This window comes from Lissotriton vulgaris, chromosome 1_1 (genome assembly GCF_964263255.1).
Source record: "Lissotriton vulgaris chromosome 1_1, aLisVul1.2, whole genome shotgun sequence".
In the NCBI taxonomy this organism is placed as follows: Eukaryota; Metazoa; Chordata; class Amphibia; order Caudata; family Salamandridae; genus Lissotriton; species Lissotriton vulgaris.
In genome coordinates this window covers 115,881,003-116,025,181 of record NC_141685.1, presented here as the reverse complement: position 1 = coordinate 116,025,181, position 144,179 = coordinate 115,881,003, and the positions used below count along the sequence as shown (strand labels likewise).

Here is a 144,179-nt window from a genome sequence, read left to right as displayed (position 1 = left end):
CATCATCAAAACCTGCACGCTTTCTTAATCAGCATGACCATCGAAGCAATTCTCTGGTGAGTGCTCTGGGGTCCGAGAAGCCCCGACCCTGAGCCGCTCCAGCACCGAAGTGCAGTCTCCCAGCATTTCCACGATCTGCGTGGGGCCCTTCTGCTCGCTGCTCAGCACGTTGTCTGGTCACTAGCCGCTGGCTTGTGCCCTTCTTTGACGACATCCGACAACCAACGCTGCTGGTCTGGTTGCTCCAGACCGGCCCTTGCTCCCTTTTCCGAGAGGAGCACCCCGGACCCTCCTGGTCCACTCAAGACGCCATTTTAGGCCCACCACGTGGCCCTGAAATCTGCCAAGGCTTGTTGCCCCAATCCTGGGCCCAGCGACGCCGACAGCATCAACCTCCGTGGGACAGCTCGCACCTCCATCCTGGTCACCGACAACACCTCCTGGTCCGTGAGACTGCAGAGCCTAGCGTCGCCCACTCACCTAGTCGAGGTGACGGCCATCCGGTGCCTTCCTGGTACCCTCTGACTACTGGCTAGTAGTACGAACTTGGTCCCCTCTGCTTTCAGGTATCAACGATCACTGATCCAGGCTTGGATCACTACGAACTATTCATCACTGGTCGCCGGCCAGCAACTTCTTTTCTTCCGGCTCCTGGCTCGTCAGCGAAGACCCCGGCGCCTGTAAGACTTGTGCAGCCGCAGCCCTCGTGGCTAGGTAACTTCGGCATTTCGGTGCCTGCATAGCCCCCTTACTCTAGGGTCCCGAGTCCCTTGCTTCCGACTTGCCTTATCGGGTCCGCCCGAGACCACTAAACTTTCCGTGCCCTCGGGCACTTGTTTTAATTGTGCACTTGAAGTATTTTCTAAGAGCTTTTGTTCTGTGCTTAGTACCCTGTCCTCATAAAGAGTACAGGGCTGTTGTGATTCTAATAAATATACTGTTTATTTTCATAACACTTGTGTGGTGTCCTTTCACTTGGTGTTCAAGGGGTATGTGATGGTATTACAGCTGGCTTAACACGCCCTCTAGAGTTTAGCCCGAAGACTGCTCGTATCCACGCTACTAGGATAGCTGGTCTAAGGTTGACTTACAACCAATCACCATAAGGGTCGTTGGAACGATACATAGTGGTCGCTAGAATAGCGAACGCTGCATATCGGGCCACCTTCTCACAGAGACCATCTACCATTTTCGAGCTAAGTACAGATCGCGCTCCGCTTTACTGAAGGGCATCACATTGAATTTATGCCTGTTTCTTTTTCCTTACGTTTTGCCATGTTACAGGGTGTGCCGAATACGCTTCCACCCCCCTCCTGAGACCCATGGTGTTCATTCCCAACACCTACAAAGTGAGACATTTTAATTTTGATTGCGATCTCATTATGACATCTACATTGATCGCTTAGCTGACGATCTTCTATGAAGATTTTCACCCTTTTATCCCATAGTCACTGCTAGTCCTTACCACGAATAGTACACCGCACTTCTCCCAGTTCATCTGAACCCGGGCTAATAGGTGGTGTTAACCATAGCGCTATTCATCCACAGCCAGTATGACTATCACCTTTGGAGCACGATATTTAAAGTAACAACCAATAACAACCAGGATCATTACTGAATGTTTGTTCTGTCCTACTTGTGTGTCTCTGTCCTTTTATTTCCAGGTGCAGAAACGATAAGTAGAAGCCTCCTAAACCAGGAGTAATTAGGAATATTTTAATCATTCCTAATTTTTTGCACTTTTTTCACTTTTATTTCATTTTCACTCTCACGCCCCTAGGTAAGGGTGGGCCTTAGCGTGCCCATACCGCCAGGGTTTACCACACACAGTCCTGATGAATTGCCGGGTAAATTAACACCGTTTCGATGGCAAGAAACATGTTGACTAACTTTTAGGAACCTCCCACTCAATTAAAGTGGACTGCTTCCTCACATATTTTAACTCCTAAGTCTTTAGTGATCATTTAATAAAGTCATTATCTCTGATACACTACTGACTTTTTTAATACCCCCAACACTCACTAGTCCTGATTGCACTCAACACGCCCTAAACTCACTATCCCGCTCCGCAGTATTCCTGGCGTTGCAGCACACCAAAGAGACACTAGGTCTCTTTGGTGGGGCCCGATGATGAAGCATGTCATCACTAGGTGGTGAGTGAGGGCTTTCTTCAACATCCCAGTGTGGTTGTGTTTGTGCTCCCTAGAACGGCTTAGCTTGTCCCACTGACACTCTTTTTTTGATTATTGATTACTGACCGGGGAACAAGAGTGTCAACCTACTCTCCCTACCTCTCTTCTTGTTACACAGGAGATGAATAGAGCCCAAACTAGGATAATAGTTATTCTAGTCCCGGGGGCATGGCTTCCAGCCCTTCGCACCTATCATCGGAACTGCACAATCCACCCACTTTGAAACCCTGAGATTGCAGAGACTGAAAAGGTACTGGGTTCTGGGTGCCCCCAACCCCCTCCGGTTGACTGGACGGCGCTGAGGGTCAGTCCTGGGCAATAGGTGCCATTGTATCTCCTACCATATGACTAGGCTGCTTCGTGATTGACACTGCTCTGTCTCCTGCTTTTGTGCCACTACCACTGGGACTGGAAGTGGTGGTCGAGATCGTAGGCCTTGTAGGAGGGATACTTGTGGAGAGAAGGACACGGTCCCTTTACAAGTAGCTATCAATGCAGACAGGTTGCTTTCCAGTGCAGAAAGTCGGAGTAGGATGGGGTCCAATTTAGTTCCAAATGCTGACAGCAAGGCTGCTTTGAGGGTGTCAAATGAAATAGCATCCAGGTTAGGCACTTCTGGGTGGACTGCTGAAGATGACTGTGATCCAATGTTCTTTTTGCGTTTACAAGGGACCCCAACTGAGGGACGCTTCTTCTTAGCGCCTCCTGGGCCCAACCCATTGCCAGGGGTCATGTCAAGGGCTGACCTAAAAATTGGAGACTGGGCACCAACCCGTGTGACGACAACTGGTGTAAGGGAGTCGATACCCCCAGCCTGGTCTTGAGGCATATCTTGAGGTATGTCCACCAAGCCTACTTGATGGGACTGAGTATGGGAACCAGCATATGGAGCAACAGAAGAAACCCCTAGGGAAGGGTGGAAAGGTGAGCGAGATAATTGTCTAATAGCCAGTTCAATCTCCTTGTCCAGAACCCCAGCAGCATGCTGCAAAAAAGCATCCTATCTATGACTTTTATGGTTTTTTCCATTTATAAAACCGAATAAAGTTTTGAATCCCCTAGTGTTTAGAAGAAACATAGATTAGACGGTACTGGACCTTAAAGTAAGCCTTTTCTGCCTGCTATTGCTGCATTTGGTGAGCCAAGACTACACAGGAAGTAATTTGATTGGTATGAAATAAAATCTTCGGCATCGCTATCTACTTATTATACCTTTAGGGCCCGATGTAGGTAATCTCAATTTACTGATTCTTAAATACCGAATTTTACCGATTCGGTATTTAAGAATCGGTAAATATGATGTAGTTAAAAAATAGGTAAAATTTACTGATTCGGTAATATTCCTTATTACCGAATCAGTAATACCGATTTGGTAATGAGGAATACCTTCCCATTTATTCCTATGGCCCTGGAATGAATAGGAAGCCATTCACTATTACGATTCGGTAAATGCCGAATCGGTAATAGCGGGAGTATATAAGGGTTGCAGGGTGTCACATTGACACCTTGTTACACCCCCTGAATCGTGCATGTGTGCACATGTGGCGCACATACATGCCCTAAGGGCATGTATGTCTGCCACATGGCACTTTGAAAAAAGCAAATAATTGCTTTTTAAAGGTATTGGGTATTTACCACCAACTTGTAGTTGGTGGTAAATAGAGAATCCTTAAAGCAAAAATGCACTCACTTAAGTGCTACCTACATAGGTTTTAAGAATTCGGTAATTTACTGATTCCTTAAAATAAGGAATAAGTATTTTACTAATTCCTTAAAATAACGAATCAGTAAATTACCGAATCCTTATTTACAGCCTCCTACATTGGAAAGGGCTAAATATCAGTCTGTAATGGAAAATTCACAGATTTTTGGCCATTACCGACCTGTATTTAGCTTCCTACATGCTTGGAAACTGGCTCTGTTAAAGTAGCGAGTGCTTTAAAAAAAATCCTTGTGAATCACCCCCCCCCCCCCCCAGGCGTTCACTGATTTGGGCAGCCACAACCCTCACTCATTTATTTGTGGCTTCACCTCTTTGCCAAAATATTGTGGTTGAGAACTCTTTATTCAAGGTCTGGGCAGCTCGCACTCAGTGGCATTTCCATGATAAGAACAGTCCCGGTCTCACCATCACAGACAGTGACATCCACTAAAAAACAAGATGGCATCTATAAAACCAGGGGATTTGTTGATTTTCTTAATTCTCAGCCTACCCTTGTGACAAATTGTGTTCTCAAGATCAATCTCTTCGTTTTGAACAGTTACAGGAATAACTTAAATCAAACAAAACATTTAAAGTAAGTTTGTGATTGAAAAACAGGACTGTAACCTTGGGTAGTCTTAGATGCATACTTCGTATAATCCCACTTGTACCATACAGCAAGCGGCAGCTACACCGCCACCCAACTGATTGGCCATCTTACACGAGGCCTTTGAACACTGCATGCACACGCTGCGGCTGCCAGCTGCATCCCGTTTATGTTGTAGGTCTTCTCTGCCGTGTTTCGTTAACCAGAAGCGCAGAGAGAAGCCACAATAATTTATTCGTTCTTCAGAAATCGAACGTGGAGCATTGGAATTTCAAATGAATATATGAATCTTTTACTTATACTTTAAGTTCATTGACTCTAAGTTCCCTGACTGATTGGAACAAAATGTAAATTTGAGCTAGGACAAGTGGATACTGTCCTTATAGAATCCCTTTGGGATCGTAAAGAAGTGCCACACTCAGCGCGACTTCCTGCAAATTCGTTTTTCTACTGCCCTGCATTGAAAAAATAAGAAAGATTACATCAAAGATGGCATTATGAACTTTGGCACTGTATCTTATATTGCAATCCTAATTTAACAAATGTTCCTAATTATGTTACTTTGCCCCGGGGACAAAACATTGATCCAAAGTTTTCATCTCATCCCGGCTAGTAAGTGAGTCTTAACATGCTTTCTAGTGTTGCGAGTGTTGAGATGAATGCATCTAAGGTAGTTGGGTTCTTTCCTGGTAGGAGGGTTGGCAGGTCGGATGCTGGTGAAGCTGCAGTTCCGGCAGTAGAAGGGTCCTTGGGTGCGTTTTGGGGCAGCCAGGCAGCAGGTGCATGATCGTCCGGCGTCGAGTGCGTGGAGGGAGCTGAAGCAGTAGCGGAGACGGGCGTCGTGGCGTTCGCGGGGGCCAGGTGTTCTGGCTCTGGGCGCCATATGAAGGGGAGGTAGAAGGGAGGAGCAGCTGGGTGGTGGAGGCAGACGAATGGGCGAGCGGGGAAGCGGGGGCGCAGCGGCGGGAAAACTGGGGAGGAACGGCGAGGGTACAGAAGGCAGAAAGGGCACAGAAATGGCACAAGAGGAAAAGAAGGAATGGGAAGGAAAACAACTAACAATCCAACAAAATGCAATACAAAATACACTAAGGCGGAGTGTAGCAAGTGGAGGGGTGGGGTCAGAGGGGACGCAGCGACGGAGAAACCATGGGAGGAACGGCGAGAAGGCAGAAGGGCACTGGGCACAGAAGTAGCGCAAGAGGCAACAGGGGGAATGAAGCAAACAAAATAAACAATACAACAAGCAATACAATTACACAAAGCAACCGACCACTGGCCACCAGGGATGAGGCACAGGTGGTAGCCTGCGGGTGGAGGAGGGCCTTGAACTCGTGTCCGAGGCAACAGCAGCGAGCTGGGAGACACGGGCAGACAGGTGGTGCTGTTGCAGTGTGGGGAGCGACCTCCCTGTGACAGGAAACCTATTGTCCTACCTTCCCCTGCTCGGCCATGGCCCAGCAGCAGGAGGGCAGAATTGTGTCTGGCATCGGCAGCAGACCTAGGTTGCTGTTAGGCTCTGTAACGTCGGTCCCGGGAGCAGGGAGGGTTCCCCGGAAGAGCTCTCCTAAGACCAATTTCACGGACCAACTGATAGATCTAATTGCTATGCATGTGCTCTCCTCAAATACATTTCTTTTGTTGAGGGATTTTAATTTTCATGGTGAAAATCATTTGAACCCTGAGGTTAATAAACTCCTCTCTACTCTTGACATGATTGAGCTCACCCAAAGAGTTACAGGCCCAACTCATCCAGCTGGCCACTCGCTAGACCTAATCTTTTCTAATATTGATCATCTAACCTGTAACCTCCCAGACTCTCTCACTTGGACCGATCATTCAAAGATTAAGTTCTCTATCCAACAGCCATGCCCTAAGAGCTCAGACTTAAGTGCAGGGAAAAAACAAGTGGCGCAAGACCTTGGCGAAATATTTCTGTAGAAGCCTTTAATGAGGATTTTCACCAGGAATCACCAAAGAAGGATAAGGATGCTCCTACGACGTTGGAAGAATTTAATACCGCCTTTGTGACAGTTTAGGATTCTCCCAAAGTCCACCATCAGCCCCCTGGTGCACTTCGGAGCTAAAGATTGAAACATCCAAATGCAAGAGATTGGAGAGACTTTGGCGAGTTAGTAAAGACCCACAAAACAAACTACGGTTTAAACAATTCTTGTCTAGCTGTAATCTGAATTTAAAATCAGCCAGACGTCTATTTATTATTAACCAAATTGAACGTGCCAGTAATGTCCCAAAGGCCCTTTTCAATATAGTAAAAGACTTCGTATCTCTTCATGTCTGTAGACAATTGCCTATGGAAACCCAAAATGTTTGTAATTCGTTAGCAATCTATTTTCAAGAAAAGATAATTATTATTTATGCTAACTTTTCATTTATCACCTCTCAAGACCTTGAAGCCTCTACTAGAACAGAGGGCTTAGAAAAAATGGCAGCTAGCACCTTAGATTGTTTTGAGTTAACCACGCTTGAGGAAGTTTACAATGCGCTCTCCTTCTCAAAATCTGGCTCACCCCAAGATCTTTGTCCTCCAAAGACAATGGCCCTATTAGCCACTCGTTGCGTGCCAGCAATTCTAGTTATCAATAATTATTCAATACAATCAGGTACCATTCCAATAACATGGAAGGAAGCATTCGTACGTCCAATATTGAAGAAACCGACTGCGGATCCCCGAGAACTAAGCAACTACCGCCCTATTTCTTTGGTACCCTTATTGGGCAAGCTGCTGGAAAGTATAATTAACAAGCAACCAAGTCTATGCCTGGAGTCCAACGAAATTCTCGATCAATCACAATCCGAGTTTCAACCGGGCTTCAGTACCGAGACTGCCATGCTCGCTGTAACTGACTCGCTCAGACAGAAAATAGACATTGGAGGATCGGTAGTACTGATCCTTCTAGATCTTTCGGCGGCTTTTAATACCATCTCACATTTAGTGCTCGCGGAGAGCCTAGCTTCCTGTGGCATTCAAGGGGCAGCCTTGATGTGGTTGCAGAACTTTGTCAGACAGAACGCAAACTATCGTGCTAGGGCCATATCTGTCAGAAAAACAATCATCTAGGCAGGGGCATAACCCAGGGCTCCTGCCTAAGCCCAACATTATTTAACATATATATGGCACCTTTGGCAAAAATTGTAGAACAGCTAGGTTTTGAGATAATTTCATATGCTGATGATACTCAGCTTATATTTACTATTGGCCCAAAGATAGAAGCAGAGAAATTGCGGTTCTCCCGCAGAATGCTTGTAATCTCTAGCTGGATGACACAGAACTGCCTCCATATGAATCCTGGAAAAACCGAGGTCATGCTAACGGAGAAAGCCTTAGCTAGCTGGTCTGATGAATGGTGGCCCTCACAATTGGGACCAGCCCCTGTACCTAAAACATGTGGTAAAAATCTAGGCCTAAAATTAGATCAGTCATTAACCATGAAAGACCACATTGCTGCCACTACTGGCTCCTGCTACTATAGTATGCGTTTACTCTGCAAACTTCTTCCCTACATGCCCATGCAAATCACCGCAGAAACTCAGTTCAAGCCATGATCATCAGCCGATTAGACTATGGTAATGTTCTGTTGGCAGAAGTGGGAGAGACCCTGCTTACTAAATTACAAGTGATTCAGAACACGGCGGCCAGAATGTTACTGAACCGCCCTGCTGGCTCCCCTTCTGCTCCCTTGCTGAGAGAGCTGCATTGGTTACCTGTAAGGAAGAGATCCTTTTTCAAAATCTGTTGTCTCACTTACTATGCGCTGAATGGCAGAGGCCCTTACTATCTACAAAAGAAACTCACCTTTCATACACCGAACAGAGATCTCAGATCCAGTACGCTAGGCCTTCTACAGGTTCCTCGTATACGTTTGAGTCAGACTGGTGGAAAAGCTTTTTCGTATCTGGACCCAAGATACTGGAATAAACTACTGCTGTCCCTAAACAAAATTTCCATATACAGCACCTTTAGGAAACAACTAAAAGCATTCCTGTTCTAACTCTGTTCTGACTTTCAGTCCTCGGGCCAAATTTCTAGGCAAGCGCTGAGATGCCCCGTGGTGAGTAATGCGCTATAGAAATTAACTTAACATAACAACAAGCATAACATGCCTGAATGTAGCTAAACCAGAACCCCTAAATGTGCGCTGCCAGCTTTGCTCAGTTTGACTTCTAATTATTATAGCAGCGCTTCAGCACTTGACAGCTCATGAAGCCATAAAAATGTGAGTCTTTGCATTTCAATACGGTGATGCGGACCACCACATTGAAATGTGTTACTCTAACCCCTGATGCATGGTACTTGGCCGGCCTGCTCCCCTCAACGCAGGCACCCTTGCAGTATGGTGCAAGGCTGCTTGCATTGGCGCTAGGCAGCTAAATTCAGCACCAGTACAGGGAGAAATGCAGGGCTGCACCGTATTCTTGTAAATACGGTGTAGCCCTGCATTTCAGAAGTGGAGAGCGTGGCGTTAAGCCAAGGAGGCCAACGCCGTGCTCCACCACTTCCTTGTAAATATGCCCCTTAATGACAACAGCCTGACCTATTTTTTCAAGAGACAGAAAATGCTCTCATTTCAGTAGATGCACCGCCTTGATGTAGCATTGCTCCAGGACACACACCTGTCACCTAGTGAACATGATACATTCAGAAGGGATTGGATGAGTGCGGTACTACATGCCAGCAGGATCCTGACTACCCTTAAACAGCCATCTACGCCTTTGGAACAGAGGGAGAGTGGGTTGGACATCTTATTTCACAAATCCCTGGGGGTTTGCACACTGCAGACATGGTGGGAGCACCCTGGGCAGATATATTTTTGCCAAGGTTCCGATTCTCAATGACTCTTTGTGTGTGGGCTCTATCTATGCCTCGGCGGCTGACCAAACTCCTGCTCTTCTTTGGAAAGCCGGGGTATTCATGGGCGGGGTGCTGAAATATGGAACCTTGACAAGTCCAGAAACCATAAACCAGGCAGCCCGAGACCGGTTCATCCTCTCTGACATTATTGATGATCATGACTTGATGGATCCATGGTGATGGACGCACCTGAGGGACACGGACTATACTTTCACCTCCTGCGTCCATTGCAAACGTTTACGCCTTGATCCTCCCAAACAGTACCTCTGATCATGATCTTCTGCTACTCGACCATAAACTTTGATTGTTGAAAACCTCTCAGGCCCTTTTTTAAAAAAAAAATTAATTGGGATTTACAGTGCATCACAATTGAAAACGAAAAATTATTCACAAAATCCGGACATTAAAAAAGAGCCATCTCTTGAGTAGCGGCTTCAGAGCTTAAATACAATCCATAGATAATACAAAAAGTCCATATAAAAGACAGACGATCCATTTTACAACACCCAATACATCTTATCCTGGAAAAAAAAAATAATAATAATAATTCTTTTTTCTTTTTTTTTTTTTCTTCTTCTATTGAGGTATCATAAATAGGGGGATAAAAACACAAATAAATACAGAATTACAACACAAGCAGTTTATTTTATTTTATTCATTTTATTTGAGTCTTATATAGCGCATGGTTACCCTTGGGCATCCCAGCGCTTATCAAGGAGCCCGTCAGGCCGATGCGAAGCTATCCAGCGTGTTAAGATGGAAAAAGGTGTGTTTTCAGAGACTTCCGAAAACGAAGGATGCAAGTCTCACGACGCAGTTGCATAGGGAGCGAATTCCAAAGGGTTATTCCGAGGATCTTCTGCCTCCAGTGCGAGCTTTGTGGACTCTGGGGACCTGTAGCAAAAGTTTTTGATCAGAGCGAAGAGCTCTGTTGGGTTTGTAAGGCACCACCAGCTTCCTCAAAGAAGGGGGTCCTTTCCCTTGAAGAATCTTGTGGGCCGTACAGAGAGCCTTAAACTTGACCCTCTCTCTTACCGGGAGCCAATGCAATGCTTCCAAGGCGGGCTTAGCTGATTGTCTCCTTGATGTGTTAGTCAGCAGCCTAGCCGCAGCATTTTGCACCTGCTGCAGCTTACTGAGCGTGGCTTCCGGAGCACCAAGGAATATGGCGTTGCAGTAATCAAGTCTGGAGATAATTAACCCCTGGATGAGTAACCTCCTCGATGGCAAGGGGAGGAGGGGCAGGACTTTACGGGCTGAACGAAGAAGCCCAAAGCAAACCCCCACCGTTTTCTTGGCCTGAGTTTTAAAGGAGAGATCGTGCTCCAACCAGACTCCCAAGCTCTTGATCTCCTGCTTGGGGCTGGGGAGCTCCCCCAGACAGCTCGGCCGAACGGTCAAGGGGAGAGAGGGAGTCTTGTGCCCTAACAGCATTATCTCCGTCTTGGAACCATTTAGTTTGAGCGACGATTCACACATCCAGGTGTGTACATTGGTCAGGCATAGGCGCAGCGCATCTGGGTTCTTCTCCAGTTGAGACAATGCGACCACCAGCTGGGTATCGTCAGCATAGCTGACGATTTTTATCCCAAAAGGGGCCACCACATCCTCCAGGGGGGCCATATAGACGTTAAACAACGTAGGGCTCAACGAGGAGCCCTGTGGCACACCACACTGGAGGGGGATAGATGGAGACTTCTCGCTGCCTTCCAGACCTGATAGGTACTGCCATGCAGAAACTACCTAAGCCATTGCAACGCCACTCCTGTGACCCCCACATTGGACAGCTGTTGGATCAACACTTGATGGTTTACAGTGTCAAAGGCAGTACTGAGGTCCAGGAGGATCACTGCCACTGACCCTCCTGAATCCAGAATGCTCCTTGCTTCCTCAACAACAGCCAAGAGGGCGGTGTCTGTGCCCTGTCCTGGCCGAAAGCCGGTTTGAGAGTCTTTCAGCAAGCCATTGGATTCCAGAAAGACGGATAGTTGTCGATTAACCAGTCTTTCAGCGATCTTACCAAGACCCGGCAGCAGAGAGATGGGCCTGAAGTTAGCCAAATCTGACGAATCCAGATTGGGTTTCTTCAGAAGAGCCTTTACAACCGCTCTTTTCCAGCTCGGCGGCACCACACCCTGGGTCAGGGATGCATTAATCAGGTTCGCTATAGGAGCTGCAACCACAGATGTTGCCTGTTTCAAAAATCTCATTGGAGCTGGATCCTCTGGTGAACCACTCTTCATGGATCCTAGCTCCTTTGCGACCTCAGCTATAGGGATTGGACCGAAGGTATCCAGGCGGGGGCCTTCTCCTGCTATCTGATTGCCTATCTGTGCAACCTGTACGACTTGGGGCAGGGCAGCTATGATGTTTTTAATTTTTAGATGGAAAAATTCTGCTAGCTCTCTACACTTCTCAGCAGGGTTATCCTGAGTTGGTTGGTGAGGAGTTCCTTTACCACTCGAAGAATTAGAGGCACTCTTTATCCTTTCTTCAAAGAATTGCGCCTTAGCACTGCGAAGGGTGTTTTTATATGTTCTTATTGCAGTGCGATATTCATCCCGGCTTGCCACCTCCCAGTTTTTTCTCCAAGTTCTCTCCAGCCTCTTGCATCCTTTCCTAAGGATGCGTAAGTCCGGCGAATACCAGGGGGCGGAACCCAACCTTTTACCCCTCTTTGCTACTCTTTTTTTGGGGAGAATGACGTCCAGGGAGTTGGTTATCCACAGCTCAAAGTCTGTATCAGCTGTAACCGGATCCACTGCTACCGGGGGGCATGAGCTCTCAAGTCTCGCAATCCAGTTATCAACTGATAGCCTGGACCAAGCTCTCTCCAGAGTACAAACTCTCGGAGAGGGAGCCACTCTCGGGTCAACCTGCAGACTGACCTGAACCAGAAAATGGTCAGTCCAAGGCAACGGACAGGCGGGCAGAGCTGTAAGATACGGAATATTTGAGAAAATAGGATCAAGAAGGCGACCCTTGGAGTGGGAGGGTCCCAGGTTTTTTAGGATAAGATTATAAGCTTTCAGATCACTCAGCAGATCCGCCGCCACAGAATCCGTTGGATCGTTAAAATGGAGATTCAAATCTCCTAGCAGAATAAAATTAGTTGTCGCGGAAGCCAGCTGCGTGACTGTTTCCATCAGACAGAGTCAACAAAACTCCCTAGCACTCCCGGTGGGCGATAGATCAAGATGCCTGACATAGTCACCGTAGGAGACACCTGTAAAGAGAACTGACAGCTCTCACAGTCCAGTACGTCACTGTTCTGCGCCTTACACACCAATGTGTCTCTATATATAATGGCAATACCGCCACCCCGCCCCTTAGGTCTATCAAGATGGTATATCAGAAAACCAGGGGGAAGGGCTTGAACCATGTCTGCGCCTGAGCTGGCAACAATCCAAGTCTCTGTCAGGAACAGGATGTCCAGCATGACATGGGAGAGATCTACAATTAAGCAGCGCCATTAAAAGGGTGATTTTTCCCTTATCTAGTTGCATAGTAAGGCAAGTCTTACAGGCGGTGTAGGGTGACGAATCCTTATAGATGTACTTACATGAAGGCTTTTTAGGAGCGCGCAGCAACATAATGTCATCTCGGGAGTACGTTATCAGCGTCTCTGAAGAAAGAGCCAGAGGTTCAGGCCCTAGGCCCGTCTGGGCCCGGACGGGCACAGACGGGCACAGACGGGCTGGACTCTGGCGTGACTCCGGCGCGATTACGGCGCGCCCGCTGCGCGTCACCGCTGCGCGTTTCCATGTGAGGATTAAGTAGGGAGCTCGTGTGTCCAGGCAAACACTAGACAACTAACTAGAAAGGCCAGTCACGTCCCAACCTCTACCCAAGATGGCCGACACGCTTTTCCCAAGACCCGCAAGACCAGCAACCAGCTAATGGCCCGCCAAACAGCGGTGAAGATCACCAAGTTAGAGTGCAGGTAGGCGCTCTAATAGCAGTGCGAAAACGGCAATTTTAGCAGCAAAGACGGCGCATTTAAAACTGGGGCAAATACAACTAAAATACAAAACAGGCAAAGCAATTTAAAAAAGCGCAAACGCTTAGAATACAGTGGCTGTAATACTAATAAAAACGCTGTGAAGTGCAAGGCAGCGTCATGCAGGTAGCCATGCTGGTTGCCTCCAGTTCGTAACCGGGGCCCAGATCCTTCTTCCGAAGTCCCGCACCTTCACCCCTTTTGTTCGTACAGACAAATCTCAATGTTGTGGATTCCAAGGAACCTAGAGAGCCACATTTGAAAGGACGGGGCCACAACATCCTTCCATCCTGCTGAGATTAAAATCCTGAGAACAGCTACAGCAATAAAAGCCAAAGCTTCTTCCTCTTTCCCCAACTTTTGATTATAATCAATGCCCGTAATCATCAGGGTAGGGGATAGATCGATCTTATGACCTAGCAGCCCCTCCCAGAATTTCACAATCTCATTCTTCACGAGGGTCAGGTGACTACAATTACAAAACATATGTGAAATATCTGCTTGCCCATCCCCGCACCTTGGACAGGTATCATTATCCCTCACCCCCCACGCAAACAGGTTCGCCGCGGTGTAGTACAGATTAAACACAGTTTTTTAGTGCTGGGCCCGCAGCTTTGAAGCTCAAAAAACCTTTTTATTAAGGATATAGACAAGTCGAGATCTACTTCAGGATTCCCCAGTTTCCTAGACCACGCTTCTTCCACCTTACCGACATCATCTTGAATTTCTACAAGGAGGATGTTATAAAGAATCTTAATTTTTTTAACCCCTTTGGCCAATGCCTCTAATAGAGAGTAATTATCAAAGGGTGGTGGTCTTGGTCTAAGCGCCTTCAAGGACCGTGACAATTGGCCATAAACCAATCAATGATTGCCAGGGATTCTAAATTTACTTTGGAGAGCCTCAAAGTTTACGACCTCTTCTCCATTCGTTACTTCTCCCAAGGTCTTAATACCCATCCCCCACCAGATTTTAAAAATCCTATCCGCACCAATCCCTGCAAAGAGACTTGAATTATAAATATGAAGATATGGGTTAACCTTGGGGATATTGCATAACTTTCCACAGGCCTTCCACACCCGCCACACACTGTCCATGATCTTATAGCGGGCTTTCTTGTAGAATCTGCGGTCCACTTCGCGCAGCATTAAACCCAATGCCTTCCTTCTTAGCAGCAATTCGTATATAGAGGGGGGCCGCTGACCTTCAAGATTCGGATCATTAGCACCAGCCTCCGTCTGAAAGAGTACAGACATGTGAGACAATAAACAGGTCCAATGATACAATCTTAGATTAGGCAGTGCCAGCCCACCCCTTTCTCTACGGAGTGACATCAAATTTGTAGATCGCCTTATCTTTCCAAATTGCCATATGAATTTTATGAAGACAGATTCTAGGTTTTTATTATTTTTTCATCCAAGAAAAGCGGTATGGCCCGAAAAAGATCTAGCACCTTGGGGAACATCGACATCTTAACCGCGTTCACGCTTCCTATCAATGAAAGGTGTAACCCATCCATCCTTCCCAAGTCTGATTCTATGGATTTAATAAGCGGTAGGTAATTTTCTTCCACAATTTTATTAACCGCAGCATTAATTTTAACTCCTAGATAAACTGCTGCATCCACAAATCTAGAGTCAGATTTAACTATATTCTTAGTGCGGATGATCTGGGTCTTTGCTTCGTTTAATAAATAACCAGAGCGGGATCCAAAATGTTTAGTAAGCTCAGACAAGACCAACATTGCCTGCTGGGGAATGGTTGAGAAAACCGCAAGATCATCCGCGTATGCTAATATTTTGTTTTCAAAGCCGTTATAGATCACCGGGCTTAACCTAGAACACCCTAAAATAGCCTGAATGAGAGGGTCAATATAAAGAGAGAAAAGGATCAGGGGCACGGGCACCCCTGCCGCGTTCCTCTCCTTATAGGAAACAGATCGGATTTCTCACTCATGTCTGTAACTCTGGCGACAGGTTCGGAATACATCGCCATTAGTGCTCCAATAGTTTTCTGCCCGAACCCTCTTCCTACCAAGATACCCCAGAGAAAGCTCCAGACCACGCGATCGAAAGCCTTCTCTGCGTCGAGCAGGATCATGGCCATCTCCCCTCCCGTGGCAGCATGGGCGTCAAATATAGCTATTGCCCTGCTGGTATGATCCGTATTGCCACGTCCGGGGACAAAACCATGCTGCCAAGGGGAGACGAGACCGCCAATGATTCTGCCCAACCTCATAGCCCAGATCTTGGAATACAGCTTGGTATCAGAATTGATCAATGAGATTGGTTGATACGACCCCGGATTCTCACTAGGCTTCCCTTTTTTGTGGAACATTACGATGTTTGTTTCTTTCCACGAATCCGGGATCAGCCCGGTGCAAACAACCCATTAAAAAGATCTGTCAATAGCGGGATGATTTCTGATTCGATTCGCTTATACACTTCTAAAGGGATGCCGTCGGGCCGGCGGCCTTCCCTGAGGCTAACTCCTGTAGGGCAACCTTAATCTCCATTTCTGTGATGTCCCAATCCAGTTCTTCCTGACGTGAGTCATCCAGGGGAGGTCCTATATCTCTAAAGTCATCCAGATGTTCTCCGTCCCTATCCTCCTCACCATGCAATCTCTGATAAAACTTCCTAAACACCGCTGAGATCTCCTTAGACTCTGTATACCCCCTACCGCCCTCCTCTATTTTTTTAATAATGTTTTTAGACTTCTCTTGCCTCAGACGAAGGGCCAGGGCTCTGCCTGCATGTTCTCCCGTTTCATACCTCTTAGCTTTGGTGGCCTGAAATTCCCCTATCGCCTTTTTAGTGACCAACTTCTGTAATTCTGCCTTAATAGCCAATAGAACATTATGGCTGTTACTACAATCCCCACCCGTAGTGATGACCTTCATATGCTCTTCTTCTATGGATACTAACTTTTCCAATAATTGGGTTTTCTCAGTCCTATCTTCCTTCCTCATTCTAGCAGCTCAGCTGATTGTTTTGCCTCTGAGAGCCGCTTTAAAAGACTCCCATACTACGTTGCGGGATGAGCTGTATCTATTGGCTGCGAAAAAATCATCCATCCACCTTTTAATATGAGCTACATACCTTACATCTTCCAGTAATCTCCTCTCGAAGGACCAAGATGTCCTAGCTCTTTCCCGGACCCCCCTTTGGTAAGTGATTACCAGAGGGTTATGGTCCGAGAGTACCATCAGTAACATAACAATAGCAACTCTGTTATTTTCCTGGGTGGAAATAAAAAAAGAATCCAATTTGGAGTATTTCTGGGCTGGGTTTGAAAAGTAGGTATAGCCAGGATTTCGGGGCTCCTTAGTCCCCCACACATCTATTAGTCCAAGTGAGTCCATAAGAGCCTTTATCGAGCTAAAAACCCTAGGTTTCCGCCCCGCATAATGCCACCCATCAACCCAATTGGAGGAGATATTTAAATCCCCGCATAGTATTAACGGTGCCGACCAACCAGTCAGTTCAATTTCCAAATAATTGAAGATCTCTGGCTCATCGCTATTTGAACCGTACACAACGCATAAGGTGAAAACCATTTCTATTTCTGCGATAGACCCTCTGCCACAGCTATCTACCTTCATCCTTTTCACACCACCCAAAGATCTCCTAACCAGTATAGCGACACCCCTAATTGCTGAAGATTGAGACGAACAGGCAACCAATTCGAACCCGTTTAGAAATAAGAGATTACACTTTGACCAAGGAAGGTGAGTCTCCTGGAGGCAGAGCACGTCGAACTTATTAAATTTGACAAGATGTGCCAGTCTTTGTCTCTTCCTCCACTCGTTCAATCCCCCCACATTCAGCATGCAGATTCTAATGTCCGCCATCATTACCCTTGGTTCGCCGCTCCATCAAAAACCTCTTAGGCCCATTGGCGTATTGTGACGGGCTCAGGGTGGGGTAGCGTAGCAGGAAAGGGCAACAACCGGGTTTTGGTAACAGAGGGCTTTATTAATGCCAATAGGTAATCTGTACAGGTCTTTCTGATATGGGTAGTTCACCTGGGAGACCGGCTACGGCTCCTTCTCCTCCGTCAGGGCTTGTCTGTCCTCCAACAACCGTCCGGGCTTCATCGGGGGCTCTCTTCCTCTTCTTCCATCTCTGCTGTGTCCGTGACTCCCCAAAAGCAAACAAACACAAGGGTCTCGTGAGTAAACTGTACTCAGCGCTTGCTGTTACAGGGAAGAGGGTGAGGATACAACCGGTGCTCTGATATATACAAGTGCGGTATAGGGAGGGTAGTAACGTGCTCAGAGAAGGGGAACCGGGAATACAGGAATACCGTGGTTAGGGCCTAGGGGCACCCTTACGTCCCACCCAGCCCCGCAAGCGGTCACGCACCTGGGCTAGCCACACACCTCCCCCGGGTGTGCGGCTGGGCGGCTCACAGGGACGTTGGCCTCCGGGCTTCCCTCCGTCCTCAGCAGGCGCCGACTCTGCTTCTCCTTCCCCAGTCGTCTCCTTCTCCGATGGTGACCTCCGACCCGTCTTCACCTCCGCCTCCGATGGTAACCTCCGACCTCCGCCCCGCTCCTTGTCCCACGACTCCGCCTCTGCCTCCGATGTTCTCTTCCTTACGTCTCTGTCTTCCTCCGTACTATCGCTTCCTTCACTTTCCTCCACGCACCAACCGCTTCTCTCCTCCGACCTCCGGGTGTACAAGCACACCCTCGCTTGCCTTACATCAGTATTTGAGGATGCCGCGTCATCCTCTGGCACTGCCCACTCCTCCACTGGCCATGAATTAAAGGGCCACGACTCATCTTCCGTCAGTGGAAGGCCCGCATCGGTGTCCTGTGTAGAGAGAGAAAGGGGGGGTTTGGACATATGATCAAAGTCCTGGAAGTCCAGTGGCTCCACTATAGGGGTCGGGTGATGACAATGGTCCATAGGGGGAGTCTGCCGATATACCCCGTTACACACCTCCTCCTTGGATGCTCGCGATCGGGGAGCGGATGCCGTGAAAGATAATCCGCGCTCACGTTGTCAGTCCCCTTTTTGTGATGCACCGTAAAAGAGTAGGGTTGGAGGGCCAGGATCCACCGCATTACTCTCGCATTGTTGGACTTGTTCCTAGCCATCCACAACAGGGGAGCATGGTCGGTGTATAGGGCGAACGGGTGACCCTCCAAGTAGTAGGCAAGTTTCTCCACCACCCACCTTACTGCCAGGCACTTTTTTTCGATAGTTGCGTACTTCAATTCCCGTGGGAACAGTTTGCGGCTCACGTATACTATAGGGTGTTCAATCCCACACCGCCCCTATCCCATAGTCTGAAGCGTCAGTGTGTAGAATAAATGGCAGTGTGAAATCGGGGGAGGTCAACACGGGAGTGGAGGTGATTATGCGTTTGAGGCGTTGGAAGGCATGGTACATGGGCTCAGTGGGATGAATGGGAGAGTTGGATTTCCCCTGTAGTCGTAAGGAGTCGGTAAGGGGTACGGATATGTCAGCAAATTGGGGGATGAAGCGCCTGTAATATCCAACTAGGCAGAGAAAAGCCCTCATCTCTTTTCTGATGGAGGGAAAAGGGGTGTCCACGATCGCCCTCACTTTTTCTATCTGCGGCTCTATGAGTCCATGCCCCAACATGTAGCCCAGATATTTGACTTTTTGGAAGGCAACGCGGGATTTCTTCGAGTTAACCTTGAGGCCTGCTTTTTCCAGTGCACTGAATACTTCATGTACATGGGTCAAATGTTCTTCCCAGGTCTTACTGTTGATGACTATGTCGTCTAGGTAAGCTGAAGCAAAGGTGGACACGGGGGACAAGACAGTGTTCATGAGGCGCTGGAACGTGGCAGGTGCCCCATGGAGTCCAAAAGGGAGTACGGTAAACTCGAAATGACCGTCGTCTGTGCTGAATGGCGTTTTGTTCTTGTCGTCCTCCCTCAGGGGCACCTGCCAGTACCCTTTGGTCAAGTCTAAAGTAGTGATGTATTGGGCGTCTCCTAATCGCTCGATGAGTTCATCCACCCTTGGAATGGGGTATGCGTCGAACTCGGAAATGTCATTTAGGGCCCGAAAGTCCATGCAAAACCGGCGGGTTCCATCTGGTTTGGGAATCATGACTATGGGGCTCGACCAGTTACTCTTATAGGGGCGTATTACCCCCAAGTCCATCATGTCCATTACTTCTTTTCTTATAGCCATCCTTCGAGCTTCTGGCACCCGGTAAGGCTTTATTTTGATGACTTTCCCTGGAGGGGTGTTGATGCAGTGCCCCGCAAGGGTCGTCCGTCCTGGGTGGTCTAAAACAGCCTATCGTGGAGGTTCAGGAGCTGTTACAGATCCTCCCTTTGTGGTGACGTTAATTCGTCATTTATGACCAGTTGTTCTTGGGTGGAGGTTGGTGTGGCCGGGGTTGAGGCCATGTGGACAGCCGGGGGAAGAGGTCCCAGCCATGTCTTTAGCATATTAATATGATAGGTCTGGGTTTTGTTTGGGCCCGTCTTTAATCTAATACTGGTCTGGCCAAAGGTCCCGGTGACTTGGTAGGGTCCGACCCATTCAACCCGGAATTTCTGAGTGGAGGAGGGAAGAAGTACGAGAGCCCATTCTCCTTCTTTCAACTTCCGCCACTTCTTTCCTTTGTCATACGCTGTCTTCTGTTTCCTTCGACTTTCCTCCATGTGGTTGTATGCTAAGTCCCTCAGCTTCCCTAATTTTGACTTCAGGCTTTTGGCGTATTCAAGGGTAGAGGCTGTTTCTTCTGGTATCTCATTCTCCCAGGCGTCTTTGGTCATCTCCATCAGTGAGCGAGGCTGTCTTCCGTACAAGAGCTCAAAGGATGAGACCCCTAAACTGCTTTGGCGTTGGCCCCGTATGACGTAGAGAGACAGGGGCAGTACTTGGTCCCACTCGGCTACGCTCACTTCTAGTATTTTCCTCAATGTAGTCTTTAGGGTGCAGTTGTACTGTTCGACCAGTCCGTCCGTCTGGGGGTGATACACGGAGGTCTTATCTGATGGATGTCCAGGTTCTTACACACTTCCTTCATTAGCCGTGAGAATCTCCTTGGGGAACCCCACCCGACTGAACAGCTCGATCATCTTTTCGGCGACCTGTTTCGTAGTGGTCGCTGTTAAGGGAAAAGCTTCCGGGAACCTGGTGGCGTAATTCACCATCACCAGGACGTGTTGGTACCCCTTCCTGGTCTTGGGTAGCGGTCCGATTAAATCCATCCCCACTCTTTCGAAGGGCTTGCCTATGATGGGAAGGTGCTGCAAGGGCACTACTGGCGGCTTAGTCATGTTTTTCAGTTGGCAAATGCTGCATTCCTGGCAATATCTGGACGTGTCTCGGTAAATACCGGGCCAATAGAAATGCCAGAGTATGTTTTGAGTCGTCTTCTCGGATCCAGTGTGTCCGGCGACCAGATGACTGTGGGCAAAGAACAGCACCTGCTCACGGAAAGTAAGAGAGACCAGGAGTTGGGCCTCTTCGTCCTCTTTTCCCTGGCAGTACAAGAGGTTAGAAGAAACCGTAGGTATCTGTTGCTGGGGCTGTTTTATTCTTGATGGGCTTGGTCCCAGGCGTTAAACAAGGTGTTGTCATTAGCCTGGGAAAAGCGAAAGCTCCTATCCAATACCCAGGGATCGGGTGTCAACAGTGCCGGGCAGGTTTCTCAAGGGGACTTGTGGGGTGCTTGTTGCTCCTTCTGTCCTGTGCTATGTTTAAACCACTGGAGGAAGTGGGGATTGTCTGTACCTATGATCAGGTCCCCGGGGAGTGAGGATAGTACACCCACTCGGATCATCTAGGTCTGTCCTCTCAGGGGTTGGATGGGAACCTGGGCTAAGGGATAGGGCTTCACGTCTCCATGTACACACCGTATATGGACCGTTTTCCGGGGCAGGTATTGGGACAGGGTTACGTGTTTGGTCTGAATGACGGATTGCCTACACCCCGAGTCTAAGAGGGCAGGAATGGAGGACCCTTACACTTACTCTGTAGGTACTCCCCAATTCCGCTGAGTATAGAACGGCTCGTGGAAGGTACCCCACCTCCATAGGCTCGTCTTGTGGTCTTCTTTTAGGGCAAAACCTCGCGATATGGCCCCAGTTGCCACAGTCAAAACACTGGGGTCCTGAAGAGGCTGGACTGTCTGGTTTCCAGGGTTTTGGACGCGACAATTTCACAGGACGGGGAGGGCGTCTCTCAAGTCTTTGGACTGGCTTGGGGTTCCTCTCGTGCCCCCACCCCGGTGGGCGGGGTTGGGCTCTGGCGAACGTAGCGGCCATGTCAATGTCTTGTGTCGTCATTAAATTGTGGTGTTGTCTGAGCCACCGTTGGGTGGCGTAGGGGAGCGCCTCTAGATACTGCTAGATAGATTCGGTCCATGATTTCAGCCTTCGTGCTGGTGGAGGGAGTCAGCCACATGTCAGCGGCCATCTTAAGCCGTACGAATAAGGTTTTGGGGTTTTCCCCTGGAGCGCCCCGTTCCTTACAGAATCTGATCCGGTAAGCTTCGGCATCCAGTCCTAGCTGATTGAGGATGATTCGCTTCACCTCGGGGTAGGGGGTATCCCCGGTGGGGTTCGCTACCTGGTATGCAGCTTGTGCTTCTCCGACCAGGAGGGGAGCAAAAAAAAAGGGCCACTTGCTCACTGGCCATCCGCATGCACATGCAGCTCTTTCAAAGTTGAGCAAGAAGGAGTCGGGGTCCTCGCCGGGGTGGTATTTCTGCAGGGACACTGCAGAAAACCCATGAGGTATGACACGCTCTTCCCGACTTCCTGCTGACAATGGGGGGTCCACCCAGGGTTGTGGAGGGTCCACTCGCGGTTCTAGGACTTTCTTAAGGATCTCCCGATCGGCTTGGGCGGAGTTCGGCTGTTGCTCTGCTACCCACTCCAACCTCTCTTGGCCTTTCACTAGTTGCTGGATCACCGTTTCCATCTCTAGACTGATGGTGTCTCTGCCCGCATTCTCCACAACTGTGACGGGCTCAGGGTGGGGTAGCGTAGCAGGAAAGGGCAACAACCGGGTTTTGGTAACAGAGGGCTTTATTGATGCCAATAGGTAATCTGTACAGGTCTTTCTGATATGGGTAGTTCGCCTGGGAGACCGGCTACGGCTCCTTCTCCTCCGTCGGGGCTTGTCTGTCCTCCGGCAACCGTCCGGGCTTCGTCGGGGGGCTCTCTTCCTCTTCTTCCGTCTCTGCTGTGTCCGTGACTCCCCAAAAGCAAACAAACACAAGGGTCTTGTGAGTAAACTGTACTCAGCGCTTGCTGTTACAGGGAAGGGGGTGAGGATACAACCGGTGCTCTGATATATACAAGTGCGGTATAGGGAGGGGAGTAACGTGCTCAGGGAAGGGGAACCGGGAATACAGGAATACCGTGGTTAGGGCCTAGGGGCACCCTTACGTCCCACCCAGCCCCGCAAGCGGTCACGCACCTGGGCTAGCCACACACCTCCCCCGGGTGTGCGGCTGGGCGGCTCACAGGGACGTTGGCCTCCAGGCTTCCCTCCGTCCTCAGCAGGCGTCGACTCTGCTTCTCCTTCCCCGGTCATCTCCTTCTCTGATGGTGACTTCCGACCCGTCTTCACCTCTGCCTCCGCCTCCGATGGTAACCTTCGACCTCCATCCCGCTCCTTGTCCCACGACTCCGCCTCTGATGGTAACCTCCGACCTCCATCCCGCTCCTTGTCCCGCGACTCCGCCTCCGATGTTCTCCTCCTTACGTCTCCGTCTTCCTGGTTTCACTTAACATTTGACTTTGACAATTCCAGAGGAAGAGACATTACTGAATTTATAGACTTGATCAGAACAAATGTAAAGTGATACGATTGACAACCAAGTCTCACTAAAATTGACATTCAATTTAACATTCCATTGAACTGTGTGCAATACTCATGGTGAAATATAAGAAAAGTTTTGCCACTAAAATGTGGGACAGAGAGTCTGCTTGTGAAGTTCTCGTTAATCCCCATATTTTTGAAGAATGAACCAGATTTGAGGGACACTTCAGACCGACCTCCAAATGTGTGTGTCACTCGTGATGAGTGAAGTTTGAGGGCTCTGATGTATGCACGTCCGAACTAATGTTGCATGTCGAGGCATTCAAGACTGCTTGCATGACAATGCTACAAAGAATTGAATTTAATTTGAATTTGAATTTGAATTTGAATTTGAATTTTGAATTTGAATTTGAATTTAAAAACATTTATATAGCGCACTTCTACCACGCGGTTTCTTGGCGCTTTTAAATTGCGAGGGGGCAAACAGGAGCGGAGGGAATCTAGACATTGTAGGCTCGGGAAAAGAGCAGAGTTTTAAGACCTTTCCGGAACTCAGTGTAAGAGGGTGTCACACTGAGTTCCGTCGGGAGGGAGTTCCAGAACGCAGGAGTGAGAACTGCAAATTTTGTTCCGCCCGCCTTTTTCTTTCTGAAACGAGGGGTGGTTAGCAGGGCCTGATGGGTGGATCGAAGCTCTCTACCCGGCGTGTAGGGCTTGATGGCGGAGCAGATGAACTCCGGGGCGGTGCCCATTTTGGCCTGAAAGGTGGTACAGCCAAGCTTGAACAAGGCTCGCTCTTTCACCGGCAGCCAGTGCAGGGCCTGCAGTAAAGGAGTAGCTCGATGGAATTTGGGCAGGCCGTGAATCAGGCGGGCAGCCTGGTTCTGCACTAGCTGCAGAGAGTTGACACACTCACTAATCAACGGTGTACTGATGACGAGTGTACTATGATATAGGGTCCTATGTAAAGGAGTGGAAAATGTTCGAGTAATGAAATGCCCCTCCCCTGTTCCTCATACCAGTAACACCCACTCATTTTTATGATACAATGCAAACTGTGTGAGACATTTCTGGTTCATACTTGATATCTCTATCTTAGGAATTAGTTGTTTCAAAGATACATTGGTTTTTTTTGTCAGTGAATCTTTGTTGAAAGACTGTAAACAAAACGACAAAGCCTGGAAGAGGCCGCTATCTTAATATTTTAGGAGACAGTTGTGCTCTTAAACCAGAAACTCAAAACCTAATTAGAACCTACAATTCAGTCTTGTTTGAGGATATAAAACCGTATCAAATATAAGGAATAAGCCACAGACATAGGAAAATTAGAAATAAGCTGTTCCATCAATTGTCGCTTTGACACATGATCTATGCCTCATTGTCACTGATCTGGTGTTTAAATCTCCATGGTATTTACCTCTGTTTTCTTTGCTATCTAGCACGTTGTGGATTTGAAAAACTGCAAATAAATTATTTAAAAGAATAAATAAGCTGCCTAGTTTAATTGCAAAACTGACCGAAATACTCATATATTCTTTAAAATACCGATATATTCATTGAAATACAGATATATATTCATTAAAATACAGATATATATTCATTAAAATACCGATATATTCATTGAAATACAGACTGTCACTTCCATTTGTCACCTTTCTGTAAATACTCTTAAGTCCTTTACATCAGTGTTTTGAAGATGCTCATCTGAAGTGAAGCTATAAATACTTTTTTACAGCAGCCAAGTGTGAGGCCCTGTACTTGAACTGCCTGACCCTTAAAAACATTCACGTCTGTGACATCTGAAATCCCATGTCTTTACAGGTATAAATGCTTGTTTGCGTGAAATGTATTCACTGCTGGAGCCTGGAGGCGGCGGTTCCGTCAGCGGCCACCAGAGGGCGCTCCTGGGCTGCCGATGAAATCCGCTAAGCTGCACACTGTATGAAAGGGTGAAGGGTTTCCTCTTCCGGGTCAGCGGTGGCAGAGACAGCACGAGCAGCGGCGGTGACATCACTTCCCTCCTCTCCTGGTGTGTTCAGCCTGCTGCAGAGGAGGAAGGAGCCCTGCCTGGTGGGCAGTTACCTCCATCTTCAGACCCTCACAGACCCCAGGAGGAGGAGAGAGCCTGGACAGGTTTCTGCTCAGGTAGGAGAGCTGCCAACTCACTTGGCTGCAATTTATTAATCCAAGGATCAGATCCCCACCCCCCCCCCCCCCCCCACCCTCCCCTGGCATTCATGGTGACATCAGGAGAGCTCAGCTCTAACTGCTGCTGAGCCTGAGTGGGGAGCAGAGGAGGAGAGGCCTGTCCAGGGGTGCAGAGGAGGAGAGGCCTGTCCAGGGGTGCAGTGGAGGAGAGGTCTGTCCAGGGGTGCAGAGGAGGAGAGGCCTGTCCAGGGGTGCAGAGGAGGTGAGGCCTGTCCAGGGGGGCAAGGGAGGAGTGGTCTGTCCAGGAGGGCAGAGGAGGAGAGGCCTGTCCAGGGGTGCAGAGGAGGTGAGGCCTGTCCAGGGGTGGAGAGGAGGTGAGTCCTGTCCAGGAGTGCAGAGGAGGAGAGGCCTGTCCAGGGGTGCAGAGGAGGTGAGGCCTGTCCAGGGGTGCAGAGGAGGAGAGGCCTGTCCAAGGGAGAGGCAGAAGAGGTGAGGCCTGTCCAGGGGTGCAGAGGAGGAGAGGCCTGTCCAGGGGTCAGAGGAGGTGAGGCCTGTCCAAGGGAGAGGCAGAAGAGGTGAGGCCTGTCCAGGGGTGCAGAAGAGGAGAGGCCTGTCCAGGGGTGCAGAGGAGGTGAGGCCTGTCCAAGGGAGAGGCAGAAGAGGTGAGGCCTGTCCAGGGGTGCAGAGGAGGAGAGGCCTGTCCAGGGGTGCAGAGGAGGTGAGGCCTGTCCAGGAGTGCAGAGGAGGAGAGGTCTGTCCAGGGGTGCAGAGGAGGTGAGGCCTGTCCAGGGGTGCAGAGGAGGTGAGGCCTGTCCAGGGGTATAGAGGAGGTGAGGCCTGACCAGGGGTACAGAGGAGGGGAGGTCTGTCCAGGGGTGCAGAGGAGGAGAGGCCTGTCCAGAGGTGCAGAGGAGGTGAGGCCTATCCAGGGGTGCAGAGGAGGAGAGGCCTGTCCAGGGGTGCAGAGGAGGTGAGGCCTGTCCAGAGGTGCAGAGGAGGTGAGGCCCGTCCAGTGGTGCAGAGGAGGCAAGGCCTGTCCAGGGGTACAGAGGAGGAGAGGTCTGTCCAGGGGTGCAGGGGAAGTGAAGCCTGTCCAGGGGTGCAGAGGAGGTGAGGCCCGTCCTGAGGGGTGCAGGGGAGATGCCTGTCCCGGGGGAGCAGAGGAGGCGAGGCCTGTCCAGGGTGCAAAGGAAGTGAAGCATGTCCTGTCCATGGGGTTAAGTGCAGGTGAGGCCTGTCCATGAGTGCAGAGGAGGTGGTAATGTAGTGTAGTTCCTATTATCTCCATAGGCATCTGCGCATTGGAATAACATCAACAACAAAAGACCAGTAACTGAGGTTACCAAAGGTCCCCTGCTGACAATATTAGACTTAAGGGTTTGCCAGCTAGCTCAGAGGTCACTAGAAACTTTCTCGAATGTAGGATGAGGTATTATAGTGCCTACTTAGACAAGAAGAGATTTAGCTTCTGACAACCATACAACATGACAACTTTGTATCTCCATGAGTTAGGAGTAAATCTCCAGAGTCGTAAAAAACAATAGAAACGGTTTTACTCACTTAGTCATGCATTCTTAGTTTCACTCGAGAGTGTAGAGAAAGAGACACAGGCGTTTTCAAAAAAAGGTGTTATTTATTGAACAGCCTGTTTTCTCACACAGGAGAAGTGAATTGCAATGATAGCAACACTTGTTATAAAATATAGTGCATACAGTAAAAAGAGTATTATAAAGTAATACTGCAAAAGCATGTCATCGTTTCTTAGCCATAACATGCATCTAAAACATATCCTAAAATCTATACAATAGAAAGCTAACTAAAAATAGCTAAACTAACTCAACTGATGTAATCTACCTTATGCCTACCCCGTGTTCCTAACCTAAGTTGTGAACGGGAAAAGATAAGTGAGAACCTCAGTTAAGTTAAATAATTTCTCTGCCAGATTATTCTAAAAACCAAGAATCATTCTCTGCGGCTAATCAGCTCCATACCTTGTTTCAGAATGTGAGAGGACTGGAATCTCTGAACTCGATATTCCGGCAGCCGGCTGTGGCAAGCAGGGAACACCAGAGCTGGATTTTCTCGGCTGGAGAAAAAGGCAGCTTCTCTCTCAGTGCGTCAAGTAGGAGGGTCGGCTGGGTTCAGGTCTCGCATCTGCTGGGCTTGGGACGAGGTCAGTCGATCAGCTCCAGAAAACCACCGCGTGTTTGACTGGACCAACCTGGCTGCTTTTATACTAGCTAGGTGACTGGTTTGACGCACAAGGTTGGACATATGGACGTCACTAGGTGCATGAAGTGCGCAATGCTGTCCAGAGGTTCGGGACAAATTAAACATGAAGTGCGTAATGCTCTCCAGGGCTTTGGGACAAATGAATACAGGAGGATTAGGAGTTTCCCCTGAGGCTACCATATGTTCGTCATGTCCCAGAGCCGGTTTGTATTCTCTAGGGGCCATGTAGTCAGAGTTTTGTTCCTTCTCTTGGGTGATCTCCCTCTTTGTTTAAATTGTTTCTCCCTGGGTGTAATATTTTTATTACTTTTCCATCTATTTTTAGGAGTATTTGAAGTGTTTTTTACAAACGACTTCTATGTGCTATCTGGTAGTTGGGGCTTTAGTGGTTTCCCTCCCAAACTATCTCCACCCAGTTCTTCATAGCATTTTTCCATTATTCTGGCTAGTTCAGAGGGCTGGTCTTCCTCATCTGTTTCTCTTAACCTTCGGCGAATTGCTACAGATGCTGCTTCACCCCTTACATTAGCTAATAATATAGCTAATACCTGTTTAAAAATTTTCAGTAACTTCATACCTAAATTTAAGGCTGTTTCTGGGCCATATTCATTCTGAATCTGTTTCAGAATGTCTGGTATTACCGCCATAGACGGAACACCGTGTGTTTTTGTATAGATTGAAGCAAAGACTGTACCCCAAGTGTCGCAGTCTTCCACATTTGGTGCAATTCCCATTGGTAGACAAATGGTCAGAATTCTGTGTTTTTAATGAGGTGTACTATCAGGAAAAACTGCCTCCATTTGAGTGATTTTTTGTGCTAGCCAAAATGGTATTTGTTCCCGTTTAGTAGGTAACTTTCCAATTACTGTCTGAATTGTTTGTGGTGTAATTTTATTTGTAGTCCCCTGATAAGGGGTCTGTTGTGGGAGTCCTATTGTCGGGTGGACCGTCAAAGTCCTCATGACATATTGGACTAATTGTCTGTGAATTTTAACTAGTTCTTCTAGCTGGGTAATCACCTCTTCTTTAGACATTTTCCTTACGTCCGGATGAGGTGTGTAGCTGGCTAAAACTGGCCAAGTTGCTCCCGGTCTCCCTAGTGGACCGGGCCTTGTTATGTGTTCACAGTGTTGTAGGGCGCCTTTAAACCAAAGCTCGTGCTGTTGGTAAGTTAGTGGAATCTCAATTTCCTCATGGGGCACGTGTTCCGTTGGAATATCACCTGGTTTATAGTAGTGAAACTCTTTTGTTATTTGATTTACTTCTGGGAATCTTATCCAGGAATAGACTACCTCTGTCTGCCGATATTCGTGTGCCTCCACTACAAATACGACTGTCCCACCTTTCGGTGTTACACCGTTGTTTATTAATTTGTAAGTCAACATTTTCCTTATATTTATTGGAATAAGTTTTGCTTCCGCATTCGTTTGTAAAATGCTATCATCAGCTTCTATTAACCGTCTAGCAAGATCTCTCGTGTTGGTGTTTTCTTCGTCCGACTGCATTTTTTATTCAGAGTAGGATTCAAGGGAACAGAGATTAGGTGCACAATATTTTGGAACACTGTATCCTTCAACGCTGAATAAACCAAGAGGGTCCCTGCAGGAGTTTTTTCGTTCTACTCGACTCTGGCGGATATTGCCCTCCTACTCACTCCAGACGTCTATGGAGTATTATGGATAATATAAGGGGTTGAGTGGAAAAGCATGAGCGAGTAACCCTATTTCTAGCGTTAGATTATCGCCTTCCTTGGAAGGGTTTAATGAGTTGGTGAAGCCGCCACCTCCTCTCCACAGTTGCGTGGCAGAAGTCCGGGCATACGAAGTATGTTATTGACCCCCTGGATCTTTTTGCTTCCGGCCTGGCCTTCTCAGCAATTGCCTGTCTTAAGAGGAAGTTGCCGAAATAGACTAAAATAGCCCTTGGATACCCCCCAGCTTTGACCGGGTGTCTTAGAGTAAGAGGGACATGGTGAGCTCGTTGAAAGTTCCAGTTATAGCTAGACAATTCAGGGAGAGAGTCACAAAAAAGTTGTATTACGAAGGAGCGGGCGTCTCCCCCTTCAATTTCCTCAGGGATACCTAGCACGCGTAGAGTATTCCTACGTAATCGATTTTCCATGTCCTCCAGCTTCCACCTCACCTGATAGTTTAGCCTCATGTGCGTCAATCTGTTCGTGATTTTCAGCCGTCTCAGACTCATTAGAGACAATTCTAGACTCTAAATCTGTCATTCGATCACTAAATGTCCCAACTTTTCTTGAGAGTTTGCGCACCACCCCTTGAGCCTTACGGAGAGCAGCTTGAGCCTTACACCCATCATTAGATGTCTCCTCTCTGTGCGCCGCTATAGCTTGAAGTACAGTTTACATTGTAGGTGAGGTTGAGCTTTGGTATGTTGGGGAGTCCAAATGTTGTGTTATATTTACAAAGCTTGGCGGTGTTAATGATGCTGTGAGGTGATTTGATGGCATGTAGTCCCAAGCTAGCTCTGCTGTATCCTGATGGCTCTTTCTGCATTTTAGGACAGTTTTTTTGGCCTGCTCTATGCTCTTTTGCACTCATTTTGTCATCACTTAAATCACTCAGAGGAGATCCCGTTTCATCAGACCACCCAAGTTTGTCCGAGAATGAGAAAAAATTGCTCGGATCTTTATCTCTGTCCGGGTCGAAATCGATACATTTTTTGTTAATTTTAGCTGCCATAGAACTCATTGGCTCCGTCTGGGGCACTTCTATTTGAATTGTGCTGTCAGGCATTTTGCGATCATCTGTATGCACCTGAGTATCTATAGGGATAATGCCATCGATGGCTATGTGGAGGGGAGTAGTAATTTGTTCAGCCAAGTCCGCAGGAGTTCCACCCCCTTGTACCTCCACACCCCCTATCACATTCATGCTTGCTTCAACCCCAGCTGCTGTATCATTATGTGTAGGGCTTACTGTGTTAGCGTCAGTTGTCCCCGTTATCACAGTTATCCCAGGGACGTCCTCGTCACTGCTTTGCTGGTTACTCTGCTCATCCACCGCCTTCGCCCCCTTCAGGGCTGCTGGTGTCTGTTGAGTTCCCGGCTGACTCCTCCCACCTTGACCCAGAAGGATTTTCGCCGGCGTCTTGCGGAGAAGGTCAACGACAGAGGGGGCAGTCAGACTTCCCTTCCCCGTAGAAGTTACACCCTGCTTCGGTGTCTTAGCTGGAATGTTTTCGGTAGCTCCTGGGGCAGGCTCTGGAACACCGCCTGCTTGCCTCACAGGCTCCGCACCGTCCCGGACTGCCAGTCTTGCCGCCCCTACTTTAGCAGCCGCCGCATTCTTTGGTGCCATGACGCTTCCACTGACAGCCACGGCACCCCTCCGCTCCAGAGCTCCGACAAGGTACGTCTGACCAGCGGTTCTCTGAGACTTGTGGCTGCCGCTGCACAGGTATCGGATCACTACGAGACCAATTAGGGATCCCAGCGTTGCAACTTGACTCCTGATCGGCACTTTTGTGTCGTCTATGATCACGTTCTCCAGAATCTCCATTGCTCTGTTCAGGGGTTATTGCATTAGTGTATACTCAAAAGTTCGGTATAAATTCAGCGGCGGGTTTGGAATTACTTCTCAATTTCATTTTAACCATTTATGCTACAGAATCCGCATATTTTCTTAGACCTCAGCACTGGTCTGTGCGCACTGCAGTCTCACACGACTTCCCAGTTGGGAAACCCAGTGATCACTCTCCTCCAGTTCTTAGGAATTCCCACCACACAATTCTAGGGGAGAAATTAGACCTAGGTCTACTAAATGCTGATGCAACTTTTCATTTGTGCAATTACTCAAAATGTGTTCCTTCATAAACAAATTATAAAGTCCAGTAAAATCATGCACATTGTGTCCAGTTAACCAACCATCCAGTGTCTTTACTGAGTATTCTACAAAATCCATCCAGGATTGGGTCTGGGTTTTGTGAGCCCCCCTGAACCTAATTCTATACTCCTCAGTAGTGAGTCCAATACCCTCAATCAGAGTTTTCTTCATGAGGTCATAGGACCCTGCATCTGGCCCAGAAAGGGCCAGAAGTCTGTCTCTGCAATTACCAGAGAACAGTTCCCAGAGACCTCTCCACTGGTTTTGGGTTTGGCAAACATACCAATCTTGAGAGAGATCGCTATGCAGTGACTATAAGTCGGTTCGAAGGAACAGAGAGAGGGATATGAGGGAGGAGGCCTGGGAAGGCCTTGTTCAGGCGGCTAGGACATGCAATAGCAGAGATTTTTAGAAAGTAATAAACACTCCCTATTTCAAAAATACTAAGGATCCGACACTGTAGGTGAAGAAGCATGGGTGGCACACTGTGAATTTATATTCACCTCAAACACTGCTCCTGTGGTGCCCTCTAGTGACACAGATACTAAATTGCAGGGTTTTTTTTTTCACTCTCCGAATTCAGAAGAGGGTTGGCGGCCTGTGGTTGCTGGGAAAACTAAGATATAAACAACAGGGGGAGAGAGAGAGTCAGTGGATTCAGTCTCCCTTTGTAATGCAAACAAACAAATTGGAATCCACTCAGAGTGGTAGTGGTCCCTACAGTGATGGGGAGCACACAGTATTGTTTAAATGCCCCTCACACACCAACAGGCCCCTTGGTGTCATGCTTCATCATCGGGGCCTTCGCACCCCTCTATGAGATGCGGCGTGCTACGACTCACGATTACGTAGGAGCACTAAGTAGTGAGCTATGTGAGGGTGTGTGTTTAAAGGAAGGTGTGAGTGAGGTGAAGTGAAAGTGAATTACTTAAAAAATACCTGGCACGTAGGGAAAAAAATATTTTATTAAGTCCTCGGCTGGTATTATTAAAAAAGTGCAGAGCGGGGTTGTAAATATACGTATTAGGGTATTACAACCACTTCAAAGTGTCAACATGTTTCGGAGCTCAGGGGCTCCTTCTTCAGGACAAGGATAAGCACATATCCTCACCTTACTCACATGTAGATATAAAAGTGTCTTTTAAAAATTTACAACAATGTGTAATGTACCTAACAATGTTTTATATGTAGGTGAGATTAGTTGCGCCCAATTGGCGTTGAAGATAACCTGTGAAGAGAAAACACAATAAACACAATGGTCTAATGTTAAAAAACTGAGAAAACCACTGTTACTCTCAGTGCTTTTAGGGTAATTACTAGAACCCAACATGAGGTCCAAGAAACCCTGTGAAAAACAAAACATTCAAACATTTTTTGAGAATCTTAAAAAAGGACAAACACAGCAACACACAGACATACAATGACTATGTAGAAACTCTCTCTCATTAGTTAGAAACAGGAGGGAGAGAATGATAGGAATTGAGGCTTACTTATTGTTCTTAATCCCATAACCTCATGAGCCTATGCGTGGTATTGGGGGGATCCTTCCTTACTGTTCAGTAAAGTAACCTGAAAAGTATTAATTTTAGGGGTTTTAGTTTGTTAAAAAGCACAAACTATCTAAAGCACCGAAGTAGTGCTAATAGTTACCACCCTACTCACTGTTCCTGCAAAGCCAGTCGCCTGCCTTCCCCTCAACGCTGCTCCGATGAAGTGAGCATGTAGTTGAGCCGGTACCCTATTTATACTGTCCTAACTAGTAATTAGTGAAGTAAATTGATTAATGAGGCTCGGAAACCTGCCCAAATACGGAGATATTCAAGCCTACGCATCCGGGACTGCGCGCCCGATTAGGTTTCTAGGAGTTAGTGAGAGCCGCGCATGTGTGCTCAGAGTAGTGCCCCCGTTGTTGCGCATGCGCGAAGACGCGCACGACTAGGTTTTTAGGAGTTAGTGAGAGCCGCGGATGCGTGCTCAAAATAGTGCCCTCGTTGTATGCGCATGCGCGAAGACGCGCGAAGGACTTGCCCAGATCAAGTGTGGAGTCAGCATGGAAAGCAGCGCGATTGCGCGTGTGCAGAGCTTGTAATACTCATAAAAATGCTGTCTATGACTAGTGGTTGTTAGCAATAAAGAGGACCTGCACAATATACGTAATAGGGCTAGCCCTGAAATAAACAAGCCATTTTCCGGGCAGAAAAGTATAAAGAATATGATTGTCATAAGTCATATATAGACAGGACAAAAAAGTCTATTCATTAATAGACAGGACAGATAAGTCTATTCATTCATAAGGTAAAAAAGGGGCATGATGTTACTACAGGCAGTTATTGGGGTTCATATTGTGCAGGTCCTCTTTATTGCTAACAACCACTAGTCATAGACAGCGTTTTTATGAGTATTACAAGCTCTGCACACGCGCAATCGCGCTGCTTTCCATGCTGACTCCACACTTGATCTGGGCAAGTCCTTCGCGCGTCTTCGCGCATGCGTATGCAACGAGGGCACTATTTTGAGCACGCATGCGTGGCTCTCACTAACTCCTAAAAACCTAGTCGTGCGCCTCTTCGCGCATGCGCAACAACGGGGGCACTACTCTGAGCACGCATGCGCGGCTCTCACTAACTCCTAGAAACCTAATCGGGCGCGCAGTCCCGGATGCGTAGGCTTGAATATCTCCGTATTTGGGCAGGTTTCCGAGCCTCATTAATCAATTTACTTCACTAATTACTAGTTAGGACAGTATAAATAGGGTACCGGCTCAACTACATGCTCACTTCATCTGAGCAGCGTTGAGGGGAAGGCAGGCGACTGGCTTTGCAGGAACAGTGAGTAGGGTGGTAACTATTAGCACTACTTCGGTGCTTTAGATAGTTTGTGCTTTTTAACAAACTAAAACCCCTAAAATTAATACTTTTCAGGTTACTTTACTGAACAGTAAGGAAGGATCCCCCCAATACCACGCATATGCTCATGAGGTTATGGGATTAAGAACAATAAGTAAGCCTCAATTCCTATCATTCTCTCCCTCCTGTTTCTAACTAATGAGAGAGAGTTTCTACATAGTTATTGTATGTCTGTGTGTTGCTGTGTTTGTCCTTTTTTAAGATTCTCAATTTTTTTTTATGTTTTGTTTTTCACAGGGTTTCTTGGACCTCATGTTGGGTTCTAGTAATTACCCTAAAAGCACTGAGAGTAACAGTGGTTTTCTCAGTTTTTTAACATTAGACCATTGTGTTTATTGTGTTTTCTTTTCACAGGTTATCTTCAACGCAAATTGGGCGCAACTAATCTCACCTACATATAAAACATTGTTAGGTACATTACACATTGTTGTAAATTTTTAAAAGACACTTTTATATCTACATGTGAGTAAGGTGAGGATATGTGCTCATCCGTGTCCTGAAGAAGGAGCCCCTGAGCTCCGAAACATGTTGACACTTTGAAGTGGTTGTAATACCCTAATACGTATATTTACAACCCCGCTCTGCACTTTTTTAATAATACCAGCCGAGGACTTAATAAAATATTTTTTTCCCTACGTGCCAGGTATTTTTTAAGTAATTCACTTTCACTTCACCTCACTCACACCTTCCTTTAAACACACCCCCTCACATAGCTCACTACTTAGTGCTCCTACGTAATCGTGAGTCGTAGCACGCCGCATCCCGTAGAGGGGTGCGAAGGCCCCGATGATGAAGCATGACACCAAGGGGCCTGTTGGTGTGTGAGGGGCATTTAAACAATACTGTGTGCTCCCCATCACTTTAGGGACCACTACCACTCTGAGTGGATTCCAATTTGTTTGGTTGCTGGGAAAACCCCAGGACCTGATGGGGTGCCGAAAGATCTTTTTCAGGAAAACCAAGATTTGTGGGCTCCGGTGCTAACAAATGTTTTTTAACAGCATAGTTATAGATGGGCCTCCACCTTCCTGGAAGCATAGTGTAATTATTCTGATATACAAAAAAGGGGACTGGGGAAGCCCAAAGAACTATAGGCCCATCTCCTTATTGGACACAACTGCCAAACTTATGGGTTGGTTCCTTTTATTCAGGCTGGAAGGGTGGACCCAAGAAACATCTTAATGCAGGTGCAGTATGCCTTCCAGAGGGAAAAAGCCACTACAGACCAATGTCTAAACCTGTCACTATGTATAGACAAATATACCAGGTCGAAAGACGGGAAAATCTACATGGCTTTTATAGACGTATCAGCTGCATTTGACTGCGTGAGCCATCAGAAACTTTGGTATTTATTGGAGGAGATGGGGATTGATCCACTTATAATTAACTTTATCCGCCAACTATATGTAAATGCCACTGCATGTGTCCCGTATGGCAAAAATAGGAAATGAACCCGCCCCTTTAAGATCGCTAGAGGAGTTAAGCTGGGATGTGTCCTCGCCCCGTTTCTTTTTTTTCCAGATATACAAACAGGGTTGAGGCAGCCCTCTCGGACTCATCCCCGGACGTGCCAGTGTTTGACACCAACCCACTACCAATGTTAGCTTACGCCGATGATGCAGTGTTCATTGCAAGAATGGGGGAAGCTCTCCAATGGCTCATAACAACATATGCATCATTCATGGCTTCGCTGGACCTTAAAGTAAATGATACAAAATCTTCTGTCATTATAGCAGGGTCTGGCAAAGCTGATAAATCCCCACACTTCCATATGGATTGCCAGAAAACAGAAGTGGTAGAGTCCTTCCCATACCTGGGAGTCTTATTTGATAAAAATCCAACTTGGGAGAACCTGGTATCTGCAAGAGCACTAGGAATGGAAAGAAGTCTGAAAGCTATTAAGGCCTTCTCCAAAAGTTAGACGCTAGCCCCCTTGACTCAATTCAAATATTTCTCAGGCCAAAATTAGGGCAATAGCCACATAAGGGGCAGGAGTCTGGGGTATGGCACCTACCGGCTGTCTCCAAAAACTTGAAGATCATTTTTAAGTCCCTAGTGTCCGTACCATCCATTTATTCAAATGATATCTTACATATAGAATTGGGGTTACCTTACATGTTACATACCATTAGACTAGCACCAATTTAATACAAAACATATTTAAAGATTGTTTAAAATTAGACCATTACAATAAGATCAGATGGCTGAGTTATGTGGAATCAGAATTAATGGCAATTTGGTTGTGAGAATTATTTAAGGATTAAACGGTATGCAGGAAGATTTCAAAACAGAAATTAATTGAGATTTTTATGCAGAGGGCTCATTATCTTCGCAGGGAAAGGAATTACAGAAAAAAGACGGTCCTTGCATATCATCTGATTTCCCCTAGGCCAGAGGGAGGATATTCCTATCTAGCATGAACCACTACGTGCTGGATAGGAACTATTGAGATTTTGTCTGACTCTCCTCCCCTTGATGTTAGGTTATACGGAGAGAAGATTCAAACACTCAGATTAATGCTGTGTCCCTGCGACAACCATTCCCCCCAATCCGACCTGCACCTAGTCTTGTTTTGTGGGTTTTATAAAACAGGAAGAGAAGACTTTATCCTTCCGATGTTAAGGCGCCCCAATTTTAAACCATGCCAGGTGGCACGTTACTTCTTTAAATCTCTGCCTGATCCCGTTGTCTGTTTTTCGGTAGCCACCTGTTTGTGGGCCTGTATGAAAAGGAGAAAGGCGCGTGGTTGGTTTTAACTAACAATTATATGCAGAAATGAGTAATTTGATGTAAACTGACTGCATTCGGTCTATGAGGCACATGATGCACTTTATGAGAGAAAATGTCCTGTAAAACTATTTGATGTTCTTTTTAAATAATTCTCTTGCTCTAGGATTTTAACTTGTTATGAACTGGGGCTGGTTGTTGATCACTGATTTAAATTGTGCTTTTATGATCTGTATTTAAGAGATTGAATAAAGATTTTATTGATTGATTGTTTAGATGTGTGTCTCAGAGTCTCACCCTTCTGTGCTCCCTCTCCCTGCTGCTTAGAGCTGATGCAGCAGTGTCCCTGTCATGGCAGTGAGACGCTCATGGTAATCCAAGGCCCCGGAGCAGTGTCTGTCCTCAGCGCATGCGCAGCTGTTAATGCAAGTCCGTCTTTAACCCGCGCTCCGATGCAGGAAGCAGTGTCTGTCTTCAGCGCATGCACAGCTGTCAATACAAGGCCCTCTTTAACCCGCGCTCCGTGGCGGGAGGAAGTGTCTGTCCCCAGCGCATGCGCAGCTGTTAACCCATCAAGACCTCTTTAACCCGCGCTCTTAGTTCAGTCCTGGTGTTTTCTGTTTTTCTGAATGGAAGACAGTGTGGACGGTCCCAGTTGCGTCCCCTCTCGGTTGGACTCTGTAGGCCGCGCTTCCCTGCGGGCCGCTCAATGACACACTCTTACAGTTTTATGTGCTTCGCTATTCTCAGCGCATGCGCGGCCATAACGAGCATACATCCTGCGCATGCACAGCTACAGATCATCAGAGTGGCGTTTGTTGTCACGGGTGTGTCCCCTCCAACCAGGCCGACACTGTCCCCCCTTCTGCCCGGCCACTCCCCTCTCGAACCCACAAGAGAGGTAAGGGGAGATAAGGCCTAGAGGCAGCAGTGGAAGCGGTGGAAGAGCATTAACGTATGAGACCTACAAGGGTGTGGTGTCTGGGGGCGGGGCCTGTGGCAATGGGGCGGGGTCTGTGAGTTGGAGCAGGGCCTGTGGGAGTGGTCAGAACAATACACCTACACAGCCTGGAGGCATTGACTGTTTTGTGCTCCTCACTGGAGACTAGTTTGTCCTTACGCTTCAACTGTGGAATGTGTTTTTGGGAACCCTAATCGCTCCAACTTTAGTTTGTATCGTATAATTTTTGGCGGATTTATACTCTGTAAATATGTTACCATAATATCTAATCCTATATACTTCGCTCTATTGTGAAGCGCTCTGACACCGCTGGGTAAAGTATGCGCTATAAAAAAATGCCTAAATAAATCCAATGCCCTGCGACCAGGCTGTTGGAGGCTCGTCGTGGCCTTGGGGCTCCCAGTCACACGTCCTCAGGTCTGTAGACTAAAGACTATTGCACCTTGCAACTCAGAACTGGCAATTCCTGAAGCTCCGGCGGGCTGCTTTTGGAGGCTTCAGGCATGATTCTGAATGCCGCCATAGTCGCCGAATCTCAAGTTGCACATTATTACCTTTCTCCTGGGCCACTGCAACCACAAACTTTACCCACTTGCTGCCCGCATCTATAAAATATGTTTTTGACACAAGTGTGTCCACATGAGCATCTTTTAATTTGGCTGATCTGGGGTTTGCAGCAAATATTTTTTTAACCCTTTGTGTGCGTGCGTCGGCCAACGACCGTCGCAAACACTACCTCAGTAGTGCTGTGCACGTGCGCTGGCCGACAAAGCCCCGCCCGCGCATTCAAAGGCCCACACCGCAGAGGAATTGCCACCGCAGTAAACGGGTTAAAGCCATGCTCTTGTATTTACAATCAACAGAAGCTTGTGCAGTGAGGGCTGGTGCTGTTCCTGACATCCCGTTCATTTTGTGGAAGTGCCTGGACCAGTCTTCAGCGCGTTCCTTGCTCCCAAATGGTGCTTCTCAGGCCCTAGACCCTTGATGTGGTTCGGTGGGCTCCTAAATCAAGCTTTTGAACTCTTCATGACTGCAAATGAGCCCATTCGCACCGGAATCCCACTGCTCGCACGGAACTTCAACACAAGCCCCTGCCGCCTATCTCCTTGCACCGAAAGCATCAATCGATCTGGAAGACCAATAACGTAAACCTCCAGCCCGACCTTCTGCGACACCTGGCCTGCTCTTTGTGCCATGTCCACCACCGCCATCAACTCTCTCCTTACTCCCTGCGACCCTCTCCAATGCGAACGGGGCTCTTGGCTCAAAACTTGAGAAGGTAAACCTTCAGCTGAACTAATCTGGGGCTCTATCTAATTCGCGCTCCATCGTGATCAGTGTGAACTTTTGACTTTAACCTGGTCCAGCATGACCAGATTGCCTCAATTGGCGCTTTATGTTTTTAGGTGCTATATAGAAGTTTATACTTTAAAATTCATATCTCCGGTTATACTGATTGGATTTTTGTCTTTTGGGTTTCGATTTGTTGATGAAACTGAGCTCTATTTTTCTAACCTGGTGTTGATTTTGTGTGCTGTTTACGCTGTTTTACTGTTTGAAGTGTTTCACAAATATTTACACATTCCCTGTAAATTAAGCCTAACTGCTCCGTACCAAGCTACCAGGGGGTTGACCACAGTTTAATTTGGGGTTTGCGTGTGCCTTATCCTGACTAGGATTGTCAAATTCTGAAAAGGAGCATACAGTTATAACTAGATTCTTTCATCAATTCTACTCAAGCATGTAATTAAACCTCATTTCCTTTGCAAACTAAACAAAATATTATAAGATCCACCAAATCATAAAATACAGCGCAGAGTCTTGAGATTTCTTTTTTTCAATGTACTCTTTATTTGTACTCAAACGTATCAGCCCAGCCAACAGGTTTCGTCCAACATGGACTTCATCAGGGTTGGAATAGTCTTTTATAGTAGCTCACCAAGGTGCTATTTCTGTAATCAGATGTAGTATAGATATATAGGCAATCACCGTATCAATCATGATTGATTTAATTCCTTCGATCCATATTGAAATAGTTTTATTGAAAAACACCAAGTCGCTTATTCTTATTAAGAGATGCAATGTCAATAAGCTGGTAATCTCCATCGCATCCAGTCAGATAAAATCATGATAGGATTATTGCCTTTGATAAGTCCTAGCATGTAGTCTCGTCGGGTATGCAAAGCCATCTATCCGATCTGATAGACAGACGGTCTTGCATGCAGCGGTGATTGGCTATATATCTATCCTACATCTGATTACAGAAATTGCACCTTGGTGAGCTTCCTTGCACCTGCTTCACTAATGATTGCTGCTCCTGTGTGGGCGTAGGGTAGGCTTCAGTGAGCTCTTACCCCTTATTTTTTTAAACTTTATTTTGCATTTATGTATGAGTAAAAAAGTACACTAGGACAAGTAAAATCCTTTACAAGTACAGGTAGACATAGTACACACTGTCAAGGGCTCAATCAATGCAGCAGAGTGATCACATGTTACATAAAGCAAGTCCCTCAGCTGCTAACATTTTTTCTGTTACAATCGTTCTTGACTCTGATTCACATAAACGGTGTCTACAATCATGGCATGGGAATACATCCTCTGTACCGACATCAAAAAAGGAGTTTAGCATCCGGTGTAGTTGATTATTGACATGTGTCTCGGGACAGTCTAAACCACCCCTGTTGGGACTATGCCCTGTTCTTTCCAGGTAGGGGTGGTCTTGTCGCTGCGCCTCTAGGTATGTTCTGAAAGTTCTCCAGATATCTCTGGGCCTGGAGGTGGGGGGGACCGTTATTGCGTATAGGTCGCTGTGTGTGGAACAGGACGCCATGCTCTTCAGCCATCCCTTCACTGAGGGTGCTGTTCTGCCACCCCAATGAATGGATACCTTCCTTTTGGCCAGAAGTAAGCTGATGACAACAAATCTGCAAATTGCTGGTGGGAAATGCTTTACATATCCCAACAGGGTAACCTCGGGCAAGGGGGTCATCGGTACCTTAACCAAGCCACTCACTATCTTATGTATTCCTACCAAGTATGAGTGTTTGCGTGGACAGGTCCAGGCGAGGTGGGCGAAGTCTGCATTTGGAGCGTTGCATCTTGCACAATGGTGCGGTCTGGCAGGGTCTATCCTGTGGAGTCTGGAGGGCGTAATGTATATCCTACAAAGAAACTTAAAGTGTATTAGTTTGTGTCGGCTATTAAGGGAGAAATTTTTTGTAACTGCACAGCAGGCAGTTCACTGTTCGTCTGTGATCGGATTACCCAAGTCGGTCTCCCAGGCAGTGCGTACTCTGTCTACGATTGCAGCGCATGCCTTATAGAGCTGGGATATTAGATGTACCCCTCTCTCGCTGCTAATCACTGTCGTGAGTGGGGGGAAGGAAGGAGGTTCCAGAGGGTAGTCCGGTAAAATAGCTCGCAGGGCAGAACAGATTCATAGAAGGACTTATCTGTCCATGAATGTAGCACCAGGGAACAAGGACTCATCATCAGGATCAAAAATATGTCCATCTGGAAATAGATCGCCTATCTTAGCAATGTCAAATTTAGCGCATGTCTTCTGTATGAGCTTTTTGCTAGTTATAGGTATCCATTTAGGGTTCGGGAGTGGGAGATCAGAAGAATAAAGCAATGGTGTGTGTGTTATACAACGCAATTTCTCATATGCCCAACTAGTGGTCGACGCTCGTTGGATATCTTTGGGGAAACCCTTCGGTAATATCGCTGCTAAAATGTCTGGGAGGACTAAGTCAGACTCTGGTCAGAGGTGTGGAATTCTGGCGTCAGGGTGGTACCATGTCTGTGCAAAACTGCACTGTGCAGCTAAATAGTACAGTTGTAAATCAGGGACCCCAAACCCACCTCTATCGCAGGGGAGTGTCAAAACCCGCCAGTTTACCCTGGCGTTTCCGCCACCCCTTACTAATCTTATTAAGTGTGATCGAAGGGTCGAAAATAATTTATTCATGAGAGGCATCGGGATGTTTTGAAATAGATATAAAAATTTAGGAAGCACGACCATCTTAATGAGGGAAACTCATCCAGCCATGGATAGTGGGAGCTTTAGCCATTTCTCTGTTTGAGTCTCTAATTTGGAAACAGCTGTCCGTAATTGCGGCGGATGATCTGCTCTGTTTCTAAGTGTATATGTATGGCCAGGTTTTTAACCGAGTCAGTATTCCATTTCAGGGGGAATTCCAAGTCCCACTTGTCTGTCCTGGCAGTGAGTGGAAAAATTACAGATTTGTTCCAATTGATTCCCATTCCGGAATGTCTGTCAAAGCGCAGAATTTCCCGGATAAGGGGATCCAAATTAGTCTGGGGGTTGCGTACATATAAAATCGTGTCATCTGCATACAATGATACTAACAATGGGCCGGTGGTGAAGTGTAAACACCTATGAAGGTGTTTATCTTGGAAGTGCTGTATTGGTGGGTCCATGGCTAAAATGAACAACAGAGTCAACAACGGGCAGCCCTGTCTCATGCAGCGTGAAAGTGAGAAGGGAGCCGTCAATGTACCATTTAGTTGGAGTCGGGCCAGCAGTTGACTGTATAGCAGGGCAGTCGTGACAATGAAACCAAACGGCATCCCCATGCGATCCATGATGGATAAAATAAAAGGCCATTCAAGGGAGTCAAATGCCTTTTCTGTATCAAATAGGATTGCTGCATCAGGGATTTTCGGGTTAATTCTATGCAGAGTGTTAAATAATGTGCGTAGATTGAAGGCTGTTGAGCGATTGGTTATGAAACAAGACTGGGCCGGGGAAATGATAGATTCAATTAAGAGAGACAGGCGACATGCCAGAGCCTTTGCCATTATCTTGTAGTCTAGGTTTAAGAGTGATAATGGTCAATAGGAACGACATAGCAGGGGGTCCTTGCCAGGTTTGGGGAGAAGAATGATCACTGCCTCAAGCAGGGTGGGAGGTAATATCTGCCTCTCCAGGGCTTCTGCATATACTTTAAGGAGATGGGGAATCAATAAATCTTTATAGGCCTTATAAAAATCCGCTGTGAAACCGTCAAACCCCGGGACCGAGGAACTCTTCAGGGCAGAGATGCCTCATCAATGCTCCCCTCAGAGATAGGCTCAACGAGAAAGTCCTGCATAAACTTCTCGAGATAAACTAAAGCGACCTCGGACAAATACCTCTTCTGCTGCGCCCTGTCTTGACCCAATCTAGTGGTGTATAAATGTTTTAAAATAGGTAATAAATTTCCCCTGGATATCCAGTGGGTCAGTGATCTGCTGTCCCGACGAAGTTCTCAACTCGGGGATGTATGCCTTACAATATGGACGTCTAATCATCTGTGCTAGGACTCGTCCCGGCCGCTCGCCTTCGCCGTATTTCCTGGCATTGTAGTATTTCCCCATAAAAAGGATCTCCCTCTTACCGGTATCTTTGAATTCTGTGAGCAGGGACAAACTTCACTTGTCTATTTTGGGACCTGTCGCCTGGCGTTGTTCAGAGGTCTAACGGCCCTAGGTCCTTTTCCAGGCGGGCTAACTTACCGCACAAATCCCACACTACACCGGCATTTTTGGATATACACACACCCCTCATGTATGCTTTAAAACCCTCCCATAACATTGCCACAGTGTCTACTGAACCAGTGTTAATGACGAAGTAGTCCTCTATCGCTTCTCGTTATTCCTGTGTAAAAACTTCATCATCTAATGCGCGGATGGGGAAACGCGGGACCTTCAATATTAATAATACCGGGGAGTGATCCGAATATGTGCGAGGAAGCGTCCGGATCACATGACACCAGCTGATAAGTTCTGGGGATGCCAGCCAATAGTCGAGCCTCGTCCATGTGGTATGACTGCCAGTGTAGTGAGTATAGTCAGTGCTATGCGGGTTTTGCGTACAACCTATGTCAATTAAGGAGAATTGATCGCAAAGCGAGCTCAATGCCTTTCGTGCTCACGGTTTGGGATCTAGTGCTCTTGAAGTGGTGTCAAGTGACTGGTCCTAGACTATATTAAAATCACCCCCCAGTAAAAGGGGAACTGGGCCTAGCTGCGCCAGTTTAGAGAGTAGGGTATAATAAAGTCCAGGAAGTCGCTATTGGGGGCCATACACACAGACCAATGCCACCCTGTGACCCATTAACGTGCCCAGGACAATGATATACCTGCCTTCACTGTCACGTATTACAGAATGCAAATGGAAGGGGAGTCATTTATGTATAAGAATGACAGTTCCCCTTGCGAAGTTGCTGAAGTTGGCAAAATATCGATGTGTTCCCCAATTTGCGGCAAAGTGGGCCTGATCACTAGGAGGCAGATGAGTTTCCTGTAAGAAAGCTACATCTACCCTGTGACGTAGTAAATACTGTGTTATTTGCCTTTTCTTGTGAGTGTTGTTCAGGCCGCGGACTTTCCATGTCACCAAAACCACCTCTGAGGGTACAGAATTACGTCCTACCTGAGCCATGGTGGTGGTAAAAATCAGTGCTTAATGAAATCAACCGTGCGTACTTACCAGTTACATCCAAGTGTGTACCTAAGAACATCTCAGTGTAGGTAAACAATGTCCCAGCCTCACCCCCCCACCCAGCCTCCCTACCCTACCAGAGAGGCAAAAACATTACTATCCAAAAACAGTGCAGTACTAATAGTTCCTCTGCATCGCTGAAAAACAACCATAAATAGTACTTACTAAATTCACACAACAATTATAAGGTGAACACCATTAGTGGTGGTGGCAGCGGCCCTACAGCTACGTGGCAATAAAAAATGATACTATAAAGTGATTGAATGAAATCCCAACTTAATAACGTCTCCATGTAAAGGAAGGCCATATTAACAGTTTAGCCGTGCCCAGATCCCGAGAATAGTTCCATGCTGGCGTCTGAACCACTCTGCGGAGGAGGAAGTCTTTTGTCCTCAGCTGGGCGTTTGGTGTTAAGTTTGTAAGTGTGACAGAACTCCTGCACCTCCGTAGGATTGTCAAAGACACAGGCTCTCCCATTGATCTCAACACGTAACCGAGCTGGATAGAGCAGTCCTAGATTTCTGAGTGTTGCCTTAACTCCAGTGTATTTCCACCTGGCCTCCTGTACCATGATTGTAAAGTCTGGGTATAGGGACAGCTTGGAGCCCTGCCATACCGTTTCGCCCCGTTCTCGTGCCAGGCGCAGTGCCGTGTCTCGATCCCTAAAGTTCATGACACGGGCAGTGATGGGTCTGGGCGGGCATCCAGGATTGGGCCTTGGACCTAGTGATCTATGAGCGCGTCCTATCACAAAGCCCATAGTAAAGACTTCTCTACAAAACAAGTCTATCAGGATTGTTTCTACCAAGGTGTCCATGCGACCAGTGGCTGTTGATTCCGGAACACCCAAAATGTGCACGTTATTTTGGCGACTGCGCACCTCTAAGTCCTCTTTCTTGATCGCGACGTCTTTGAGGTAACGTTCCATTCGGCCGAGCCTTTTCAAGGATTGCGCCGTTCGATCTCCTAGATCTGATGTATGCGATTCCACCACGTCGAGTTTTCTGTCGTGATCTTGGATCGTCAATCCCAGATCCGCTGTGTGCTTATCTAGGTCATCAAAGCGCACATCTAGAGCTCTGAACCCCGCTCTCATCTCTTGTAGCAGGGAACCTAATTGGTTGGTATCACCCTCTGGTGTTGTGTCTTTCTGGCCACCTTCCGCCATGTTGTCAGGGGCTTCTTGGACTACTTCTGTGACCTTTTCGAAGGGGAGAAGGCGCTGTTTGGGGTCTTTGCTGCCCATACCTCAGTTCCACCCACCAAGTATTAATTAAGCCCAGGTGCAAGTAACTGGCGAAGAGAGATTAGGCAAGCAGAACTAATCAGCAAGGAATGGGCATCCAACCCGTGTTTGTGTTTTCCTGGCAACAGGGGAGGTTTTGGGTATTTTACTATTGTCTCCCATAATGGAGCTTGTGGCGCAGCAGTGGTCAAGGCACAGTACTTCCACGAAGCAGGTTGTTTGAAGACAAGGCAATGTGCAGTGTGCAGTTAATGTTTGCTGCAGCATAAATTGGTGGCTGGGTCGGAGACACTGCTGAGGTTTGGATTCAGTTGTTCGCTCCGGGAGCAGCGCAGACACTCCAGGAAGCGTTACAACAATGGAGCCCTGCGGGAGAAGAGAGGGAGAACAGCGCAGGCCGTGGCCGAGCGAGTGCATATGCGGGGAGGAGATCCCAAAGGGCGCTTTGGAAATGCTGTACCAGGTGTCGACGTGAGAGCGATCATAGGCACCGTCCCTGTGTGCCCCTGCGATCAGCGCAGACATAAGAGTGCCGCGCTCAGACTGCCGTAGGTCAAACGGACCTCCTGCCAGTACCGAGCGCTGCTTTGCCCAGATTGTGGCCGATCAACGATCCGGCCCGTGGCCCGGTGACTCGTAGCACCCCAGCTGCTGGCTCAGTCCCTCCGCAGCCTCACCCGGAGTCTCCTCATATCGTCGATGCCGCCATCTTGAAAGTCGTCCGTCCGCCTGGAGTCGCCGATTTCTGCCGTTCCGGTGGTTTTCTCGCAGCACCGCAGGGAGACTTTTAATCAGGATCCCTTCCGCTGCATTATGGCGTCTTTTCCCTGCCCGGTAGCCTCGCTGGATAGCGGGACATCACGTTGTTGCAACGACTGCTGGCGGAGCTTCAAAGCCGAGCGACCATCTTGGTATCTGGCTTGGCCACGCCCCCAGCTCTTACCTCTTCTTCAGTCCTGGTGCCACTGTGCCTGCTGCGCTAATACTAGATGTGCCTTTATTCTCTGTCCTAGGAGCATTTTGCACTTTGACCCCTAACTTTCAGTGCTCTGAGTGTTGGCTGCACTGGGCTGTTTACATTTATGTGCCCTCATGTGACTCCATCTGCCTTCATATGAACCATACATTAGATAAGACCCTTTCAACTCTGCGATCCGGAAGAGCCTCTTTGAAACCTGATATGCAGAGAATACATATAAGAAAACAAAGCAAGAGAGAAAATGGGGATATAAAAAAGAGTGAATGTTGTAGAAAAACAGAACGAGAAACACCAAAGGAGAAACAAAGGTTATGAAGTGCGTGTGTGATTAGGGTGACCAGGTGACCCGGATTTACCAGGACAACCCCGGTTGTTTCAAATTTCAAGAAATTTGTCTTGTGTCCCTGTTTTCATAGGGGGCTAACTGAAAGAGGCACATTTTTATGTATTCAAAAGGAGGACTGGCTAGTTTCTGTTATCAGAAAGCAATTTAATTAGCAGATATGAAACAGTGTTTAAAATGGCATTTTATTTATTTCCTTGGCGTTTCGATGTTGATAAGCACCGTCTTCCCATACCCCTCAGTTGATGTAAAATAGTTGTCCTTCTTTTAGTTTTTAAAATATACAGTTTTTTTGTTGTTTTCAAAATCTGGTAGTCTTATGTGTGACCAAAATAGCAAAAGAGATAGAAAGATAGACTAAGAGAATGTGAAAACGAAGTGAGAAATGGCATGCGAGAATGAAATAGGGTAAGAACCAGAGCAAAAGAGAACCAAATTAACATGAAAGTGACTGAAAAATCAAGGGAATTATAGAATGGAGTGAAAAAGTCAAAGGTTAGCATTTAGAATTTGTGAGATGATGAATATCAGCCAGAGATTGTCAGATATGATGTCCCCCTTATTCAGAGTGCTTAAAGGTGCACACTCTGCAAGTAGGGTGGAGAGTGAGAAAGATGAGAATGGAGAGCAAGAGGAAACCCAAAGGTATCAGAACAGAGTGAAAAAGATGAAAGAAAGAGGGTGATGCTGACAATGGATGAGAAGAAGAGCAAATAAGGCAAAAATAAAGAGAGAGATAAAAGGAGACAAAGATGAGGATGAGAGAAGAACAGAGGGATAAAAAGAGCAGAAGAGCTAGCAGAAGAGAACAAGATCAAGAGAGCGAAAATACAACAGACAGTGAGACATAAAAAGTAAAAGCAAGAAAAAAAGTGAGAAAAAAACAAGATTGAAAGAAAAAAAGGCTGTTGAAAAAGAGGAAGAGAGTTAAAAGAAAACTGAGATAATACGGAAAAAAGAAAGTGAGAAGCTAGAAAGAGAAAGTAAGAGATAAAGTAAGAGCATGAAGGTCCACTTGAGTGAGGGAATGAGAGGCTGAAAAGGATAGAAGAGGCACCACATTCGTGAGAGACATGTAAGGAGAGAAAGTAAAGTGGACTGAGAAGAAAGGCTGCAGAGAAGGAATTTGTGATGTTAAAGGTTTTTATCTCATAAATTGACGTACTTTTCATAAATACTATAACCAGGCGCAGGTAGCAATGTCTTTTGCACGGGGATTTACTAATTAAAATCAAAACAATTACACTACCTGTAGGTTGTGGTAATAAAGAAAAATCAGCAATATTGATCCATTAAAAACATTCAGGATAAACAGTTTTGAAGTTAACTCACAATAGAATGGTACATCGACTTTCAGTGCCAACTAGTCCTCACAAGGAAATACTGTCTGTACACTGCTGTTTTAGGGAAAAAGTATGCCACAGAGTAATCGCAGGCACATCTGTGAAGTATAAATAGTCCAGTAATCATGATCTATACAAGACTTTGATTGCCAACGTGCTGCACTCCAAAGAGTAGGCAGCCGAAGCAGTTACAAATGGAGGCTGCATAGATTGAGAGAGAGAGAATTTACTAACTAGCCTAAGGCTTAACTGAAAGATCCTATTATAAATTGATATCTTTGAGCGTATAGGTAAGGGCTGAGGAGCACCTTGGGTGTCAGTGAGTACCTGTAAGTGGATAGGATCACTCATCAGTGAGGCAGTAAAGCCAGAGTCTCAGAAAATGCAGACTACTGCCACCTGGGGATCTGGGTTCGAGTCTCGGTAACAACGCCAAAATCTCCTGTGATTCTGGGCAAATCACTTAATTTCCCCGTGCCTATAATGAATGTGTGTCTGTCCTCCTGTAACGTAACTGGTGCTATGTAAAGCGCTCTGATACCCGATTCAGTTTGGGTCTAGTTCGCGCTATATAAAACTCTGCAAAAAAAAAATAATCACATGTGAGTTTTAATTGCGACAGCGCCCTGTCCCTCAGGGCCAACTAGCCCTCCTGTTACCTCCAGTAAGCCCCATACAGCTGGATTGCTGAGAGTGTTCAAAGGCCACGCCACCTTTTTACACCATTCTGCAAACGCGACTCCTGGCGCACTGCTGCTCAGGGGATGAAGTTCACTTTAGTCCTGAGGGCACAACAGGACCTCATTGCCCCATCAGCAATGCGCCACAAGGGGCGTTTGCAAAGTGGTGTAAAAAAGGGCGTGACCTCGGACCACCCCTCAGCAATCCCACTGTGTGGTGCTTGCTGGAGGTACCTGGTGGGCTAGTTGGCCCCTAAAGACCCATAAGATGCGCGGGGACTTCATCCCCCAACCCAAAACGTGCCAGAAGGCGTGTTTTCAAGTGGTACAGGGAGGGGGCGGGCCTACGGTGAGATCCAGCTTCAGTTTTCTTTTTCGTTTTTTAGGAGGGGGCTGTGTGGCCCGCCTTCTCTTAACATTTTTTGAGCCCTAGGGATCCCATATCCCAGGGCCTGAGCATTTAAAAAAACAGAGAGGGGGCCGTGCGGCCCCGCTTCCTTGGGCCACTATTGGCCCCAGCGACCCCATCCCCCGGGGCCCAGCCTTGTTTTATTTATTTATTTGCAGGGAGGGGATCCCCATGCCCCTGGGTCACTTCTGACCCCGGGGACCCGATCCCCCAGGACTTGGCCTTGTGGTAAAACATTTTGCCGGTAGGGGGGAAGCGTGGCCTCACTCCCCTGGGCCACCTCTAGCCCCCCGGGGACCACATCCCCCAGGGCTGCCCTTCCATTAAAAAAAAAAACAATAAACTAAAGGGGAGGGGGCTTTGTGGCCCTCCTCCCGTGCCATTTGTGCCTCCAGGGACCCCATCCCCGGGGGCCGACCTTCAATTTGGGGGGAGCCTCAATGCCCCCACGGTCCCTGCCGGTTCCTCGTCTCCTGCGGGAGCCATAATTGCTTTTGGGCAAGGGGAGCTGCTAACATGCAGCTCCCCTTGCCCAAAAGCAATTCTGCTTTGCTTCTTGGAAGCGAGAGCAGGTTTCCTGCTCTCGCTTCCAAGAGGCAAAGCAGAGTTTGCTATGGCATGGCGGGAGACATTGCAGCTGGCTCTAGGGGGTGATAGTCCCCAGGCCATCAAGGGCTCTAGAATGAGGGCTGCGCGCCCCCCCCCTCCCAATGAGTACAAAGCCCCTTGGAGGTGGTGGTCCCGGGGCCCAGGGTGTCACGAATTCACCCACCTGTACTCCGGTGTGTTCCTTCCTTGATGCTGCTATTACCCAACTCCCTCTGAACTCCACCAGAGAGGCAAGGATAGGATTCACTTGCCGTCCTGATCGAACCCCGGGGGAGGGGGGAATAGGTATGAGAGAAAAGAGAAGACACACTGGATTCTTGTAGACCGACTTGACAATTCAGTCGTGTAGAATGTCTCTCGAGAAAGGCAAAGTGTTACTGGGCTTCAGTTTTCAGCTCGTGTATAATCTGATAAATATACCAGATTCATCTGAACACCCTAAATCACTTCTTTAGGTCAAACAACTGCTTTGGAACTCTTAATTGGGTATACCTGAATTACCCTTGACCTTTTCTCAAAAGGATTCTTGAAACTAAAAGAAAGAATAAACAAAAAAAACACTACATGTGCACTAATAATCTGTGATTGCTCAAATTATCACAAGAGTTACTGATTTCCTTTACAATATTTGCTCCGTAATTTCACCTTAAATATATATAAATAATAAAAACAATCAAGCTCTCTGTTCCCTTTCAGTCTTCTAATCAGACTCAAGGTATTTACACAAAAGTCCGTTTTACTTTAACATTCTTCACTTACTCAATGTCCTTAAAGTCCTTGGATTGTTTCAGGAAGAGTTTCAAAACGTTCTCTTGATTTATATTAGGTCAAGAGTTCTGCCACAGTTTTCATAAAGTTTAAATTCTTACTGGTATGTGTTCAAGCATGATAACGCTTTACCATTCAGAGCGAGGTGTTGCTTGGCAACCCTTTGTTGATTCTCTTTTCTTTTCTCTTTTGCAGGAAATCAGAAACAGTCCCGGGAGAGGATTTGGAGCCGGAAATTCAGAAACAGGAAGGAACGGCTGAAATGTGCTCCGGGCAGCAAGAACACAGCCGAAGACACTGAGTAAAGACAGGGAAGGAAGCAGGGTGGAGCGCTAAAGAGCTTCGGATGATCTGCCACCAAGGTCCGGAGTCAGGTGAGTGTTTTTCTTTCAAATGAGTATGTACTTGACTTAATATACCGTCGACTTTGACCAGCTTTGCATATTGATATTTAAATTATGATGAATTTCTGCCAGGTTTCATTTGCTTGCCACTTAATGCATTTTCGGGCAAAGTAATCTTTTATAACTATTTTCTATAATGTTCACCGCACTAAAAGCATTTATTACTGACAGTTTGGTGGTAATTTACATTCTACATTGTAAAAAAAACAGTATTCACAACCATTGTTCTAATGCGATCCCCGGTGTACACGCTGACAGATTATATATTTATTGCTCCATTACGTATCCTTTGATGTTGGGAAGGAAGACTTGTGTCAACAAATTTTTTCATACTTCCGTTTCAAATTGGTTAGACACGCTCTAGTAGCTCCAGGGAGTCTCCCATTTCCGGAACTACGCTCCAGTGCGCATGTGCACGACCATAATTTCACATTTAAGCCGAGTCCCTCGGTCTCATCGGTGATCTCGACCAACGCCGGAGAACTTTCCCGCGTACTGACATACACGTCAGGTAAGAGTGCATTTCCCCGTTTGGATTCCGAGGCTATGTAACAGAGTACAATTACTGGTGACAGTAGCAACTGGAGTCTTACTCATGGCCCCCTTTGTTTTCTTAATACCTACAGGAGATCGTGTGCCTGTCAGACCCGACGGCGTTGACGGACCTACTCCTATTTTGACTGCTCATAGTCCCCGACAAAATACCAGGGACCTCGCGCCAAGTTTCTACTTTACTGGTGAGACTTGGTGTTAGTTATATTCAACCGACCTTGCCACCAGCGCACCATTTTGCCTTCTTTTTATTTACCCTTGCCTCACCTTCTCTTGAACCCCTACCACGCGCTAAGTTTACATATTACCGGTGAGATTTGTTGCTATGTGTAGTTAACCGGCCACGCCTTCTGCGTTTACATCGGCCTGATTTCTTACTCGACTCTTCCCTCTTTCTTTAATCCCTACAGCTCAAAGCCATACACATCGCTACAGGTATGGGCACACGAGTCATTTCCTTTTCTTTTTCCACCCCTTACTTATTTACAGCTACTCTCGGGGATCGCATTATAGAATCTGTAGAGCCGCATCCGGCTTTTTGTACTGAGCACATTGTTTCTTGGCATTAGCTACCTTTTTACTTATACGCATTGAACTTGACAGTTGCCGTTTGTTTTGATGTGAAGTGTATTTAACCGTGCATGCACTGTACCGTGACGGAGTTCTACCTTAAGTGCCTCCTTTTCCGCCCTTGTAGATTGTTGATGATGACTTTTCATTCACACTGTTCGGTGCACGTTGCAGATTTCGCGTGTCATCGTATAAATGGTAATAATTGTAATATGATCACTGTGTACCATCATTGCCTTCTAACAACCTTTCGGGGATAATGTCCTAAATTGTGCGATGTTGACTTGTTCGACATAGACGTTCGTGTGCCGTTTTTTATTGTCAGATGTACTAAGTTATGTCACGCCACCACCAGCAAGGTCACACGCCCGCTAGCCCACGTTATGACTTAGACTTCCTAAATCATTGCATCGCACAAACGTATAAACCTACCTGGTTCTTTATAATTATCACCTGTTTAACGGTCACTTGAAGCCCTTGGGTCACTCGGGACGTTACACAAACATGTAGGCAATATTTATTTCTCTCCAAGTACTCCGTAAAATAGGGTCGGATCCTTTTACCCTGAACAGTCCTTCACTACACCACTCTCACCATGGACTGGATGCTCTTCATTCACAACGTCACAGGCGATCCACATAGTTTTAATGTGGAGGTCACACGTATTCCCCCTCGTTATTTTGCACATCCCTTTGTGTTATCCCGCACCTTTTCCCACAGTAATGTCTGTACTTTGGTGCACATTCTCACATATGTAGACACTTTCATGCGGAGGTCCAGATTATCACACATGGGCCACTTTACTTCATTTTTTTTTCCCCCTTTCTTTTTCGTTCACAGTGCTGCTTGGTTGTTGTAGCGCCTCTACATACCAAAAACTTGTATATTGATTTGTAATTATTTTCCTATTGTTGTATATCCTTCACAGCCCTGATGAGTCACAGGTCATCCTGTTGACGAAACACGTGTCGGCTGATGTTCTATTTTGAAAAACTAAACAAGATGAATTATATGAACTAAACTATATTATCTTCTAAAGAACCCTGGTGTCTCCTTTGTTTGTTGTCACTTACTACTTAACACCAACCAGTGTGTTTTTTGTACATTTGACGTGTGCACAGTACTTGCTTAATAAGGTGAGTGTTTAGGCACGAAGCGAAGCATCGGGAACCAAGTGGGTGGGGTTTAAATAGCTTTGGGTCTCAGGTTTTCTCACGTGTGCATGTGAAGGTGATTTGGGCTCAAGATCTTTCCCAAGTAATTCACGTGTACATGCCAAGACCGTTTACACATGCAGGAAATGCCTCCTGCCCCCCCAAAGGGCTTCGTATGTGACAGGGTTTTTCCGGATGCAAGGCATGGAAAGATCTGACCAATCTTGGAGTATGTACATGTGTTTCTGTTTCCAGGATCTTTCTGACGCATCATAACCCTTCCAGTCAATTAAATACTGTAATCAACCATGTATACGTTTTGCATCTATAATGCGATTTTCTTCATATGCAATATTGTCTGCAACTACAACAGGTGGAGGAGGGTTGTCTTTTCGTGTGGACTGATGTAATGACTGATATTTTCCTGCTTTTCTGGTGTTTCAGCTAGTTAGCTATAAAGTAATTACTCATCACAGTCCCTTCCCAGAATGCCTAACAACAAAACACCACATTCAGACTACCTATCTGAGAAAGGAATAACATAAAAGCAGAAGAAGACACGGAGCCTCTCCCCGATCTCCTGGGTGCACAAGAGAAAGACGGCTCTGTAGGCTGAGTATGGCTCTCCTCCTCCCTCACCCCCAAGCAACGCGAGGGTTGTCGCCAGTTGCTAGGGGCAGTACTGCAACCTTTTCTCCCTCGTCCCCGACGTCACCAGCTGGTGTGTCCACGATGTGGACACCGGGGACAGCCCTCCGGTACGGCACAGAGCCTACCGCGTTCCTGACAGAGTCCGAGCCTGCATCCAGGCCGAAGTTTCCAAAATGCTAGCCCTGGGAGTGGTCGAGGCCTCTGACAGTCCATGGGCCAGCTCCGTGGTCCTGGTTCCGAAGGCGGCCGCCCCTGGCGAGGCTCCCGAGCTAAGGTTCTGCGTGGACTACCGCGGGCTCAACGCAGTCACCAGGGCCGACGCTCACCCCATTCCCCGAGCAGACAAGCTCATTGACCGCCTGGGGTCGGCTCGCTATCTCAGCACCTTTGACTTGACTAACGGGTACTGGCAGATCGCACTCACAGAGGGGGCCCTGGAGAGATCCGCGTTCTCTACCCCGGATGGTCACTACCTCTTCCGGGTGATGCCTTTCGGAATGAAAAATGCCCCCGCCTTCTTCCCGAGGCTGGTTAACCAGGTGCTGGCTGGGTTGGAGGACTTCAGCACCGCATATCTGGACGATATCGCGGTGTTCAGCGCCCACTGGTCCGAACACCTCCAGCACCTCTGGGAGGTGCTGATGGCCCTGCGTCGTGCGGGCCTCACCATCAAGGCCAATAAGTGTCAGATCGGACAGGGGTCCATGGTCTATCTGGGGCACCAGGTCGGAAGCGGCCTAGTGGCCTCCTCCAACCCAAGATCGATGTGATTGTTGCCTGGGAGGCCCCCACGACCCAGACGGAAGTGCAGGCTTTCCTGGGGCTCACGGGGTACTACCGAATATTTATAAAGGGGTATGGCAGCATCGTAGCCCCCCTCACAGAATTGACCTCCAAAAAGCAGCCACAGAAAGTTAGCTGGACTCCCGCCTGCCAAGAGGCGTTTGACACCTTGAAAGACGCCATGTGCACCGCCCCATACTGGCATCGGAGCCGTCCTATCTTAGGTAAACGACAAAGGCCTGGACCAGCCCATAGCCTTCATTAGCCGGAGGTTACTCCCTCGAGAACAAAGGTGGACCACCATCGAGCGGGAAGCCTTTGCTGTGGTTTGGGCCCTGAAGAAGCTGAGGCCCTACCTGTTCGGTACTCACTTCCGGGTCCAAACCGACCATAAACCCCTCCGATGGCTAATGCAAATGAGAGGGGAAAACCCCAAACTGTTGAGATGGTCCATCTCCCTCTAGGGGATGGACTTCACTGTTGAACACCGGCCTGGTGCTGACCACTCCAACGCGGACGGCCTGTCCCGATTCTTCCGCCTCATTGAAGAGAACCCCCAAGGGGATGGGTAGTTCTCTCTGCCTTTCATCTGGGGGGGACGCGTGTTGGACCCGGCCTCGTGGCGTGGCTCCACCCGTTCCCCAGCACCCCGTTAGCCCCGTCCTGCACCCCGAAGCACCCCTGGTCGTCCAGTTCCATGTCCGCCCTGCTACCCACACGCCCCTACTGACAGACGACCATCCCCGCATTCCGCCATTCCTCCTTCCCGGTCCCGGGCGCCCTGAACCTGCATTCCCCCCAGGACACTCGGCCGCCATTAACCGTCCCAAGAGGCATGACTCCAGCCCCAGCGGAACTTAGACTTCAGACGCGCCATGCCCGGCTGGGGGGTAGAGGGCCTCCTGAATGAGATAAGCCCAAGGAGTTTCGATTGCACCTCCGGCCTCCCCTGGGAGACTAGTTTCTCTCACACCTCTGGCCTCCCCTGTGGGCTGGTTTCGATGGCAACTCTGGCCTCCCCAAGAGCTGGCTCCAGACCATGCTGAGCGTCTGGCAATCCCGAGACGCATCTTCCAAAGGATCAAAGAGCCAACCGATGAACCCTCCAAAGACCAGCCCCGAGGCCTGAGATCTCCGCCTGCGAGAGTCCGGATATCAAAGGGCTACTGCCCTATTCCAAGCCCCGTCCGAGAACTAGCGGGCAGTTGTATCCTGGACAAGAGAGCCCTGCTGATCTGATCGCAGCATACCTTGAGGAGCAGACTGAACTCTGGAACTATCGAGACTTGCTGACGCTGTTGCGGCTCTACTATGGAAGGAAGGAACTAGAACCTGGGAGCCCTGCTGACCCCGTCGCGGCTCGCCCTTAAGACTTAAGGACATTCGTAACACCCTGAGCCCTGCTGAGGTGCTCTGCAAGACCTGTTCAACACTACGGATCGAGCCCTGCTGACGTCGTCGTGGCTCGAGGAGGAACCTGGTCCGGCTGGACCAGCAACGCTACCGACACGACCTGGTATGAGAAGAAGTGAGCGGAACAGCAGTACGATCCCCATCTCCGTACCCCACGGCTCGAAGATTGAGAGCTGTGCATATGGTATGTTGTGTACTGGCCTGATACCGAGACTGTCCCGCTTCCCTCTTCCTTGCCTCAGAGAACTTTGCGATCCCTCGATTGCCTGTAAATACGTGTGCCTTTTACTTGAATTTACTGCTGATAAAGAACTTGTGTACTGAACTCTCAGTGTGGTGTAATGTAATGTAATGATGATACTTGTAAAGCGCACTGTTACCCCATCTCGGGGTGTCCTGGCGCTGAAGACCGCTGGGGAACCCGTCCTGGCTTTCCCTGTGAGATGGTCCCTTCTGGGTATCTCCAGGGTGAAACCAGGCATCCCCGGCGTCTGTGGGGGGCCGTTGTAGAGATGAGGCAAGCTTAATGCCCAGAGTTGCCGAGTGTGATCCCTGGTTAGAGTAGGCACTGAGGCGAGAATTATCAAGTCCGTTGACCCTGGTCCACAACCCTGCCGCGTCGGGAATTGAACCCTGGTACCGGGCCGTTCTCTGCTTCCAGGTCTGCCGCCTCTAACCAGTGAGCCACACCACTCCACTAAGTGTCCGTTCTGGAGAGAGAGGTGGAACTCGGCGTTGACGGGAGCGCAAATCCTGGCCCCCGGGGACCACCCCTTCTAACACACACTCAGAGCTGGACACACACACACTCACACACACTCAGAGCTGGACACACACACACTCAGAGCTGGGCACACTCAGAGCTGGGCACACGCACACACACTCCGAGCTGGACACAAACACACACTCAGAGCTGGACACACACACACTCAGAGCTGGGCACACTCAGAGCTGGACACACACACACACACTCAGAGCTGGGCACACACACACTCAGAGCTGGACACACACTCACTCAGAGCTGGGCACACTCAGAGCTGGACACACACACACACACTCAGAGCTGGGCACACGCACACACACTCCGAGCTGGACACACACACACACTCAGAGCTGGACACACACACACACTCAGAGCTGGGCACACACACACTCAGAGCTGGACACACACACACTCAGAGCTGGGCACACTCAGAGCTGGACAAACATACACACTCAGAGCTGGGCACACGCACACACACTCCGAGCTGGACACACACACACACCCAGAGCTGGGCACACACACACTCAGAGCTGGGCACACACGGACACTCAGAGCTGGGCACACACACACACACACTCAGAGCTGGACACACACACACTCAGAGCTGGACACACACGCACACTCAGAGCTGGGCACACACGCACACTCAGAGCTGGACACACATGCACACTCAGCGCTGGACACACACGCACACTCAGAGCTGGGCGCACACACACACACTCAGAGCTGGGCACACACGCACACTCATTGCTGGGCACACGTGCACACTCAGAGCTGGGCACACACGCACACTCAGAGCTGGGCACACACGCACACTCAGAGCTGGACACACACACACTCAGAGCTGGACACACACACTCAGAGCTGGACACACACGCACACTCAGAGCTGGGCACACACGCACACTCAGAGCTGGACACACATGCACACTCAGCGCTGGACACACACGCACACTCAGAGCTGGGCGCACACACACACACTCAGAGCTGGGCACACACGCACACTCATTGCTGGGCACACGTGCACACTCAGAGCTGGGCACACACACACACTCAGAGCTGGGCCCACACGCACACTCAGAGCTGGGCACACACACACACACACTCAGAGCTGGACACACACACACACTCAGAGCTGGACACACACACACTCAGAGCTGGACACACATGCACACTCAGAGCTGGGCACACACGCACACTCAGAGCTGGGCACACATGCACACACACTCAGAGCTGGACACACACACACTCAGAGCTGGACACACACGCACACTCAGAGCTGGGCACACACGCACACTCAGAGCTGGACACACACGCACACTCAGAGCTGGACACACACGCACACTCAGAGCTGGACACACACGCACACTCAGAGCTGGGCACACACGCACACTCAGAGCTGGGCACACACACACACTCAGAGCTGGACACACACACACACTCAGAGCTGGACACACACACACTCAGAGCTGGACACCCACGCACACTCAGAGCTGGGCATACACGCACACTCAGAGCTGGGCACACACGCACACTCAGAGCTGGGCACACACACACACACTCAGAGCTGGACACACACACACTCAGAGCTGGACACACACGCACACTCAGAGCTGGGCACACACGCACACTCAGAGCTGGACACACACGCACACTCAGAGCTGGACACACACGCACACTCAGAGCTGGGCACACACACACACTTCGAGCTGGGCACACACGCACACTCATTGCTGGGCACACGTGCACACTCAGAGCTGGGCACACACGCACACTCAGAGCTGGGCACACACGCACACTCAGAGCTGGGCACACACGCACTCAGACCTGGGCACACTCAGAGCTGGACACACACACACACTCAGAGCTGGGCACACACGCACACTCATTGCTGGGCACACGTGCACACTCAGAGCTGGGCACACACGCACACTCAGAGCTGGGCACACACGCACACTCAGAGCTGGGCACACACGCACACTCAGAGCTGGGCACACACGCACACTCACAGCTGGGCACACACGGACACTCACAGCTGGGCACACATGCACACTCAGAGCTGGGCACACACGCACACTCCGAGCTGGACACACACACACTCAGAGCTGGACACACATGCACACTCAGAGCTGGGCACACACGCACACTCAGAGCTGGGCACACACGCACACTCAGACCTGGGCACACACACACACACACACTCAGAGCTGGACACACACACACTCAGAGCTGGACACACACGCACACTCAGAGCTGGGCACACACGCACACTCAGAGCTGGACACACACGCACACTCAGAGCTGGACACACACGCACACTCAGAGCTGGGCACACACACACACTTCGAGCTGGGCACACACGCACACTCATTGCTGGGCACACGTGCACACTCAGAGCTGGGCACACACGCACACTCAGAGCTGGGCACACACGCACACTCAGAGCTGGGCACACACGCACTCAGACCTGGGCATACTCAGAGCTGGACACACACACACACTCAGAGCTGGGCACACACGCACACTCATTGCTGGGCACACGTGCACACTCAGAGCTGGGCACACACGCACACTCAGAGCTGGGCACACACGCACACTCAGAGCTGGGCACACACGCACACTCAGAGCTGGGCACACACGCACACCCACAGCTGGGCACACACGGACACTCACAGCTGGGCACACACGCACACTCAGAGCTGGGCACACACGCACACTCCGAGCTGGACACACACACACTCAGAGCTGGACACAGAAGCAGAACTAACAAAAGACTCATAACTACGTTACAAACACAACTGCTTGTCTGTAATGCATGCATGTTACAGGTACATGAGACACTGCAGGCGCGCAACTGTAGTGCAAGCAGATGTATGTATGTGACAGATAACGTCAAGATGCACTGATAGTGACTGCAGACACCTGCCTTTTAAATGCACACAAAACTTGACTCGATTCCATAAATATGTAATACAGATAACTTTATTACAAAGACACACAAGTAAGCTGTAACAAACACACAGGTCAGCTGTCGCAGACACACAGATCAGCTTTCGCAGACACACAGACAAGCTGTGGCAGACACACAGACAAACTGTCGCAGACACACAGACAAGCTGTCGCAGACACACAGACAAGCTGTCGCAGACACACAGACAAGCTGTCGCAGACACACAGACAAGCTGTCACAGACACACAGACAAGCTGTCGCATAGACAAGCTGTCCCAGACACACAGACAAGCTGTTGCAGACACACAGACAAGCTGTTGCAGACACACAGACAAGCTGTCGCAGACACACAGACAAGGCAGACACACAGACAAGCTGTCGCAGACACACAGACAAGCTGTCCCAGACACAAAGATAAGCTGTCGCCTGTCACAGACACAGATCAGCTGTCCCAGACACAAAGATAAGCTGTCACAGACACAGACAAGCGGTCACAGACACACAGACACATTCTCATACAGTAGTCGAGTTTTCAGAAGCTGCTGCCGTCAGACAGCCTTGAATGCACCAGTTTGTTCCACTCACAAGCACATCAGAAACAATCGTTCTAAGACACACCAGTGCAAATGGTGCACAGAGACACTGACCCCACAGCCCACCCCTCTCCACACTTCTAGGCGCTAGACAATCCTCCATAGAGTACTCACGGGAGGTGCCTGGGGGCCCCACCCTGGACGCTGCAGCCAGTGAGGCTTCGGTGAGGGGAGGGGGGCCGCCTCCCACCGAGACCCGCCCCCACTTACTGTCCCCGCATCTCCAGGGCCCTGCAGTCCAGATGTGACTCTACCCCAGGCCCCTCCCACTCCCGGCACTAGTTGTACTGGGGGGTGGGGGGGGCCTGCTGCTGCGCCACAGAGCACTCTATCCAGACAGAGAGCCCCCAAGGAAGGGGCAGGGGCTGTGGGCCGAGGGGGCGGGGTCATGGGCAGAGAGGGCGTGGACAGAGGGGGCGGGCCATGGGCAGAGGGGGCAGATTAAGGCTTTAATGACAAATAATGGAGTCGGAGTTGGCACTGCGGACTAAGTGATCGGATGGGCTAAATTCAGTGGCAAAGGGGGCGGCGGGGATGTGTGAGGGGGGGGACACTGCCAACCGGGGAAGTCACAGCTAAAGTAGTTACTAAGGGGGGGGAGCAACTGCAATTCACAGATCTAGGGCCATCAAGTAAGGTTTGGCAACTAGGGGGTCCAGCTAGAGGGATTTCACTGCCCACTTGCGGGATAGAGTGAGGAGGGGGGATGGGGCGCGGTAAGTGAGAGATTTGGAGGTATTTGCGAAGAGGAAACTGGAGGGAGACGGAGAAGGAGACAGAGAAGGGGGTGCAAGTCAGCACCGGCCAAGTTTGGGGAGGGCGTGGTAATCTGGGGGGGGGCGTTATCAGCTCTGACGCCCCTGGAGAGAGAGAAAGGGGAGTTGGATCCCTGGCGCCGGAGAGGATTGAGATAGTTTCTTCAAAACAGGCAGAAAATGTCTGTGTTTTCAAATCAGAGGCCAGCCAGCCAGCCACAGCACACAGTGCCAACCAAGGAGTGAGACCAGCTATGGGGAGGACTGTGCGCCCAGCAGAGGGCTGCCAACCACAGAGGCAATGCCCACAGTGCCAACCAAGGGGTGAGACCACCTCTGGGGAGGACTGTGCGCCCAGCAGAGGGCTGCCAACCACAGAGGCAATGCCCACAGTGCCAACCAAGGGGTGAGACCACCTCTCGGGAGGACAGTGCGCCCAGCAGAGGGCTGCCAACCGCAGAGGCAGTGTCCACAGTGCCAACCAAGGGGTGAGACCAGCTTTGGGGAGGACAGTGCGCACAGCAGAGGGCTGCCAACCATAAAGGCAGTGCCCACAGTACCAACCAAGGGGTGCGACGAGCTCTGGAGAGGACAGTGCGCCCAGCAGAGGCCTGTCAACCACAGAGGCAGTGCCCACAGTGTCAACCAAGGGGTGAGACCAGCTATGGGGAGGTCAGTGCGCCCAGCAGAGGGCTGCCAACCACAGAGGCAGTGCCCACAGTGCCAACCAAGGGGTGAGACCAGCTATGGGGAGGTCAGTGCGCCCAGCAGAGGGCTGCCAACCACAGAGGCAGTGCCCACAGTGCCAACCAAGGGGTGAGACCAGCTCTGGGGAGGACAGTGCGCCCAGCAGAGGGCTGCCAACCACAGAGGCAGTGCCCACAGTGCCAACCAAGGGGTGAGCCCAGCTATGGGGAGGTCAGTGCGCCCAGCAAAGGGCTGCCAACCACAGAGGCAGTGCCCACAGTGCCAACCAAGGGGTGAGACCAGCTCTGCGGAGGACAGTGCGCCCAGCAGAGGGCTGCTAACCACAGAGGAAGTGCCCACAAGGGGTGGGACCAGCTCTGTGGAGGAATGTGCGCCCAGCAGAGGGCTGCCAACCACAGGGGCTGTGCCCACAGTGCCAACCGAGGAGTGAGACCAGCTATGGGGAGGTCAGTGCGCCCAGCAGAGGGCTGCCAACCACAGAGGCAGTGCCCACAGTGCCAACCAAGGGGTGAGACCAACTCTGGCGAGGACAGTGCGCCCAGCAGAGGGCTGCCAACCACAGAGGCAGTGCCCACAGTGCCAACCGCGGGGTGAGACCAGCTCTGGAGAGGACAGTGCGCCCAGCAGAGGACTGCCAACCACAGAGGTAGTGCCCACAGTGCCAACCGAGGGGTGAGACCAGCTCTGCGGAGGACAGTGCACCCAGCAGAGGGCTGCCAACCACAGAGGCAGTGCCCACAGTGCCAACTGAGGGGCGAGACCAGCTCTGGGGAGGACTGTGCGCCTAGCAGAGGGCTGCCAACCACAGAGGCAGTGCCCACAGTGCCAACCGAGGGGCGAGACCACCTCTGGGGAGGACAGTGCACCCAGCAGAGGCCTGTCAACCACAGAGGCAGTGCCCACCGTGCCAACCGAGGGGTGATACCACCTCTGGGGAGGACAGTGCGCCCGGCAGAGGGCTGTCAGCAACAGAGGCAGTGCCCACAGTGCCAACCGAGGGGTGAGACCAGCTCTGGGGAGGACAGTGCACCCAGCAGAGGCCTGTCAACCACAGAGGCAGTGCCCACAGTGCCAACCGAGGGGTGAGACCAGCTCTGTGGCTGGCAGTGTGCCCAGTAGAGGACTGTCAACCACAGAGGCAGTGCCACAGTGCCAACCGAGGGGTGAGACCACCTCTGGGGAGGACAGTGAGCCCAGCAGAGGGCTGGAACAGTGCCATGGATGGGAGATACCCGCACTTCTCGGCACTCTGAGACAGCGGGTACCAGCACTTTTATATCTCACTCAAGAACTGAGAGCCAAAAGTACGAGGGCGCGCCACCACAGGAAGGTGGTAAGACATAATGGGTACGGAAAGCCTTGCTCCGGGAGGGGGGGGCAGTGCGGTGCTGCAGCGCAGGAAGCGACGGCACCTGCTGGCTTGGGCGGCAGGGCACAGCTGGTGCGCCCCCCCCCTAGATTAACAGCGTTATCCAAGGGAAAGTAGGTTAGACGACGGGGGGAGGGGCTGCGGGTTTCGACACGAGCCTCCATCAGGCCCCGCAGCTCAAGACTTCCAGTCAGACCCCCCCAGACCTCTCCCGAGCCCGACTTTGGACAGGCGCGCCCCTCCCCTATTTATGGACAATATATAAAACCAATAACACGTCATCACTCGCGATATAGCCCAGTGAGTCAGTGCTTGCACCGACATCCCACTGACCTACAAGTCATAAACTAAAGTAACACTTCCGGCGGCTCATTACAGTGCTCAGAAATGGCAACGTGCCTTGTGAAGCACTACATAATGTTTTATTAAATATGTTCCGAACACATCCTTCAATCCCCTAGAGCAGCCAGGCAAGATCAGAAAACACCCGCACGCCCCAAAAAAAATTAAACACACATCAATAACACATAAGAACATAGTAGCTCTGCCTCGTTCAGTCACCTCCCGCTCCCATCACCCCCACCCTGAAAGCGAAAAGCCTCTGCCACCACCTTACCAAGAAAAGAAAACAAGCACTGGTAAAGCCAACAGGTCTTGCCTTTGGGTCTCCTTGGCTTTGCTAAGGCTTCTGGGTGATGCTGTGCAAAAAAATGTGTTGCTGATCCTATGCACGCCTGATGGCAGATGCCACTCTATGAAATAAATGTGGGCGCTATTCCTTTTTAGGTCTCATCTAAGCCATCCCGTAGGGATGGTTGGCGAGATTATAGTAAGGCTTTCGAAAAGTTTCCCCAAACTGCGGATTAGGTACAGTTCATGTGAGCTGGGCACGTGCACATCTCCAGCAACATCGCACACCCACACTGTCTGAGCCTCGACATCAGACTTCAAAGGAAGCCACTCCCCTGCCCGCAATGCAGAGAGCTTGTTTTTCTCCTCATTACTGTTTTGCCGACTGTCTTTCAGTATGTGGAAAACCTCTGTAAACCACAGTGAAACTGTGACATGGAAATAGTACATATACTCCCCCCATCTCCATAAATTAAAGACTAATAGTGGCAGATCCAGTCCGACCAATAGGTTTCGGGAATTTAATATTAAATATGGCTTGCAAAAAAGAAGAGTGTAAAGCTTGCTGTAATGAGCTTTTAAATTTCAACATTACTTATTTTTTGGTAACTGAACATATTAAATTGACCGTCATCCCCGCCCCTCCTTCTAAACGTGGCTTTGCCAACAGCCAGATACTCTTGATGACTAGAGCCCTTTAGCTTAAATCTCCATGCTTTCGCCCTATGTTGAGTTTCTCTCCCTCAGTACTTCAGAAGAAATGTCACTACTTTGCAAATTGTCCGATGCAATGATTGTCCCTTTGATGTGGCTTGTCAGTGATTTACATGTTGGAGACTCGGGGCCGGAGCAGGCGCCTGCCTCAAGACTCCGCTTGCTTCGCCTCTCCGTGTTAATTTGTTGGCTCACCACCTCTCAGCATCCTCGTCACCGTGCCACAGCTCGCCAACATTCACCCCCTTCCCTCGCTCGCTCTCTCCCTATTCAGCTCCTCCCCATTGCTTTCTCCCTCCTTCTCACTTCCCCTTTCCTCCTCCACAATCTGAGCTTAATCACGGCATCTCTGCTTCTGCATTGTGTGATTTGGGGCAAGTTGAACTGCAGCATGAAACTAGAAACTCCAAGCTTAATCACGGCCACAACCCCACACACACACAACGACACACCCAACCACACACACAACACCACACACACAAAACTACACACACAACCACTGTTAGACGGACCGGGAGGGTCGGCCGAGGACAAGGGGAGAGGCCTCCGGGGAGAGCCGTCTCCAGCGATCGTACAGACAAGTAACTTCCCCCCCACAGATGTACACCACACAAGGATAAGGTTCAACGTTACTTTATAAGCAATTCTTCAAGTACGGTGCAATGGTACAAGGAGGTCTGGACTCAGGGGTCCCCTCTAGGCTAGTCTCTTAGGTTGGGAAAAGGGTAGCGGGACAGTCTCGTTACCAATCTGGTAGATGAAAGAGCTCACAATCCTCGAGCTCGGCGTTCTAGATGATCGGGCCGCGGCGGAGCCAGCAGGTCCCGGGATGGTTGAAGGTAGCGACGGTCCGCGGCGGAGCCAGCAGGTCCCGATGAAGGTGGTGGTTACAAACGGTCCGCGGCTACGCCAGCAGGTCCCGACGACGATGAAGGTTTCAGAAGGTTGCGGCAGCGCCAGCAGGCAGGTCGATAGTTCACAAGGCAGGGCTACGCCAGCGCCAGTAGTCCGTCAAGGATGAGTTCTTCACTGCGTCTCTCGACTCCAGGATACAACTGCCTTCCTGCTCTGGAGCTGCCCCAGTTATAGGTCTGGCGCCCTTTGATGTCCGGACCCTCGCACTTGGAGGTCGGGAGGTCCAGGATGAGGGAGTCCAGACACCCAGCAGGGGGGTGGAGCCAGCGCCTCGGGAAGCTGGGGCGATCGGCACCTGGCGGGGGTAGAGCCATCGACACCTCTTTCTCCCATTGACCTGCCAAGTAGTCCGCTCACCTCCTGGGTGGATGGTGGTGCCGGGATGTCGGGGCCTGGCCAGGCCCAGGGTTACGGTCGATCGGAGGCCACGCGGCCTCGTGGTGCTGTGTCCAAGATGGCGCCCAGGCCGGGCGAGAGGACCGGTAGGAGATGGGCCCATGACGGGGAGATGTCCAGGGGCAGGGGTCCCATATGAGACTGGAAACGGGTGGTGGTTGTGTGTGACACCTGAAGAGCCCGGGTCGGGCCTGGTCGTGCGGGGAGGGAGCAAGCCCTTCACGTGGCCTGTCCAACATGCGTCCCCCCCAGCTGAAGGCGGGGAGAGTCACCCATCCTCTTGGGGACTCTCTTCGTCAAGGCGGAAAAAGCGGGACAGGCCATCTGCGTTGGCGTGGTCTTGCCCGGGCCGATGTTCCACAGTGAAGTCCATTCCCTGCAGGGAAATGGACCAGCGCAAGAGTTTCGGGTTTTCCCCCCGCATCTGCATTAGCCACTGCAGGGGCCGATGATCGGTCTGTACCCGGAAGTGGGTGCCAAAGAGATAGGGCCGGAGCTTTTTGAGGGCCCACACCATGGCGAAGGCCTCCCTCTCGATGGTGCTCCAGCGTTGTTCTCGGGCCAGGAGCCGTCTGCTGATGAAAGCCACCGGCTGGTCAAGTCCTTCGGGGTTCAGCTGGGAAAGGACGGCCCCAATGCCATGGTCGGAGGCGTCCGTTTGAACAATGAATTCCTGGCTGTAGTCGGGGGCCTGGAGCACAGGGGCAGAGCACATGGCGGCCTTCAGCTTCTCGAAGGCGGTTTGACAGTCGGGGGTCCAGTTGACCTCCTTTGGTTGGTTTTTGGAGGTGAGTTCCGTTAGGGGCCCCACAATGCTGCCATAGTCCCTCACGAACCGCCGGTAGTAGCCTGTAAGTCCCAAGAAGGCGCGGACCTCGGTCTGGGTGATGGGAGGCTGCCAAGCCTGGATGGCAGCGATCTTGAGTTGCAGAGGGGCCACCAGACCGCTTCCCACCTGGTGCCCGAGATAGGTCACGGACCCCTGGCCAATTTGGCATTTGCTGGCCTTGATCGTGAGGCCAGCCCGTTGGAGGGCCTGTAGCACCTCTCGGAGGTGGTGGAGGTGGTCGGACCAGTGGCGGCTGTACACAGCGATATCGTCCAGGTAGGCGGCGCTGAATTCTTCGAGTCCCGCCAGGACCTGGTTTACGAGCCGCTGAAAGGTTGCTGGGGCATTCTTCATGCCGAAGGGCATGACCTTGAAGTGGTAGTGCCCATCAGGGGTGGAGAAGGCAGATCGTTCTTGGGCCCGGGGTGTGAGACCGATCTGCCAGTAGCCCGCTGTCAGGTCGAAGATGCTGAGGTAGCGGGCAGCCCCCAGGCGGTCGATTAGTTCATCTGCTCGGGGAATGGGGTGGGCGTCTGTTCTGGTGACCGCATTCAGGCCCCGGTAGTCGACGCAGAACCGGAGCTCAGGCGTGGTGCCGGGGGCGGCCGCTTTGGGGACCAGTACCACTGGGCTGGCCCAGGGGCTGTCTGAGGGCTCGATGACCCTGAGTGTGAGCATCTTGCCCACCTCCTCTTGGATGCAGGCCCGTACCCGATCTGGTACGCGGTAGGCCCGGTGGCGGACAGGGGGACTCTCTCCAGTGTCCACGTCGTGTAAGCACCAGGGGGTGACCCCTGGGGTGAGGGAAAACAGGGTGGCGAACTGCAGCAGGAGGTCTCGGCAGCCTTGGCGCTGTTCAGGGGTGAGGGCCTCCGAGAGGCGGACCCCGTCTACGGAGCCATCCTTCTCTCGATTCCGTAGGAGGTCAGGAAGGGGTTCGGAGTCCTCCTCGGCTCCGCTGTCTGTTGCCATCAGGAGGCTGAGCTCTGAGCGCACAAAGTGGGGTTTCAGTCTATTGGCGTGGAGGACCCGGAGAGGGTTCCGTGAAGATTCCATATCGATGAGATAGGTGACAGGGCTCTTGCGCTCGACTACTTTGAAGGGCCCTGCCCATTTGTCTTGCAGGGCGCATGGTTCGGTGGGAGACATTACCCACACTTGTTGGCCGGGTTCAAATTCGATGGAGGAGGCATTTTGATCGTACCATCGTTTCATGTCTTCCTGACTGGCCTCCAAGTTTGCTTTTGCCATCTCTCGGAACCGTCTGGTCTGGTTGCGGAGGGTTAGGAGATACTTGAAAACATCTGGAGGGTTCTTTAGAGGGGGCATTTCCCAGCCTTCTTTGACTAGGCTGAGCGGCCCGCGCACAGGGTGTCCATACAAGAGTTCGAAAGGGCTGAAGCCGAGGGATTTCTGGGGGACTTCTCGGTAGGCAAAGAGGAGGCACGGCAGTAGCACATCCCACTGGCGACGGAGGGGCTCTTCCAACCCCCCAATCATCCCTTTGAGCGTGCGGTTGAACCGCTCAACCAGTCCATTTCCTTGAGGGTGATAGGGGGTCGTGAATCTGTAGGTGACCCCACACTGTTGCCAGAGGGACTTCATGTATTTTGAAATGAAGTTTGTGCCTCGGTCGCTGACGACTTCTCGGGGGAAGCCCACCCGGGAGAAGATCCCCATCAAGGCCCGGCCGACTACCGGGGCGGTCACAGTTCGTAGGGGAACAGCCTCGGGGTAGCGAGTGACGTGGTCCACCAGTACCAGGATGAACCGATGCCCTTGTGTTGTACGGGGGTCCAGGGGCCCCACAATGTCTATCCCCACCCTCTCGAACGGGGTGGTGACCACCGGGAACGGTTGCAGAGGGGCTTTAAGCTTGCGGCCGCTCTTCCCGCTGGCCTGGCACGTGGGGCAAGACCGGCAGTGCTGGAGTACGTCGTTCCTCATCTTGGGCCAAAAAAAATGGGTCACCAGGCGGCTGTAGGTTTTGTCCTGGCCCAGGTGGCCAGCCAGGGGGACATCGTGGGCCAGGTTTAGCAAGAAGACTCTAAAGCGTAGGGGCACCACTAGCACTCGACTGGCCCCTAACTCTGCGATTCTCTGTTCGCTGTACAACAGGTCATTGTCCCAATAGACCCAATGGGTTCCGGAAGTATCCCCTGCACTCTGGGCGAGGGCTTGCTGGCGGAGTCCCTCGAGGGAGGGACAGGTCTTCTGCTCGTGGCGAAACTGTTCCTGGGTGGGCCCCCCCTCCTGACGCCACTGAGCCAGGCCGGGAAGGTCCTGAGGAGGGGCGAGCCCCTCGGGACTTTGCTCTGGGGGGACGGCACAGTCGGCGTCTTCTACTGGAGCGACCGGGGGCGGAGGTGCCGGCCATTCAGGTTCTTCGGGACGGGGGGTGGTACGGGCAGCCATGGACCGGGTGGTTACGCACGCCCAGTCCGGGATGCCCAACATCCCCAGGTGCTCTCTCCTCTCTACGGCGGCCCACGGGGAACTCTCCAGATCATTTCCCAGGAGACAGTCTACGGGGGCATCATCTCGGACCGTCACTTTCAACATGCCGGAGACTCCTCCCCACTCGAAGGGGACGCAGGCCATCCGACATAGACTCTCCGAATTGTCGGCTGACCGGACAGGGCAGAGAACGTTCGGCAGGATCTGTTCTGGGGTCACCAGGTGACAGCGGACGGCCGTTACACTGGCCCCGGTGTCACGCAGGGCTTCGGCCCGGCGTCCATTAATGTTCACCCACTGACTGTACTTCCGGGTGTTGGCGGGTAGGGGGACCCGCGGGACCATGTCTTTTCCCCCTAGGCACGCTAGAACCATGGCGGCGGGTTCCCATTCTTGGTGTTCTTGCTCACATTCCTCGTGTTCTTCGGAGATTTGTTCTTCCCCCAGGGCGGCGGCAGCCATCTGGCGGGGTCTCGGAGTCTGGCTCTGTGGACAATTCGGGTCGTTTGCGTAGTGGCCGACTCGCTGGCATCGGTGACATGTGACATTGGCTCTGTATCCCGGCCGCGCCGGGGTGTTGCCCCGGTTGGCCGGGGGTGGGGTGCTGGTAGCGGGAGCGGCCGGGGCGTTGTCTCTTCCTCGTCCCTGGCCCCCTTCTCCTCCTCGGGGACGGTGCTGACCGTGGTTGTTCCGGATCTGTTCATGTGACCCAATTCGGCCCACTCGGGTAATTTCCCACCGGTCAGCCTCGGCGGCGAGCTGCCGCGGATCAGTCAATTTACTGTCGAGGAGGTGCTGCCTGAGCTCGACGAAGCAGTTGTTTGATAGGTGCTCCCATACCATGAGATTGAATAGTTGCTCGTAGGTCGTCACGTTGCTTCCCTTGATCCAACCCTCGAAGGCTCGGCTGAAATAGTTCACGTATTCCACCCAAGTTCTACCCGGGATCCGGGTGCAGTCTCGGAACCTCTGGCGGTACATTTCGGGTGTGAGGCCATAGCGGGTGAGGAGGGTAGCTTTCATGTGGTCATAGGAGGTCATCAGATGGTCGGGAAGCTGCAGCAGGGCATCGCGGCCCTCATTGACGAACCTCCCCCATAGACCGGCTTCCCAGTCACTGCGATTGATCCGGTGGGAGGTCATAGCGATCTCATAGGCCTTGAACCACTGCTGTATGTCGTCATCTCGGAAATATTCTCGAACGACATCCTTGGGGATGTGTACCTTTTTTTCTGTTGCCCCCGGGATGCGCGGTTGCTCGGGCACCCCTAGTTCTTTGTTCTGCTTGCGTAAGTCTATTTCAGCTAGCTTGCGCTCGTGTTCATACGCCAGTCTCTTCTCTTCGAGCTCTCTTTGTCTCTGTTTCTCTTCCCGCTCTTCTCGGAGCTGCAGGTGTTCCAAGTTCAGTTTTTGTTCGGCTAATTTGAGTTCGCCATCCATTTTGAGCCGGGCCATCTCTAGCTCGTGTAGTCGGTTTCTTTCACGTTCTTGGATCTCTTCTTGCGAGAGACCCGTTCTTTGCTCCTCGGGAGCCGCGGTGTTTTTTTCTGCTGCTGCAACATTTTGGTCCGGGGGTCCGACGTCACTGGTTTCTGCCCATGACTCAATGGCGTGCTTGAAATCGTCTTTAGTACTCAGGCCGGTGGTAGCGATACCTAGTTCAATGCAGAATTGTTTCAGCTCACGATGGTTGTATTCTTCCAATTTCTCCATCTGGAATTTCTCGGTGGATCCGCTGTCTTTGGTCGGCATTGTGGTTTTGTCGTGGGGTGAGCTACTCTCTGTACGATTACGCGTTGATTCGGATCGCGCCGCTGGCCACCAATGTTAGACGGACCGGGAGGGTCGGCCGAGGACAAGGGGAGAGGCCTCCGGGGAGAGCCGTCTCCAGCGATCGTACAGACAAGTAACTTCCCCCCCACAGATGTACACCACACAAGGATAAGGTTCAACGTTACTTTATAAGCAATTCTTCAAGTACGGTGCAATGGTACAAGGAGGTCTGGACTCAGGGGTCCCCTCTAGGCTACTCTCTTAGGTTGGGAAAATGGTAGAGGGACAGTCTCGTTACCAATCTGGTAGATGAAAGAGCTCACAATCCTCGAGCTCGGCGTTCTAGATGATCGGGCCGCGGCAGAGCCAGCAGGTCCCGGGATGGTTGAAGGTAGCGACGGTCCGCGGCGGAGCCAGCAGGTCCCGATGAAGGTGGTGGTTACAAACGGTCCGCGGCCACGCCAGCAGGTCCCGACGACGATGAAGGTTTCAGAAGGTTGCGGCAGCGCCAGCAGGCAGGTCGATAGTTCACAAGGCAGGGCTACGCCAGCGCCAGTAGTCCGTCAAGGATGAGTTCTTCACTGCGTCTCTCGACTCCAGGATACAACTGCCTTCCTGCTCTGGAGCTGCCCCAGTTATAGGTCTGGCGCCCTTTGATGTCCGGACCCTCGCACTTGGAGGTCGGGAGGTCCAGGATGAGGGAGTCCAGACACCCAGCAGGGGGGTGGAGCCAGCGCCTCGGGAAGCTGGGGCGATCGGCACCTGGCGGGGGTAGAGCCATCGACACCTCTTTCTCCCATTGACCTGCCAAGTAGTCCGCTCACCTCCTGGGTGGATGGTGGTGCCGGGATGTCGGGGCCTGGCCAGGCCCAGGGTTAGGGTCGATCGGAGGCCACGCGGCCTCGTGGTGCTGTGTCCAAGATGGCGCCCAGGCCGGGCGAGAGGACCGGTAGGAGATGGGCCCATGACGGGGAGATGTCCAGGGGCAGGGGTCCCATATGAGACTGGAAACGGGTGGTGGTTGTGTGTGACACCTGAAGAGCCCGGGTCGGGCCTGGTCGTGCGGGGAGGGAGCAAGCCCTTCACGTGGCCTGTCCAACAACCACACACATACAACCACTAGGCACAGACACCATCAGTCATCAGTGCACGCTTTCACTGGGCACAAACACCACCAGCCGTCAGTGCACACTTCCACCAGGCACACACCACCAGCCGTCAGTGCACACTTCCACCAGGCACACACCACCAGACGTCAGTGCACGCTTTCACCAGGCACACACATACCACCATCCGTCAGTGCACGCTTTCACCAAGCACACACATACCACCAGCTATCAGTGCACGCTTTCACCAGGCTCACACACACCACCAGCCGTCCGTGCACGCTTTCACCAGGCTCACACACACCACCGGCCGTCAATGCACACTTCCACCAGGCCGTCAGTGCACACTTCCACCAGGCACACACACCACCAGCCATCAGTGCACAATTTCTACAGGCACACACACACCACCACCCGTCCGTGCACACATCAATTGTTAACGCATCCACAATTAACTATTGTAGCAATAGCAGTATGGCACAATTTACTTTTAAACATATTCATCTAAAGAGCAGCATGCCACCATTACTACAAAAAGAAATAACTTTTTTTGGCCTACGATTTATAGACTTTTGTTGCAATTGGTGTTGCAATATTTAGCAATGCCAATAGCTCAAACTTAAATAATGCGAGACCTATTGCATTGCAAATGCTTGTTCTCTTATTCAAGACCACCAGGGAATACCTGGCAGTCGTGATGAGAATTTGTATTTAAATGAATCCCACTTCCTGGGAGTAAATTAATCAGGGAGAAAGTTCCATGGGTGTGAAGGTGATTAGTTATTGGTTTTTAAAAACCAACTCCAGCTTTAGAAGCTTGTTTTTGAAAAACGTAAAAGTTGGTGAATGGCCGCCTGAAATATCCCCAAGGGATCCAGAGAATTGTAGATCAACTTCCTATAGATGGTTGATATTGCTTTTTCGGTCAGGGGATTAGTTAGCAGCTGGTCCTCCAGTGGGGATGCATCAGGCAGCTTCCCCCCCTTCCCAGATGTGACCTTGCAGAGCGTGATCCACCTATTTATTTATGTATTTCATTTATATGGCGCAACAGCTACCCTGAGGGTTTCCCGGCACCTTGGATCTGAGTAGAGCTTTTTTAAGGTGGAGGCTACTACAAGGAGTAAGGAATCTATTGGTTAAATAGCCAAGTTTTTACGCCCTTTCTGAACTGAAGATAGCTTGATTCAAGACGCAGCTCGAGCAGCAGTGAGTTCCACAGAACCGGTGCCAAATAGGCGAAGGAGCGCCCGCCCAATTGTGCCCGTTTGAATCTAGGGACGGAAAATTTGGCCTGGTGCATTGACCGCAAGTTTCTAGAGGGTAGATATTTCTGCGCCAGCTTACAAAGATAGGCAGGAGCTTCCCCCTTGCTGATCCTACACATATAGCATAGAGCTTTAAACTTGACCCTATTGGCTATCTTTAGCCAATGCAATTTCTTAAGATGATCGCCAACACTCGTGCGTCCAGAAAGATGGAGAAGCAGCCTTGCGGCCGCATTTTGAACAACCTGAAGTCGATTGGTGATAGCTTTATTGGCTCCTAGATATAGGATATTCCCATAATCAAGTCTGGAGCCAATAAGAGCCTGTAAGACCGTTCTCTGCGCCCCTTCTGGAAGTTGCCATAGGATTTTCCTCAGCCATTTTAGGATTGCGAAACAGGTTGAGGCCGTTGTGGCAGTTTGGACACGCATAGACAGTTTATCATCAATTATCACACCCAGGTTGCGCGCAGATTGGACCGCAACCGGGGGAGGACCCATTTCTGTCGGCCAGTGCGTGGGACCCCAGAGTACCCTATGTTCCCCAAAAATGATCAACTCAGTTTTGTCCCCGTTAAGTTTAAATTTCTTAGTGTGTAACCAGTATGCCATTCTCAAGAGCCCACAGTGGAAAGAAGGGGTGTTGGACTTATCGGTGGTTGATAGAGGGTACACTAGTTGAGTATCGTCCGCATAGGAGTAAATTGTGAGGCCCATTTCCTCAGCTATTTTGGCCAGCGGCGTCACATAAATATTAAAGAGCAGCGGGCTCAGTATGGAGCCCTGGGGAACGCCGTACGGGGAGTTTAGGACACCTGAGGCATTGTTTTTAGAGAAGACCTGGAAGGTCCGGTGAGAGAGGAATTGTTCCAGCCATTCCAGTGATTTGCCTCTTACCCCTATGTCCTCTAGGTTCGGGAGCAAAGTTTTGTGGGAAATGGTGTCAAAGGCTGCTCTCAAATCTAAAAGAATGAGAGCCACCGTGCCACCACTGTCTAATTCCTGCCGGATCGCTTCCGTTACCCCTAATAGGGTGGACTCAGTAGAGTGGTCCTTCTGAAGCCTGATTGGGAGGGATGTAATAACTTGTTGTTGTTTACAAACTCTGCTAGTAGTTTGTGCACATGTTTCTCCAGAATTTTAGAAAAAATAGGCAGCAGCGATATTGGGCGAAAGTTAAAATAAGCTCCAGGTCTCCGTTCGCCTTTTTCAGCAGAGGCACCACCATGGCATGCTTCCAGTCTGCGGGTACCACTGCTTCCACTAGGGAAGTATTTAACAGTGATCTAATTATATCCAAAATGTATGGATCAAGCTGTTTCAGGATACGTGCAGGCATAGGGTCCAAAGGTGAGCCTGAGGAGATACTGTTTAGTATTCCCATGAAAGTAATAGTGTCTAGTGGGTGCCAGGCAGCGAGTCGATTTTCGGGAGTACTGTCCCTGTCAGCAGACTTCTTAGGAGGTGGGGGCACCAGTGGGATGGCTGTAGGACCACATCCTTCATTGAAATTAGAGTAGATCTTGTCTATTTTCTCATTGAAATAATTAGCAATAGAATTGCATTGTGTGGTAGACCGTGTCGGGGGCTCTGGTTGGAGTGCAGCTCCTGCTAGGTTCTTTAGGACGTTGAAAAGCGTGCTGGAATTGCATTGGGCTTCTAAAATAGTTTTTTTTGGTATGAGCTCCCTTGGCTATTTTGGAGGATAGGTCTTAGGCATTGAGTGCCAGCTTATAAACTTCCTTGCTGGTTGTATCACCTACAAATGTCAGAACCGTTTTTAGTCACCTAATTCATACTTTTGTTGTAGGATCGTGATGGACACAAGTGCCTGTCCCCCCACACATCGCCCGGCCGCTCTAAGCTAATCAATCCCCATTTTATGAAGCCCTGCAATCCTCCCACTGCACTTAAGAGATCACCATCATACAGTGGAGTAATTTCAGTCAGCTTACCTTCCCAGCCTAAATAGTTGGTAGCCTCTCTCCACACCCTTACCAATATTTGGGTATGGGTAGGTAGGGTGCACTCATACTTTCTTCGATACAGCACCGGGGTGGGGTAACCTCTCTTGTCCATGGGCAATCTATCTACCCAGTAAGCAGGATCCTCACAGTCCGCAAAAACCCAGTTGTTGACTGCCACCCGCTGCGTGACCCAGTAATACCTGCGAATGCTCCGGACCGCCAGTCCACCTTAATCTCCCCTCTGCACCTTACTAAGCACGAAGTGCAACCATCCCACAGCAGGAGCCAAAGTTCTCAGACTACCTTTTGAAAGAAAATGTCTGGTGGGATCTTAAAGGACGTTTTTTGCACGATGTACAGGAGACCCTGGAGGGTCACTTTAAATAGGGCAACTCGGCCCAGTAAGGAGAGCGGGAGCGCCCGCAAGTGTGGGGCATCCCAGCGAAGCCGGTCTAATTTCTGGAGTATGTTCCTGCCTGCGGCTCCCTCGTAATAAACACGCCCAAATATTTATAGTTTAAATCTTTTTATAAATGTTTAGACAGAAGAAAAACAGGACCCTCAGCTCCCACGACAGAATGCAAAGGAGACCACAAGGTCGCAATGTATAACATTACCACAGGAAAGAAGCATGGAGCGGGTCGACGGAATCAACAAGAGAAGAACAAATAAAGAATTTCCCAAACTAACCCCCCACCCGCCCCTTGTCCACCGAAAAACGTAAAATTGGAAGGGAAGAGGGAAAAAGGGGAAGGCTACGCCCTGATCAGCGTCGTCTTGTATGACTTTTCGTGGAACTGTCACTGGGAATCTGCGTGTCTGGGAGATGCAGTAGTCGAAGATATCTGGGGCATGTCAACTCTCAAAATTCGGACGCCAGGAGGGTCAAGAAGGGTTGCCACAACTCTGGTAACTCCGACCCCCTACCAGCCAGTGTGAGTGAGAGTTTCTCCATACCCAGTATCATCCAAAGCCGTTGAAGCCAGCCAGAGAGTGTAGGGATTCTGGCGGTGCACAAGGGAATGAAGATGTTCTTCAAGGCCGCCCCTATGGCAATCGCTATTAGTCGTTCCCTTCGGGATTTAAGTGGATACATCAATGGATTAGGTAGGCCCAGGAGGATATAGGAGGGAAAACGAGGGAGCCGAGTTTCTAAGTGAAGATCTATTTCATCCAGTACTTGGGACCAGTATGGCTGTATGTGGGTGCAACTCCAGATGATGTGTTCCAATGTTGCTTTCTCCCCGCACTCCCTCCAGGAACAGATCACTACGTCGAGGGTCAAAGCGATGCACGCGCTCCGGCGTATAGTACCAGTTAGTAACAATCTTGGTCAAGGTCTCCGTGAGACCCATATGGTACGCCGAGTGCCGGGCCCTGTGATAAATACCCTCCCATTCCGTATGACTGAAGTTTCTCTCCAGGTCCCTCTCCCATCGGGCGCGGCCTGCATTATAGATATGAATGGTGGGCCCCAGGAGCATCTTATAGAGATCAGATATGATACTCTTATCAGAGGTGCGAGTTATCAGCCATTTTTCGTAAGGGGATAATAGCCGTTGCGCTTGTGGGCTAATGTGAGGATGTAGTGCCCAGTGTCAGACCTGAAGGTATGACAGGCGTTCTGTTTGGGGGAGGCCATAGTTTTCCCTAAGCTGTGGAAACTGGATAATACCCTCTAAGTCAAAAACGTGTCCCATGGATCTACAAGGGGAGGAACGCCAGGCTCAAAGCTCGGGCTTCAGTACCGGCTTGAAACTCCCGGTTGTCGAATAGCGGTGTGAGAGGTGATGGGAACGTGGTCAATTGTGCATGAGTATTGGTGTGATCCCAGGATTCTAAAATTGTGCTTGTGATGTGTGATGCCTAAAGATTGGCTGGCCGGTGAGTCTTGTGTAGAAAGGGGATCCCTTGTAGCAGTCTGCCAGCCACTGCCTGGTCCTGAAACAGCCAATGCTTTCCTGATTCCAGCCGCTGCCACTCCCCCAGATGGCTCTGAGCTGAGCGGCATGAAAATATGTATGAAGGTCAGGCACCCCTACTCCTTCCTTTTCCGGACGTAGAAATGCGACCTGGTGGCGGAAGTGCGGCTTGCGGCCGTGCCACATAAAACGTGAGAGGTCTGCCTGTGTTTGCTGGATCCAACCAGACGGTGGTCGGAGGGGAAGGGTCTGAAATATGTATATATTTTGGGGGAGGACAGTCATTTTGATAGCTGCTATCCTACCCAGCCTAGATATTGTGCAGTATTTCCACCTGTTCAATTCCTTTCTGACAAGGTTGGAGTAATTAATGTCGGAGGTGGCCTGAGTGGTGGGAGCAAGCTGGATGGCTAGGTATGGAATTGCTTCATTTGACCACTGCATCGGGTGCTCCTCTTGGAGGTGGGCGAGGACATGTGGAGAAAGGGAGAGATTAAGGGCCAGAGATTTAGCCATGTTAATTTTAAAGCCCGACGCCTGGGTAAAATTGTGTAGTTATATGAAGGGGGCTCGCACGGACGTGATCGGGTCTGAAAGGGATAGTAGGACATTGGCAGCATACAGGCTGACGGTATGGATATCCCCTCCAAACTTAATTCCATTAATTAGCGGATGGCGACGGATTTTGATTGCTAGGGGTTCCATATAAAGTGCAAAAAAAAGGGGAGACAGGGGGCAACCCTGTCTAGTGCCCCTCCCTATAGAGAACCGGGAAGATGTGTGGCAGTTAACGCGGACTGTCGCCATTGGCGACCTGTAGCAGTTTAGGATGTGGGTGCGGAGCTTTTCACCAAAGCCAGCTGCGATCAACCCCATCTCCAGATAGGGCCAGTGCACCATATCAAAGGCCTTCTCTGCATCAATGGCCAGAAGCATATATTCGCCTTGGGTGCAGGACGCTTTCTCTATTAGGTGTAATATGTGCTTAGTGTTGTCGCTGGTCTGCCTCTGTGAAATAAATCCGGCCTGGTCATGTTCGACCAATTGCGTCATGTAAGGCGCAAATCGGGTCGCCAGGATGCCGGTGTAAAGTTTAATATCGATATTAAGCAGTGAGGTAGGTCTTTATGCGCTACAGGTCGTCTTGTCTTTTCCGGGTTTCAGGATTACGACCACTGCCGCCTCCAGCATCTCCCCTGGGATCGCGCCAGTGTGTTCGAAAGAGTTGAACAGTCGTGTTAGAGTGGGAGCCAATTGGGTGCAGAAAGTCTTGTAGAAGGCGGCAGTATGGCCATCTGGGTTTGGCGATTTACCCACTTTGAGGCGGGAAATAGCCGAGCTGACCTCCTCCACCTGTATGGGCCTGTCAAGATACTCAGCCTGCGCTGAGGAAAGGGAGAGCGTGCTAGATCCAGCAATGTAATCTGCACTACATTGGGGATCAAGCGGGTCTCCGGTGTAGACGTCCACGTAGAAATCCCAAAAGATTTCAGATTTAGTCGCATCATCTGTCACTGGCTCGCCCCCTGGCGTATGTATGGTCTGGACCCCTTGTCGCTGTCTAGCCTCACGGAGTTTGTTGGCAAGAAGGCAACTGCACCTGTTCCCCTCCCCCCCCCAAGGTGTAGTAAGAGTGGCGCAGCCGAAGGGCTGCGTATTCCGCTTTATCTTGATCTAGATATATTTATAAACAACAAGGGCACCCAGACCGATCAACAAGGGACCCTGGGGAGTTAATATTTCAAAACAACAACGGTCCCTTTACAAAGGACAAAATAGTTTCAAATGAATATAGACCAAATCGTAGCTATATTAGGGTGACATGTCCAGCCGGACTGAGGTCTAATGCATAAGTTGGGGTAAAACATTCTCACATTTGTACAAGAACGGGCACAAGCCTGCACCCAATTTTACAGACAAATAGTGAACACAAAGAGACAAACAAACGGCTTGTAGGCAAAAACTGCAAGTTCTGTTACACTGTTGTCATCACAGTATTAAAATGTAGTGCAGAACATTAAGAGACACCTTTACACTCAACGAAAAAATAAATATACTGTTGTATAAGGTGTAACTACTTGTCGATGGCGTTTCGATTCGTAGTAGAATTCACGAATCATCATCAGGAAACATATATACATGCCTAACATTCATATAGCCTCAATTGCCTATAGGGAGGGAAGGGAAGGAAAATACAACAGGGATACATTAAGTAAGACATAAAGGAATTCGTGTGCATATAATTATTCACTTCACTTCTCCAACATTGGCAATACCCAAAGGGATTCTATTGGTGGCTTTCATGATTGTACATTTCCATGTTGACTCTTTTGGGGGCATATTTACATCCACTTCTACATCATTGGCATTACCCAAAGTGATCAAGATTGTACATCTCCATGGTGATTCTATGGGGGCATTCAGGATTGTGCGTGCTTGGGGGTGCCCAGCCACATATTCGGGGACGCGAGGCGGTGTGCCATGCTGCCTACGGTGAGGTGTTCAATGCGTCCGTGATACAGGACGCGCTAAATGTGCAGCCCGTGGGGTGCAAGTGAGCGCCTAGGCGGGGTGATCGTGGAAGCGTTGTCTATTGGTAGACTAAGTGATTGGAGATGGCCGGTGGGGAACGGTGTGCTCAGTGTACATATAAAAAACAGAGCGTGATGCCGGTGGGTGACGCAAGGTGACAGCGGGGAACTAATTGGCTTACCAGAAGCATTGTAGTGCTGTCATTGATCACAATCTGAGCAATTTATGGCACCTGTGAAAGGGAGGGGAACTGTTAGTGACATAGGGCATGAATTGTGTTAACGGACGAGTACCGGTGAAGAGCCGGACTTCCGCTTACCTAGGAAAACCTGCAATGAGGATTCAGGCGTTTTATGTATTGTCCACGCTGCCCTGCCAGGTCGCTGGGTAGTTCGTGTAATTAGATACGAGCACGTCTCTCAGCGGCCAGAGTAGTGGATCTGCCCGTGGATGTGCCCTACTACTTAAGCGGTGCTGGTTACAGGTCACATGGCCAACATTAGGCCAGTGCCATGAAGAGAATTACTGGCGACATAGAGTAGTTCTCAGATTAGAGCTGTCCAGTCCTCAAGGAGATTGAGCCTAGAGTCATTCCATTGCCAACTACTTTGAAAAGAAAATCCTTGACATCGTTAAGGATTTCCCGAAACAGACACCGACCTCCTCAGACATTGAAAGGATGGGGCCTATTGAGTAGAACATCCATATGGCCCGCTTTAACGCATTCGACCCGATTTCCTTAGACCCCTGCCCCCCATCGTTCTTACAAGCCTTGGTTAGTGAAGTGAACCCTACCATCAATAGCATTATTAATTCCTCACTCTCCACGGCTGAGAGCCGCTCATTCAGCGCTCTAGTCTACCGCCCATTAATCCCTACATAACCGGTGGGAAGGTGCGGATCAAAAGGGTAAAGCTGTTTTTGTAGCTGTATTGCTAATCACTTGTTAACCTGATGTAAATTCGGGCTCAGATTGAATTGTGCTCCGTTTTTAAATTCCTGTGTTGCATTTTATATTTTTTACGCCGCCAAGATTAACCACTTTTAAAGTTCACAGCAAGTACTGTCTCACCTGTTTCTGCCCAGACCCAGGTCCGCCTCGGCTTGTGCCGTTAGAGCGGAGGGTCGTTGCTGGCATTTAGACTCACTTCCGGTTGTAAGAGCGGCAGGGTCATTCAGCGCTCTAGTCTACCGCCCATTAATCCCTACATAACCGGTGGGAAGGCGCGGACGTGCGCAGCGGCGCGCCGAAGGCAAGCCCGTCTGCCCCCGTCCGCGCCAGGCCGCCACCAGCCGCCACCACATCATCGTCTCTGTGGGCACTTTTCTCCACCTCACTTGCATGGGACGCTAACTATTGTCGATCATGATTGCTGCCAGTATGCCACGCATCAGGTATGGGAGGGTGGAATTGTTAGAACTGAATGCTCCTCTCAGTCCTGTATCGGCGGCCCTCCTGGCAGAAATCTGGGCGGCACCTTGCTTACGGGGTGTAGTGCCGAGTATAGAGAAGGAGACAAAGGAGGTAGAGCCCAGAGTATCAAGGGTTGCTACAGCCCAGAGGGAACTGACTGCCATATATTTCAATGCCATATCTATCCCCAGGCCCGCTCTTGAAATTTGGAGCCTACTTGATATAGAAAGTCCAGACCTCTGTTTTATAACTGAGATATGGCTGCAGGAACACTCCACCCCCGATTTGTGTGTAGCTTTCCCCCAACAATATACTATTGTTAGATCAGATAGGAGGGGGGCTAGAGGAGGAGGAGTATTGATTGCTGCCAAGGAGGAAGTCAATGTTTGCGTGCTAGAACAGATGGTGGTTGACCGCACGGAGGCTATGATATTCAAAATTAATGGCCCCTCAAAGGAGATTTGGAAAGGGGCTCTGATATATCAACCCCCGGGAAATAAGGGAGAGTTTGTTGACACATTGTTGGAGACCATTGCGCCGCATGTGTTAACGGTTGACCGGTTTTTGTTACTAGGGGATTTTAATTACCCTGCCGATGACCTAGCAGACATTGAAACGGGTAGATTAATCTCTACAATGAGCATCCTCAACCTTAATTAAATGATCGCTGGCCCCACGCACTCTGCGGGTCACACTCTTGACCTTTTATTTACTAACTCCCCTAATCTCTCGGGGGCGCTAGAGGGCGCACTGCGGAATGGCCGCACTGTCGTGAGGCTCCCGCTGCCCGGAGCTATTATCCGCCTATGGATCCTGTTGACCATCGCTGCGCCCTGATCTGACCCCACGGATCTACTGGGATACCGACTGACGCTCTGGAAGTCTGATGCCCCCTGGCCCGGCGTCGTTGCTCATGCCAGTCCGGGGCTCTGCACGTGGGGTGTAGGCCTTGCTCCGCCCCTCTACATCGGGGCCCGCTTGCTGGCCGGGCAAGCCGTTTGGCTCTTCCTTGCTGTCGGACTTCTCTCTTGGCTCCTGCATCTGCCTGCCCGGATACCATTGCTCACGGAGGCGCAACGGATCTTCTTCTTGGTTTCTGGGGGCTCGCTCCTTTGGACTGTGAGCGGGGACGGCCATTCTCTCGTCGTTGGGAGTGGCGGGGCGCGCTGGCCTGCTCGTGCCCCCACGATTTGAGCCTTTTGTTTTTGGCCGTACCCTTGGTCCGCTTTCGATCCTATTTGCTTTTTGTCCCCCATCGCGTCACTAGCGCACCATTATGGGGAAGCCGGACACTAAACAATCCAAATTGTCCTTTGACTCTGGAGGGGCTAGGCGGGCGACGCGTTTGCTCCAGGATGCCGGAACTTCGCGGTCCCCCCCTCCGAATGTCGCTGATAGTGTCCCGCAGCCGCCGCCACCGGACTTTGCCCAAATGATGCAGGAGATGAGGCAGGGGCTTGCCACGATAGTGGACAAAGTGGACAAGATATCGTCGCGCATGGATGCGGTTGTCCAGAAGTTGGACGTGCATGAGGAGCGCGTGACGGCGGCGGAACAGCGCATTTCGGACCATGATGACACGGCGGCCACCCATACCACCCAACTGGCGAGAATGGACAATATCTTGCGTGTCATTGCCGCTAAGAATGAGGAGTTGGAGGCGAGGAGCAGGCGCAACAACGTGCGCATTGTAGGTGTGCCGGAATCCACGAATGTGGGCAAAATGGAGACTTATGTGGAGAGGCTACTTGTGGGCGCTGTTGGAGCGGAAATGTTCTCATCCCAGTTCATCGTTGAGAGAGCGCATCGGACACTGGGACCTCGGCCGGCCTCTGGGGCTGCGCCGCGCCCCATCATTGCGCGCCTTTTGAACTATCGTGACCGGGACGCCGCCCTCCAGGCCGCCCGCACTAACAGGGCCCTCTCTTTCGAAGGGGTGTCTTTCACCATGTACCCCGAGTTCACGCCGATGGTGCAGGATCAGCGTCGTAAGTTCCTGGGGGTGAAAAAGAAGCTTCGGGAACTACAAGTGGACTACGCCTTGCTGTACCCTGCTAAACTTAGGGTGACGCACCAGGCTAAACAACATTTCTTCACCAACCCACAGCATGCTGAGGATTTTGCGAAGCGCCTCCAGCGCGAGCGAGCAGCTGCGGATCGGGGAGGCGATCGAGACCCTGAGGACGAACATTCGGCGGCTGAGGAGGAGGTCGCCTGATTGTGGTGACTTTGGACTTTGTCTCTCTTTTTCCTGTTTTTGGAGTGTTCTGGATGTGTATCTTTCATATTGAGTTCCACTGCCTTCCTTCCCCGCATTTGCGGCCTTCCTATTGCCCGCTTTTACTTTTGTTGGTGCGGGGGGTCATGTCTTTCATGTGCTGCGTGAGTGCGTGTTGTTTCCTGGGGTCGGTGTGGCACCGCGGGATGGTGCTATCTGGTGTCGCGCTCCGGGCACCCACCCCCCGCGCGGCGCCTGGGGCCGTCCGACACTTGTTGGCGCGGACACTGGCGTGGCGTGAGGGAGTGGTATCGTGCACCTCTGGAAGGTTCCCCGGAGGGTGTGCCCCATGTGTACCTTTGGTTTGGATTCTAGTCCTTTGTTGTTTGACTGGATGTGTGTTGGGGAATGGGGGGGGGGGTGGGGACGCGTATGGCCTGATTGTTGGGGTGATCTCAGGTGGGTGGATGGGGCGGGAGTGAAGCTGTCCATGTTTGGTTGCCCAGGATCCCTGGGTCGGTATGATAGGTGCTGCTGCTGTCTGGGTGCACGGGTGTGGAGCTGTGCCCGCTATCTAGGCTGGTTCATTTCTCTATCTGGCGGCACTGATCATGTGGTCCGTACTGCCGTCCATCTTGGGCCCGAGTGCACTGGCCGCCATCTTAGGCTGCCACGTGATGGGATGCGCTATGCAAGAGGAACGCGTGTGCGAGTTGTGGGTCGCGTGAGATGGATTGGTGGCGTGCGGCGTGCAGTATGTTCTGATTGCTTGTTGCATGGATGGTTTGGTTGGGGGGGGTCGTTGTGGTTTTGGTTGATTGGTTCGGAGATGGCTGGGGAATGTGCGGAGTGTCTGTGGGGGGGTGTCTGCGCCCTAGGGTGTGGACCTGTCTCTGGCTGTTGCTGGTAGTTGGATGCCCTGTATTTGCTTATTGGGTCCCGTGGGGCCCTGAAACTGGGTAATGTCGACTGCTGTTATAGATCAGATATCGATTCTGTCCTGGAATGTACGGGGACTTAATGATGCCAGGAAATGTCGTAGTGTGATCCAGTATCTGGACAGGCATGCTATTCATGTTGCTCTCCTCCAGGAGACGCATCTGCGTCCCGCTCCTTCTCCCAACTTTGGCGGGAGGTGGGCTGCGGCCAGGAGGTTTGCTTCCTATTCTTCTTATGCTCGGGGGGTTGTTATCCTTGTTAAAAGATCGCTCGCATTTCAGGAACTGGGATTTGTTGGGGACCCTGAGGGGCGCTATGTGCTACTGTGGGGGCGGCTTGGGCAGACCACTGTACTGTTTGTTAATTGCTATGCTCCTAATGTCGATTCGCCAATTTTTTTTGTCATCTTGTGGGGTCATGTTCTTGCTGTGGATGCCACTTATATTGTGTGGGGAGGTGATTTCAATCTTGCATTTCATGCCCAGTCGGACAGATCGGAGGGGAGCCCTCAGTATAATGTGCAGGCCAGAGAAGTGTTGCGGGGGATTGTGGAAGAGGCCGGGTTGGTCGATAGCTGGAGGTACACCCACCCTGCCACCAAGGAGGGCACTCATTACACCACACATGCTCGTTCGTGGGCAAGACTGGATTATGTGTTTCTCTCTAGGGGGCTGGTGGCTGGCCTACGGGAGGCTACACATCTGGCTCGGACGTACTCTGATCACTGTCCGGTGAGGGTTGTTCTCTCCCTCCCCGGGTTGCATAGGCCGCGCCCACCTTGGCGTCTGTTTCCGACTGCTTTGCTTGACCCGGTGTTCAAGGAGGAGCTTGGTGTGGAGGTAGAGGCGTTCTTCCCTAGGAACAAAGGCTCTGTGGACAGCGTTGAGGTCATCTGGGAGGCGTTCAAGGTTACCATCCGGGGTGTCACTATTTCTAAAAGTTGTGGAGTACTTCGGCTGATTGTTCGGACCCTCGAGGGCTTGGAAGCTGACTTGCGAGACTTAGAACGCAGGATGCAGGTTGACTCTGATCCCGATCTTCTGGCGCAGTTCCGTACTAAGCTCTCCGAATATGAGGAGGAGGCTGCTAGAGAGGCCAAGCATAGGGGGAAATACTGGACGGCGAGGCGATACTGTGAAGGGGAGCGACCCGGTAAGGTCCTCGCTGCCCTTACTAGACATCCAAGGCATGGGTCTGACGTGCTGGAATTGGTGTCACCGGATGGCACTCGCTGTCGAGACACTTCGGAGATCCAGCGTACTTTTATTGACCATTATACACACCTTTACACGACACAGCAGACGGGTGAGACTCGATACGGCGGATTTCTTGATGAGCTGGCACTTTGTTGGTTATCGGATGGGCATCGGGAGTTCTTAGGCAGGCCCCTAGAGGTGGAGGAGGTCAGGAATGCCATCATGTCTCTGTCTAATATGAAGGCCGCCGGTCTGGATGGCCTTCCTGCTGAATTTTATAAGTGCTATGTGGACACCATGGCCCCTGTGCTCCGTGAGGTTTTTGAGGAGTCTCTGGAGGAGGGGCGTCTGCCGGGCTCCATGCGCGAGGTCGCCATTACGTCGCTGCTTAAGCCGGGTAAGGATCCGTTGGATGTGGGCTCTTATAGGCCCCTCTCGTTGCTCAACTGCGATGTCAAAATTCTCGCGAAGGTATTGGCAGTAAGACTAGCCGAACTCATGCCCGTTATTGTGCTGCCTGACCAGTCGGGATTTGTGCCTGGCCGTGCTACCTCCCACAATCTTCGCACCTTGTTTTCGCTTGTGTCAACCATTGCTCCTACTGTCCCGGTCGCCGCCATCTTTCTCGATGCCACTAAGGCGTTTGACTCTGTTGAGTGGGGCTATCTTATTGATGTTCTTTGTCGAATGGGTTTCCCCAGGATCTTCATCTCGTGGGTTAAGCTCTTATACACTGATCCGATGGCGAAGGTGGTGGTGAATGGGGTGCTATCCCCCTCGTTCCCTCTTACGAGAGGGACTCGACAGGGATGCCCCCTTTCGCCCCTCTTGTTTGCTATAGCCATTGAACCACTGGCCTGCAGGATTCGTCAGTTTCCCCAGCAGAGCGCCTTTAATTGTCTTCAGCGGCAGGTCGGTATTTCTTTATACGCCGATGATGTTACACTCTATGTCAAGGACCCTGAGAACAACCTTAATTCGCTTTTACGAGAGCTGGTCGCTTTTGGGGGTGTCTCCGGTGTCCATATTAACTGGCGGAAGTCTCAATTTTTCCCCCTCACTGCTGCTGTAGCTAGGTTTCCCCTTGACTACCCCCTGGAATGGTGTGATTCGGAGTTGCGTTATCTTGGCATTGTCGTGTCCTTGGACAGAGAAGAATCGGTTCGGCTTAATTATGGGGTGGCTATTACCAAGCTTGCAGATGATGTCACCAGGTGGATGTCCTTGCCTCTTTCCATGGCCGGTAGGGCGTCTCTTATCAAGATGGTAGTTTTACCCCGCTTTCTTTACCTCTTTCAAAACCTTCCGTATCATCCTGGTGCTTATTTCTTTCGCAGGCTCCGTTCTGAGCTCTTGCGGTTGTTCTGGGGGGGCAGGCAGCCACGGGTGGCTTGGGCTACCCTTACGTTGCCCTATGCTGATGGCGGATTCGACGTCCCTGACTTCGAGCTTTATTATCTCAGCGCTCAGGCGCATTACGCTTATCACTGGATGCGCCCCACGCCGTTCATGCCCCAGATTGCTGCTGAACATTGGGTTGCCCACCCGCTCCCACTGGAGGGGATGGTTTTGGGCAAGGTGTCCGACGTGGAAACGCCTCGCACGACTGTGACGTGCACGGTGGATGCTTGGAAGCGGGTGGCTCAATTGCTGGGCGTCTCCTTTCTTTACTCGCCGGCTCTGCCTCTGTCTTATCATCCTGATCTGTTGCTGTTGTTGGAAGCGGGGTTTCAACGAATGTGTAAGCGGCTGGGCATTCTCACGTGGGGCGACTTGTTTCATGAGGGTGCCTTCCGTACGCAAGCTCATTTCTTTGGAGCGGCTGCTTGCTCCCCTCTAGAGCTGTTCTATTTCATCCGCTTACGGCAGGGCATGCGTGCTCTGCTTTCAGATTTCCCTTCGGAGCCTGGGGTTACCCTCCCCCTCCACGTGCTGTTGGTTTCAGATGGACGACACCTGGTGTCGAAATTATACGGGGCTATTCGCAGACAGCGTTCGGTCCCGGCCAATCGTGTGCGCGAGCAGTGTGTTGCCGAGTTGGGTGCTCCTATTACCGACGAGCAGTGGAAGTACTGTTGTGGGCTCACGGCCAATGTTTCTTCTAGTTGTCGCCTTAAAATTATCCACTACAAGTTTGTTCAGAGGTACTATTATACCCCGGCGAGGAAACTTCGGTTTCATTTAGCGGAGGATGACAGATGCGCTAGGTGTCGTGCGGAAGGCGCTGACTTTCTGCACTTGGCTTGGAGTTGTGCGGGGGTGCTGGAATATTGGACTCAGGTCCATGAAGCCCTGCAGATTATGGCGGAGGATGGGGTAGCATTTGACCCCTTAGTGATGTTGCTGGGCTACTCTAAGGACGTGCCTGCCTCTCACCGTAGATTTGTTGACGTGGCCCTGCTGCTGGCTAGGCGTAGGGTTGCTTGTTGCTGGGGTCGTGGCAGGGTGCCGCGCTTTCAGGACTGGTTGACTGACCTCATATACTGTCAGGATCAATACAACATCTATTCTGACCTGATGCCTGTCCGATGCAGACTGAAGGACTTTTGGAGCCCGCTCCAGGTGTACCTCCTAACCAGAGCTGTGCAGGACTCTGATTCTGAATCAGGGGACCGTGAAGGGATTGGCTGATGGCATCTTGATGGGCTGGGATCTTACATTACACCTGCTGATCTCCCAGTGTTGGGTGAGAGGTTGCGCTGTCTCCTTTCCATGCGAGCTATTGGGGGCTGTAGCTCCCCTTACGACAAGTATATGGCTGGGAACTGAGGTCGTATCCCTGTCGGGTACCTTTATTTTATGTGTCCCTCACATCTGTGTTTCCTTTGTTTTTATTTATTGTGCGCTAATCGACTGTGTCCGTATTGTATTGTCTCATTAGCTTGCCTGAACATACTGGATCATTGCTCTCTAATTTGCACTGTGCATTCCGATGTTGCTCCTTGTATTGACTGGTCTGCTGCCCTGTACTGGCTTGTATTTCATTTTTTTGGCTCTGACGTACCATTGTAATGGCCATATATGTCTGTATGTATTGTGTATGCACTTCCTTTGACCCTGCTTGTCTCCAAATAAAGGTTTAAAAAAAAAAAAAAAAACTCCCCTAATCTCAGGACAGAACTTCCGATACTATTACAGTGGTCCGTCCACTATTATGGACGGACCACTGTTTGGTGAAATTCATGATAGATGGCGATGTACAAGGTCAGCCTAGAGTATCAAAGGCAAGAATGTGCAGGTCCTTGAAGTGGATAACCCTCGCTTCCTTTTCAGATAATTTCCATAAGGAATCAGTAGATATGATAACAAAAGTCAATACAGCCGCACTGCAGCTGAAGTCAGCGAAAGGGAAAGCCCTTGATAGTATAGCCCCGATGCGTCAAGTTAAGTGTAGAGTAAAGCCATCACCCTGGTTCACTGATCTTTTAAAGAAAACAAAGTCGAGGGTGAGGAATGCTGAGAAAATTTGGCGAAAAAGTAGGGATACAGTGGATCGCAGCTCTTATCGAACTCTACACATTAAATATATGAGGGAGGTACGATCTGCGAAGAGGACATATCTAGCAGACCGTATCATTAAAGCAGAAAATTCGGCTAAAGAGCTACACAATATTGTGAAAGAATTTACTTCCCTAAAAAGTGCATCTGACACCCCAGACACCTTGGAATGGACAGAGGCGCTTTCCAGATTTTTGGAGGATAAGATTTCCACGATATGTGCCCCTTTCAAGGATGACACTGATCCCGCATTTAGCAAAGATCACACCGTGATGATTGATGATTTATCTCCGAAGTGGGACACTTTTGAAATGTTTAACACTAGGAAAACACCCATAGTAGGAAAAAAAATGTAATCCGGTGCTCCGAATGATCAACTGTCCCCAAAATTATTTCCAACGCTGGCCCGGTCTTAGTAGACTGTCTAACCGGCCTTTTAAATAAATCTCTGATGGAAGCAGAAGTTCCTACTATTTGGAAGGCGGCAAGAATCAGGCCAATATTGAAGAAGCCTGGGGCGGATGCCAATACCCTGGTAAACTATAGGCCTATTTCATTGCTGCCGTACTTTGGAAAGATTCTGGAAGCAGCCGTCAATGAGCAGCTGGTGGAATATCTGGAAACAAACAATCTACTTGATCCCTCTCAATCGGGTTTTCGTGCTGCTCACAGTACGGAAACAGCATTGGTGGAGGTCGCAGACAATATCAGTCTTGCCCTGGATAAGCACCAATCTTCCATCCTGGTTCTCTTAGATTTATCTGCGGCCTTCAACACCATCTCCCATGCCATCCTAATAGGAAGGCTTGGAGAGATTGGTGTCAGAGGGCAGGTACTAAAGTGGTTTAAGAGCTACCTATCCAACCGTACGACCACAGTACAGATTGGCAACACCTTGGCCAGCACACGACCAGTAGTGAGGGGTGTGCCACAGGGCTCAATATTGAGCCCAACGCTTTTTAATTTTTACATGGCCCCCCTGGCCAAAGTGATCAGAGCGTTCGGCTTTGATGTTTTGTCTTACGCCGACGACACACAAATTCTGGTCAACATTGGCACTGATGTAAACAAGACGAAAAGCCGTTTTAAGAACTTCCTTGTAGAAGTTAGAAATTGGATGGGTAACAACCACTTGCAGCTAAATGGCAGTAAGTAGGATGTTATGCTATTTGGCAAGGCTTCCGAATACTGGGCAAATGACTGGTGGCCTACACAGCTGGGCGAGTGCCCCACTCCCAAAAACTCGGACCGCAATTTAGGCCTTCTCATGGACAATAAATTGTCCATGCAGGTACAGGTCAACCATGTGGTGGGATCCTGCTTTGGAATCATGCGAAGTCTGCGGAGGGTCTTTAAATGGATCCCTGAAACAGCACGCAGACCCCTGGTTCAAGGCCTGATCATAAATAGGCTAGATTACTGCAACTCCCTACTCTTAGCCACGAACGAATGCCATCTCCAGAAGTTGCAGGTAGTTCAGAACACGGCCGTGCGCCTGGTTCTAGGCCTACCCAGAAGGACTCCCTCGGCACCATGCTTAAAAACGTTGCACTGGTTGCTGGTGAAAAAACGAATCATCTTCAAAACACTATGCATGGTACACAAGCATATGTACGGAAGGGGGCCAAAGTATTGGAACCAAAAACGAACTTGGTATTCACCCAGCAGACAGTTGAGATCTGGTGTGGAATCACTGCTCACTCCCATGAGAATCAAGACAACCAGAAATGGCGGTCGTGCTTTCTCTTTTCTGGCACCGTCTTGGTGGAATAAGATTCCACTGAGCCTACGAAAAACTCCGGAACATTTGAATTTCCGCAGGAAACTCAGGACATGGATGTTCTGACAATCTTTAGCCGAACTTTTCTGATCAGGTATCCGTCTGCATGCGCCATGAGACTCCTTTTGGTTGTGAGATGTGCGCAATACAAATATCCTGAATAGAATAGAATAGAATAGAATAGAATAGAATAGATCCCCAGCGAATGGAAATTAGCAGCCGCCAAGCCCCTCCAGAAGAAACCCTTGCCTGATCCGACTATCCTCTCCAACCTGCGCCCCATTTCACTGCTCCCACGGTTGTTTAAACTGACTGAAACATTTGTCAATAAACAACTCACAAAATTTCTGGAAGATAATAACATCCTGCATGCCAACCAATCAGGTTTTAGGTCCAAACACTCAACCAAATCTGCCCTTTTGTTCACGGCAGAGACCTTGCGAACCGCCATGCACCAAGGGAAGAAGGCCGTCCTGATCTTACTTGATCTATCAGCGGCCTTCGACATGGTCTCGCACACTATTCTGGTCGACCGTTTATTTAACTCCGGGATAGGAGGAGTAGCGCTGACATGGTTCAAAAATGTTCTTAGCCAAAGACAAGTCACTGTACTGGGGGAATTCAACTCTGAAGAAAAACTGATCAGTACAGGGCTCCCTCAGGGCTCTAGTTTGAGCCCTGTACTCTTCAATCTTTATATGGTCCCCCTGATTGAGCTGATTTCCTCTTATCAGATCAGCACAATATCATACGCTGATGATACACAGCTCATCCTGGTGCTTGACAGGGAGCTGCCTGGAGCTGAAGAAAACCTTAAAAACTGCCTCACTGCTACTTTCGAGTGGATGAAGAGCAACCACCTCAAATGTAATTCGGGAAAACCGAAATTTTGCCTTTTGGTCCTCAAAATCTGTTTTTACCCAAACAGTGGTGGCCTGAAAATGCCGAAGCCCCTCCTAATACCATCTCCTCTGCCCGTAATTTAGGCATTAAGTTCGATGACGCATTGTCATTTAAGCAACAAGCAGTGGCCGTGGCTGGCACTTGCTTCCACATCATCAGAACCCTGAGAAAGTTCTTTGACCTCCTCCCTTTGCCAGCAAGGAAGACAGTAGCGGTTGCGCTTTTAACATCAAGACTGGACTACTGCAACAGCCTGTATGCGGGAGCAAATAAATCTGTGCTTCACAGGCTGCAGATGGTCCAGCACGCAACCGCTCGTCTGGTCCTTGGCTGGCCTAGGAAGTCATCTGCCTCGGCTGCAATCAACGCCCTCCTTTGGCTACCAATACATAAGCGTATTCTATTCAAAATCCTGGTCATCACTTTTAGAGCCTTTCACTCACCAGGGCCCAGGTATCTGTCAAATGGCTTTAGACGCTATTTGCCTGCTCGGAGCCTGAGGTCCTCTATTCAAAACTTATTAGTGACTCCTAAATTCAGGCTTACCAATAAGGGTGGGAAATCCCTTGTTGTCCTGGGCTCCAGGGCATGGAATAAACTGCCACCACAGCTTCGGCAAATCCCAACAGAAAGCCACTTCAGGAAAGCCCTGAAGACCTGGGTTTTCTCTCTCACTGACGCCGCCTGTAAAGCCCTAATATAAAGTGTACAGGACCCTTCGAAATGCATCAGTTAGCCGACCTACTCCACCTAGGTTGGTACCAAGGGCCAAGATGCTCCCTGGAGTGATAGCAGCGCTATACAAATGTATTTTACATTACATTGCATGTAGAAGTGGATGTATATATGCCCCCAAAAGAGTCAACATGGAAATGTACAATCATGAATGCCACCAATAGAATCACTTTGTGTATTAATATTAATAATAATCTTTATTGCATGGTTAATTAAAATATTTGCAATTACACTGTTAAAAAAGAAGATACTTAAACAAAGCGTTTTACAAAGCAGATAAAAGCGGTAGAAAAGTTTTTAAAAAAAGCAAGACCCAAAGGCCTTTTAGCACAAGGGAGTTTATGGCTGCTTGGAGGTAGAACATTGCAGTGGAGTCCTTGTTTGTATCCAGCTCTTTCCAAAGATGGGCGTTCAGAGAGTCTATTTCAGAGTTCTTTACCTTGTGCCAGCATTTTGCGTATGCGCCCTTACGTGCAATTTGCTGCTTCTGTAGGCCAAACTCGAGCCTTAACTGTGCCGGAGAGGTATACGGAGGGAGCGTGAAAAGTATTCGCAGTGTTTTGCTTACCACGTTGTCTAAGGTGACCTCATCTCTCCCTCTCATACATTCACTGCCATATGTTATCGATGGCAGTAATTTTGCACGAAGAATGTCTAACAAGGGGATTAGGTTTGGGCCCGCTATTTAGTTTTTAATGCTTTTTAATGCGACGGCCAGTGAAATCCCTCTGTTCCTTATTGATGTTTCTTGTCGCTGGAAGGAGCCTTTTGAGTCAAAAATTATCCCCAGGTATTTATATTCTTGGACTGTTTCCATTTTATTGTCCTGAAGAGACCATTGAAATACTTGAAAAGGTTGAACAGGGTCGGTGCGAGGACGCACCACTGTTTCAAACCCTTTTGTGGTCAGTATTTCTTTTGACAGACAGTTGCCGGCCCCCAGTTTTATTTGGATCCAGGTATCTGTATGCAGTAAAATCAATATATTCAGCAATTTGTGATCAACCTCCCACCTTGAAAGCTTTGCCCACAATTTTCTTCTGTCAATGCTATGAAATGCGGCTGAAAAATCGATATAGCACACATATAGTGGGTTTTTATGTTTGATTGTAGCATCTATCAGCAGGGAAAGGGCTAAAATATTTATCGTGGTCCCTAGATCCTTTTGAAATCCAGTCTGATTGATAGGGATTAATTTTTTGTTTGACGCCCAGGCAGTTAGTTCTTCTAAGAGAATTCCCAAAAAGTATTTGGCGTCTATGTCTATAAGGGCTATGAGCCTGTAGTTCTGTGCCTTGTTCTTGTTGCCTTTTTAGTAGATCGGTGCAATTATTGAGCCCTTCCAGGAGGACGGAAGTTGTTCGGCCTTCCAGGATTCTACAAAGAGCGGGAGCAATTGTTCGGCCCAGTACGTTGGATCTTGCTTGACGAGGATGGGAAGAATTCCATTTGGGCCTGGGGCTCCCTCCTTCCGACCTTTCGCAATCCAACCCTTCAACTGCTCGATCGAGCCTGGGAAGCTGGATTCCTCAACTGGAGGCTTTAGGGCCATCTGGTTCGCCTGGCAAAACTCTGGGCTTCGGTGGCCTTTGCTTGGTAGTTCGTCGTTAAAGTGTTTAAACAGATAATATGTCCAGGTGACCTCAGAGATGTGGGAGTTCACTCCATGGGGATTTGGATTCTCTATTTTATTAACAGTTTTCCAGAATCTTGCACTGTTATTGTTTTTTGAGTCGTAGAGCAGTTTCGCCCAAGTTTTTTCGGTAGATTCCTGCTTGATTCGCCACAGGATTTTGTTCTTTTTACACTTTAGTGAACTCAGTTTGGTCACTAAGTTGTTGTCACTTCCCTCTTTCCGCAACTCGCAAAGTGATCTGTTGATGGCCATTTTTATTGCCCTTAGATTAGAAGTTAGAGGAGTCTGAGGATGTGTTTTTTTGGGTTACTAATAGGCCGGGCGGAAAATTTTTGGTTTGTCCGTGCGTCTATTTCTTGAACAAATTTGACCTTGGTATTCAATAGGCCAAAAGTTTTCAGAAAGGACTACCAGGCAGTAATATTATTGTCATTCAGTGCTGCAACCCTTTCCCAGCACGTCTTCGGCGCTTCTTTCGCTAATCGTTCCGGGTCACTAATGTTGCACTTGATTCTTTTGCATTTTGCTGAGGTCGATAGCTTTGGGCCATTAGTAGGAAATGTTAGAGCTGTCCCCTGTGCCCTCAGTGTCAGTTCTTGCGGAAGATGGTCGCTGCAGTCGGATGTGCCAATTTTAAAGACTTGTACTAATGTAAACAGTGAAAAAGATAGCAAAGTGTAGTCTATCGCCAAGCTGGAGGTTGAGTTGTGAAAAGTTGCTGCTTGGGGTCAGTCCCCCGGCGATCGGCCATTTATCGCGATCAGTCCCAGGTTTGTTAAGTCTTCTATTAAGCTTTTTGATAAGTTTGTTGGTTTACCCCATGGACACACTTCCAGTGGGGGGATCCCCCTGGCATGCAAATGATCTTCCATTGGCAAATTCTTGCCTGATGACTTCGAAAGGAACATGTTAAAGTCTCCTGAGACAATGAGGTTCGGGGTTTCTGCTTCTGTTATTAGTTTGGTCAGTTCTGTCACCAGGAATTTAGCGCCGTTTTTTTAACCTTTTGGGTGCAGATAGGTGTTGACCAGGATTAGTTCTTGCCTGATGGTTCCCGATGTTGATATTTCCAGCTGAACTGCAATGATCCCGTTTTCCGTTCCCGAAGTGTTTTTATTTAGAAGTTCTTTTGCATGATTTATTGTTTGTATCGAAGTGTATGTGGTTAAACCACCTGTCTCGTGTCCAAATTTCGAGGTTCTCCTTGCTGGGAGGTGGAATGTTTTGAAGCCCTGAAGATGGAACGGCTCAGCTAACCAGGTTTCCTGTAACAAAATTAGGTCATACTGCTGAAAGTATAACAGTAGATATTTATTGAGGGTTTTTGCTCCTAGTCTATTTATGTTCCAGGAACACAGTTTTAGCAGCGGCTTTGAGTTTGGGTAGCTGCTGATTCGCTCTTCAGATTGTCATTGGCCGGACTGTCTGATGTTAATTGTTTTTGCGATCCAGCCCCATTCTTGATTTGGGGACAGGTTTTTATGCAGGGGGGGTGATCCGGCCTTACGTTCGACTGAGCTTCCGTGTGCTCCTCTCAGTAGCTCCTCTCAGTATAGATTTTTTGAGTGTGTCAGGGCGGCGTTTGCTCAGGGTCGAGTTAACATTTTCTTGGAGAATGCGGAGTAACGGTGCAGGATAGCCGGGGTTGAGGTACGATTTGATTCAAATCCCCCATGCTTTTAGTTGATTTTCTTCTCTTAAGATTTTTTTTGCCAATTCTCCTGAGTTCCAAGTTGTTTTTGTTATTTCCTGCTCCGATAGATGTTTGATCGTGATAAATTCGACAGCCTCCAAGTTTTGGGTAGTAAGCATGCTTAGGGATGTAATCGAGTTCAACACTCGGAGGATGTCGCTTCGATTTAAAGTATTCTCGCGGACTTTAGATCTATAGTCGGGGATGAAGAGTAATGTTTTGTTCTCGTCGTCGGTGGCAGCGTCCTGCCGTTGTTCAGGGTTGGTTGCCCGTTCCGTGCTTTGGTATTTACTGTAGGCTTGTGAACCTTGCTCTCTCTGGGCTTGAGAACCTTGCTCTCTCTGGGTCGGTGGATCCGAGTTGGCTGTTAAGTCGCGGGGTACTTGCTTGTTGATCTCCTGCGTTTTTCCAGGTTTTGGTTCGAGGACTATAGCTTGGTTTTTTTCTTCGCTTCATAGTCTGACTTTTTCCTCTCGTCAGTTACTGCTGCCCATGCTTCTCTTTGGGAGTTATTTACTGACTTGATGTCTGTTAAGAGTTCGCTCATTGCTTCTGGTAAGGTGGATAATTTGTCAATGATTGTGTAACGTGCAGCTTGGCGGGTTGATTGTAGTTTTTGATTGAACTCTTTTGATCAGCTCATTCAAATCTAGTAACTTAGTGTCGATGTTAGTGACATGAGTGGTTAAGCGAGTTAGCAAGTTCAGTTGGATGTCCATCTTGTCCGAATGGTATTCCATTGCTTTTGTTACGAGGTTCAGGGTATTTAGAAGTGACGCCCAAAGACCTTTCTCTTCTGTCTTTTGAGCCTTTGGTGAATCTTCAATTTTACTTTCTATGTCTTGAAGCGGCATAGCCCCTTTTCCCTGGGAATATGTATCCACCATTTTCTCCCATTCTTCAGTTGTCAGGGAGAATGAGTTGGTTCCAACTGTCCCCGGGGACCGAGCCTGCGGTTTGTTAATGGCATTATTTTCTGGGGACGTGAATTTGGTATGTGCCCTATTAACGTTTATATTAGTTATTGAGGTTTGATCTGTGTATAGATGTTGGGTCCAACCCACTCCTTTTTCTTGCTTGTTGATTGTGTTGCGACCATCCTGACTTCCTGTAGGGAGGTCGCAGATTGCAGCTGTGATCTTTGCAGCTGCTAGACCCGAGTGCTGGATTGTGGTTGAGTCTGAAGGTCTGGCTTGAGTTAAGGTGTTTGGCTCCAAAGCAACGCTGTTTGCGATTGCTAGTGAAGCCTGCTTGGTCAAGCTTGTGCCAAGATGGCTGGATTGAGGTAAGGTGATTATCTCCAGAGCCGGATCAAGGGATACCAACACTGTTTTTTTGATTGGAGTAGAGTGGAGTGATTGGTTTTGAGGCGGTAGTTGTTCTAAGTACTCATAGATGAGTATCTCTTTTCCTTGGTCATCGTGCTCGCCTGCTCCTGGACATCTTTTTACACTCACATCCTTGTTGGCCTCTGGGCTTTTGATTTGCCCCCTGGGTTTGATTCCGTCTTTTTCGGTGCCTTAAAGGCTGTTTGCTGCTGTAGTTGGGTTGGGCGTTTCGTTGTCCAGGTGACTCGCCAATGCCGATACCGGTGATGAGGCTTGTGCTGGATCTACACCATCATGTTTTGTTAAGACGAGTATTTCAGGGAGCAGAGGGGAGGGAAGGCCCCTATCCGTGGTGCTCATGTGAATTTTCACTGCTCCAGCGTCTTTTCCGAAGGCAAATTTGGAGTAGATTTGCGGTTGCAGGAGAGGTTTTTGTGGGTTGTGAGTTTGTGGGTCGGTTTGATCTAGCACTGAACCCTCTGCTTCAGTATCCCTGGCCAGAGTAACTAGGATATCATCCTCAGGAATTTTGCCGGGTCTCAGTATTGCCAATGGTGGAGAAGTGAATAATTATATGCACACTGTTGGACTTGGCCCTTCTGGCAGGTTAACCCCTGCAACTTGTTCCTTGTACTAGGTGACCTAGTAATAGTGATGTCTGGTCTTGGCGCCCTTTGACACTGGGGCGCAGTGTAAAGTGTGTGCGCTCCCTGAGTGCGTGTGTGAGAATGGCCTGCCATAGGAATGCATGGGGAATGTCTGTGACCATGGTAGTTCCTGATGTGTGGGGAGTGCATTCTCGAGTTTGGTATGTGTGAACTCGTGTGATGGAATGCTACGTGATGAGGTATGTGGCAGGAGTGTGTCTAGCGTGTAAGTGCCACTTCTAGAAGTTAACATAGTAGTATAAAATATGCCTGGCATGCGATCGGCTGGAGCTGGCTGGTGAGCCTGGCTCCAGGAGTCTGGAGGGGCCTGCCCCGGGGGTGAGTGTGAGATTAGCATGCTGATGTGAGGGGAGGGGTTGCTCCTGGGTCCTGACTAGGGCTGGGCTTTCCCCACACAATGCTGGCTCCGGCCCCTGCGGTGCGACTGATGACCCTGCCCTGCCAGTGAATACAGTGAGGGGCTGAGCACATCCTGGGTGCTCCCAAACCAGCTGTGCCTGGTTTTCCCCCCACTTTGCACCTCTACATCAAAGGATGTTGCTATATAAAAAGGGGCTGTGTCCCCTTACAAGTTGTTCTTGTCTTGTTACATGAAACCTACCAGGGGCGTGCTGCTGTTGGGGCCCAGGGGAAGGGTTGCCTCCCTGGGCCCTGCCCAGCCCCTGGACCACTGCTGTCCTGGACTCTTATCAGGACCTTGTTGCTGTTTGAGATCCGGGCGCCTGAGGAGCGCTTTGCCCTTTGACTTTGCTGGAACTCTGAATTTGCCCATAGCGCTTAGAGCGCTTTATTTCCCTTCTGATGCCCTGGAGCGCTTCCTTGTTTGTATAGCGCTTTGGAGCGCTTGGTTTTCCTACTAGCGCAGAGGGAGCGCTTTGTGTCCACAACCGGTGCCCACCTGGCATTACCTAGCTTCCCGCGTTCATTGTGTGCCGTGAGTGCCTACCTCGCCTTATGTCTTATTTTGATTATCGAGGGAGCCTACCTCTCGTCGTCCCCCGGAGTTCACCGCTGCTGGCCCGGGACCCCTCGAGACGTCCTTCCCGGGCCGCGCTGGGATTGGCTGCCAGCCCAGGATTCCCCTTGTGACGTCGTTCCCCGGGCCGCGCCGTGATTGGCTGCCGGCCCGAGGGGAAGAAGGGGGCTGCCGGAGAGCGAGGAAGAAACAGGAGCGGCGGGAGCCGACTCTGCGCTCCTGTCTGGCCCGAGAGAAGCCGCCGCACCCCCCCTCCTGGGCTCCAAGGAGCGAGAGAGAGCCCCGGGGAGCGAGAGGAGGCTGCAACACTGCTGCCGGCGATGAGACCGGTGAGTGCATTAAAGGGAGAGGAGGGGCGTCGGGGCACATTGCCAGTGCCCGCCCCTCCCCTCCAGAGCGAGACCCTGTGTGTCCCGAGGCCCGTGATGCCCCCAGCGATGCCGAGTCCCCCGAGAGGGACTCCGCCCCCCAGCGCCATTATTGCCTCAGGCCCGTGAGGCCTCCCCCGATGCCGAGTCCCCCGAGAGGGACTCCGCCTACCCCCCACGTCACGACAGGAGCCCGAGAGGCTCCCCGGGCCCCAGTTGTTCCTGAGTCCCCTGGAAGGGACTCCAACAAGGGCCCCACATTGCTGCCAAGCCCACGAGAGGCCCTTTGCTCATTCCGCCCATATCGAGTCCCCCGGGAGGGACTCCACAAAGCCCTGCATTGGTCCCGAGCCCCGAGAGGCTCCCAGAGCCATTTTCCCCCGAGCCCGAGAGGCTCCCAGTGGCCATTTTCCCCCGAGCCCCGAGAGGCTCCCAGCTCCCATTTTCCCCCGAGCCCTGAGAAGCTCCTCCGATGTTCCGAGCCCCGAGAGGCTCCACTGTTGCCCCGAGCCCTGAGAGGCTCCACCTTTGACCGTTGTCTCCCGAGCCCTGCGAGGCTCACAGCATCCATTTATGTCTCGAGCCCTGAGAGGCTCCTCCTTGGACCCTTTTGCTTCAGAGCCTGCGAGGCTCCTAAGTTGGCCCCATCATATACAGCTGCCCAGCACTTTGTGGGCAGCTGCCACGTTTAGGTTCTTCTTGGCTCCTGCAGCCTATCTTGACTTCGTGACTTAGGGCGTCCTAACCCCAGAGTGGCCCGTTGGCCTAGAGAGAGTTCTGTGTTCTTACTAATGTGATTCCTTCGAATCATTCTATGTAGCACCTTGAAAGGTGATGTATTGTGTCATGTGCCTTGTCTTTTCCCCGCTGAAGGTTCTATGCATCTTGTGTGAAGCTGAAGGTTCTATGCATCTTGTGTGAAGCTGAAGGTTCTATGCATCTTGTGTGAAGCTGAAGGTTGTTATACGGTCCCAATGTTAGTCTCCCAATTGCCTATTCCTGGCAGTGGTCCTCGGGCCCTGCCCTGTAAATAATCCCCTGTAGATTCTGCCCGTGCCTGATAGCACCTTGTAAAGTGTGTATTCCTATATAATGTGTGTTTTCAATACAAAGGCTATTTTTACATAAACCTTGTGTGGAGTTCCTTTTGTGGGGGGCCTTGGATGTTGCTGCTGGTGGGTGTGTGCGCAACTACTTTACACATCGCCTCCGAGATAGGACTGACTGCTCGTGCCAAGCTACCCAGGGCGTGAGCAGGGGTTGTCCTGACGGGTACCTTCCTTACCCTCGCAGGGGATGGTGGTTTCTGCCTGGCCTTGGCGCACGCCTTGGCCGGACAGGGATCCCATTTCCTACATTGGTGGCTAGCGGTGGGATTTGGACTTGTGTTTGCGCAGTACCACACCGATAACTGACCCCACTACAAAACTCTGCATTTTACATGATCACATGGAAAGGGGATTATTTTTTTTAAGGTTGCTAAAAATTTCAGTTTCTGTAGAAATGTGTTCTTGTGCACTGTGAGTGAAGTGTCTCTATCTCTGGAGGGTCGTTATCCCCCTAAGTGCAGTGTGTTTCTGGATTCACCAGAAGGGTGAGATCCAGTGGTGGCAGTGAAAATGTATCCAATGTGTGTGTTCCCTGTCCCCTCCCTGGAGTAATGGTACCTGTGCCACATGGAGTCAGGTTGAGAAATCAGGGGCGGTAGAAACTGTCTTACCAGCCAGAAGGGGGTATGTGGATGAATGTTGTGGTGTGCTGAATGCTTAGGTGTACGTTCTCTGGGATGGGGAGCGTGCTGAATACTGGAGTGTAAGTTCTCTGAGATGGGGAGCTTGCTGAATCAACGATAAATGTATCCTACCTACACCGCTGAATGTGTTTTATGCGTCATGTGTCTTCCTTACACCGCTGAATGTGTTGGATGCATCATGTGTTCCGTACACCGCTGAATGTGTTTGATGCATCATGTGTCTTCCTTACACCGCTGAATGTGTTGGATGCATCATGTGTTCCGTACACCGCTGAATGTGTTTGATGCGTCATATGTATTCTGGAGAGCTTGCTGAATGAACGATCAGTTGCATCCTGGACAAGTAGGCCCTGCTGATCTGATCGCGGCTGACCTTGGGGAGAACCGAATTCGGAACCTACGAGCCCTGCTGACATTGTCGCGGCTCCTCTTCTTGCTGAATGAACGAGTAGTTGTATCCTGGACAAGTAGGCCCTGCTGATCTGATCGTGGCTGACCTTGGGGAGAACTGAATTCGGAACCTACGAGCCCTGCAGACGGTGTCGCGGCTCCTCTTGGTAGAGACGGACTTCTACCTGCTTTTTCTGAGCCCTGCTGAGTGACTTGCGGCTCATCCTCGTGTGAGGCAGGGCGACTGTAGCCAGTGTCCTGGCCGGTTTGTCTCTTTGGGCGCAGGTGGGGCTCATCCCGAAGGAAGAGACCCTGTGCCGCATTGGGTGCGGACTCTGGAAGGTGGTCAGAGGGATTCTGACCCCTGGACATCCGGTAAATTTAGATCCCAGGTGGTAGACCAGTGGAGGGAGAGAATCCTGGAAACTGGTAGGGAGAGTTGTGTTCTGGAGGGTGCTCTCCTGGGAGAGTGCGGAACCTCAGAAGTTGAGGTAGGGTATGGCAATAAATTCCCCTCGAAGCACCACCTTCAATGCCGCCCACTGCGTTGCTAGGGAAGTGTCACCGTTATCATTGTGCTCCTGGTATTCCCGAATTGAATCTTGAATATGCTTTACCACCGTCTGTCTGTGCAGCAAGGTATCTCTGAGGCGCCACACCCCGCGCCTCGGCGATATCGGTGGCAATTGAAACTCTCCCATAACTGGGGCGTGGTCTGATAGAGAAAGAACCCCTATCGTTGACGCTATGGCTAAATCGCGGAACAGTTTGGAGACCAGGAGATGATCGAGGCGTTCGTAGGTCTTGTGAGCGTGTGAATAATAGGAATAATCCCGGGTGGTAGGATGCAAGGAACGCCAGAGGTCATGGAGATTCGAGTCCTCCAGCTGGCGTTTGCCCGTCTGCGAGATCTCCCCAGTCTGCGGACGCCGTTGCACGGACCTATCCAGGGAGGAGTCGAAGACCATATTCAGATCCCCCCCCTACGATGACGTGTCTGTCTGATGTGGCGGTGATATCCACCACCACTGAATGTAGGAATCGTTCTTGGGGTTCATTGGGGCTATACATCGATCCCACAGTGAAGGTCAGTCCCCCGTACCTGACCCTATAAGCCAGGAGTCTACCCTTCTGCTCAGCAAACTTATGGAGAATCCCTCCCTTAAACTTTTGGGATACCAAAATTGCGACCCCAGCGGTCTTAGTGGTATTGCAGGAGAAGAATTGAATGGGAAACTTATGGGAGCGCATCCTTTGGCAGTCTCTGGCTAGAAGATGTGTCTCCTGTAGGAGACAAATATCTGCGTGGGTATTTTCCAATAAAGAAAGACCGCCCTTCTCTTGATATGATTATTTAACCCCTTCACGTTAAGGGTAACCACTGTGAAAGCCGTCATCTGTGTGGATTAGACCAAGGTAGACGCAATGTATCACGGCCTAAGAGAGGTGGGCGCGGTGTAGATGATGTGTAGAAGCACAGCAAGGCTGTGATGAGTAGCACAGTTGCACTGGACGGACCACGTGATTCCCCCCAACCCCCCCACCAATCTCCCAGGCTGCCCATCCCCCCCTCCCCCTCCCACCAACACCCTCCACACCCCAACACACCCTTCATGCAACCAACCAAACAACCTCCCCCCCTCCCCCCCAACAAACCCCTGCAGTTCAAACAAATGTCAGTCCCAGTCATGCCCTCGGGCAAGTCTGTGGTGAGTTACCAATGTGGACGTCCAGCCACTTACCCCTTTCCTCACTTCCGCCCACCCCCCGCCCTCCAAGACCCGAACCTGCTATTCCAGTAAGGCTGTGGTGTTCTCCCCCTGGAGCGTCATTATGCTGTAAGAGCCATATCACCGGTAGATGCGTTGCTTCTGGCCGCCTCAGAGACCACATCCGCCATGTTGGCCCTAATGGTGGGCGAGTCCGGCCTTCTGGGGTTGGCCGATCCCCGTCTCCGTGACACCCTCTGCCATCCGTCTCTGGGGCCGCGCCTCCCGCTCGGTGTGTTTGTGTCTTCCTCCTCCGCTGTGATCCCTAGAACTTCACAGGTGTCCTGGAGCGATCTAAGTTGATGCATCGTGCCGTTCCATCTAAAGATGAGGCGGAAGGGGTGGCCCCAGGCATATGGTGTTTCGTGCTCTCTCAAAAAGTCTGTGGCGATCTTGAATGATTTCCGTTTTTGCAAAGTAATGGCGGACAAGTCCTGATATAGTCCCACAGAGTGGCCACGGAAAGTGAACCCAGATTGTTTCCGGGCCTCCGCCATGATGCGTTCTTTTAGTGGGAAGTCCGGAAGAAAAGCCAAAATGTCGCGGGGGGGGTGCTGATGCTCACCGTGGCGGGCCCACTCGATGCGCTCTGACAATCCTGACCGGGAATTCCGGCGGTCCACCTAGGATCGCTCGAAACAGGTCTCTCAGGTAGCCAGTCAAATCTGGACTCGAATATTGTTTCGCCGAGAGCGGTTCTCAAGGTCTTCGTTATGCATTCGCAGATCTAGGTGCTGTTCGCAGCACCTCCTGTTGCAGCAGGGCTAACTCCTCATCGATACGGTGGTTCGTGCCCTCCACCGTGGCTACTCGTTCCCCGATCTCTTCCACTTCTCTTCGTACCTCCCGAACCTCGCCCGCCACTTCCTGTTTCAATGTCTGAAAATCGTCTCTGAGGGTGCCAAACAGCGACTCAAGAAACGATCTGGTGACCGGTGGCTCTCCTCCATTAGAACTCTGCGAGCCTCTGGCCTCTGGCAGGGCTTGCTGAAGACGGCCCCCTATCCCCCCTCTGCTGGGATCTGTTGAGCATCTCAGGGAGAGTGCGCTCTCCCCGCTTGGTGCCTTTGCCCGACGCCATCTGGATTGAGTGCGGGCCAGGTCTCCCCTCCAGTGGTAGACAAGGGACCGGGGATCGCCACCAGCAACTGCACCAAGCACCTTCTGGGGACAGTACTTCTGGGATCGTCACGTTAGGGTCCAGACACGATAGCTATGGCAGGATGCGCACTCCTTCTATAGGCCTCGCCAGCCTCCGTCTGTCGCGGCCCCCACTAGGCCAGGATATTATCACCTGTGACTGTCCCCTCATTCCGTCTCTGCTCGGGAGGCGTTGTGGATTCCTCCGGAGATGCGCAGGACTCCCCAGCCGTCGCCGTCATCAGAGGCCCTTCAGGGCGATTCCGCCATCTCCAGGCTTTGGCCAAATGCGTTGTGCGTCACAGTGCTAATGGCCGAGAGTCGCTCCGGGTCCGACCATATAGGCCGTGGGGCCGCCAGGGACTCCGGTGTCGCTGCGAGCCTCGGCGTTCACTAAGTTGTGGAGTCCTGCCACCGGAGGAGCCGAGGGGGGGAGGCTCCGCACAAGGCCCCGGGTCCGCACACTTGTCCCTTCGATGCCCTCCCGGGGGCGGCCAGACGGGTATGCTGGGACTCAAGCGTCACACTCTGCTGCTCTCACGGGGCCACTACGGTGGTCTCTCTAAATTTCCATGACCTCCCGGTCGAGGCGTTGCAGTGTCTCTTCCGGCTGCTCACTCCAAGCGGCACTGGGCGCGGCGTGTGTCTGGCCGACGTGCTCTGGGGTCGGCCTCCTCCTCTTCGCGCCTCCTGGGCCGGACCTTCAGCACCGTCCGACGGGCTGTCCTGAGGCTAAACGGAGGCTAGGACTCGACCAGCGTCGTCTCTGCAGGTTCCTCTGTCTTTCCCCGTGCCGTTAAGCGCCAGGGGGGGGGGGGAGAAAGAGCTATATTTCAGGGCTCGGGCCTAGTCGGACCGGGGAGCATTGAGAAGAAGCGTCCTCTCACTCCGCCATCTTGGCCACGCCCCCCTTATTATTTTTTTTAGTATGTACTTGTTGTGCTTGTCTTGTAGAACAGCAGGGTGGAGAACCGGGGGGGTGTCCCTACAGTGCGGGCCTCGTCCGTGTTCTATCGCCCAAAGCAGGGAAGCCCATCACAGTAGTGATTGGTCTCCCCTGCGTTTTGGCTGGAAGGGGGCTGTGTTGGACTTGGCCCTTCTGGCAGGTTGACCCCTGAAACTTGTTCCTTGTAATAGGTGACCTAGTAATAGTGAAATCTGGTCTTGGCGCGCTTTGACACTTGGGCGCATTGTAAAGTAAAGTGCGTGCGCTCCCTGAGTGCGTGTGTGAGAATGGCCTGCCATAGGAATGCATAGGGAATGTCTGTGACCATGGTAGTTTCTGATGTGTGGGGAGTGCATGCTCGAGTTTGGTATGTGTGAACTCGTTTGATGGAATGCTACGTGATGAGGTATGTGGCAGGAGTGTGTCTAGCTTGTAAGTGCCACTTCTAGAAGTTGGCATAGTAGTATAAAATATGCCTGGCATGTGATCGGCTGGAGCTGGCTGGTGAGCCTGGCTCCAGGAGTCTGGAGGGGCCTGCCCCGTGGGTGAGTGTGGGATTAGCATGCTGATGTGAGGGGAGGGGTTGCTCCTGGTCCTGACTAGGGCTGGGCTTTCCCCACACAATGCTGGCTCCGGCCCCTGCGGTGCGACTGATGACCCTGCCCTGCCAGTGAATACAGTGAGGGGCTGAGCACATCCTGGGTGCTTCCAAACCTGCTGCGCCTGGTTTTCCCCCAACCTTGCACCTCTACATCAAAGGATTTTGCTATATAAAAAGGGGCTGTGCCCCCTTACAAGTTGTTCTTGTCTTGTTACTTGAAACCTACCAGGGACGTGCTGCTGCTGGGGCCCAGGGGAAGGCTTGCCTCCCTGGGCCCTGCCCAGCCCCTGGACCACTGCTGTCCTGGACTCTATCAGGACCTTGTTGCTGTTTGAGACCCGGGCGCCTGAGGAGCGCTTTGCCCTTTGACTTTGCTGGAACTCTGAATTTGCCCATAGCGCTGAGAGCACTTTTTCCCCTTCTGATGCCCAGGAGCGCTTCCTTGTTCGGATAGCGCTTTGGAGCGCTTGGTTTTCCTACTAGCGCCGAGGGATCGCTTTGTGTCAACAGCCGGTGCCCACCCGGCATTAACTAGCTTCCCCCGTTCATTGTGTGCAGAGAGTGCCTACCTCGCCTTATGTCTTATTTTGATTATCGAGAGGCTCCCAGCGGCCATTTTCCCCCGAGCCCTGAGAGGCTCCTCCGATGTTCCGAGCCCTGAGAGGCTCCACTGTTGCCCCGAGCCCTGAGAGGCTCCACCTTTGACCGTTGTCTCCCGAGCCCTGCTCCACGGGTTCCACGGGCCCTCGACTAGGAATGCGGCCCCCGCCGTGCAGCAGATGGCCGAGGCGGGCAGAGGCCGCAGTGTTGAGAGCTGGCCTCTGCGGTCTCCGTCACGGGCTGCCCCTGTTGTTAGGTTTCTGCCACGTTGCTGATGCAGCCACTGGACTCGCATCTCTTCGGCCCGTATTTGGCCCCCGCTGCCAGTCATCAGTCCACCGATGGTAGGTAGGGACAGACGGGTCTCCGCCACCGATTTTGGAGCTTCCCAGCTGTCGTAGGAGCGACACATCCTGCCTCGCCACCATCTTGGCCACGCCCACGCCTAAATATTTAAAGCCATGTAGTGCCACAAGAACTGTGCACCTAGAGTGCAGCCGCAGGGTCCCTGATTCCAGCAGGAATATTAAGGACTTCTTCCAATTGATCTTCTATCCTGAATAATCTCTAAATATGGTAAAAATGTGTAGGATTCGTTCACTCGAGAAGGCTGATTACGTGTCCTACAGCAAAACGTCAACGTAGAGGGAGATTCTCTCATCCCACTCCTGATCAACTGGAATACCCCTTATGAGAGGTCCTGGCGAACCCACGCACGTGTGAAGAGCATAGGAGACAAGGAGCATCCATGTCGGACGGCAAAGACTCGGGAGACTGTATTATTGACGCGCATTCACGCTAGAGGGGCCACATACAAGAGCTTAACAGCAGCGCCACTGGTTCAGCAAAGGAATCCCCTGTTGCATGTGGTACTCCATTAAGGTGTCGGAGAGTTAAGCGCGTTCCCTGGTGTGACATAAAGCCCGGTTGATCAGGATGAACCACTGTTGTAATTAATATTCGCAGGTAGATCGCCAGGGCTTACGCAAGGACCTTAGTCTCAAAATTAAGCAGGTAGAGAGGTCTATAAGACCCAAATTCAGTTGCTGGTTCATCCTTTTTTGGGATGACCACCACCTCAGACATTCTTTGGTCCTCTGGGAGACACCCTTATTTTCAGGCAGTCTGAAACCTACTCTGGAGGTACTCCCTGAATTTATCCATCATGCTTGTATATAATTCTAACGGGAGCTCATTAGGCCCTGTTGCTTGTCCTGTTTTCAAGGTTCTTATTGACTTATTTATTTAGTCTACTATCAGGTCTTGGTCTAGTGCGTCTAGGTCCCCATTCGTTAGCATTGGCAGGGTCAGGTCTTTCAGGAAGTCTCTCCCAGTATTTCCGGCCCCTTAATGTCAGTGTCCTCAAGGATCAATGGCTTGAATTCATCCTATAGCACGCAAGCTGATTCAGCAGGCCGCCCGTTCTCCTTAAAATAGATGTCTGCTCGATCTCTCATACGAGCTTTGTACGCCTGGTCTTTTAAACATCATGGATGTTCATCAACACTTGGGGGTAGGATGAAGTCCACAACCAGACCATCGAGTTGCACCTCCACCAACGAATGGTCTGTGATTCCCACTGCTATGTGTGTAGCGGCTCTAAAATCATCTTTATGGACTGTCTGGGTGAAAAGATAGTGTAGGCATGCCAGACTACCATGTGCTGCAGACAGGTGCGTCCGGTTCTGATCCCCTCTTCCCCTCTAGGGGCATTTAGGAGTATCATGAATATAGTATAGGTGCAGTTCTGTCACTCCAGTCACCCCAATGCGTATATGCTCTGTTGTAAGCGTCTTACCCTTTCACAGGATGAGTCAGTCTTGTCTGGGTCTCTTTCCTGTTTCCCGACACTTGACTGGCACTCCCCAAGACTCGAGAGAGCAATGACCCACCAGCAGGCTTTTGTGGAGTGCTTTTGTCCTGGATGTAGGGCTGCATTCAGTCAGAAATTTCAGCAGCTAATAGCCCAACTCGGGCTCTCCAGGAAGTCAGTAGATTCAGACCCTGTTGTGTTAGGAATTTGACAAGTGCAACCTTGAACGGGGCTGTTGGCAGCACACAATCGTCCTACTGGGCCTCAACAATCACGTTGTCGTAAAGTTTTATTTTCTGCCTTGAACTGTTGGGAGAGTATTGGCGGACGGGGTCCCTCAGACTAGCTGGTCCTGCTGGATGGCTTTCCGGCCCGCCCTACAGATAACGGGGATGTGTCGGACCTTGCTTCTTCCAGGGCAACCTTGTCCTCCTGCTGGATAGTCAATCTCCCTTCCCTTTCTCACCAGACAGGCAGGCTTCTAGTCACAGTTCTAGGCTCTGCAGGACGGGTACACAGCTTCTCCATTAAGTAATTCAGCCTGCAGGTGATGTCCCTTCAACTTAGATAAACTGTCAGAATCTCACCATCCCTGGTGGTACAGCAGGCACCTGAGTACTTTGTAGAGCACATTATTACTTGGTAACAGGGGACTTTGAACTAGAGTATAAAAGAGGGTTAGATGGTCCTACTGTATACACAACTGGCAGGCAGGAGATGCTGTTTACTCTATTGCGGTTTACTCTGTCGCGGTTTACTCTGTCGCACTCTCACATTGCATTTATGCTATGCACACCAACATCCTAAACACGCACTTGATGTTAGCGCAAAGTCTGGGCAAAGGTATAGAAATGGAGCATTCCATGAGTGTGTCAGTAGGACGCCATTCCACTGCAAAGATCTCATCAGGCTATTGATCATTATAACAGGGTGCATTGCCACCACCGCTCTAGCTGTTAAACCCATGACAGTCCTCTGCCTTAAATATAGGCACACTTGGTGTGACCCTCCTGGTCACAGGACCGGTCCAAGACCTCTCATAGTCCCTTGTTAGAAGTTGCACAGTACTGGGGTGGCAGAAAAATCTCATGTAATTTTTTTGTGGTAGATTTACCCCAGTAACGTACAGTTAATAGTTTGGCGCTATGGACTGGGGAGTTGCCACGAGGAACAGATTCTCCTGCCTGTCATACCACATGCCATTCACTATTTCATAGTGTTTTTCTTCTTTTATTAACCACTTGTTTTAAGCAGGTGGTAGATATATATATATCCATATATGCATGTGGTTGGTTGGGGGGATATGCGTGAAGCAGGGGAGGGAAGTGGAAAGCCTTTTCTAACAGAGGGAATAATTGTGGGTTTCCCCCAGTTAGTACAAAATACGGGATATGTCTTAGCTGCTTCTGCTGCACCCAGAGTCTTGTGCGTCGTTTCAGTCTAATTTTTCTGTCTGGAAAAAAATGGTGTCCTGTTTTTCTACACCTGATACATCCAGGTGCAGAAAAACCTAACAACTGATTTTTTTGTTTTTTGTAAAACCTTTTTATTGATTTTTGTTAATGTAAATAATGTTCACAGTACAAAATAATGGGGCAAAGGTGATACAATAGTACAGACATGCCCGTTAGATGTATACAATATTCCACAGGCGCGTGGAGTAGGGGCATGGACCGCTTAGAACTGATGTAGCTTGAGCGCAAGGAGAATTTGGGGGAAAGAACAGGGGGACTATGTGTGGGATGAGGGAACTTGGTAAAGAGAGCAGCGTCCCTGCGAAGGGAGGGAGAGAGAAAAGAGAAAGCCCCGGAGGGGAATTAACTAACTGGGGAGGAGGGGGAGGGGGGAGAGGGATGTGACTGAGCCAAGGGAGCTGAGCAGGCGAATTGCACCGAGCGCATCTACGGAGTAAAAAAATCGTGGGGTTAAGATTGGGGTAGAACGGAGCGAAGGCCGAAGGGGTGGATTCGGAAATTTGGGGGGGGGGGGGGGGGGGGGATGTCGATTATTCCTTATGAGGGCATTGATGCTGTCCGGGGCGCGGGCGTGTTGGGAGGGGCTTGGGGTATCACGCTGGTGATCTGACAGAGACTGGTGGGATAGAGTGGCCCATTCTAGGGAGATAGGACGCTTGCGCTGACCTTTAGCTTCCTCCTCCCGAAGGGCATCCTCTTCCGCTGCAGCCCACTTTCTCACCGCGCCTGCCCACGTCTCTAGTGAGGGTCCAGCTGGCGCGCCCCATTGCATGGCTATGTTCCTTTTGGTAGAAGCAAGAATAGCGCAGCATATCTGAACTGCACCTTGAGTGTTTTTTGGCCTGCGGAATGTCCCCAGGGCGGCTGCCTCCCAGGAATGCAGGTCGGTGAGGTCTGTGAGGGTGCTAATGGAGTCAAGTATGGCTGACCAGAAGGGGTGAAGGGTTGGGCAGTCCCAGAACATGTGGTGGAAGTGTTCGTCCCGGGAGGTACATCTGGGGCATAAGAACTGAGTGTCAGGATAGAAACGCTGGAGGCGCGCCGGGGTCTGGTAAGCCCTATGTAAAATGTAGTATTGTATGTTTTTGAACCGCGCGTTTCTCTACACCTTCTTTGGGAATTCCAGCGCTCTGTCCCACTCCCGGTCATGTAATTGGCTCCCAATCTCGTCCTCCCACACCGTCCTAAGACTGAGTAGCGGCTTGTGTGTAAGTTCCCGGATGGACTTGTACAACCAAGTGACTAGGTGTCTTCGGCTCCCCATGTAGAGGATAGTGTGTATTACGGGGTGTGTCGCGGGCTCACTGACCGTTAGATCACCATGTGGGCGATAGCCGTCGATGAGTTGGGGATGTGCCAGGAACTGCCCTGGGGGGAGGCCAAGGTCCTCCATAACTTGTGCGAACGGGCGAAGCTGGCCCTCCTCAAATAGTGCCTCCGCCTCCGTGACCTCCAAGTCCGTCCATGTGCCTACCATGGCACTCGTAAAGTAGGAGACGCCCCGTGGCCACCCCGCTAGTGGCAGCCGTGGGGGGTAGCAAGTGGTCCTCGTTGCCATGCGGTGAATTCGCAACATACATTGGCGGGCCACGGACACCTGCAAGGGGTAGGTCCGGCAGGGTTTCATGCCAGGGAGCAGCAGCCAACAGAGTTCCGGGATGGGGCCGTGCGCTGTATGAGTCTCCCCAGAATGTCTTCCCGCCGTCCAATACGAGATCCACTGAAGTTGCGCTTCTAGGAAGTACGATTCGAAGTCTGGGGCACCCAGGCCCCCCTGTGTGGTGGATAGTCGAAGTTTGGTGAGGGCTATTCTTTGCCAACCATTTCCCCATATAAGGGTACGGAGCAGCGAGTCCAGTTCGAGGAAAAAACGTCTGAGAGGCACGACCGGGAGGTTGGTGAAATAATACAGTAAGCGAGGGACAATGATCATTTTTGCCAGGGCTACTCGCCCGATGGGAGCTAGTGGGAGGTGTTTTCAGAAGCCCACCGAGGCGCGGATGCCAGCGAGAACCTTGCCATGATTGCCCTCAAAGATGTCGGCGGGTGAACGATACAGGTAAACAACCTAACAACTGATAATCAGGTGGAATAAAATTAACACATGAAAGTACGCCTTAATTTCATTGCCCTTGATTCATACTGTGGGCCATAGTTGAGGGATAGGTCTTGGCATAGTCCTTGCAACATACAATAGATTTGCGTGCGGCAGAGGCCAGAACTCAAAAGTCAGGATACCAGATACAAGTAGTTGGTAACTCAGGGCAGGGGAAAACACCTGTTGTCCGTGGAGAGGAAATTCCCATCTCAAAAATCTACATTAAAAATTAAATAATAGTATTCTTTTTTAAATATCTGTTTGGTGCCAGTCCATATGACTTTAATTTCTGCTTTGGGATTCTATGTTACAAGTCCATAGGGTACATGTATCCTTTGTGAGCATAATAAAATGTTGGAATTTCTACAAATCTTCACTCCTACGTCCAAGTACTCTCAGGCTACCATTCTACACTCTGCTCTGTCTGAAGAACAGGTCAACATTTTCAAAATTCTGCAATTCTGCATTGATATGGCTTGTAAATTATTTTTGGGGAAATTTACATGTATTATGTATTAACTATTTAATTTTTATACTATAGGTGATTGAAATTACGGACGAAGAAAGCAAGATTTAACCCCAGGCAACTGAATGTTAGAGCCATAAGAAGGATTATTTTGAAAAACTGAAGGACATCCAGCATTCTAAGTTTAAACAATTTCCAAAATCTAGGTGTGACAAGGAAGTGGGAGCTGAGGAAAGTACTATACCTGTAAGTGAAGTCTCTAATTTTGCATTTCATTAACCCAGAGTAAAGTCATATCTGTCCACACAGCATCAGAAATAATGCCAGAAAGACCAATCACAACATCCTCATCTGAAATATTATCAGAAAGACAAATTGCCTCAGCATGACAGAATAACGTTCATCTAAAGCACGCATGATCTAAAGCATCATGTAATTCCAGAGAGGAAGCACACACTGCATAAAAGAAAGATATAACAAAAGGTTTCTTCTGCAGACCATCAAAGAAAAGACACTGAAAGAAGACTCCAAAGCTGACACGCTGCCAACCAAAAGATTGGAAAATCACCTTTGTTCAACAACCATTTTTAACCAGTTACACAAGTTTGAGACTATCTGCCTCGGGATATAACACCAAGACCCACTCTGCTCACTCTGGCGAAAACCTTAAAAATCCACCACTTTATTGTTTTCATGACAATCTCAGATTGTTTCCTTTTTAATGTGTACTGTTCTGAAATTCTATGTAAATCACCCAAACATTCTGTTGTGCAGGAGTGATATGTAAAAACTGATTAAATGAGCACCGTTGCGGTATAGCTAATGTAAATAAATCCTCATCTTCAGAACTACACCTTACACCAAACATAGAAAGGGTAAAATTAACTGATGTTCTGCGACTGGTGAGCCACAATAGTACTGTGCATGTTCTAATGTTCTCAGTTACTGCCATTATGTCAGTGCAAAAAGGTACGTCTCAGTTTAATCATTAAATATCAGACTAACACCTTATCCCTGCATTGCTAAGAACCTATACAAATAGATTTGAGAAAAACTTCAGTCACAAAATAAGTTGCTGCCGGAGAGGCTGTAACCAAAAGACTATTATCTGCTAGAAACATTTCGACAGGTGTTACAGGGCTGCATCCAGACATATTTTGCTCAATTCAAGTGTTAAGAAGATTACACACAATTTCTTTTAGAGATAAATACTGCACATTATCTAAACAAGCCCGACTCTAAAATCGAGTTCACTCGTACCGTGGCATATAAGCAAGAGAAAACTAAATGTAACTCTAGGAATACACCTTATAAAAACACGTGCTGTGAGAACAAATTCAGTGTTCAAACCCTCCTCAATCAAAGCAAAATAACCCAAGTTGGGGAAATAAGTTACCTGTGCCAAAAAAGATTCAGCCATCAATCTCATCTCACTGAATTTGAGAGAATGCACACTGGGAAAAACCTCTCTCAGTGCTCTGAATGCCAAAAAAGTTTCAGCAGTAAATATTATCTCACTGAGCATATAAGAATCCACACTGGGGAAAAACCTTATCAGTGCTCTGAATGCCAAAAATGTTTCACCCATAAATATAGTCTCACTGCACATGTGAGAATCCACACTGGGGAAAAGCATCAGTGCTCTGAATGCCCAAAAAGTTTCAGCTGTAAATCTCATCTCACTGAACATATGAGAATCCACACTGGGGAAAAACCTTATCAGTGCTCTGAATGCCAGGAAAGGTTTAGTATCAAAGCGCTTCTTTATCGACATGCATTAACCCACTGTGTGGAAAAACCTTACCAGTGCTCTGAATGCCAAAAAAGTTTCAGCTGTAAATCTAGTCTCACTGAACATATGAGAATCCACACTGGGAAACACCTCTCTCAGTGCTCAGTGTGCCCAAAAAGTTTCAGCAGTAAATCTTATCTCACTGAGCATATGAGAATCCACACTGGGAAAAACCTCTCTCGGTGCTCAGTGTGCCCAAAAAGTTTCAGCAGTAAATCTTATCTCACTGAGCATATGAGAATCCACACTGGGGAAAAACCTTATCAGTGCTCTGAATGCCAGAAAAGGTTTAGTATCAAACGGAGTCTATATCGACATGCATTAACCCACTCTGTGGAAAACCCTTATCAGTGCTCTGAATGCCCAAAACATTTCAAACTTAAATCACTTCTAACTGCACATTTGAGATTCCACACTGGGGAAAAACCTTATAAGTGCTCTGAATGCCAGAAATGTTTCATTGACAGAAACAGGCTCACGGTGCATATAAAAACCCACACTGGGGAAAAACCTTATCAGTGCTCTGAATGCCCGAAATTTTTCTGTCACAAAGGAAGACTCACTAAACATACTAGGACCCACACTGGGGAAAAACCTTATCAGTGCATTGAATGTGACAAATGCTTCAGTGATAAAAACCGTCTCACTCATCATATAAGAACCCACACTGGGGAAAAACCTTATCAGTGCTCTGAATGCCACAAATGTTTCTATGACAAAAGAAGACTCACTAAACACACTTGGACCCACACTGGGAAAAATCCTTATCAGTGCACTGAATGCAAGAAATGTTTCAGTGAAATACGCAGTCTCACTGAGCATATAAGAACCCACACTGGAGAAAAACCTTATCAGTGCTCTGAATGCCACAAGTGTTTCAGCCGTAAATCTGGTCTCACTGCACATGTGAGAATCCACACTGGGGGAGAAACACCAGTGCTCTTTATTTTTTGACCATTTCCGTCTGTATTTATCCATATTTATTTTTTGGGCATTTTTTCTGTATTTATCCACATTTATTTTTGCCACACGCAAAAAACGCCACTACAGCTAGTATTTTTCCGTATTTATTTAAATTGACAATGCACGCCAGTGTCTGGTTGTTATTGGGCAACACAATACATTCATCTGAAAACGTTGCCATTGTAGTACAAGCACATGTGCATTTCAAGAGACTTTGCAGACATTGAGGCTCTTTCTGGTTTGTAACGTACCGGTTGCTACCTCATCTTGTATCTTGGTTACTGGTGTTACTTGCACAATTGTCACTTTTTCCTCATGTAACGTAACATTTGCTCTTGTAATGTTACTGTTCCTATTGCGAAGCGCTCTGACACCCTCTGGTAAAGTCTGCGCTATATAAAAACGCATAAATAAATAAATGCCTTGACAGGGGCCTAAACGCAACGAGAGAACTGCATCTCCTAAAATGGGAATTGCAGCCTGCAGTTCTGTTTCTCGAGAGGCCTAAGCCTAAGGTAGTACTTCCTCTCCCTGAGCCCACGCTGCCAGTCAACCGCCTGCATTGAATGGCTTACCAGTGGTAAATCGCCTAGATGCAGCTCAGTGCAGCCTGAACATGAATCATTCCCAGACAGCAGAGGACAAGGGGTTCTGAAAATGCTTCCCTTTATTCAAGTGCAGAGAAACCGACTGCTTCATCAATCAGGATTGTGTCTTTTTCAAGTCACGGCAAAGAACTACTAGTTGGAATTATGTGATTACATGGCTGCTTCACTTTCTGCATAGTTATGAATTTTGCCACATTATCCAAATAATCCATCATCGATACATGATCTGTTGATTCTAACAACATTTTTGTTTAAAGCACATTTCCCAGGCAATGGATGCGGATGAAGCATAAGGTCACAAAGGGGGATCAGCTCCAGCTTCTGGTGATTAATGGAGCAATGAGGCATTAATTGAAGAAACTTGAAAAAAAGAAAGCTAAAGTGTGTCATTTGCTCGATATCGCTTCTGTGTAGGCTTGGTTTCTAAGCGCTGTTAATATATCTCACAAATCCTACCCATATCACGTTGATAGTTAAGTTGTGCCGTTTTAGGTTGTTTACAAAGGAACGTTTACTTTGTTTTTGCATCACAGTAACTAAGATGACTCTGTAAGGGGATGCGAACAGCTGGTGCTACGTGGGTGGGGGCGGGAGTGCCGGAGCCAGAGGCTGCAGAGGGCAGAGAGAGGCAGGAGCGGCTTTTAAGGGCACATACACGTACCTCCAAAGTGCAAATAGAAGGAGCTGGCGCAGGCTAACGGCAGAGGAGCTGGTGGTATTAGCACGGCCGCACGGTGATGCTTGTAAACAACCGGGATTGGCTCAGGGTCACTTGAAGACCCTGAGCCAATAGGTCAACAGTACGTCACTGAAAGGAATCCACGTCACTGGAAGGAATCCCCAGAATCTGTGCAGGGCACGGCAACTCTGAACAAAGGCTGCAGCGCGGCAAAATGTACTTTTCTACTCGTATTTTTCCGCTTCTACATACAAATACAGACAAAGGAAAAAAATATTTCCGTCTGTATTTATATGTGTAAATACGGAAAACCGGGAGCCCTATACATAATATACAACAGCAGGAAAACATAACAAACCAGTTACTTGCCTTCGGTAACGCTCTTTCTGGTGGATTCTCCTTTACCTGGAGATTCCTTACCTTGTGAATATTCCCCACACGCCAGAGTGGATCCTCAAACTTTAAAGCAGTCCTGCTGCACGCAGTAGGAGACATCATGCAGCTCAGTGTCGCCGTCATTCTGCTCCAGAAGTGACAAGCGTAGACGTATAAAAGCACTTCCCATGTGCACTGTGAACAACTACAGAGATCTGAGTTCATTATCTCACAGGCCTGTATCACATATGCAGGCCCTGGGCAGATATTAATTCACCATTTTTATGAAGATTAGAATTCAGATGAGGCCTTTTCATTTCCAAAAATTCTAATTGTGTTCACAGCATCAAGTGTATATATAAAACGTTACATGATGACTGCGCAGTGCTTAAGATGAAAGTGAATTGATGATAAAACAGTCCGATCCACATTTTGCACACAGAAACAGCGGTGCAAATGCTTTTGCACAATACAAGTTATGCAAAGGCGATTCATAGAAGATATAATTTATATGAAATAGTCCCTGTATAGTCAATGTTTCAACCGTTCCATTTAATTACGATGGTCTCATCAGGATGGTAGATCGCCTCTTCTCCAATATGCTTCTCAACCATATTCAATACAACCGAGTAAGGATTCTTCTGTATCTCTGGGCAGCGTACCAGGGAGGAAGTCAAATTCAACTAAGCAGTTCCAGCGCCCGTTCGTCAGACCAAACAACTGCAGCCAGTGAATCCTCGGCTCGCTGTCAAACAAGTTCAAGTGTGACTCTTCCTGATGAGACCATCGTCATTGACTGTCTTGTCTATGAGAAGTTGCACCAGCCATCCTGTGATGGTGGGCAGGAAGACATTCACCGCTAAGTGAAATGCTCGCAACTCCAACAGCTTGTTGTGGAGTTAGGTCTCTGCCGGTGACGAGGGTTCCCTAGTCTCTGTCTCCCATATGGCCTTCCCATCCCAGAAGTGATACATCCGTCGCCACTGTTAAGTCTGGATGGAATAGGGAGAGGGGTCTGCCACTGGCATAATCTAATTCACTGGAGAAAATGTTGGATTCTGCCTACAATAGAGTGAGTCAGTGTCTGGAGGGACACAAAGAGGTTTTGCAGCTGCACCAGTTGTAGCAGCAGGTTCCTCAGTGGCATGATGTCCCAGTTTTTGCCTTTATGTGCCATGACTTTGAAAGAACTGGGAGACCTGTTGGGTTTGCAGCAGGATCTGGCGCTGGCAGTATTGAAAAACCCTACTGTAGCCAAAAGGGGACGAGATTTGTGATGAAATTGCGTGGCGGAGGCAGACAGACCAAAGGAATCTGCCTGGGGCTTAGTCCACTTTCTTGCTTAAAAGGCGAGAGCCATCGAATAGCTTGTTCATTAACCATGCTCGGGAATCTTTAGAGAACCATATAGACCCAATCATGGCAATGCACTGTAGTTCTACACTCATGCCAATCGCCTGACCCAATCAATTGGCTGTGTCCAAGTCACAACAGAGTACAAACTTTGCTGCAACACATCTATCCTGAATAGCTTGTGTTCGCCGGCAGAGTTTGGGCCACTGTTTCTCACAGGGCATGATTATATTTGGGAGCATTGTCATTGAGACCCTCCAGGATTTAGCGATGTGCAAAAAAAATCGCCAGTTTTGTAACAAGTCAACATTTTTTATAAAAATGCCAGTGAATGCTACCTCGTCCTTGCATTGTCCCAGCCCTCGCCAATGGGCCAATAAAAGGAGGAGTCTCAGCAGCAGGCAAGTGATGTGTACTTTGTTTATTTACTCCACACCGGCCTGCCTGCTGTTTTGCATTCATCTGAAGGGTTTCGGACTCCACCACCAGAGAGTAGGACCTTCCTGGCTACAGTTTGGACTCTTCTGCAGCCAGAGGAGAGAACAGACTGTACGTCGTAGAACGGGGCAAAAAGAATATCAGGTATGTTATACTGGCATGCTGAAGCAGTATGCATCTGTCGCCCCCACTCCTACAGCTTGCTCGTTCTTCCTTATCTTCGCCAAGGACTGTGGGCGCCCTAGGCAAGGAAATCGAAGGGGGCATGGGCAAACCATCATGATGGTCCCTGAAGGGGGCAGTATATTAATGCAGGGGTCCAGTTCCCATGGGGGATGTGGTGGGACCGGGGACAAGGCAAGATTTAAATGCAGTGAAACGCCGGGCCCAGTGGGCCAATATTTTTCTAAAGAGGCCCACCAAACGCACCACTGCCCCGTCCACTGCTTGAAAAAAAACCTGGTTGAGCCTTCTGGCCTTTCTTTGGTGGCTCCCACTCACCCCTTCTCATCCACCTTTATCTCACTAGTGTTTTGGTGCTGGAGGTCCAGTGTTTTCAGGATACAATTGTGAGTGTAGAGGCTAGTGTTTGGCAATAGGGACAATGGTAGGGTAGGGGTCACTTTAGGTGGGGGTGGCAGGATAGAGGGTAGTGATATGGCAGAAGCAGACAGTGTAGCCATATAGTGTATTGCGGGTAGGTTGCAGTGTGGGGGAGTAGCTTTAAGGCAAGCAGAAAGGGCCAGTGTTTTGTGGGAATGGATGATGGCAGTGTTTTGGGGAAAGGGGCTATGGTGGTGGGTGGGGTTGGTGGCAGTGCTGTGGGGTAGGGTGGCATGGAATAGGGCTAGGCTATTCTAACTCCTTTTTGTTCTTGTGTGCAGTCTTGGAGGGTAGATTCTGCTGGTTCTAGAGCTCTTGAGCTGTCTGGTAACTACAATATACTCTTGCTGCTTCAAGGCTCCGGTCGGTCTGGGGTTCAGTACACTTCTGGGAAACTCAGAACCTTGTGGGCTGGATCCATATTTTTGAACTCCCACTTGAAAAGGTTGGAGGTAATGGGCTTCTCGCCTGACTGCTTTTGTCGTCGTGGCTGTGGAGCCCTTGCTACCTTCATGCATATTCTGTGGGAGTGCCCTGTCATTGCCCCTTACTGGGAGAGAATACATCGTGTAATGAGTGAAGTGACTGGAGTTGAGTTGGCGGCAGAGGCGCGGAGGTGCCTCCTCAACATTTGGGAGCCGAATGATTATAACACGGCGCAGACTCGCTGGGCTACACTAGGCAACATGATCGCTAAGTGAGATATAGCGCAGAAATGGGGTTCCACCACGGCCCCCCTGGTGGTGCAATGGAAAGCCAATATGGATTGGTGTATGCTACGGGAAAAGACGGTGTACGCTGCCAGGGGGAGGCCTCAAACGTGGAACAAGGTGTGGGGGGCCTGGAATGCCTACAGGGGCGATTTGTGCTTACCACCGGAGCCTATTCCCCGCGAGGAACACCTGTCACCGTGACCATTGACACCAGCTGTTTCATACTTACTGTAATTCTCCTGCTTTCCTTCCCCCCCCCCTACATCCTACTATCCGTTCTTTTCTGGACTTCTACCCGACCTCCGATGCCGCCGAATGACTCATACACATCTCTTTTACTCCATTGCCTTTCTAATGCGCCCTTTGGCGTTTCTTTCTTGGTTTGGTTATCTTTATAAAATAATAAAAACAACCTGCAATGTCCTGCTGTAATTTGTTTTGCACTTTCGTCCTCCTGACACTATGCTGCCTTGCCTCCGGGATTTTAGGCTGAATAGCTGTGTGCTTTTATATAATAAAGGTTTTAAAAATTTAAAAAAAAAAAAAGAAAAGGTTGGAGGTAACATGTGTGCCCATCTCCCTTTCACAATTTGCATCATGCCTATCCTATCTATCCTAGACAATCGTTGCAAGTGTGAAAACTGTCACCCTTTTACAGGACTGGCCCAACGGAAACTCTTTGTTTTGTAGCACATTTCTGTTTTTTTTGCATTTCTCAAATTATTTGATTTTGGGGATATTAAGGGTTTAAAACAGGGATCTTCAACCTTTTCTGTAGTGAGAGCTACTTCTGATCAGTGAAAGTCTTGAGCTACTCAAGGCTAATCATCTCGCACAATGTTACCAGTCAGTTTGTCAAGTAGGGCCTTTTAGATTGAAGTCTAACCATATGTCTGTGCCTTTCACGTCATGGTACTCCTATGATCTCAAGAAATGTAAAAGAAAATGTAGGCAATTTTGGAGGAAGAGTTACAGCCTATTGTTCAAACAGTTAAATCGCTTTCATCCTTTGGTTATAAAAATTTTGCAACTCCCAGCCGAAAAGCTGTGATGAACTAACCAAATTCTTTTTTCCACAGTAAATAAAATATTCCTGGATGGATTTTAAGATACACCAGGTAATCTTCAGGGACAGATACAGTGGAGTAACGTACGGTGAATAAACTAACTTACCATTTCCTGGTAATGAATACATTCACCCCACTTTCAGAAGAGAAAGTCTCTAATCTTATCAGCACTATGAAATGTGGAGCACCTGCAGATTCTTGCCCTCCATCCGGTTTCAGCTACCATTTCTACTCATCTCACTTTGTTATTACAGTGGTGCTCAAGTCCGTCTTTTTTCCAGATGCTTGGAAAAAGGCATCTATTTTGCCACTTCTAAAGACTCCTTCCCTCGATCCCTCAGATGTAAAGAACTACAGATCCAAATTGGTCTTTCCTCTACCTGATGAAATTTTAGAAAAGGCCATGAATCATGAGATCACCGCCTTCTTTGAAAATACGGACTGTCTGGATCCTGTTCAACATGGGTTTAGACCCTACTACTGTACAGAGTCAACCTTAGCGGCAGTAACTGAAGAGAACAGATCCATTGTGGATAGAGGAGATTAATGTGGCCTTGATCCTATTGGACCTTTCAGCCACATTTGATGCGGTTACCATTTCTATTTGGTAAGCCGTTTAGAAAGTATAAGCATCAACGGTACTGCTCTCAAACTGACCAGGTTGTTTTTGTCAAACAGAGAGCAATTGGTACCTTTAGAAGATTTTACCTCTGCCCCATTTTCACTTCCTTGTGGGGTCTCGGGGATCTTCAATACGTCTGACTTTGCCTAATGCCTACAGCACTCCATTAATTGGACTAGCTCGATCCTGTTGCTTCTCTACATTCTTTTATACCCAAATAGTGGTATCGGTTACTGCAGAACCGGAAAAAGTGGCAAAAGATTTTAGAACGAGTAGGACTAGCATCGCTAATTGGATGCAGGAGAATTTCTTAAAATTGGATGCAGAAAAAACAGAGTTAATGTTATTTGTTAAGGATTCCTCCTTCTGGAACACCTTTTGGTGGCCACACAGTCTCGAGCCCCTTCCACTCCCAGTCCAGAAGGCTAGAAATTTGGGTAGTCGTCTTTGACTCAAAACTCACTTTTATTGATCACTCCAATAAGGTAACCTCTTCCTGTTTCCTTTTGTTAAAACATTCAAAGAAAATCGTGGCCTTCCTTCCCATGGAGCTTAGGGAAAGTGTTATCCTGGCTCTTGTCGTATCTAAAATGGATTATTGTATAGATCTTTATATGGGCTCCCAGTTCTCTTCTCAATAAGTTGCACAAGGTCCAAAATGTGGCAGCAAGAGTACTGAAGAACCTCCCCAAATTCTGCTCAGCCTTTGAAGCCATTTATGACCTCCATCGGCTGCCTATTAGGGAAAGAATTAAATTAAGAGCCTTATTCTGTGCCCATAAGGCACTGCATTAGGTTGGCCCTCGCTTCCTACAAGATGCTCAAATGATATGCCCCTTCTCGTACTCTATGGTCCATCAATACTAGGTATGTGTACACAGAATAGAAAGTGTCCATTGGGGAGGAAGACGTTTCTCCTACTCCACCTCCAAATGGTGGAACTCTATCCAGTCATTTGAGTTCAGCCTAAACTATTGGGGTTCAGGAAGGAACTTAAGCCTTTTCTTTTCAGACCATAGTTTAATGTTCGCATCTAACTGCTAGGCAAATGTTTAGGTATTTTATATCCCGTACTGACAGGTTTCAAATGACACTAGTGCCAAGATGTCTTTTTGGTAATCGTGCGCTTGATAAAAAAATTAACATTTACATTTTCAGACTCTGCTAGCTGCAGCCTGATGATAATAATATAAAATAAACACAGCCTTCCCTTTACTTTAAAAGTAAAATATGACTTTCTTCTTCTTTAAAAATTAACTCACAGCTGTGAGATAATCCAGTGGTGTCTGGGAGCTACTGGTAGCTCGCGATCGACTGGTTGGAGACACCTGCTTTACATTTTATCAAATGCGGCCAAAAGCAATTCCAAATATTGAATTTTTTGTTATTTTGGGGGGAGGGACCTGTTGTGATTTTGAGCCCATACATTCATGTTTCATACTTTTTACATCTTGAGTTCTTATGTGTCCACTCTATTCCTGTTTACACTATATTCCTTTTTTTGGTGTTTTTAAAAACCTTTTCTAAGAACGTGAATTGACGAGGTTTCATTTTTTTTCTCTCAGTTGATATGTTTTCACCCTCCTTTGTGGATTTTTTGCAAACTGATTAATTTTTTCCATTCTTTGGCACTACCAGTGTTGCATAGTGAATAGGTTTCAGTATTTACTTCCTTTCTTGCTGAGGGTGATATTGGTATGAATTCGGACTTTCCTTACGCACTTTTAATCAGACTTTTTCCTAATCACTGTGGGTTACCATAAGGCAGACTTTGTATTTGAAATTCATCTTCCCCTTGTCACCTGATCTTATTCTGTTTTGTTTTCCTGACTGCAATGGACTTCTATGCACCTATATTTAAACCTGGTTTGTACAAATGTGCTTCAAACATTTTTGGTTTCCCTTTCTTTGCAGGTGGTTGATCTTGCCCTTTTTTCATTTCTCTTTGTTCACGCAACCTCATTTGAAAGAATTTCCATTGTGATTTCATTTCTGTTGCTTTTTTTTTTGGTTGCATATACTTTAGAGCTGCCTTGGTTGCTTTTTTAAATAAGTTTTACCAGCAAACACAAGGAGATGATCGACAGAGCGCTGAAACTTTTCAGACACTCACCCCCAGTCACAGATCTAAGAGATTTGATGGTAGCGTTGTACTTGCAGGATGCTTACTTTCACATCCCTGTCATACCTGCCCACCGGCATTACCTTTTCGATGAGAATGACCCTGAGGCTGCTGGACCTCATGGCCTCCTGCATCCTGCTGGTGGATTATGCCAGATGGCATAAACGGGCTCTGCAGTGGGGCCTGAAGTTCCAGTGGGCGCAGCACCAGGGGAATCATTCCGATGATATTCACATTTCAGAGGGGACTGCAAGTCAGTTGCAGTAGTGGTTCACAAACCAAGATTGGGTCAACGGCAGATCCCTCTCCCTTCCCCAACCGGAGTTCACAATAGTGACGGATGCGTCACTCCTGGGATTGTGCAGCCATATGGGAAAGGCGGAGATCAGAGGCCTCTGGTCTCCGGCGAAGTCCAGGCACCACATCAACCTTCTGGAGCTCTGGGCGATTCGTCCTGCACTGAAGGCATTCCTTCCTTCTGTCAAAGGATGAGTGGTGCAGGTGTTCACGGACAACACCACCGCCATGTGGTACTGCAACAAACAGGGCAGAGTGGGGTTGTGGACCCTATGTCAAGAGGCCCTTCTCCTTTGGACATGGCTGGAACATCAGGGCATACCTCTGGTGGTTCAACACCTAGCAGGTTCCCTGAACGCCAGGGCGGACAAACTCCGCCGCCAGTGCATGATGGGTCACGAATGGCGTCTTCACTCGAAGGTGGTGCAAGGTCTCTTTCTGCAGTGGGGGAGAGCCTTGGTTAGATCTATTCTCCACCAAAGAGAACGCGTAATGTCAGCAGTTCTACGTGTTGGAGTTTCCAAGGCGGCTCTTGTTCAGCACCGCTTTTCGTCACGGCCTCCTGCATGCCTTTCTGCCTGTACCACTTCTGCCAAAATTGCTGAAGAAGATCAAACGCGACCAGTCCCAAATCATTCCTGTGGCTCCGGAATGGGCACGAAGAGTCTGGCATCCCGAGCTCTTAAGCATGGCCATCAATCCAATTGTTAACAGATTTCTGAAGTGCATTACTCATCTCTTTCCTCGTTCTTCTTTCGTAATGCCCCAGTGGGACTTGAATCTTGTCCTCATTTATCTTATGCGTGCTCCCTTTGAGCCCCTACATAATTGTCCTCTTCGCCTCCTTTGAAGAATACTTTTTTGCTTGCCATCACCTCTGCTGCAGTGTGAGTGAGCTTCAGGCTTATCTTCCAGACCTCCCTTTATTGCTGTCCATCTGGACAAAGTAGTCCTCTGTACTAAGCCTTCTTTTCTGCACAAAGTGATTACTTCTTTCCACATAGGTCAGACCATCACATTGCCCACCTTCTACCTCTTTCCACATAGGTCAGACCATCACATTGCCCACCTTCTTCCCGCCTCTGCACCCTTCCAAAGAGGAGGAGAGATTCCACTGGCTAGACCCAAAACGTGTGCTATCTTTCTACCTTGACTGCACTAAAGACTTCCGAGTGGACGATCAACTCTCTGCGGATTATGTGGGTACCGAGAAAGGTCGGGCAGTGCACAAAGGTACCATCTCTCGATGGGTCGTCCTATGCATTAGGATCTGTTATTCTTTGGCTGAAAATCAACCTCCAGTAGGACTGCGCACCCACTCTACCAGGGCGACGGCAGCCACTACTGCTTTGGGACGTGGAGATCTGCTGATTGACATCTGTCACACAGCCAAGTGGGTATCCCTGCACATGTTTATTTATTTTATTTTATTTATTTTATTTTATACAACTTGTTGAGCGCTCGAATACCCAGAGGTGTCTTGGCGCTGGACAGAAGATCGGATGAGTTAGGGTTCGAGTGCATTATAACTGGGTCTATTGGTTGAATAACCATGTTTTTAGTTGTTTCCTGAAGGAAATTAATGTAGGAATGCTCTTGAGATGGCAGGGAAGGGTGTTCCATAGTTTGGCCGTAGCTATTGCGAAGAATCTGTCTCCCCATGTAGCTTTCCTGGTTTTGGCTACCTCCAGAAGATTTGCATTGGCAGATCTCAGAGTGCGGAGTGGTCGGTAGGGACAGAGGGAGTGTTTTAGGAAAAACTGGCCTTTCTCGTGAATGCTTTTGAAGGCTATGCACAGAGCCTTGAATTTGATTCTTTGCCTCACAGGCAACCAGTGAAGTTTACGGATGCTATTAGAAATGGGTTTGAACTTAGGTGTTCCTGTAACAAGTCTGGCGGCCGCATTCTGAACCAGCTGAAGCTTGTTCAACACCTGTTCTTGGGCATTGAGCATGAGGGCGTTGCAATAGTCAACTCGGGGCATTAAAAGAGTTGAAATCAAGGTATTTATAGTGTTCGAGGGGAGGTAAGGTTGCAGTTTTTTTATCATTTTTAGCGTATAGAACGAAGCAGAAACTATGGAGTTGGCTTGGTGTATGTAGGAAAGTTTGTTGTCGAAAATCACGCCCAGGTTCCTAACCTTGGTGACTGGGATAGGTGGGGGTCCAAGGTCTTGGGGCCACCAGGTAGGGGACCAGCTAGGAGTGAGTTTGCCGAATACCATGACTTCGGTTTTGTCCGAATTGAGCTTTAGGCAGTTTATGTTCATCCAGTTGCTAATGGCAAGCATTCCCTTTTGGAAGTTGGTGGCAACTTCCAGTCCATTGTAATGTATTTGCATTTATATAATGCTTACTACCCCTGACGAACATTGAAGCGCATTTTCGGCGAGTAGCACGCTACTCCAGGATCCAAAATGATTAGTTGTTAATTAGTATAGGGAAATATAAAATGTATTTGAGAGCTGGACATGTTGGTCTCTTAGTTGGGAGAAATGTGAGAAACCTTTTGTCTTGTGACTGCACTGTATTGTTGACACAGGCGAAAGGGCATACAAGGCGCATTGATTGTATACCCCCCACCTGACAGACCCCAACCTCCTGCAGGGGAAACGTGCCACCTAACTTAACAGCGGCTAGACGCTTTACTATGTAAGCAGATTGGTGGTTTACAGCTGCGCCCACGTTGGGGCACCACATGTTTTTTCCAGCATAATCTGGTGTACCCCCTATGTGGGATGATAGCACCCACTGAAAACTGCACCATTGTGTAGTCTGGGACAGTGCACCTTCCATGTAATTCTGAACTGGGCCTTTAAATACGGTACTATTTTATGTGCCTATTTAATTCAGGTATACAAAGAATGTGGTACAACTTGTATACTAGGGTAGGACAAGGAAGATTGAATTTCTAAGGTGGCGGAGATGTTTTTGTCAAAGTGCTTTATGCCCTAAATACTCTCCCGTACCCTGAACATAATGAGATTACGTAGAATACACCTCTGCGTGCCTAATGCTGCCATTTGCATTTCTAGACCGGTGATTAATGTGGCTTTATCAAGTTCAAAGCCATTAGGCCTTCCCGACCTGTCTGATACTTGCATATGGAAAAGATGGGTCATTTGAACATAAAGATAGATAAACATATTCATAGGTCACGATTTATGTCTGCATCCAAAATAAAACTGAAAATTAGGAGAGGTGAGAAGTGAGAAGTTAAAGGCTGCCGCTAATCAAGCTGCATTTGTACATAGGCCTCCCTATATTATGAGATCTATTCCTGCTTCAGTCTTTAATTGTAATGAATACTTTAATACCCAGGCATGAAGTCATCGTCGAGCTGTTTAGATAATCCACCTGTCTCGCCACTTCTTCCCCACTGCATCCTTAACCAGTGGCCTAGCCAGTGTGCCCTGGGCCCCAAGGCAAGAAAGGAAATGTGACCTCTGCCGTTTATTTGGACTGTGGAAAACTGCAATAATCATTGTTCTGTGGGCCCCTCAGGCCTCTGTTTGAACTGTGACAAACAGCATTTATCAGGGTTCAGTGGGCCTTTAAGGCATCTGGGACCTGGTGCCACTGCACCTGCTGCACCAATGGAAAGTTAAGCCCCTGCCCTTAACAGCTTCTATTCTAGCCCCACTGGAGAACCGAAACAGCCAAGTACTGATCTGGCCATATATGCAGGCATGCAGCCGCCTCTCCCCACTGAAGGGATTTAAGTCGCATGAAAGCAGCATGCGGGAAACAACCATTTTCTGAGGCAAAGTCAACCAACACCTCGTCTGTTCCAACCTGAATCCATTTAAAACCAGGGACGAACAAAAGGTTCATCCGCATCCCTTGCTTATCAGAAGGGTAAAACAGATTCAGCTAACATTACAGTGTACCACATAAAAAATTGTGTTTCTGTGTACAAATTAAAATTAGCATGCATGTAGAAAGGGGAGCCTTTGGCCAAAATAGCCATTTCCCCTACCCATACTTTTAACACTTTGTTATACCAAAAAATGCTAATAACGTTGTCATCCGGAAAAAATCATTAGCGCCTACTCATAAGCAAATGCCACTTAGAATTGTCTTTCACTTCAAGCTTTCAAAAGTAAATTGATATAAAAGCAGTATTGAATTTTATGACTTCGTTTACTCTTACCAAAATTTAGAGCATCAATTTTATATGACACACCATAGAAAAAAGGAGTTGTTTATATATACTAAACCTCCAGAAACGTTTGATTAACCAGATATAAAGTCACGTCTAGCTTAGTTAGTTTATAGTCTTTTTTTTTAATAGAAATTATTTCACATTGTTACTGGATCTGCATGGCTAAACACTTATAAGGTCCCAAAGGCGAGACCTATTGGCTATGCCAATGCTTGATATTGGTTGAGTACATTGAGCAGCAGAACTTTTGATTAAGTCCTGAAGAATGCTGCAAACACCTCTTTGGAGGGTTAATAGGCTGAAACATGTTGACCCCTTATTGACTCTAACAGTGCATATATATTTCTCCCACAGTGCCCTGTTTTTAATCCTGGCCCATGGGCGTACAAATAATGGAAACCACATACCCGTTATCGGGCTATGGTGGAAGGGGAGGACTGGGAGGGGTCTGAGGGCCCTCTCACACAACAGTGTGAGTTGGATTAGGACTGGGCAGAAGAGTTAGGGGATGCCAGTGGTTTTGATCAATTGCCTGACCTTGGCTTCCTCCCTCCTTTTACCGTGGCTATAGAGGAGGGTGCGACTTAGGTGTGGTTCTACGTAGGGTAGCCAAGGACCTCGAACTTCCTACGATGGCCGTGACAACTAACCTCCTCACTGAAGCGCTCCAGCAAGCTCCTTGGAGCCTCTACTGCCTTTCAATGAAGCACTGACAGGCGTTCTTCTGGGCACTTGGTCCTGGCCCACCACAGGCGGGATAGGACCATCCAATTTGTGGATAGGAACGTGGCCAGGCACCGCCCCCCGGCTCTGGGCAACTCTGGAGCAGTTTGGCAAGAAACTGTTTTCATGTGCCAGCTTAGGGCTGCGATCGGTGAACACTGCATTCCTCTTGTGCCGTTATTCCCACTCTGTGTGAGATAGGGGTGTGCAGGTGCTGCCTCAGTATCCAGAGGAGACCCGAACAGTGCTCTCCCAGGCTGTTGCTGAAGGGAAGGCTGCAGCAAAGTTCGCCATACGGTGTAGACTTGGCACCGCGGACACGCTAGGCAGAGCGATTTCCACAACAGTGACGCTCCATCGTTATGCCTTGCTTCGGTCTACTGGCTTTTCGGGGGATGTCCTAATTTCCCTTATGGATTTACCCTTTGATGGCCGTCGCCTTTTTGGCAACAAAGCAGATAGTGCGCTGGAACGCTTTAAGAACTCCCGAGCTACGGCCAAGTCCTTGGACCTTTCCACCAGGCGCCTGGCCACTTCTGCTTTTCAGCCCTTTTGTGGCTACGGAAGGGACGCCGACACGTTCGTTCAGGCACAGGCCTGCTCAGAACCTGCCTCAGCGCGGCCCGGATGTGGTCCCCGGTGCAGGGAGCCAGCGGGCGGGTCATTCCACCTCCACCTCCGCAGCATCTGCCTCAAAGTCTTCCTAATATACGAGCTTTCAAGCCCATTAAACACCAGTGGGCGGCAGGATTCACCTTCACCTCCCCCACTGGCGCAATATCACTTCGGACAGGTGGGTGTCACAAATTGTCCGAAGGGGTTACTCCCTCCCCTTCAAGACTACCTCTCCAGCCATGCCACCCCAGTACCACTGCATGTCGAGGGATCATTTGGTGCTTCTCCAGCAGGAAGTCACGGCCCCCTTGGCCAAGGGGGCCATCAAGCGCGTTCCTGCGCCAGAAATAGGTTGTGGTTGCTACTCCCACTAATTTCTGGTGCCCAAGAAGGACAAAGGCCTGCGTCCTATCTTGGACCTCAGGAACATCGACCGCTTCCTCTGAAAAGGAGAAGTTCAAGATGTTGACGCTAGCTCAGGTCCTGTCTGCCCTCGACCCTGGAGAATGGATGGTAGTCTTGGACTTGCAGGACGCTTGTTTCCACATCCCCGTCCTGTCCGCCCACCCGCATTATCTGTGGTTGCCGGTAGGCCAAGAGCACATTCAGTTTACAGTTGTACCCTTCGGCCTTACCAGCGCCCTTCGGGTGTTCACAAAAGTGATGGCAGTGGTCGCAGCTTATCTGCGCAGATAAGTAGTTCCAGTCTTCCCCTATCTCGACGAGTAGTAGTTGAAGGTGGTCTCGACCGAAAAAGTCATCTCCCACCTCCAGTCCGGGATATTCAGGCTCTGATTCCGATCTTTCAGCCCCCATTCTGGGTTTCGGTCAGGATGACCCTCAGGCTGCTGGGCCTGATGGCCTCCTGCATCCTGCTAGTGGATCATGCCCGATGGCATATGCGGGCTCTGCAGTGGGACCTGAAGTCCCAGTGGGCACAGCATCAGGGCAACCTGTCCGATCACATCCAGATCTCGAAGGGCACTGCACAACACTTGCAGTGGTGGCTAACGAATCGCGATTGGGTCAATGGCAGATCCCTTCCCGACCGGAGCATACAGTATTGACGAACGCGTCCCTCGTGGGAGAGGCGGAGATCAGAGCCCTCTGGTCTACGGCAGAGTCCTGGCTCCATATCAACTTTCTGGAGCTTTGGGCAATCCGACTTGCACTGAAAGCATTTCTTCCCTCTGTCTGAGGAAGTGTGGTGCAGGTTTTTACAGACAACACCACCGCCATGTGATACTGCAACAAACGGGGTGGGGTGGGGTCTTGGCCCCGATGTCAGGAGGCTCTCCACCTCTGGACATGGCTGGAACATCAGGGCATGTCCCTGGTGGTTCAACACCTGGCAGGTTCTTTGAACGCCAGGGCGGATGAACTCAGCCACAGATGCATGTTGGATCACGAATGGCGTCTGAACTCAGAAGTGGCGCAAGGTCTCTTTCAGCAGTGGGGAGAGCCTTGGTTAGATCTATTCGCCACCGAAGATAACACGCAATGTCCTCAGTTCTGCGCATTGGAATTTCCAAGGCGGAACTCGCTAGACGACGATTTTCTTTACGAGTGGAGTTGCGGTCTGTTGTTTTAATTTCCACCTATGTTTTGTTATGTTATGTTATGTTATGTTAAGGGAATTTTGTATAGCGCACTGTCACCGGAGGTATCATGGCGCTGAAAGGGTGCTGAGGAAACAGAGGGATTTTAGCGGGATTGTGGGAAAAGCCAGGTTTTTAATGATTTGCGAAATTGAATCAGAGTACCAGAAGTCCTAACTGAGAGGGGGAGAGAGTTCCAAAGTTTGGGGCCGAGAAAGGCAAATCTTCGACCCCCAGATCTACAGAGTTTGAAGGGAGGGACCACCAGGAGATGTAAGTGAAGTGATCTAAGGTTACGTGAGGGACAGTAGGGGCAGATCAGGGATTTCAGAAAGGCGGGACAGGAACCAGAAAGAGATTTGAAAATAAGACAGCCAACCTTGAAGGCAGCCCTTAGGCTAACCGGGAGCCAGTGTAGCTTGATAAGGAGGGGTTTGGCGGACTGCCACTTCGGAATCCCGAGGGCCAGTCTCGCCGCCTGGTTTTGGATGACTTGCAACCTATTGATGGAGCATTTGGGCAAGCCGTAATAGATGGAATTTGAAAAATCCAGGCGGGAGAGAACAAGGGCCATGATGACTTGGAGCAAGGCATCAGGAGTAAGAAGGTAGGCCACCTTCCTGATCCTGCGCAGTTGGAACATGCAGGAAGAAACCACTGTCCCCACCTGCGGCCCCAGAGAGAGCCCAGCGTCAATAGTGACCCCGAGGCTTTTCACCGAGGTTACCGGGGTGGGAGGAGAGCCAAGCTCTGTCGGCCAGAAATATGGACCCCAGTGGACGGCGCTCCTACCCGGCAGGAGGAGCTCCGTCTTACCGGGGTTCAATTTCAGCTGGTTCTGACACATCCACTGAAAGATATGGGACATGACTGCCTGAAAAGTAGGAATAGAAGAAGGAGAGTTTAGAGAGAAAATGAGTTGTAGGTCGTCCGCGTAATTGAAGACGCGGACGTCCCACTGCCTCAGAGAAAAGAGAAGAGGGCGAAGATAGAGATTGAAAAGAAGAGGGGATAGAGAGGAGCCCTGAGGGACCCCACAAGACAGATGTTCCCTAGGGGCCCTAAATGTACCTAGGCTGAATACCACTGAATACCTATACCACTTCTGCACATGTTCCCTCCTGTTCCTTTCGTAATGCCTCAGTGGGACTTGAATCTTGTCTTAACATATCTGATGTATGCTCCCTTTGAGCCACTTCACAATTCCCATTTACATCTCCTTACTTTAAAGACTGCTTCCCTGGTAATCATCACCTCTGCCAGAAGAGTGAATGAGCTCCGGGCTCTTTCTTCTACACCACCTTTTCTCTCTGTCCATCCAGACAAAGTTGTTCTAAGGACTCATCCATCTTTTCTGCCAAATGTTGTCACTGCCTTTCACATCGGGCAGACCATCACTTTGCCCACCTTCTTTCCACCTCCGCATCCCTCGAAAGAGGAAGAGAGGCTCCACCATCTGGACCCAAAACGTGCACTCTCATTCTATCTGAACCGAACACAACTGTTCCGGGTGGATGACCAGCTCTTTGTTGGCTACGTGGGTGCCAAGGAAGGTCGGGCTGTGCACAATTAGACCATCTCTCGGTGGGTAGTTCTGTGCATAAAAGCATGCTATTCTTTGGCTAAAAAAGAGCCTCCTGTGGGGCTGCGTGCCCATTCTACCAGGGCGACGGCAGCCACTACTGCTTTGGGACGGGGAGTCCCGTTGCATGACATCTGTCAGGCATCTACATGGGCCTCACTGCATACATATACCAAGCACTACTGCCTGGACAGCCAAGTCCGGAGAGACAGCTTCTTTGGCCGTTCTGTTCTCTGGGACTTTCTGCTGTGCTCTTGGTTCGCAGACCCACTACCTGGGTTGGTATTGCTGGGGTATCTATTCTAAGGTAAGGAATAGATAAGGTAAGGTACTGGCGCTTGAAAAGTGGGAAACGACCTTTACATCGCGGTCATTACACCATGATGCCATTACAACATGGTTGTTACAACGACCGCGCTGTTACCACACAATGCCATTACAAGGCAGGTCATTACAACGACTTGCAGTAGATGGTGCTCTAACAAAAGGTATAGTATAGTTTACTATTCCAACACCTTCCCTACTGTTACGTAGACTGGAGTTGGAGTAGTAAATTATACATTTCTAATGTTAGCGCGCCATCTACTGCAAGCCGATGTAATGACTTGCATAGTAATGGCATTGCGTGGTAACAAAACGGCTATTGTAACGACCGCGTTATAATGCCACGCGATGTAATGACTCGTTAACGAGTCATATTCTTGAAAAGTACTTATGCAAGGTCTGTAAACTGGTGTAAGTATTTTCCCCCTCTTTACTTTAGGGTGAAGGCCTAGCAGTCAGGATTCAGGAGTAGGTGACCATGTATGGTCTGCGAGTTCCGCTATAGTGGCTGTAACTTCAAGCCATGACACCTGTAGTCATGGCTTGAGGTACTCCCACACCATATGTTAGAAGCTGGCATCAGCCACAGTGTGGGCACTCTGGTCTCGAAACAGGAAACATGTGCTGTATACGGTGGGGGGGGGGAGAACTGTGGTGTGTGTAGTTAAACCGTGTGAATTGGAATTGAGGGTTCAAGGGACCCTTCGCAACAAGTTGTAGCACCCGCATGCATGACTTGAGCGGTTGCGGGAGCACAGCATTCCATCTAACCAATGCAGTCCCAGTGTGCAACTGGTGAAAGGTTAGTGGTCGGCATTTAACACACCTTCCTGTTGCCCTGTTCTTCAAACAGTCATTGAAGATTGGCTGAAGTGAGGGGCTCAGTGCAGTGTTATTGGAAGCCATTGTCCTATTACCCAGCTCTTTATCTGAAAATACTTCTGGGCCTGCACCTGCTCTACCTCATAGAGGAGAAGCTGCTGAGGAATTATCACACATGCTCTTGGTTTTGTTGCATGTTTATCTAGGTTCCTGATCGATACTGTGACCTTATGCCCCTATTCGGCTATAAATACATTCATTCCCTATATTGGCATAACCGTTCAAGTGCGATATTCAGAAAGTCATCTCTGACCTCACACGAACAGAGCCACGTCCAAGGATATCTCTCTCTGCCACTTCCGTTGCAACCAATTAGTGCAATGACAGAGCAGAAGTCACTATCTGATATTCCTAGATTAACACTCCGAGTTCTTCAACAAGATAAAAACTCAGCAAACTGGGAAATCCCCCTTGCTTTGTTTTGATTAGTAATAGAACTCTAATGAGCAACTGATAGCTATCACTTCCTAGTGACATCTTTAATTGACGTCTTATGTCCAGCAAACTTGCGTCAAACCCGGCACCTGTCAGGTATAAATACTACCAACGTTGCCTTAAGCAATTGTAGTCGTGCACCCTGTTGTGCATCCCATTGCTGTTGCTGAGCACTGTAGCACTCTGTCGCTGCAGCCTGCTGTCCCTGTGGTGGTGAAGCTACTGATATCATTATCGCTGCTAAAGCGCGAACGATGGTGTGGTATGCTTAGGAGCTGAACAGCCGTCCCTCTCCGAAGAGCCCAGCAGATTCCAGCTGCCCGCGGACGCAGTCCCCCGCCTCCTCCTCTCGCCGCGCTGAAGAAGAGCCGCTGCCTTTCTCGTGCAGAGAAATCCAGCTCCGGCGTTTCCGGTCTACCCTTGCGGGTGACAGGGATATCGAGCTTCCCCTGAAGGAGATACCAAACCTCCATCATTCTATTCAGAGGTATGGTGTTGACTAAACCCTTAGATGAGAATTCTTGAAGCAAACCTTGGCAAAACCAACTTAACTTAAAGCTACTTACTTACTCCCCTTCCACGTGTTAGGCTTAGGTCAGGCACACTGGGGTAGGCTTAGTTAGAACCACCAGTTGAGTATGTTAGCCTAATGTATATATGACTGTATATATGTTTTATTACTTTTAAACCATTGTATGGCTAAGAAACCATATCAATGCTTTTACAGTTCTATTTCGCAATACTTATCTTACTGCACGTACTTTTTATCATAACAAGTCTTGCAATTGTGGCAATACATTTCTCTTGTACGAGAAGAAAGACTGTTCAATAAATGTTAACCCTTTATTGACAAACGCCCGTCTCTCTATTCTCTACATCTTGTGAAAGTAAACTGCACTAAACTAACTGAGTGAAATACCTGTCTATTGTTTCACACGACCCTAGAGATTGACTCTTGATCTGAGGAGCAAAGTTGTCATGTTGCACGGTTGTTGGAAAACTGAATCCCTTCTTGTCTGTGCCAGGGAAGCTGATCACTTCCCATGCAGAGAAGAAAGTTTCCAGTGACCTCTGAGCTAGTTGGTAACACACCCAATTAAGTTTAGCATAGTCAGTGGAGGCCTGGAATATCCGCAGTTCCACGTCGATACTACTGTTTATGTTATTCCAATGCGCAGGGCCTAGTGGGAAACTAGGAACTACACTACATGGCGTCCAAACGTTTAGTAAGGCGATAAACTAACGCAAGACGTTAGAGTAACTCAGTCGTGCATATTTCACACCCCCTTTCTCCCGTAAATACTCCAATAGACGTCTGGAGTGGGTGAAAGGTAAAAATCCGCCCGACCTTAGTAGGAAGAGATTCCTATGTAAAGCTCTGGTTTATTCAACGTTGAAGGATACAGTGTTCCAAAATATTGTGCACCTAATCTTTGTCTCCTTGGAGACCTACTCTGCAAACCTTGCATTTTTACAATGCCAGGAGAAAACGGAACCACTGGGGCCGCAGTAGATGCGACTCAGCAAGGTCCCGAACAGACAGACCCGGATGCTATTATCATCCCGGTCCACTTAAGAAGATCTATAACTTTAAAACTTATAGAAAACGGACTGACACCTCAAGGTGGTACAGTAATTTTCGTGATAGAGGCTCACGAGTATCGGCAGACAGAGGTATTCTATTCATGGATAAACTTTCCAGCGGTAAACGCTAGAACAAAAGAGTTTCACTATTACAAAATAGAGAAACCTCCGGAAGAGTACGCTCCTTTCGAGGAGATTGAAATTCCACTTAAATTTCAAGAGCACCTGCTCTGGTTTAATGGCGCCCTAAAACACAATGATCATATAACTAGGCTCGGTCCACTAGGTAGACCAGGAGCAACGTGGCCGGTTCTAGCCAGCTACACACCACATCCTGACATTATAAAAATGTCTAAGGAAGAGCTGTTAGTACAGCTAAAAACATTAATAAAAATACATGGCAATTAGTCCAATATGTAATGCGGACTGCAACAGTCCAACCAGCTGTTAATACACCACAGCTGACCCCTCATCAGGGGAACACAAATAAAATTACACCACAGAACATACAGTCATGTCTTGGTAAAACACCCGTAAAACGGGAACAAATTCCTTTCTGGTTAGCACAGAAAATCACTCAAATAGAGGCAGTATTTCCTGATACTACCCCTATTGAGAAACACAGAATCTTGACCATCTGCCTTCCTATGGGAATTGCACCACACGTGGAGGACTGTGACACTTGGGGTACAGTCTTTGCTTCCATTTACACAAAAACACACGGTGTTCCGTCTATGGCGGTAATACCAGAAGTGCTAAAACAGATTAAAAATGAATTCGGTCCAGAGCCCGCTTTAAATCTAGGTATGAAATTACTGAAAGATTTCAAGCAGGTCTCAACTATATTATTAGCCAACATAAAAGGAGAAGCAGCATCTGTGGCGATTCGCCAGAAGTTGAAGGAAAGAGATATAAAAGATCCTGTTGAGCTTGCAAAAATCATAGAAAAATGCTATGAAGAATTAGGTAGAGACAGCTTGGGTGGAAAACCGGTAAAGCCCCAACTGCTCGAAAATCCTGAAAAATTATTTATTAAAAATAATTCAAACACTCCTAAAAAGAGCTGGGATGGAAATAAACAATCCACTCCCAAGGAAAAAGTTTTCCAGTCCAGAGGAAGGTCTCCTCGACGGAGGGAAAGAACTCTGACTCGAGAACACCAGTCTCCCCAGAGGGAGCCCTCTGAGAAAAGATATAACCTTAGAAATAGGGATAATCTGAAAAAACCTGATAGATATCAAAGTATTGATACACGTCCCTCTCGATCTTTTCCACAGAATTCGGAAAGAAGAGGACGGTCAGACCCAGGAGAGCACACCAAGTCCAAAGACAAGGAACCTGCTCAAAATAAGAAATCTCAATTTCAGAAAAAGAAGGTAGCCAGTATTAGAGTAATCAACCATGCCGAGAATACTGAGGACATAGTTGAAAAACGGTGAGTGGGCATTGACAATGTTGGACAGTGCAGCAGAAATCAGTATAGCGCGCAAGATCTTGATGAGTCATCTGGAGACAGCGGACACGAATGAATACATTCAGGTTGAAACTGCCGACACCAGACTTAGCGAGCCCCATAAAATATACGAAATAACATTGCGTATAGAGGGTGATAAGACTAGGAAAATTAAGGGTCTATTTTGGGATAAGCTCTCAAAAGGCTATGATATTCTGTTAGCTGAAAAAGATTGGCCCCCAGAGTTTGTCAGGGAGTGCCCTCGTGGCGAAGAAGTGATTATGCCTGCCTTCTCGAATCACATTCCGATTCACAAAAAATATACCTATGCAAGGAAATGGGCAGTAGCCCAGGCACCTGCATTATATAAAAATCATGTAGGATGGGATGAGGACTCACCTCCTCACAAAATCCAATTAAAAAGTGAACCAACTGCCCAACGGCAGTATCCCATAAAGCAAGAAGCTAAAAGACGAGTCAGGGAGATCTTAGATCAACTTGAATACCAAGGGGTGATTGAAACATGCACCTCTCAAATGAACAATCCTTTGTTTCCTGTCTCCAAGCCAGACAATTCATATCGTCTAGTTTTGGACTACAGACATCTTAATACATGTTGCAAAACTTTTGCAGTACAAAACTCGCATAGTGCAGCCCTAATGAATAATATAGTTAGGAAAAAATATAAAACGACATTAGACATTTCTAATGGCTTCTTTTGTCAAAACATTGCACCGGAAAGCAGATATTTGACCGCTTTCTCCACATTTGGGTCACAGAAAAAATTCTGTCGAGTCCCACAGGGGTTCAAGAACAGCCCAGGACTATTCTCAGCTAGAGTAACAGAGTTACTACAAATATATGATGATGAAGCATTATCTTACGTAGATGATATTTATCTCACAGACGACGACTTGGATACTCACTTGAAAAGAGTGAACACCATTATACTTGGGTTCGCAGCAGAGGGTTACAAATTCAACTTTAAAAAGTCCCGAATTGCCCATCTGACAGTACTATTCTTAGGGTACGAATTATCAAGTGAAGGGAAAAGCCTAGCGGACAACTTCTTAGAGAAGTGCGCTGTACTCCAAGCTCCAAAAACGCTGAAGAATTTACAATCCATTCTAGGTTTTCTGAATTTCGGAAGAACTTACATCCTAAATTACGCAGAGAGGGTTAAACCTCTCTACGAACTAATAAAACCTGATTTTAAACAAATCAATTGGACTCAAAAACACACAGAAATTTTGAGATCACTGCAAACAGACATGTTAGCAAAAACAAAATTAGATACACGTGACAACACGATCGATCTTGTAATCCGAGTCATCCCAGGAAGAAGCGGATTCACGTACCTAACCTCTAATGAGGGAGAAAAGGTACCAATTTCAATTAAATCTCACTTGTACACACAAGCAGAAAAAACATTCAGTCACACAGGAAAAACTGTGAAAGCAGTGCAAATCGCATTAGCGAATGAACGAGAACTAGCACACGGCAAACGGATTAATATCCTTACAGCAGAATCCGCCTTCGAAGCGCTATTCAGCCCAGTAAACCTGCCTACAGTGTCACTGGATCCGAAATGGATAGAGTGTATAGATTCTCTAGGAGCGGAAGACGTGAAATACTATTTCGCCCCGCAATTTGAAGAACTGAATGATTTAGAATATGAAGAAGAATATCCTCTGCCAATCGAAATTCTGCCTCTCCCACAATACGCCTGTATAATCTATACAGATAGCTCTGTACAGCATTTCAACGTAGAGAGAAAATCCTACAATGCAGCGTGTGCGATTATTAAAGGTCGTTGGCTGTGCGGTAAATTCAGACCGAAAGTAACAAAAACTGAATCTGTGAGAAACTGTTCGGTTCGGAGAACTGAAATCAGATCTTTAAAGATGGCGCTCGAAAATGCAGAACGTGAATTCCCGACACTTATAGTGTGCGATTCTCATTTTTGCGTCAACTCTTACAACAATAAACTGCAGAGTTGGATCGAAAACGACTACAAAGATGACACAGGTGCCACAATAAAGCATAAAATGCTCTGGAAACAGGTAGCTCTTTTACACAAAGAACTACAAAAGACTCACGTGATTCACGCACAGAGTCTTCAACGTGATGGCGTTCACGTTGCAGGGAATTCATTGGCTAATACAGCCACAGCGGAAGCAACTAACTCGGCTTCCGTAGCCACAAAAAAGCGTACAGATAAATACATTGACGGGGATACCATGCTGGCAGTAAAAACGACCGTAAAAGGCGACTGTGCAGCACTACCCGTAAACTATCCACTCAATTATGCATACGTAATAGATGCAAACTCCATTCCTTTTGCTCGAATCCCTGGAGTGGGGGACAGAGTAATTCCAAACAGGAATAGGAGGGGCTTCCTCTTACTGGAAGCACACATGGGGTTGGGTCTGAGACACCAAACAATTAAGGTTTCTCTGAAAGAATTACAATCAGAGTACTGGTGGCCAGGAATGAGTATAGATATTCAATGTTTTGCTCAAAATTGTGAAAACTGCAACAGAGATCGCAGTAATGAACAGGCCAGTGTAGTTTCAGGATCCCTGCTAGACAGCATAAGGCGGTCTATCTGCGCAATCAAAGAAGAGAAGCGCGTCCCAGTGTACACCATTAAGACGAAAAGCACTTAAAAAATGAGGCCCCCAGCGCTCGGCTGACGCTAGAACGGTTATAAAAGATTTGCGAGTCTTTATCGGCACATACGCAATTACCACGTTCCATTCTGATCAGGGTCCTGCTTTCAGCTCTCGAGCTTATAAGGAGGCCATGGCTAGCATGGGAATTGGGTTGCGGTATTCTTGTCCGTCGCACCCCGAAGGGAATAGTGTGGTAGAAAGAAAAAACCGGGACATAAAGCAATCTATAACAACGAAGGTATTAGGTTCAGGCGCTGGGTGGGTCAAACATTTAATAAGTGTCCAGACTAGTCTTAACAACATGCCAAGAAATTCTCTAAAAGGTTTCAGCCCATACGAACTATTGTTCGGAATTAGAATGCGTATTCAGGACCTCGATAGTCAGATGTCAGTGGTACAAGAAGAAACAACGCACTTTGATGTAAAGGATCGTTTGGCTGTTTTACAGGAACTGAATGAAACAAGAAAATCCTTAAGCAACATAAAGTCAAAGCAACAGCCAACTACCACTGATGAGGCACCACCAGCAACAGCCCCAGCAAGGCCTGTCTGGATTCCAAAGATTGGGGATCTAGTCAGAGAAAAGATCGCGGTTAAGAAGGAATTTGGGCCTTCTTACAGAAAAGCAGTACCTGTCTTAGCAGTCACCGGAACAAGATCAGTTGTACTACCCCCCCTTGCTGGTAAAAAGGAGAACAGAGTCGTGTCTATTGATCTGGTAAAACCACAAGCATGTGGCCTATAATCAACAGTAGGCCCAGTGGACTCCCAAGAAACAACAGAATACCCAAACTTGCAACAATCCAAGAGGTTCAAACTGAAAGACTAATCACATTCGATCAGCCTGCAGTGCACAATGAAGGACTATGCAATAATGCCATGGAACTCGTGCCTCTTGAGACACAGATTGAAACAGTTCATCAAAAAACAACACCAGTCTACACTAATGTGGCATCAGAAAATGCTACCGAAAGACAGATTGAAAGAACAATCCCATCAATTGACAGAACTGCCTCTGGTTATTTCATCAACTTCGACAACTTCTCTGAAGATCAAAACGACCCCGAAGTGATGCAAGGAACAAAAAAGTATTCTAAAGAAAATACAACAGGACTCCTTCAACAAATCAAAGAATTATATCTGGATTCACCGTTGATTGAGCACTGGGTTATTTCAGGGGTATTCATACTCCTACTATGCCTAATTTTAGTTTTAATTTTAGGAAAGTTTATTACAATTGAATGGACACAGCAAGTCAGAACATCAACCTAGTCCTGAAACTACACAGATCATCCCATGTGAAGAAAAGAGAACTGTCAACAGTAAATGTCACAGCAATTCCAATACCTGGTGGGGTAGTATGGGAGAAAACAGACTATGAGATCTATGGTCCGGTCGAAATCCTGAAGTATCCTCATCAACTAAAGGTTTCCTTAAGTGACTTTGTGACACCTAGTACATTCTCTGATGATTGGGACTTTAACAGTATTAATGACATGATGTCTGATTTAGTAATGTCAGCTAGATTCACAGATCATGATTATTTACAAGGTTCATCTAGTTATGAGCAGCTATTCTGTTACACCCACTATGGGGATCATTACTTGCATAAATCTGCACAGCCTAGAAATGTTTTTATGTATAATCAATGGGAACATTGTGCTACACCACCTGAAAGCAGTTCTAAAGCATTTTTTGAGAAATTCAAATACTTCTCAGGGTTTAACACCAGTGATGCAGAAACGTTTTATTACAAACTGTTAGATAAAACAGGAATGAAAACAATGCTGACAAATTCTAAATTGATATATTCAGAAACATTTTATGACAAAATTATGACATTTGGTTTTGATTATTGGAAAAATAATATTGAAACGAAAACGATTTGGGGTACAAAAGATTGGCAGGTACAAGGCATTGAAGCACTATTTAGAACCTGCATGATACCAGAAAGAATGTTGTTTTTAAATGACACAATACACCAAACATCTTGTCTTGGCCTAGCTAAGATCAAAGACCTTAAAACACCGTCTATACCAAAGCCAATACCTGAGAATGCAACCACAGATATTGAGTTAGACGTGTCACAAATTTTACATTTTAACAGAACACATCCTGATTGGAAAAAGTGATTAATCTGGCCTACTGACACAAACCGCTGTCAAAATAGATTCCTGAACAAAACACAGGGGTTAAAAATGACCAGATTAGACTCGAGATATTCCCAGAGACAACATCCAGGCATAATAACAACATACAGTGTAGGGAAACTCTGCCTTGAATCGCTAACAACATCCACACTGGCTGAAATTAAGCAACACTTGTCTTTACTAAAAGATGGTGCTGATTTGCGCGATTTCATTCTTGGACCACGCAAACAGCGTCAAAAGCGTTTCATAGCGACCAGTATCTATGCTGCTTACAACGAGGCTTGGAAAGTCAAACAAATTGAAACTGCTGAAAAAATACGAGAAATTGATCGTATTAATTTGGAAAAATCACTTTCTGTGGTAGACAACGGGTTAATGACTCTGTCTTCCAGAATATATTCGTTGGACAATATTGTATCACCTGCCTTTGATGTGATAGACAGAGACTTGCTAATGTTACAACATGGCCAGTCGCAATTACGTTCTATTATAGAATTAGGCTGGACGCTGCAAAATCTTCGTTCAGGCTATGTGCCTTGGCGTTTAATCAACACAACGTCATTATTTTCCGGTTTTAACATTACTGATAAACAGATCAGTTTGGCACAGAAAGGAGCAGACTATACAATCCTGAGCATCGAAAAACTCGAGAGATTACCATTGACAATGTCAGAGAGTCCTGTCATTGAATGGATAATACACAGAATTATCACAATTCCGATAACAACTTTCCGATTTAAAAAGTGCCTTGAGTACATACCTGCTGGCCAGTATGAACAATTGGGTAAAGGATATGTAAAATCAGAATGGAAATTACCATACACTCATTCTTGCTATAGTGACAGCGACAAAAATGTATTTCTTAGTGGTAACAACTGTAAACATTCACTAAGCGGTATACTTTTGTGTCAGGGTATTAATTTACACGGAGCATGTGATGGAAATTCTAACAACCTTTCATGCCACCAGCTAGTCACACCTGCAACTCAGATAGAGCCCTTCTTTATGCAACTTTCAAACGGGAGTTACATTCTTAAAACGGATCACAGATGTTGTGGCCTTGTGCCAGGGAAAAGTTATCTAGTGAAAGTAACGTCCATGGTCAAATGCTGTATGCAAGCATTGTTCCCGAGTGGGCCTGCAGACACAGTGACTCCCATCTGGCCTCGTCTGAATCTCTATTCTATACGAATTGATACCTTAAGCAAAATGAAATCTGTACTTTTACAGACAACAGTGCCTATAACGTCATCAAAAGAGACGTATGATCTTCTAGTTGCAAGGACAGCTACTGAAGTTCATGAACTTTTATCAACAAATTGCCCCGTGCATTTCGTACAAATGCTAAGCCAACTCCTTAACATGTCTAGTGCCACAAGCATCCCAGGCATATTCAAGACAGTCTTTACGGGACTGCTAACACCTTTTCAGGCAATTTTGGGAATCGTTCCTAATTTTGTGCACTCTGTTTTTGGCGGCATACCATTATTTTTGGGACTTGTAGCAGGGATTTTATTTTTGACCCTCCTACTTCGTTATGGCAAGCCTCAGCTCAGACATAGCTCCCATGGGAATGGAAGAGACAATCCTAGCAATGCGCTACCGGGACAGGATAACTAACGTCCTTGGATTGGCCAGGCTGAGAGATCTAAACATGACCTGGTTCCTTTCATTCAGACCTGTATGGCAAAATTGCATTTTACCTGTGCTACGATGTATGCTTTGCGGCGATGAATGCGTGTTGGACATCTGTCTTTCACTTCCATCAGCAGTACCAATGGACATCGATACTTTGCTCAGTCCAATAACGGCTCACGCATTGTGTTGTCTCCAGCGGCTACCAATCCTGATGACGGCATTCGTGGAGACTCCTGTACTACAGCCAAGTGGTAACAGTGGAGCGAGTGACAAAAGCAACATCATCCAGGTACA

The 144,179-nt window shown here is 49.0% G+C and overlaps 1 protein-coding gene and 1 long non-coding RNA gene across 3 annotated transcripts; both read left to right on the top strand.

Moving 5' to 3' along the window:
• The first annotated feature begins 24,968 nt into the window (after window positions 1-24,968).
• Window positions 24,969-113,247, top strand: LOC147737680 (uncharacterized). The gene is made up of 3 exons (XR_015300630.1): window positions 24,969-25,292; window positions 51,050-51,228; window positions 112,505-113,247. It is a non-coding gene; the product is annotated as an uncharacterized LOC147737680 (long non-coding RNA).
• Window positions 113,248-113,876: 629 nt separating this feature from the next.
• LOC147737679 (uncharacterized) lies at window positions 113,877-115,308 on the top strand. 2 transcript variants are annotated; one of them, XM_086940054.1, is made up of 2 exons: window positions 113,877-114,172; window positions 114,257-115,308. In XM_086940054.1, exons 1-2 carry the CDS (start codon window positions 113,877-113,879, stop codon window positions 115,173-115,175), a joined length of 1,215 nt encoding a protein of 404 aa, XP_086796180.1. In that variant the 3' UTR covers window positions 115,176-115,308. The 2 variants fall into 2 exon arrangements, with proteins under 2 accessions (XP_086796180.1, XP_086796128.1); XM_086940002.1 differs by having other exon boundaries at window positions 113,877-115,308.
• Window positions 115,309-144,179: the final 28,871 nt, after the last annotated feature.

Excerpts from the sequence above, each read along its gene's own strand:
- LOC147737679 (XM_086940002.1), top strand. The coding sequence starts at position 113,877 with ATGCACACTGGGAAAAACCTCTCTCAGTGCTCTGAATGCCAAAAAAGT.